General features: G+C 43.2%; 1 protein-coding gene across 1 annotated transcript; it reads right to left on the bottom strand.

The window, feature by feature from the left end:
- Window positions 1-53219: 53219 nt before the first annotated feature.
- Window positions 53220-143743, bottom strand: ABCB7 (ATP binding cassette subfamily B member 7). Its single transcript, XM_070951960.1, has 16 exons — window positions 143621-143743; window positions 130642-130719; window positions 123106-123192; window positions 104562-104681; window positions 84484-84616; window positions 83814-84082; window positions 80394-80482; window positions 80225-80312; window positions 77530-77704; window positions 76074-76231; window positions 75393-75556; window positions 75102-75231; window positions 73701-73872; window positions 67361-67464; window positions 65617-65724; window positions 53220-58943 (listed from the first exon to the last, which is right to left on the bottom strand). Exons 1-16 carry the CDS (start codon window positions 143741-143743, stop codon window positions 58725-58727), a joined length of 2217 nt encoding a protein of 738 aa, XP_070808061.1. The 3' UTR covers window positions 53220-58724.
- Window positions 143744-144179: the final 436 nt, after the last annotated feature.

Raw genomic sequence — 144179 nt, 5'->3', positions numbered from 1 at the left:
ATCAAGTCCAGAGTGTGTCCCCCCGTGTGAGTAGGGCCTTGAACTAACTGGGTCAGGTCTATGCCCGTCATGGAAGCCATGAACTCCCGGGCTGTCTCTGACATTTCACCAATGGGTGGCAGGTTGAAATCCCCCATGACCATAAGTCTGGGGATATCCACCACCATGAAAAACATGGGGAGGTGAGTTGTGTTAAATTAAACACTGTTTAGGGAGCCCTTAACTTACAAACACAATTGGGATCAGAATTTATGTTACTATACTAAGCAAGGTGGTTTTTAAGTGAGTCATATCCAATTTTACAACCTTTTTTTGCCACAGTTGTTAAGAGAATTCCTGCATCCAGTTTTGAGACTTTGTTGAGACTTTGGAAAAAGTGCAAAGAAGAGCAGCTAGGATGATCAAAGGCCTGGAGACTAAAACCTATGAAGAACAGTTGCAGGAATTGGGTATGGCCAGCCTAGAGAAAAGAAGGGCTAGGAGGTGACATGATAGCAGTCTTCCAGTAATCGAGGGGCTGCCACAAAGAGGAGGGGGTCTATTTCTTTTTCAAAGCACCAGAAGGCCAGACAAGGAACAATGGATGGAAACTGATCAAGGAGAGAGATTCAACTTAGAAATAAGGAGAAATTTTCTGACAGTGAGGACAATTAACCAGTGGAATGACTTGCCTCCAGAAGTTGTGGGTGCTTCACCACTGGAGGCTTTCAAGAAGAGAGTGGACAGCCACTTGTCTGGAATGATATAGTGTCTCCTGCTTGAGCAGGAGCTGGACTAGAATAGTCCTGATTGGACTAGAATAGAATAGAATAGAATTCTTTATTGGCCAAGTGTGATTGGACTCACAAGGAATTTGTCTTGGTGCATATGCTCTCAGTGTACATAAAAAGAAAAGATACATTCATCAAGAATCATAAGGTACAACACTTAATGATAGCCATAAGGAACAAATAAGCAATTAAATCATATCAGGAAACAGTCAATATAAATCATAAGGATATCAGCAACAAGGTTACAGTCATACAGTCATAAGTGGGAGGAGATGGGTGATAGGAACGATGAGAAGATTAATAGTAATGCAGACTTAATAACTAGTTTGACAGTGTTGAGGGAATTATTTGTTTAGCAGAGTGATGGTGTTCGGGAAAAAAACTGTTCTTTTGTCTAATTGTTCTGGAGTGCAGTGCTCTATACCGTCGTTTTGAGGATAGGAGTTGAAACAGTTTAGGTCCAGGATGTGAGGGGTCTGTAAATATTTTCACAGCCCTCTTTTTGACTCGTGCAGTATACAGGTCCTCAATGGAAGGCAGGTTGGTAGTATCCTCTGAAGTCTATGTCCGTCTTGTTGGGTTGCAGAACCAAACCAGATAGTTATAGAGGTGCAGATGACAGACTCAATAATTCCTCTGTAGAACTGGATCAGCAGCTCCTTGGGCAGTTTGAGCTTTCTGAGTTCATTCTTTGTTGTGCTATTTTGATAACGTTTTTGATGTTAGGTGTCCATTTTAGGTCTTGAGATATGGTAGAACCTAGAAATTTGAAGGTCTCTACTGTTGATATTGTGTTGTCTAGTATTGTAAGAGGTGGTAGTACGGGAGGGTTTCTTTTTTCATCCTTGTTCTCCTCTGAATCTGTTCCAGCTTTTGCATGTCTCTTTTCAAGCGCAGTGCACAGAACTCTCCGTTCTCCAACAGTGGTTCAATTAGAGGATAATACAGCAAACTCCCTCCCTCCCATGATCTGGACACAATCCTTCTGTTAATGCAGTCAACGATTATTGGCCTTTCAACTGCTTCATTACCAGGCTTGCTCATGCTTTGCTAGTGGTCCAGCTATTACTCCTAGATCTTTCCCATTTACACATTGCAGCCAAGTGAGATTTCCCCGATCCTATATTCATACATTTGATGTTTCCTCCCAGATGCTTTAGGAGGACAGATGTGTTAGTCTATAGTAACCAGATATTAGGAGCTTGCTAACACCTTTTCGCATTTTATTAGCTAACCCATTTTATTAAAAGGCATAAGCTTTCATGAGCTAAATCCACTGATTTATGAATAATGAATGATCTGATGAAGGGAGACATTATGGCTTTTAATAAAATGGGTTAGTTTGAAAGGACCCTACCATTCTCCTGATTTTTTTCTACCCAGATGTAGGATTTCAATCTTTTCATATCAGATCATCCTGTCTGGCCCAATAATTTAAACACATCAAATTAATTTTGAACTGTAGTTTTCTTCTTCAAATTATTAACCAATCTCATAACTTGGTGTCATCTGTATTCTGCCAATTGGCAGTTCTCTCTACTCCACATGTATCTGTCTTTTCTACAAGATGAACAATAAAATAGATAATTGATAGATAAGAGAGAGAGAGAGAGACAGACAGACAGACAGACAGACAGACAGACAGACAGACAGACTGACTGACTAATCAAGATTAGGTAAGGAGGTGATAAGTTTCATCAACCACAATACATGTTTATGGCTTGATATTGGTGAACAATGACTAATAAATCATCAGGCATTACAAAAATCATGTGTTGTGATTTTATCCAGTTAACCATTCTGACTTCCAGGGAAGAAATGGCAGATTGAAGATGGAACTGATGACTGTAGCAGAATGAAGAGCCAGTAAGTAGACCAGCACTTCGTAATTCCTCTCCAAACAAGGAGATGACTTGAGATCGTCCCCAAGTACTCCAGTCTGCAAGTTAGGCTTCCTTTCCATTTTGTGGAGAACGTGACTTTGTCCAGCATCAACAAGACTCATTTATTCATTGGATTTTCTTAAAAAATGAGCCTTCAAGTTGTATCAGTGTTCCAGGTGCTTCAATCTCTTGTACTGAAGTGCAGATAACCCCCACATGTTTATGGACATCCAAGATTAGTTTGAGGGTTTCAGTTGGTAAAATATAACATAATGATATTTGGTGCTTTGGAAGATTTATGCAACAATCACGACAATACATTTCTAATACTCATTTATTTTGCTTTGCAGTGTTAATTAAAAATACATACCACTAAAGAAAATATTCATAGTAAACAGATTAGTAACACACTACTCAACCAGCTGAGTGTACCAGCAAGCTAGATGCAATCACCCACCAGCTATGACTGCAATCTTTCAGTGTCCACAGCCAAAATCTCTTCAGTTAACTCCTAAGGACTATAATTGTTAGGCATAACATCTGCCAAACTATTTCCCATGTTACAGAATGGAACTTTATATACATATATTAGCAGCTGGATAGTGGTTGGATAGCATAGTAGTTAGAAAGTTACTTTTGATGGGAAAGAGCAGGATTCGAATCCCAGCTGGTAGTGTCAGGTCTGCCATCTTTGGCTTGGCACTTCGCTGGCATCCTGCCATCAAAGGCTAGGGGGGAGGGGGGCAAGGGGAAAAGAAGAAATGGGCAATAACCTGTATCTGGACAGCGCCTGGGAAACTGGGAGGGCAGATGACAGTTGAGGAAGACCAGAGATGCCTTGAACCAGTTTGTGCCAGTCTTCAAGGACACCGAGAAGCCGAAGACATTTGGGAATGGAATGCTGATCGCTCCAAACACTGAATGTTCCCAAGACACCTAAACATCTACCCGTTGCCTGGAGTTGGAGTGGGCAAGGGAGGAGGAACGAATTTATGTGTTCACACGGGAAATTCAGTTCTAGTCTGACTTTACTGCACCCTTTAATAAAAGAGCCTATCACTTCAAACTAAATGGAGTTGAAGGTCTTTCTTTCCTGAGGGGTCGATGGGGCAGGTCTGACAGGTAGCTTACATTATCAGTAGTGTCCGTGGAGATTCCCAGTCATCCAGGTCATGGTTGTCCCAAAGGTGCTTTTTCAAGCTGAAGAAGCTTCTTGTATGAGAAGCGAAATGTCTTTGAAGAAAAACCAGAAAGTCCCGTTGCCTCTTGAAAGAGCACCTTTGGGGTCCTTGGGCAAAGACCCCCTAACACTTCACCTGCCTACCTCAGTATCTGTATCCACACTAACTGAGAAACAGCTAGTTACCCAATGCCTCAAAACAGTGAAGAGGCATCGACATCATCATTGCAGCCAGGATCTCGTTTGCGCAAGAATGGAAATCCAAAAATATCCCATCGGAGGCTACGTTAATCGCAAAGATCATGGACTGTGCAGAAGCAGACAAGCTTACTGGACTTTTGCAAGATAGACAAGAATCGGGGTTATATAGGAGATGGTATGCTTGGCTGCAAAAAAAGAAATCTTAAGAAGTATGAAAATATTAACCTTAATGTGAACGTGGGTAAATATTTATAGGAGCAGTGCATGGCAGTTGAGAATTTTTTCTTCTGGATAAACTTTTCTTTCGTTTGATGAGTTGGTTTAATGGAGGTCTGTACTTTCTCTAGGCGAAAATTGATACTTTAAAACTCTATATATATTATATTACTCTCTGCAATTCTATCCATATTGTTATACTTTTTTTTTGTATTTTTTAATAATTTTCAATAAAAAATTAAAAAAAAAAACAGTGAAGAGGAAACTCTTCTCTCAACTTGAGATAGAGTAGACCAACTACACATTACATCCCAGACTCAAGAAGCCTCAGAAGAACAACTGGTTGGTAGCTGACACCTGAAACTGTTACAGGGACCCCAAACATCCCAGCAGTTTTCCTGGGCCAAAATGCTAGCATGCCAGAACCACCAGATATTGGGGCATCCCAGAGACTTTCCAGAAGGCCATGCAACCTTGTGACTAGGCCACAAACAGCTTTCCCAAGCACTGACATCAGGATCATGCACAGATCCATTCCAGCATAACCCCAATACAAGTACCGTTTTATAATGCCTTGGTAAGACCACACTTGGAAAATTGCCTCCAGTTTTAGTCACCGCAATATAAAAAAGATGTTGAGAGTCCAGAAAAAGTAAAGAGAAGAGCAATAAAGATGATTAGGAGGATGGAAGCTGAAATAAATGATGAACAGGAACTGGGTATGTCTAGTCAAATGAAAAGGAAGACTACAGACAACATGATAGTGAAGTTCCAACTCTGGAGGAGTTGTAACAAAACAAAAAAAAAGGGGGGGGGGTCAACCTATTCTCCAAAGCACCTGAAGGCAGGATAAAAAGCAATGGATGGAAACTAATCAAGGAGAGACCCAACCTAGAACTACGGAGAAATTTCCTGAGAACAATTGTGAGATCAATTCACCAGTGGAATGGGTTGCTTTCAGAAGTTGTGGGTGCTCCATCACTGGAGACTTTTGAGAAGAGACTGGACATTCTGTGAAATGGTATAGGATCTTCTGCTTGAGCAGGGGGTTGGACTAGATGACCCCCAAGGTCCCTTCCAATTCTGATATTCTGTTACTCTAAGAATCGTGGTGGCACAATAGTTAGAATGCAGTATTGCAGGCTAATTCTGCCTACAGCCATCAGTTCAATCCTGACCGGCTCAAGGTTGTCTCAGCCTTCCATCCTTGCGAGGCCGGTAAAACAAGGACCCAGATTGTTGGGGGCAAGATGCTGAAATCTGTAAACCGCTTAGAGAGAGCTGTAAAGCACTGTGAAGTGGTATATAAGTCTAAGGGCTATTGCTTGTGCTATTCTGTAAGGGGGGGGACAGAGGGAGGCAGAGGTCTTCTCCTAACATCCGCCTCAGCCCCATCCTTGGGCAGAGGTCATCTAGGTGCCCCCGCTCACTTCTGCTCCATTCATCAGGTGCAGCTTTTAATTTTAAAGAGGCAATTCTGAAAAATCGCTTCTGCAGTTTGTAGACGTGGTATTCCAATCGAGTTAAGAGATCCCTGGGGGTCTCAATTCTTTCATTTCATAAACCAGATTTTTGAGAAAGGGAGGTGAAGCTTCTGCCTGATTCCAAACCCTCCACTTTAGGTAAATTCTTTCAGGAATATCAATTCAGCCAAGAAAGAAAAACATTTGTTTCTCTTCTATTCATGCCCTCGACAGGAATGAATGGGCCAATCTAGTTGTCAAGAATTGAATGCTCTTGACTCCCAGAAGCAGCTCGTGGAAGGAAAAAGGTCTTCTCGGCTCTGAGACACCATCGAAGGCACGAGCTCTTCCTCCAGGCATTGTTCTAATTAACTTTTAACGGTCCAATTAAATGGGGATAATGCTTGTGTTTTTGTAACGTTCCTCCTACACTACTCATTAATGTACGGTACTTTTGCATTGCTGTAATACTTTAAGTATGTTTGTAACTTGCCCCAAAATCTTTGTGGCTAGTGAATGAATTAGAAGTAACAATGAAAACATCTGAAATAAAAAGTATGGGTCCCTGCTGTTTATGGCTTCTTGTGGCAAACTTTTTCAGATAACATGGCAAGGATGGAATTCACACATAAAGCAGCACCACAAAGTCTTAAATCCTGGTTTGTTAGGCATGTCTTAAGGACCTGGTTTATATATGGTAAATCATTCAGACATCACATTAAGCCAAACAGAAGCAAATCCATAGTATTATTATGGGGGTGAGCCTGCCCTTGTGGATTCATTAGCCCTTCAAGGTACAGGTGGTTCTTGACTTACAACCGCAATGGAGCTCAAAATTTCTGTTGCTAAGTGAGACATGTAAGTGAATTTTGCCTCATTTAATGACCTTTGTTGCCACGGTTGTTAAGTGAATCACTGCAGTTGTTAAGTTAGTAACACAGTTATTAAGTGAATCTGGCTTCCCCATTGACTTTGCTTGTTAGAAGGCCACAACGTGGGATCATATGATTCCAGGACTCTGCAACCGTCATAAATATGAGTCAGTTGCCAAGTGTCTGAATTTTGGTCACACAACCATGGGGATGCTGCAACGGTTGTAAGTGTGGAAAGCTGTCGTTAAGTCGCTTTTTTCAGTGTCGCTGTAACTTTTAATGGTCACTAAATGAACCGTTTTAAGTCAAGGACTACCTGTATTGTGTTTTACTAATCTAGACGAAATGATGATATACATTGCTAGCCCATGTATGATATGCCATACGCTAAATAAATATTTATTTATTTATTTATTATATTTCTATACCGCCTTTCTCCCGTAGGACTCAAGGCGGTGTACAGTCAAGAAAAATATAGACACACAAACATCATAAAATTGCTAATTAAAATTATTATTATAACATAGTTTGGCCCAATTAAATAGAACCTAAAATTAGATAACATTTTAAAAACATTCACATGTTCATATGTTTAGCCCCGCTTGTTGGAACATCAGGGTCTTGAGGGCACGGCGGGAAGCACGGAGATCAGGGATATTTCGTATCTCCGGGGGCAGTTCATTCCAAAGGGTTGGAGCCCCCACAGAGAAGGCCCTCCCCTTGGGAGTCGCCAGTCGGCATAATTTGGCTGACGGTACCCTGAGTAGTCCCTCCCTGTGAGAACGAACTGGTCGGTGGGAGGCTATTGGTGGCAAAAGACGGTCTCGTAGGTACCCAGGTCTTAAGCCATGGAGCGCTTTCAAGGTGATAACTAACACCTTGAATCGCACCCGGAAGACCACCAGGAGCCAGTGCAGCTCGCGTAGGAGAGGTGTTACATGGGCGTAATGAGCTGCGCCCATAATCACCCGCGCGGCTACCTTCTGGACCAGTTGGAGCCTCCGGGTGCTTTTCAAGGGGAGCCCCATGTAGAGAGCATTACAGTAGTCCATACGGGAGGTAACTAGGGCATGAGTGACCGTGCGCAAGGCGTCCCGATCCAGAAAGGGACGCAACTGGTGGATCAGGCGAACCTGATAAAAGGCACCCCTGGCCACGGCCATCAAATGATCTTCTAAAGATAACCGTGAATCCAGGAGGACACTCAAGTTGCGGGCCCTCTCTGTGGGGAGCAAGATCTCATCCCCTATTGTCAGTGATGGTACCAGCTGACTATACCGGGACGCCGGAAGCCACAGCCACTCGGTCTTGGAGGGGTTGAGTCTGAGCTTGTTTCTCCCCATCCAGATCCGCACGGCCTCCAGGCAACGGGACATCACAGCAAGGGCATCATTGGGGTGGTCTGGTGTGGAGATGTATAGCTAAATAAATAAGAGTAAAGTAGGAATAGCTCAACTGGTCGTGTTTCCTGTCTGGTGTACCTGGGACAGCTGATGTCATGCTTGCATGTCTGAAAGTACCAATTTCTTTGCCTCAGTCTCTCAAGGTCTTTCTCAAAACCTGGACAATCATTTCCCTCTGTCAGCCATTGTGCCAATGCACTGGTCTTTGATAGAGCAAATAAAATACCTGAAATTCTTTGTAAAAAGACTAGAACAGTGTTTCTCAACCTTGGAAGCTTGAAGATGGGTGGAATTCAACTCCCAGAATCCCCCAGCCAGCAGCGCTGGCTGGGGGATTCTGGGAATTGAAGTCCACCCATCTTCAAGCTACCAAGGTTGAGAAACACTGGACTAGAAGAAAATGCACAGCTTACATTACCTCCACGGCAAGGGCAGGTTTAGTAACTTGAAAATTACTACCATTATTTTCTTTTTAAAGAAAAAAAAAAAAACAGGACTCTTAAGTCAGAAAATCTTACATCATTATTATTCAGGCAAAAAGTATTCTTCTTCATCCACAGCCATTCTGATGTGCTGAAAGGCGCCCAATCTCGGCAGGGACCGAGGGATTAAATTTTGATAAGGCTGCATACAAAATATATAATTACCAGAACGACCAAACACAAAGCAGTCTTCTTTCCTCCTAAAAGGAGGGCCCACCTCATACAACGATCAACTGTGCTCCACAACAGAATTACTTCTCCAAATATTCACGGCAGCATTTCTCAAGATGCTTTTCTTCCTGTGGATCAACTACGGGTAGTCCTCAATTTACAACAGTTCATTTAGTGACCGTTACAACAGCACGGAAAAAATGTGATTAATGACCGTTTTTCACACTTATGACAGTTGAAGCATCACATGATCAAAATTCAGGTGCTTAGCAACTGGTTCACATTTATAACGGTTGCAGGGGCCCGGGGTCACGTGATCCCCTTTTACGACCTTCTAACAAGCAAAATCAATGGAGAAGCCAGATTCACTTAACAATCGCATTTCTAACTTAACAACTGCAGTGATTCACTTAGCAACTGTGGCAAGAAAGATCATAAAATGGGGCAAAACTCACTTAACAGATGTCTCAATTAGCAACAGAAATTTTGGGCTTAATTGTGGTTGTAAATTGAGGACTAACTGTAGTAAAGAGTCATTCTGAGTTACCTCCATTTCAGTGTTTATTACAGTTCAGAATTATTTCGTATTGATTTCGGAAACCAAAGACAAAAAAATAAATAGAATTAAGAGAGTCTATTTGGTTCAATAGTTTACATCCTGGATTAAAGAGCAGGAGGTTGCGAGTTCTAATTCCCCTTTAGGCACAGAGGCCAGCTGCATCCCTTAGAACCAATAATTCTCTCTTACTCCGATCCAACTTGTTGGGTTGTTGTGGGGAAAAAACAGAAGGTAGGAGCATTACATGTGCAAAATAAATGCAGAATAAACCTAACAAATAAAATGAGAGAACTGAGCTTCTTTTCATCAAAGTTAAAATGTCTTCATCATAAATTCTGTGTGCCCGTGGATCAAAAGACAGGACACAGTTAATATAAATAAATGCTAAGTTAATGTTTAATTCTTTTGAACTGCAAGGTTACTTCAAGATTTAAATATATTACAAGGGGCGTGAAAGGAAAACGTTGCTGGCTGATCCAGAAGCATTTTCCTTCCCCTGCTTGGAATTCTTTCAATATTGTTATGAGTGGCCAGAAACAAATGGAATCAATAATTTTTGGTTAACCAACCATACGGGCTAAATAAATACAATTAAAAGCATCAATACGCCACTGGCGGTCTTGAGTTAATAACACATAAAAACTTAGCATATTTCCCAGCCTCCCCAGGTAAAGGCTGCAGGCTGCCTTTCCTTGTTTCATTTCCTTGTTTTTTTTTTTATTACAGATGTTACTGTACAAGAGCAGCTGATTCATGAATCCAATACCGGAAAATTTGCATGACAGAATCTCTCCGCAATTCTTTTTTCTAATTGTGCCAAAGGAAGACATGTCAAGCATTAGCCATTTAAATCCTTTTCCATGTACAGAACCAAGAATTTGCTGAATGAAAGAAAACAATTGTGAATACTTAATTTGACTTTTATTAAGCCTAAACTATCAGCTCGGGGGATGGACAATAAATTACCACTAGAGTCAACAGTTCCTACATTGTAAATCACTCCACAGCTGTGTGTTCACACAAATGTTAGCCTATTTCAGCCATGGCTTAGTGAATTACATGATTATGGCTTCACACAACAATAATAAAGCATAAACTAATTTAGGCTGAGCTTCTATAAAATAAAATACAGCTAGTTAATCTACATTTCTTGAACTCTAGTATGGGAGAAGACCGCAAAGAAAACAAGGCAATGGATCATCAGGCAAACCAACCGTGTAGTCTACTCAAGGCACAAATGACCAGGCTCAAATGAGCATATTTTGGGCATATTATGCAAGAACAATCAATCAATCAGAATAGAGTTGGAAGGGACCTTGGAGGTCTTCGGGTCCAACCCGCTGATCAAACAAGAGACTCCATATCATTTCAGATAGATGGCTATCCAGTCTTTTCTTAAAAACCTCCAGTGATGAAACACCTACAAGTTCTGAAAGCAAATCATTCTGCTGGTTATTGCTCTCACTTTTAGGAAGTTTCTCCTTAATTCCAGGTTGCTTCTCTCCTTAATTAGTTTCATCCACTGTTTCTTGTCTTGCCTTCTGGTGCTTTGGCTCTCTGGAGAAGGCTCTAATGCTGGGAAGGAAAGGTGGAAGGAAAAAGAAGAGGCTGACCAGCGACAGAATGGATGGACCAGTTACCATTGTCATGAATGCACAGGTGGAAAACCTGAAGGACCAGCTCAAGACAGATTGTCATGCAGAAGTCATGCAGAAAACCTGATAGACACATAATGGCATATAGATGCTTTTTTTCAAAAGGCAACTGGGCTTTGTTTTTCCTTGAAGATGTTTCGCTTCTCATCCAAGCAACTTCTTCAGTTCACATCTTCAAGGAAAACGAAGTCCAGTTGCCTTCTGAAAAAAGCATCTTTGGGACAACCATGACCTGGATGACTGAAAATCTCCATAGACCTAATAATCAATCAAAGGTCTGGAACTTGGTGCAGTTGATGTGGCTTTCAATAACATTCTGGGTACTCATATTAGTAGTTGGGTATACATCCTGCTTGTTTTGTCTTCCTGTTCCTGTGACCGTTAGTAGCTAATCAGGCAAATGGGAGCCTGGCTTTTCTTCCCTAAACAAGAATTGTAAACCAAGAACTAATTCTGATCTGCAAAGCTGGTTTCTATGAAGTACAAGAGAAAACTCCTTCCCTTTAACCATTCCTGCCTTGGGAAGAGTTACACAAGAACAAAGGACTTTCACACTCTAGCACAAGGGTGTCAAACTCGCCACATCACATTGCCGTCAAGTGATGTATTCCATCATTTTTCCCTTTGCGGAGCTCAGGTGGGCGTGATCTGCGCGTGAGACATCCTGCCACAGGCCGCCAGTTTGACACCCCTGCTCTAGCACGTCAGGTGCAAGAAACCAGGAGCCAGGATAGAGTTCAAAAGCGCTGGAAGTTTATTCCATGCAACCTAGATGCAAGAGTCTGATCTATTAATGGTCAAGGCAAATTGGCACCAGCTTAGAGTTAATGGACTTCAAGGGGACTTGTCTTAGGTCTCTTTTTGGGGTGTAGAGACTCCAGGCTGATGATGCATTTCACTCCGTCCTCCGGCTCAGCCTGGTCACCTCCTACACAGCATACAAGTTAAGAGATTGTAACCCACAATTATCCAGTATCATGATTGCAGTGAAGATGTAAGTCATAAAATCATATTACAGGTAGTCCTCAATTTACAACCACAATTCAGCCCCAAATTTTTGTTGCTAAGTGAAGCATTTGTTAAGTGAATTTTATGACCTTTCTTACCATTAAGTGAATCACTTAATTAAGTTAGTAACATGGTTGTTAAGTGGATCTGGCTTTTCCACATTGACTTTGTTTGTAAGAAGGTCGCAAAAGGTGATCACGTGACCACAGGGCACTGCAACTGTCATAAATGCTAGTCAGTTGCATCCAAAGTTTCATCATGTGACCATGGGGATGCTACAACGGTCTTAAGTGTGAAAAATGGTCACAGGTCACTTTTTCAGTGCCATTATAACTTTGAACTGTTGTAAGTCGAGGACTAGCTGTATTTGACTGATACTACCACTTGCCCCGTTTGTCTTTCCTCAAGAATGACTGGTCTTGTAACAACCTTACAGCTCACAATTCAAAGACCTTCTTAATGCATCTGGAATCAAGGAAAGGTCTAACCATTTCAATTTTTCAAATGCACACAACAAGATGAATATATTGTACAGATCATATTGCTGCCAGTGGTTTTTTTTTTCCCCATAGCTGAAGAAGGAGTGCACAACTTCAGTAGCAGGACAATGGCAGAGGCCAAGGAGAAACAGCCACAGTTTCCAAAGAATGCAGTTGCTAATTGCACCATAAAATCTGGCTATTAGAACAATATTGCAATAAATGAAACAGCAGAAGCTCAGGTCCAATTAAGTTTAAACATTAAAAATAATCCTCCTTTCAATTTAAAATGAAGACATCTGCGGGATCCAAAATAACTGCAGGTTCTTTTCTTTCTGAGCTTGGAAATCTGTCCCTCAGTAACAGCTGCAATTTAGTTGAGTGGGGATATTTCTTCAGATGCTTTAGGACAGTGATGGTTAACCTTTTTGGTGCCGTGCCCAAAGTGCGCGCACACACGTGCGTGAATGCATGCTCCCATGCCCGAACCCCCAAAATGCAATGCGAATGTCCCGTGCATACGACCCACCCCTGCACCCCATTTTGGGCCTGGAAAGCCTTCTATACCAACCTGGAAGCCAAAACGGGGCACGGGGGCACAGTGCACAGACGCCCACGCCCCATTGTGGGCCTGGAAAGCCTCCTACACACCCCCATGCATGTGCCCCCCTGCATGTGCCTACGGCCCCCGCATGCGTCCCACCCCCTGCACATGCACGGCAGAGACCCGAAGACCAGCTGGCCAGAGGGAGGCGTGCGTGCATGCAAGGTGGAGCAGGGCTGGGGCGATGGCTGGCGTGCCCCCAGAGAGGGCTCTACGTGCCACCTGTGGCATGCATGCCATAGCTTCGCCATCACAGCTTTAGGATAGTGTTGGCGAACCTTTTTGGCACCGAGGAAACGGGAGCACGCGCATGCATGTAGAGGAGCGCCGGAAACCGGAAGAGCACCTCCCTGGCGAGCATGCACGGAAGCACCGAAAACCAGAATAGCAGTTCCCCAGCGCACTGAGTCACCTGGTCTTCAGGTTTCTGGCTCGCATGCGTGCACCTTATTGGAAACAAGCTACACAAACACACACATACACCTTGATGAGAGAGGGAGGGAAGGTTCCCAGTCTTCGAGTCTGCAATCCTTCCTCAGATTCCCTTCCAAGAAAAGGCACAAAAGCTTCTCTGGCCACATGACCAACATATACACTTTTTCAGCTAATGAGTTTTAGTCCATCTTTTCATGCTTGACTGGGCAGTGTTTCATTTCCGGCACAGAGTTAAAGATTTGATGTTTCAGGTGTACAAATGACACCGAGATTCAATATTGCAGAGTAACGAATCCTCTGCCACCCGCAGAACCACCATTTCCTGGTGCTGGGCGACTCCCCCTTAGAATGGAAGAATTTGGCACAGGGAAATTGGGATCTTTCCAACCTCCTCACTCAAATGTGTCTTTTGGCAGCAACCCAAACACGAGAGTTTGCTGCTTGCCTGGTTCACACATTGCACTAAGCTATAATGGTTTGCTTATTGGAATTTTGGCTCAATCGCTGGGTTTGTAAACTGTGATTTGTAGTTAACTATGCAATGCAATCTCAACTAGTCATACTTTACCCAAAAGACAGTTAAGCAAACCATGGCTAAGCGCAGTGTATGAATCTTGTTTAAGTTACAAGAAATAGTTTGGGAAATACAGAATAACAGAGTTGGGAGGGACTTTGGAGACCTTCTAGTCCAGCCGGCTACCCAAACAGGAAACTCTGTAGAGCAGTGTTTCTCAACCTTGGTAGCTTGAAGATGGGTGGACTTCAACTAACATCAACCAGCTACTGCCACCTACCGTATTTTTCAGAGTATAAGACGCACTTTTTCCCCCCCTAAAAGAGGCTGAAAATTTGGGTGCGCCCTATACTCCGAATGTAGCATTTTCAAAGCTTTTTTTCAGCCCTAACAAGGTGCTAATGAGTGAAGCTGATATCTTCCAAGCTTTGCCTGCTCCCTCCGACTCTCAGCTGTGCTTTAGAAGCTTTTTTTCAGCCCTAAGGAGGCGCTAGCGAGTGAAAGAAATCTCCCTGCTTTGCCTGCTTTTCTCATTGCTGCTCCCTCTCAGCTGTGCTTTATAAGCTGTTTTTTATTCCCAAGCAGGGGATAAAAAGCGTGCGCTCAAAACCAGCAAACTAATGTGCTGAAGCTGACCAGAATAAGGATCATTTGTGTGAGTGCCCGCTGTTTGTGCAAATGGAGCCTTGTGCCTGAGTGTCCACCATTCATAGAAGTGGAGCTACGCACGAGCATGAGTGCCTGCCACTCGTGCAAATGGAGCTGCGTGTGTGAACGCATTCACTCTCCGCTTCCACGGCCCAGTTCCAAATGTGCTGCAGCCTGGTAGTGGGCCATGGCCCAGGGGTTCGGGACCCCTGACATACGTGTCTTTGTTGGCTTAAAAGGATTAAAAACAAGGATACGCAATCACCTCACGTCAATCAGAGCTCCCCTATCCATACCGCCCAAACCCCTGGGAGAACAGTTAGGTCTTACAAAAGGCTACCAGGGTCAGCACCATCCCAATCTCTGGAGGGAGCCTGCTCCAGGTGCGAGAAGGCACAACTTAGGGGTCCAACAAGATGACATGGTTTAGTGGAAGGGAAAGTCGCCTGGGAAAGCAAAGGGAAATCATCAAAAAACCATAAAAAAGCAAAAGTTAGAATATTATGGACATGTGATACCCAGAAAAATACCTCATACTTCACTTAATCCTCCAAGGAAAGATTGAAGGCAAACTTTGAGGTCCAGGCAGAAGAAGAAGATCATGGCTTCAAAATCTAAGGGACCGGTTTGGACAAAACTCAACAGCACTTTTTCATACGGCTGTTGATAACAATATGGATATGGATACGGATAAAGAAGAAAAAGAAGAGGAGGAGGAGGAAGTAACAGTAGTAGTAGTAGTAGTAGTAGTAGTAGTAGTAATGGTGGTGGTGGTAGAAGGGATCCAGAACCTGCCCTTCCGGCTACATTTGGTGGGATAAACAGAGACAATGGGAAGCATTCAACCCTGCAAAACAGAGGACTTTGAGCCATTCAGGGCTTTACAGGTGAGCAGCAGCACCTTCACATGACCCACAGCAATCTCTGGGTATAACTTGCTGCCCATAAGCCAACATGCACACCCATGTTTTTGTCTTTGGACTGGCTCACACCATGCAAGAAGGTGAAGCCATTTCACGGTAAGTAATTTGTTGCAGAATAGTAATGATCAGACTGCATGGAAAAGCAATTATTCTGTTATTTGCATCGCTCATCCTGCCTTTCCTTCAGAAGCTTCAGGTAACTCAAAGAGAGGCTCCTTTTCCCATGACACCCCACAACAACCCTGTGAGGTAGGCGGGATTGAGATGGGGCTGGCCCAGAATCACCGTATGAGCTTCCATAAATGAAAGTGGGCCCAAATCTGGGTGTCTCTGATGCCAGTCTAACATCATCAATAGCCATTAAGCAATGCCACATCAGCATAAATAACTTCTATCCAGTGATTGCAAGCTGGCTAGAGAATCCTGGGAGTTGAAATCCACATATTTTAAAAGTTGACAAACACTGTCCTAAAGGATCCACCATACATGCAAAGCGGAGCTGGTCTCAACTTCAGAGCCGGAGGGGGAGGGGGGGAATAACAGAGATAAAAGAGCCTGTAGTACAATGGACTAAAGCACTGTTATTAACATCTGCTGCTTGCAATTATTGCAAATTCAAATCTCACCAGGCTCAAGGTTGACTCAGCCTTCCATCCTTTCAAAGGTAGGTAAAATGAGGATCCAGATTGTGGGGGCAATAAGCTGACTTTGTATAAATATACAAAAGTATGAAGGCTATTGCTTAACGCATTGTAAGCCGCCCTGAGTCTCCGGAGAAGGGCAGCATATAAATTAAAGCAAAAAAAAAAAAAAAAAGACTGAACGAAAACGTAAACAATTTGGGTCATTACAGCTGTGTACCTGACTATGCATGAATGTAACTTCAAGAGACATCAGTGGGACCTCATTGCTAACAAGGCAGCCAAAAATGACCTTTCTCAATTTATGAAACATACAGGGATTTTTTCGCCTTGTTGGTAGCACTTCTAAAGACATCTAAACAGCTTTGGGAGCTTTAGATATTAAGCTCCAGAAAGGAAAGGGGGCGGGGTGGAAACTTCTGAAGATGTAATATTCTTTCTCTAGGCTATGCTACTGTTACTGGATACTAATGCAACTGTTTTTTTTTAAAAAAATGCCATAATTAAGCTTCTCATTAAGTCTCTCCTTTCTTTTCCATCAAAGCCCCATCCTCTCCTTGTAAAATGACGTGACCCAAATTTCTGTTGAATTTTCCAATGATTGTAGTCAGCAGGAGGTATTTGCAAGGATTGGTCCAGAAACATAAGGGGAAAAATCTTGTGTTTCCTCCTTAAAAATTGCCACCATTTTCCCTACACAGCAAATAAATGTCTCTAACTTTGTTCAAAAGAGTCGCCAAGAACACATTTCCTGGCTGGTTCCAAAAGACGGTCGAACGAGCACCGTCAGCACCTCTCACAATCTTCCCACGCAAGCAGCGCATGGGTGAACAAGGGTTTTTTCAAAGGCACAATAAACTCTAGTGCAGCTGGGCACGCATGAAGGAAATGCTCACTGCATAAAAGCCAACTGTATATACCTAACAACCTGGACTGAGCAAGGCTAAAATAGGAAGGTCTACTCCTGGCCCCAAAAAGCCTTAGATGCATCTTCCAAAGTCTTTTCCAAAATTTCCTCCTCCCCTTTTTTAAAAAAAATGGAATGGCATATAACTAAATGAAACCCTTGGGGAGGAACTTTTATCAATGGCATTAACTGATTTAGGTTTACTTTTATGTGAATTCAAATCGAATTTAAACTTTGACCAGGACCTGGTTACTTCCCCTCTTAAGCGCTGACTGCCTATGTTTACTCCTTCCTAGCGATAAAATATCCCAATGCATCCTGCATCTCTTGTGTAGGTTTGACCTCAGGCTAACTGCAAAATGTTGATCCTTCGATTACTCCGAGAGATTGTATCGTGTCAGGTAACATCTCCTCAGAGAGCCGTCCTGGGAATTTCTGCCCAAACCGGTAAATGAGTTTCCAAGCCCCTCCTATGGAAGTTTAAACCTCTGGAAATAAATGGGACAGAAAGCTCATGTATAATACTCAGAATTTACATACAATCTAAGGCTTACTGTGGCTAAAATAAATTGCGATTTCATAAAAGGCATTTGCGAAAATCAAAGATCGCATGCTAATATTTTCTACGGCACAGTTTTATAAACCAATTGTCTCCATAAATGCTTCTGGATATGCTCATATGAACACTTCAGTGTATAAAACATGAGCTTAACTATGATTTATTTTACCCTCATGAAAAAGCTTAAGCAGAAACTTCACATTTAGATAGACATTACTCTTCTAGGTGTTTTTCCTAATGTGGAAAGAAAGTAAAACAGAATAAAAGTGGCACTCAGATTCCCTGCAGGAACGTAGCTTTCTGCCTCTGGACAAAAACACCCACTGAGAATCTCAGCTCTACTACTGCAGAAAAAGGAAAGGGAAGGGGAACCCAAACTGGCAAAAAGCTTCACAAAGAAAGAAGAATACAGAAAAGTATTTCCTACCCACGCAACTCTTCAAAACTAATGACCTCTGATTGTACGGAACATACAATTCCCAATTATCTCCCATCAGCATGGGAGTCACAGTCCCAAGACAAATAGAGACTTCCAGGTAGAAGGACCCAATAGGCTCACACTTAAGTGGTTGTCCACTATGACTCCTAGATTCCTCTCAGTTACTACTGCTGAGCCTATTCTATACCTGTGCATTTGGTTTTAAGGGCACGACCTCACATTTCCAACCACTGAACTGCATCTTTTTGGACAGGGCCCAATGCTCAAGATCCTTCTGGATCCTGAGTCTATCCTCCAAAGTATTAGCATTTCCTCCCAATTTAGTGTCATCTGCAAATTTGATGATCCCCCCTTCTCTCCCTCATTTAGATCTGCTGTGGACTAGATTGGACAGCAGTTTTCTCAATTTTTTTGATCTCTGAGGTTTACTTCTGTGGGTTCATTATTCTTGGTAGGTATTTGTTCTTTCTGTGTTCAGTTTGGATACAAACTTCTGCTTTTACTAGGAGTTCCTCATCTTCTTGGTTGAGTCCCAGAAGGACTTGTCTCTTCTAGTAATCCAATTAGTTTACATTTAGTGCAGATAGAGTTCGAGTGTTCTATGAGCATGAAACATACATGGCAGTAGTTTGCATCTGCATTGGATAGCTTTGGATGGAGCAGGTAAAAGGTAAGAGATACCCTTAATGATGAGAATTAAAATTATTATACTGTGTGGGAAAGGTGGTATGAATGGATGAATGATAAAATGAAAGAAAGAGAAAAAGGTGTGTTAAATAAAAGGAAAAAGTAGCTTAAGTGACACCAGGTATATATTTTGTATATATGTATAAACACTGCACATCCGATGTTAATAGAAATTTTATTTTATGTACGTGTATAAACTCAATAAAATATTTGGAAAAAAAAAACAGAGATACCCTTAAAACAAGAATATCTTCAGGAGATGTTGTGAACACATCCATGTAGTTTTGTTGGCAACAGCACAGAAGGGTTATGTCGCTGCCTTCTTCCAGAGAAGTTTTATTGTTTCAAATAATCTTAAAATTTTTGAGTTCGGAAAGATCATTTACCCTTTGAAATAGAATAGAATAGAATAGAATAGAATAGAATAGAATAGAATAGAATAGAATAGAATAGAATAGAATAGAATAGAATAGAATAGAATAGAATTCTTTATTGGCCAAGTGTGATTGGACACACAAGGAATTTGTCTTGGTGCATACGCTCTCGGTGTACATAAAAGAAAAGATACATTCATCAAGAATCATAAGGTACAACACTTAATTATAGTCATAGGGAACAAATAAGCAATCAAATCATATTAAGAAACAGTCAATATAAATCTTAAGGATACCAGCAACAAGGTTACAGTCATGCAGTCATAAGTGGGAGGAGATGGGTGATAGGAACGATCAGAAGATTAATAGTAATGCAGGCTTAGTAACTAGTTTGACAGTGTTGAGGGAATTATTTGTTTAGCAGAGTGATGGTGTTCAGGGAAAAACAGAAACTTGAAAGTAGGGCAGAAAAACCTATTTATCTTTAAAAAGATGCTGCCAAGCATCTTCTTCAAAAGTTCCAAGAGATAGACAACCCACATCTTCTGTAAAAATACCCTCTTGGGTAGATCATCTTATCAGGGAACTTTTAATTTCCCAATCAACCTTATGGTTTTGGAGTTTCCTGGTGGAGTCCCATTCCAGTATTGATCAGGTGTGACCTTGAATAGCTTTTTCAAGGTCAGGTTATGTCAGTGAGGATGCTGCTACTCGATGTGATAGTGAGGGAGGAAAGGATATTCCAATACTGGGTGACTCTCTGGGTGTGCTAGAATGTAAGTGCAAGGAAACAGTGGGAAGACAAGGCTAAGGAATATTCTGGAAGGTCAGTGAGACTCCTACATGGATGCTGAGAACAGAGATGTCTCGGGCTTGAGAACTGAGAAGCAGTGAGAGGCTGAGCAATTCTGACCATCTGCTATGGTTAGGGAGGAGACGAGGCAACTAAGGCATGATGCTAGGAAATTTTTAAAAAGGCTATTGCATCAATACTCTATGTAGAAGAGAATTCTGTTGCCATAATGCCAATAAATCTGAAAAAAGCCAATATAATCCTAAATTGCGATACAATCAAGTATCCCATGTATTGGGATACAATCAAGATCAAGTAAGGTACTAATACCATGCTATAAAGCCTTAGTAAGACCACACCTAGAGTACTGCATCCAGTTTTGGTCACCACACTATAAAAAAAAATGTTGAGACTCTAGAAAGAGTGCAAAGAAGAGCAACCAGGGTGATTAGGGGACTGGAGGCTAAAACATATGAAGAATGGTTGCAGGAACTGGGCCTGGCTAGTCTAGTGAAGGACCAGGGGAGACATGAGAGCAGTGTCAAGCTATTTTCCAAAGCACCAGAAGGCCAGATAAGAAATAACAGATGGAAATCGATCAAGGAGAGAGTCAACCTAGAAATAAGGAAAAAAAAATTGACAGTCAGAACAATCAACCAATGGAGCAGAAGTTGCCTTTAGAAGTTGTGGGAGCTTCATCGCTGGAAAATGGACTACCATTTGTCAGAAATGGTGTAGGGACTCCTGCTTGGGCGGGGGTTGGATTAGGTGACCTACAAGGTCCCTTCCAACTCTGTTAATCTGTTCTGAATATACATCAAATGAATGAAACCATCCATGAGAGATGCCTGTCCAGCTTTTTCTTTAAAAAAAACTTCTAGAGATGGAGAAACCAACCTCCATAGACAGATTTTAACAGATTGCTGCGGTGTTGTACAGAAATTACTATCAGTAAATTTTTCCTTATATTTATCAATGAAATCTATGTAGTTGCAGCTGGTCCTACTTTCTGTGGAGTTACTGTTTTGACCGCCTTCCTTGTGGTTCCTTTTTTGTCTGTGTCTTTCGTAAATCTTCCCTTCTCCAGACTGAACACCTCCAGTTCTTTCAACCTTCCCTCACAAAATGTACCTTCAAGTCCCTGTATTGGCATATTGTTGCCCTCCTCTCAGCCCTCTTCATCCAACAGGTCTTTTACTCATCAACTCTTTGACAAAGATGTAGTCCTGGTTCACCATAAACAAGGAGGGATGGAGGAAGATTATCAGCCCCACTAGGTAGACCAGACCAGGAAATTGGATGAAGGTTAAAACTACCTTTATTTATGTTCCAAAAGGGGGGGGTCCCCCCAAAAAACATTTAGTTCTTTTAGTTCTTGGAAGAAGCTTCTTGGATGAGAAATGAACGTTTTCAAAGAAGGCACCAAGAAAAGCCAGTTGCCTTGGAAGGAATATCTTTAGGACAACCATGACTTGGACGATTGAGAATCTCCATAGATATTGACCTTTATTGATATTATCACACAAGTTTGATTGTGCTCTATCTTCCCCTTCTCATATTTCAGTGAACAGAAGTTGGAAGGGACCTGGGAGATCTCCTAATCCAACCCCCTGCACAAGCAGAAGACCTTATTCCAACCCAGACAAATCCCTGTCCAGTCTCTTCTTAAAAACCTCCAGTGATGGAGCACCCACAACTTCTGGAGGCAACTTCTGTTTCACTGGTTGATTGTTCTGTCGTGAAGTTTCTCCTTTGTTCTAAGGTTGCTTCTCTCTCTCTAAGTTACTTCCAGATGTTATCTTGTTGCTCAGGACTTAAAAATATTTCAACCCCTCTTGCCTAGGAAGTTGCTGCATGCTTCCACCATGGCCATCTTCCTTACTCTCTACAAGGATGGATCAAGGAGAAAAGCGTAGGACATGCTATGGGTGTAGGTTTGCTGGTGCTTTGCCTGGCAGAGTCCTCTGGCAATCAATATCCAAAAAGGTTCTTTTTACTAGCAAGAGAAAAAACCCCAAAGCGACACTTGCTTTTGCTCAAATACATGTTTAAAGAGAATAAATTTATGATCCTTGGCAGGCAGCAACAGATTAGAACTTTTGTTAATCTTTAGGTGCAGAGACAAAGCTTCTACTGTCACACCTACCCCCAATTTCTCTCTCCGAATAAATAGGAATTGATGACCACCTTTTGAAAATCTGACTTCATTGTGGACGCAGCCCCCCTCTGAAGCATCTGCCAACACCTCCACTGTCTCTCTGGTTTCAGATGAAAAGGGGGGCCTGATGGATTGAACTGTTTCATAGCTCTCCCTTCGGCAAGATTGTCAAAAAAACCAGAAAGGGGCTATAAACAACAATAACAAATCAGCCGCCGTGTTCTGACTGCATCACAAGCACAGATTTCAAGAGTTTAATTTGCTCTCACCTGAAGCTCAAAGCCAAACCCGAAAAACCTCTTCAAATGCGCTGGGCTTCATTTGGTTTTTCTACCACAAAAAAAATCTGATTTGGGATCATTTCACCCCCATCCACTCTCCCAAAACAACCCCCAAATAAAAGAAGGGCGGAAGAGTATTAAAGATTACAAGTATGGGCCTTATACAAAATCTCTCTTTATGAACTATCCACCTCGGATAGTTATCCAGAGGAGTTAATTGCTTTCTTAGATACAGGTTTTCTGAGAAGGAGCGACAGACTTACCTGCAACTTACACAGAATCACAAAGAAATCCCAAACTGGAACTTGAGAAAGAATTGTATCATACGGGCCTTCTTAATCATGTTTTTACATAGATACATGTATATATCTCATGTGCATGCATACACACATTATATATACATACATACACACACACACACACATATATATACATACTGTATGTGTGTAGGCATGTATGTGTGTGTGTATATATATAGTGCATACACACAAACACACTCTATATACACACATATACATACATACACACACATGCATGCATATATATATATACATACACACACACACATGCATACATACAGATAGTCCCTGACTTACGACAGACCTACCTGGGGGCTACTTATGAACCGAAACTGAAATTCCAATGGTCATGGGAGCAAACTTTGAGCAGTTGGCAAATGGGCCACAACACAGCATGTGACACACTTTTTGACGGTGTTGCCAAAAACCAGCATTTACTCCCAGTTTTTGGCAAGACCGTGCCCATCGTGAGCTGTCCGTTTTCTTAACAACTGCAGTGTTCACTTAACAACAGTGGCTGCTTTACAATCACTGTGTTCGCTTAGCAACAGCCACAAAGGTCATAAAATCGGGTCACATGACCATTCCATTTTACATCATGACTTACAAACTTGATGGGCAGGTTCTACTAGTGCAGGGGTCAGCAACCCGCGTGGCTCTGGAGCCGCATGTAGCTCTTTCATCCCTCTGCTGCGGCTCCCTGTTGCTGGTCAGCTCCATAATTGATAGGGACAGGTAGAGGAAAAAGGATGCCGCACTAGGAGGAGACTCTTTGATGGGGGAACCGATTTCCACTCAGCAGAGGAAAAAGGACACCATGCTAGGAGGAGACTCTGATGGGGGAACCGGACTTCCGGTAGGCTCCAGAATTGAATGGGGGCTTCCGGTTAGGACCTTTGTGGCTCTTTTGAGTGTTTAAGGTTGCCGACCCTGTCCTAGTGGTAAGTAGAGGACTAACTATAGTATACACAAACACACACACATGTACGCTGTGTTTGTATATTGTGCTGTATATATATTAGGTGCATTTTAATTCTGCCTTGCTTATCCATCAGATAGAAAGGCAAGTATAATTCAATGAAAGAAATGCCTGCTCTTAGCTCAGATTTTATTTTCAAGTATTTATCCATGTATTTATAAATGTGTATTTATAACTGACCTGTTTTCTGGCAGTTAAGCAATCATATTCAAGATTATTGTGAATACCAGGATTTCTTTAGTTATGTATGAAGATGATACTTTATTTCTGAAAGCATTGAAATTGGTAAACATCACTGCTTCTGATGCCAACAAAGCTCGTGGTTAATTCACCCTTGGGTAAAGAAGTTTTTTTCTTCCTGGGGTTATTAAACTTTGAATGGGTGGCCTTAAATTCTAGATCGGTGGTTTTCACTTTTAAGATGGGTGGACTTCAACCCCCAGAATTCCACAGCCAGCATGATCCAGATGGGGAAAAACACCTCCCCCCCCCACCTCATCTCTAGGTCACGCATGATTTTATAGGACTCTATGCCTGCCCACTTTTACTTAACCTAAAAAGCCCCTTGGATCAAGTCCCACTAAGTTCTTCCATTACTCAGGTCACCCTTTTTTCACCTCTTCCAATCTAAAACGTCCACCTCAAGGTGAGCTGACCATAGCTGCACACAGTATTCCAAAAATAAAGATAAAACAAATTATTACACCAGCGGGTTTATTTTCCAATTAAAATTCAACATCATCCTTGGGTTTCAGGAGGTTATGAATTTAAAAGCAGAGAAGGGGGTGATCATGAAGAGACCGAAGCTGCTCCAGATGATGAAAACAACCATCAAGCCAGCTGCTGACATTCCCCTGCTGGGCATGGTGCTTCAGCTCCAGGCACTCTTGAGAGGAAACAAATGTTCTAGATCTATTTCCAGGTCAGATTTTAGAACAAAAATGATCTTGCTCACCCTGCCGAGACTGAAGCAGCCCCATTGCTTTTCTTGGACTTTTTAGTGGGTTTGGATGCCCTCGGTCATAGCATCCTTTGGGAAACTATGGGAAACTGGGAAGGGAGTTCAGGGGACCAAATCCAGAAAAAAATGCCTCGTTTTTACTGTTCTGGCCCATTATGCAATGATGCTCCAAGCTTCATCCCCTGTGCTTATCAGGCTGACTGTCCATGTACCTAACACCGTTGGGAGGTGTTACTTGGGAAGCACTGGCCGAAGTGTCACCACTGAGAAAATTAAACCCACATCTACCTCTTTCGGGCTTACACATGCACAGCAGCCGATGATCCGAACCAATGCCTGGATGAAGTCTACTAGACTTCAACAGAAACTCAATCCTGTTGAGATACGAACACCTAATATGAGTGGTTCATCTACTCTTATTTGGAGTTCACCTATTCTGGAAGTGATTGCACTGGCCGGCCCAAGGTCAGAGGTGTGGTCCATGGTTCCTTCTGGGCTCTTCACTGTCCCTGGAGACACACTTACCCTCAATAGCTCAGACTACTTCCTATCAGCATGAAAATATATAGCAGCTTATGATCTTCCCTGGACAAGGATAACCTTGGAAAAGTTATTAAGAGTCTAATAACTTGCCAGGTGGATAACTGCAATGCGTCTCAGGAAATGGTACCTTTGAAAACAATTTGGAAGCTTCCAGTGCTTCAAAACAGAGCTGCGTAGCTGCTGATTGGATCTGGCTAGCTGACTATACATTCCCAGGCCCAGATCCAAGTGCTGGTATCAACCTCTGATGCCCAAAACTCTACACTTTGGGAACAAGTTATTTTGAAGAGCAATTCCTCCTTCAGCTCTTTGAGTTAGGCCAGGTGAAGAAACAGAAATTCTTACAAGGATCTTAGCAATGCCCTTTTATTGTAGAGTATTGTAACAGAAACTTGAAAGCCAGTCCAAAGACTTGAAGGAAGGGAACTTCTCCAGAGGACAGGAATGACCCTGAAGGAAGACTGTAGCTGCTACCAAGGCAAGCCCCAACAGCCCAGATTGGTTGAGCCCAAGCCAAGAAAATAGCGTAAGAAAACATCTCATAAGAGCCCCTTTCTGTTCCAATAAAAGTAGTTCTGTGGCATTGGTTTCTTAGTCTGGCCCAAGTCTCTTTCTCATGCTTTCCACTGTCCCTGGGATGAATAACTGTTTCATAGAATCATACCATGGAGGTCTTCTAATCTAACCTCCTGCCCAAGGCAGGAAAACTTATACCAACTGGGACAAATAATTGCCCAATCTTTTCTTGAAGACCTCCATCACTGAATGGAGTACCCACAACACAACTCTGGGAGGTAAGCTTTTCCACTGATTAATTGTTCTCACTGTCAGGAAATTTTTCCCTAGTTCCAGGTTGCATCTCTCTTGAACAAGCTTCCAACCCATTGTTTCTTGACCTTTCCCCCTTCCTTCTCAAGGCCAGAATTGCATTCCTTTACTTCCCCTGCCTTCTTATGTGGCCTCGGAGATCTTCCTCAGAGACAATGCTCCCTTCCAGGTTCTCCCCCTCGTCCTCAAAGAAGTCCATGAAATGGACAAAGAAGGGCCTTTTCAGTAGTGGTGCCTCATCCATAGGATGCCCTCCCTAAGATTTCCACCTGGCAGTGACCTCAATGCTTTTTCTCCCCAGAGGCCATTCAAGAACGGCTGGTTTCAGAGCAATATTTCAATCCCTCAGTCACAATGACATTACTCTAATTCTTAATCTTTGGCGTAATGCTATCGCTGTTGTGTTTATGCTGCATTATTTGCATTCAACTTTAGCACTGCTTTTTGAGACATTTTTATTCCATATTATTTACATTAGATTGTACTGTATTTTAAAACGCATGAAAGTTGTCCAGAGGGCTATTATTGATGGGCAGCTTTCAAAACCAATAAATAACCAACCAACCAACTAACCTTCCTAATGATTCCTAGCACAGAATTTACCATTTTAAAAAAAAAAACACACACACGCTAGAGCTCCTAATTGGGGTGGCATTCTGCACAGAAGCCCAAAAAAGGGTCTCTAAGTAGTGAGGTACCCAATCAAACACCATTGTGAAGCTCTCCCACCGTTCAGCTCTTAGCAGAGTTTTTTCCCTGGCAAGAAAGAATAAAGGTGAAGAGGCAAGTCAAGAATTGCTTTAGCAAACAACACAGGCACATCCTCTCCAAAAATTTTCTGAGTGGGGCAAGGCAACAGCAGAAGAAAAGCCTCACTGGGAAAGAACCAAAAGGAGATTTCCATTTTCTAGCATATAAATTTCTGTGTGTGTGTGTATATCTATATATTTATATGCACACACACAAACACAAGAGAGAGGGGGGGGAGAGGGGGAGAGGGAGGGAGAGAGTCACCCAGGGGCTTTCATGTCTAACATGAGACTAGAACTCCCCATCTCCTGGTTTGTATCCTGGGGCCTTAACTAATAGACGAAATTCTCTCTCTCTAGCACAGTGTTTCTGTGTTTCTCAACCTTGGTAGCTTGAAGTTGGGTGGACTTCAACTCTGACTCGCGCTGCTGGCTGGGGGATTCTGGGAGTTGAAGTCCACCCATCTTCAAGCTACCAAGGTTGAGAAACACTGCTTGTCAGGTTTCGGTGTCGTCTCAAATAAATTGCATTTCCAAACAGTCTTTGATGAAATCTTTCATTTATTAAGCACGACAATCTGTTCCCAACTACGTCGTAGCCAACACTGACTTCCTGACCCCAAACCTTCCCTTTCCGTTCCCCAATTCTCTGAGTCTCATTGGCCATCTTCCAAATCACTCTCCCCATATCTACTACTTCAGCTCCCAGGAATGTCCCCCCTTCCAACCCATCTCCTACGGGATATTATCTTCAGGGAAAATAAGTAGGTGAAAAGTCAAGCGTCCTCTTGCCAGCTGCCCCCTCTTCTCCGCCTTATGTCAGCACTGGAACGAATGTAGTTTGGAGTGCTGACACTGCTCTAGCATAAGAAAAGGCTGTGAAGCTGACCCAGGCCAATGCAAGTGGCAGAGAGTATTCAGAGTCCGAACTCAGGGGCAGTTTGTCTCCTGAATACCATAGTTTCCGAAACAAGCATATATATAGCAGTGATGGCTAACCTTTTCCGGAGTGAGTGCCAAAAGCACGAGCGCACACATGGGCAAATGCGCACACCCGGCTCCACAAAATGCAATGCGTGCACCCCCCCTGCGCATCCGCTCTGCCCCCGCGCATGGGGACATGGGGACCCCGCATGCACCCCACCTCCTGCACATGCGCAGCAGAGACCCAAAGACCAGCTGGCTGGCAGGAGTCACGCACACATGCACAGCAGAGCTGAACTGGGGCAATGGCTCACTTGCCATCAGAGAGGGCGCTGCATGCCTCCTTTCCATAGGTTCGCCATCGTAGGTATAAAGAGATACCACTTCTTGTGTCCTCTTGCAAATGAATAACTGGATCAGTGAGAACCTTGCCATCGATTCCTGAGTATATTTTCAAGCAAACCCTTTTATAGCCATCTTTGCCCTCTTCCAATTGGCCAAGGGCTGCACGGGGAGCCTTGTCAGGGTGGGAGTCCTCACAAAACCCGGACAGAGCATTTGGGAGGACAAGATACACTAAGAAGGAATTAAAGCATGTAAGCCAAGTTTATTCATTTGCAGGAATGGAACGGAGCACTGGTGCATAGCAGATGTACTCACTGAACAGGTTGATTTAACAGGCATGTTGCATGCCAAATCTTACCCATGCGTTTGCATAATTGCTGCAGCCTGTTCTTTTGACAAATATTTATTTTTAAAAAAATACGGAGGATTGAGCTGCCTGTCGTGTCCTATACATCAACAGATTTAGGAACAGCTATGGTAGCGGGAAGGGGATGTTCTCTGCTTTGATTGGACCTGCAGCATGCCAGACGCTTGTAGAATCCTAGAGGTGGAAGGGGACTCTGAGGTCATCAAGCCCTACCCCCATGACACAAGAAGCCAAATTAAAACAACTCTATCATTCTGTTACTCTGTTAGTCTTTCTATGATAACATGCATCCATATCCCATTAAGCCCAAAGAAAGTCTGGAATGGTATATCCTGCCATAGGCAGAGGGTTGAAGACCTCCAAGATCCCTTCCAACCCTATTACTCCATGTTCTACAATCTATCTCTGCAAAATGATTCTCCTTGGGCATATACAGAGAAGGGGACCCTGCTTTGTTTGGACACCAATGCCACTGATCTCAGGAAATAGTTCAACGGCACTAACAGATTTTCCTTTCGTTTTTCTTCTCAAGAGTAAAGATACTCAGATCCTTCCATCTCTCTTCCTTCTCCTTGCCCTTCTCGACCTATTCTAAGTTGCCCGGAGCCATCCTAAGTGGTGATAACCAGCAAACAGCACATGCAATCAAATCACGGCTGGCACATGCTCGGAAGCTCTTAGAATTTCCACCAATGGCCTCGTGAAGTTCATAACTCTGCCCTGTGCCTGCTTTGCCATTGGCTGCTCCTCAACTGGCAGCCTCGACACGTCCATTGTTCTGCTAGCTCTGATGTCCCAGAAGGGCAGCGCCTGGCTTGGCAAACCAAAGATTCCAGAGGCCACTGACATTCCTACAGTCACATCCAACCACTGACTTTTAAAAAGCAGGTAGACTGTGCTTGCTTAATCAAGTGGTTAGGGTTTTCTTTTCTTTCTTTTTTTTAACAAAAAGAGGAGACAGGGAGGGAGGGAGGGGGAGAGAGAGAGAAGGTTGTGCCTTATAATAATAATAATTTGATCTGATATTTCATGCACATTCCTGCTCCAAGTTCCTTGGATGCAACAGAATACGAGACCTAAATAAAATGGGATGCTTATGTAATGCTGCACATATAGTTATGTACAATCTCTTTCCTAGCATCCAGTTTTTCCCCCCCGAAGGGCTACTGAGCAGCCACGCTTCTCAAGCGGCATCAGCAACTACTACCTCCCGCCAGGGAGGAAAGTCAGCCAGTCCTTTGGCCAATAAAAACCTTAACACCAAGAGGCGGCCAGTCCCCAGCGCGCACATAGGCCTTGTGATTCCATCCACGTAGCTCCCCAGGCGCAGAAGGCAAGGAGTGGAGATTTCCTGGAAGACTGTTGGAAGACTTCCCCTTAAGGCAGGCCTGCGAACGAGGCCCAAAGAGCCCTTTCTTTGCATGAAGCCTTCACCAACACGTTCCCCAGATGGGGCTCTGCAACGTAGCTCCCCACTTCTGCACCCCACATCTAAGCTGTTTGGCTTGGAGGGTCTTCTGGCCAGATGCTCAGAAGACAGCGCTACCACAGCGACGGACCTGGGTGAAGGGAAAGGACCAACTGGTTGGAGGCCTTCAGGGGGAAGAGCTCAAGGCAACAACGTGAAGCACAGCAGCGAAGGTGAGGCTCCCCTCCCACAACCCTTTCAGGCCCAGCCTGGCAGAAGTCCACCTACTTCAGAAGGCCACGGGTTCAATCCCTCACATCTCCAGAGGGAGCTAAAAAAAACCCACCTGCTTGAAAATCCAGATGAGTTTCTTGCCATTTTTCCTATCTTCTGATATTTCTCCCTTCCTGCTCCTTCCTGTTGGATCTCTTTGCTCCATCTTTTTCAGCAAAAATGTGAGCCCCCCCCCCAAATCTTCCACCTGCCTTCCCTCTGCCTTAATGCACCACCATCAGATCCCCTCCCCTATTATTACACAGGAGACTTAACAAAACCCACTTTGCACTTGTTGCTGCTCCCTTCCCGAATAAACCTGCGGTCTGCCAACCTCCCCCCAGGCCAAAGGTCGCCCCCTGCCAGCCCTGGGCTCGCATGGCCCAAGGAGGGCCCAGCATCTTGTGCTGGAAGAGCCCAACGTCCTCCCTGCTTCAGGCGGTTCGGGGCTGGGCTCTTGGGTCGCGTTTCAGACCATCAGCCCCGTTTCTCTCAGGAGCCGCCTTGATGCGGGAAGGGGGGAGGGGGCCTTTTATCATGGCTGGGCTGCTCCCTTCCGCCCGAAGTTCTTCCCGGCCCCTCAGAGCTCCTCGGCCAGAAAGCCCCGCCGCCGCCTGCGCCCGGGAAGAATGGAAAGGCCGCAAGCAGGGATCGCTCCCAACCACCAAACCCGCCGCACCGAGCCCAAGCGATGGCGCTCCCGCCACGCCGGGCTGAAGAGCCGGACTCATCCCGGCCTCGTCGACGCCTCCGCGGAAAGCGGCGGGAGCGGCCCGGGATCCGCCACCAGCCCAGCCCAGCCAAGCCAAGCGACGGCTCTTCTCCGCCTGCCGCCGCTCTCCGCATTCAACTTCGGAGCCGCCAGGCCCCGCTGCTGCCCCCGAGCGCCGAGCCCGAGCCCGCCGGGGCTCCCGGCCAGTCCCCCGGGGACCGCGCGCCAAGGGCCGGCCAGGCCGGCGGGCAAGGCCGGCTGGCGAGGGCTCCGCGTCCAACAAAGGCTCCCTCCCCTCCCTCGTTTGGGCAGATTTACAAAGGCAGGGCTGCAACTTGGAGCCGGGCGCGCCCCGCAACCCCCGCCTCGCCCACCCCCGCCGGCAGCCCCGGGCTGGGCAGCGCTTCGGCTCCCCCGGCCGGCCGCCACCCCCGATGCCCGCCTGCCCCGCGCTTCCTCCCGCCGCCGCGGCCAGAGAGGAGCCCGGCTGAGCCGCCGCCAACCGCCCCCGCCCCCCGCCCGCCCGCCTCCCCGCAGCTGCCGGCCTCGCCTGCCCCGGGGCCAGCGGACGGGGGGCGGCCAGGGACCGCCAGGCTGCGCCGCCCGCCTCGCCCCTCCGTCGGCCGGGCCTCCCCCGCCCGCCCGCCCGCCTCTGCTGCAGCCGCAGCTCGCCCGGAGAAAAGCCGCCGCCGCCGCCCCCCCCGGCTGGCACAAAAGGCTCCCGCCCGCCCCGCCCCGCCCGAGGCTTACCTTGCGGCCGGTCCGGGCTGGGCTGCGGGCGGCGAGGCAGGGCAGCGGCTACTGCGGCACTGGCGGCTCCGGCGGCGGCGGCGGCGGCTCCTCCATGAGCCCTGCGCTCCAGCGCGTGCAGGTGGACGCGCCTGCCTCTGCCCCGCGCCTCCGCCTCCGCCTCCGCCTCCTCCGCCGCCTTCGCCGCCGCCGCCTCCGCCTCCACGGCCGGGAGGGGCCAAGGATGGAGAGGCGGACGGAGCAGCCGCCGCCGGAGCCGCCGCCGCCGCCAGCCCGGCCCCGCGCAGCGCCGCTCGGGCGGGAGGGGGGCGGGCGACCCCCCCGCCTCCCCCCCCCCGGGCTGCCTTCGCCCATCCTGAAGGGCCGCAGCGCCCCCGCCCCCGCCCGCCGGATCCCCCGGGCAGCCCGCTCGGCCGCCTCCCGCTCGGCGGGCGCGCCTTTCCCGGGGCGGGGAGCGGGGCTGGAAGGCGGCGCTGCCACCTGCCCTAGGAAGGACGCGGAGCCTCCGGGCCGGACGCCTCAAGCGGGCGGCGGACGGGCCGGGCGTGAGGCGGCCGGCGCGGCTTGCCAGGAGGCGGCCGGGAAGCGCCGCGCCGGTGCGCTCGCCTGCCCTGCGCGCCGGGCCGAGCCGCGCTTAAGGTTGGCGCGGAGGGCAGCCCGGCTGAGGCGCGATGGGGCCGGGCTGGGTGGGACTGCGGCGCCCGGGTAAGCGGAGGGCGAGCGGGCGCTTCTTCGTGCAATCGCGCCGCAGCTCCACGCCGCCGCCTCGGGCTTGCCCTCCTGCTCGGGACCGGCCACGGGCGGCGTTAAGCAGCGTTTGCTCGCTAAGCTCGAGGCCGGCTCTGGGGCCCGGGGAGCGGCCGCGGGCCTGCACGAGAGCGGGAAAGCCCCCTTCCCTGCAGCTGTGCGGCCAGCACACCTGGAGGGCGCCGCGTTGGGGAAGCCGTCGCCCGGCTGGCCTGGAGGGCGCCTTTCCTCCAAAGAAAGGGAGGCCGGTCCAGACCCGGTGAGTGGATCAGAGCATTGAGAACTGCTGGGGGGGAAAGTGCAACGTTTAAGAGCAACCCAGCAGCTCTTATTTTCAAAAAAACACCCTCAAGCCCAAGGATACACAGTGAGGAGAGAAAATAAAACTGTTTTGGTGAACCTAAAAGAAATCTTTCATAAAAGAAATACAGCCAGTACATAAATAATTAAAGGAGTGGCTTTCCTGCCCTGTAAATTTCAACTAATTCCAGGAGACGTGTTGTTGTAATAAAAACATATATATGGAATTTGCATATTGATATCAAAGGAATTATATAGAAGAATGTTGCAAATTCAGAGAAGATGTTTTGCTATCCATGCCTCATTCTTATATCTGAGTTCTCCAACCCATCAGGTGAAGAATAAAAATTCTGGAAAAAATGAGAGATGGATTGGAAGCTATGCAGGTTAGAATTTAATATACACAGTGGCTAGAGTAACCAATTAATGCTGTTCCATTAGCAAGTAATTAATGAACACAGGCAAATTTAAATCAGAGATGGACCAGATGTGAAATTTAGGGTGCACCTCACTATAATGGAGAGGTTGTTTAAAGAACTAGCTGTACTATTAGAACATAGAAGAACAGGGTTGCAAGGGTGTTAGAGGTCTTCTAGTTCAGGGGTCCCCAGCCTTTCAGATCTCAGGAACCACTAAATTCATAATTTTAAATCCCGCGGACCACTTATATGATCTGCCTAATGGTCGGCTAGGTGGGCGTGTGACTGGGTGGGCGTGATCAACTCAATGTCACTCACGTCAAGGGGTGCCTCGCCGGCCTTTACTTGCCCCTCCCCTCCCAGCCCCTCCTTGCCTGCCCCCCCCCAGGCGCCTTAGTGCCCCAACAGGAAGCAGTTGTTAGAGCTAAGCAGCCACCACGAGAAAGAGTTGGCAAAACAGCTCAGTTCAAATTGGATCTGACTGAGAAGGCGGCTCAGTAGAAGCACCTCACTCGTGGTGACTAGGAGCATAGGCTTTCCAAGCAGAGGGAAGACCTGCAGGAGTGCAAGGCCAGGTACTGGTGCCTGGAGGCTCAGCGGGCTGAGATGGTCAGCCAGTTCCAGGCCAAGATGTGGTCCCACTGGAACAAGGCCTCCAGGCTTCGCCCAAAGGCCCGTAACAGGAAGCCGAAGCAGATCCCAAGTTGGAATTTCTGCCCCCCTCAAACCTGCACAAAAAGACCCCAAAGGGGGAGACTCTGCAGCAACACAAACGTTCATTGCACGTATCCATCCCAGGGGCCGCAGTTTGAGGACCCCTGATTTAGTGCAATATTAAAAATGCAAATAATTTTTCTGTGGACCACCCAAATTTTCTCACGGAGCCCCAGGGTACATGGACCACCAGTTGGTGACCACTGTTCTAGTCCAACCCCCTGCTCAAGCATGAGACCCTATACCATTTCAGACAAGTGACTGTCCAGTCTGTTCTTGAAGCCTTAAGTGATGAAGCACCCAAAACTCCAGGAGGCAAGCTATTTCACTGATTGTTTTCACTTTCAGAAAATTTCTCCTTAATTCTAGGTTGGATCTCTCTTTAATGGCCTTCCACCCATTATTTCTTGTCCTGTCCTCAAGTTTTGTTGTTTTTGTTAGGATATTTATTAGTCTGAATCAGTGTTTAGAATCATGCTAGCTAGGGAATTCTGAAAGTTGAAGTTCACACAACTTCAAGTGGCCAAGTTCAGAAAACTGGTCTGAATGAAGTGCCCCTATTGAGTAGCAGGTAAGGACAGGTGGCATCTGAAAGTGTGTCTCTACCTGGCCTGTCACCTTCCCAGTTGGATATGCTCTTGCTAGGAGTAAATGAAAAGATTCCTAACAGCTTTCAGGTTTGTGGGATAAGAGCTAACAGGGATGGAGCAAAGAGCAAAGTTATTACTAGAAGCCAACATGGGTTTGTTAAAAACAAATCATGCCAAACAAACTTGTTGCCTTCTTTTATAAAATGACTAAATTAGTGGATCAAGAGTTGGACTAGAAGGACCTCCAAGGTCCCTTCCAGTCCCATTATTCTGATTCTAAATGCTGTGGATATAGTATAGTCTTCAGTAAGGCATTTGACAAAGTAAACCATAACCTATTCCTTGGTAAGGTAGAAAAATATGGGATAGACAGCATCACCACCAGGTGGATTCACAACTGATTGACTAACCACACTCAACATGTAGTGTTCAATGGAACAACGTCTTTAGGGAGGGAAGCATGCAGTGGGGTACCCTAAGGCTCTGTTTTAAGCCCAGTACTTTTCAACGTCTTCATAAATGATTTAGATAAAGGGATATAAGGGGAACTTGGCAAATTTACAGATAACACCGTTGGGGGGAATATCCAACAGTTGAAAAGATAAGCTCAAGATACAGACTTGATAGACTTCAACATGGACCCTATCCAACAAAATGCAATTCAGTGGTGAGAAAAGTAATGTCTTACACTTAGGCAGGAAAAGCACAGATAGAGAATAGATGGTAGCTGGTTCAAGAGGGATCTAGGTGCCTTAGTGGACAACCATTTAAGTATGAGCCAGCAGTGTGCTGCAGCTGCCCAAAAATCTAATGCAGTCCATCAACAGACAGATCATGAACTGTTAGCCCTACTTTTTGCTGCACTGGTAAGAAAACACTTGGAATACTATGTCCAGTTCTGGTCCCCACAGTACAAAAAAGACGCTGAGACTCCAGAAAGTGCAGAGAAGAGCAACAAAGATGATTAGGGGTCTGCAGGATAAATCATACAATAAATGGCTATGGAAATTAGGTATGTCTTGTCTAACAAAGAGAAGGATTAGGGGTGACATGATAGCATCCTACAATACTTGAAGAGCTGTCACAGAAGTCAACCTATTCTCCAAAACACCTGAGGGCAGGTTTATCTGGATGTGCTCCTTGTCTGGACCTATCTTGCAAGGCTGACTTCTCAAGGATTCAGAAAGTTCCTCCTTTTTTGAGTTTGGCTTTTCCTCTGGGAAGCTTCCTTCTATTGGTTCGTGGTCTATTTCCAGCAAGAAGAAATAGGGGGAAACCTAAAGGAAAGGAGATGGACAGGATGAAAGAAATCATTAAAATGTTCTTGGAAGAGTTGGAGATTGTGGTAAGGACAGGTTGAAATGTCTATGGAGTTTCTCAGTCATCCGGGTCATGGTTGTCCCAAAGGTGCTTTTTCAAAAGGCAACTGGACTTTCTTTGTTTTTTCTTGATGACGTTTCACTTCTCATCCAAGAAGCTTCTGAATTTTTGAAAAAGCACCTTTGGGACAGGTTGAAGTGGTGGATATTTAACCATGGGATTCCCCTGAAGACAATCCAACTGATGATGAGTAACCAAACAAATTTTGGGGCAGGTCACTGTGACTCAGCTGAGAAACCTTTGGGTGTATCTATGTCATGAGGCGGGTGGAAGATCTAATGCTCCACTGGCTTTACCACTTGATTGACAAGTTTCTAACGAGAATTTATTTTATTAATTTAGTTTTATTTTATTTATTTTTCACGTTTCTGAACCACTCATCTCCCTCAGCTTTCAGTTGTGGCCATTGTTTTCCTCTGAAGAACAAGCCCAAGGGGGACAACATGGACCATTTCCTGAATTAAATCTTGAAGATTTTTTTTTTTTAATATATATTTTAGAAAGGTTTCTTCAGCAATTACAGTAGATGAAATTCTTGTAGTTGGTGCAGCTGTAGTCTCTCCTGATACGTTTAATTTGGATGAATGGGGTTCTGCAAATGAAAAGTCATTAGCTTACCAGCCCAAATCAGGAGGGACACTGTATTCATGAAGATAGATTTGAAAGTAAATTAGGGATCTCTTGAAAATCAGGAACAGCAAATTGATGATACAATTATTATGATATTACTTGAAAAGAGGAGGAGGGAGGGGAGAGAAAAAATCACTCAGAGAAGACATGAGAGACAAGCTTTATATCAACAGAGGTACAAAGAGGTCACTGCTCCATTTATAACCGTCAGATGGTCTGTGGAATCGGAATCACCAGGCGTGCAGTCAGAGAGTTTACACAGGAAAATGTAAGATTGGCGGATCATTTTAAATGAAGTGGTAGAAAGCTTGGCTATCCTAATGCAGAATACCTGTTCCAATCTCACTAAGAAAAATAAAGGTACCTTAATGGATCGGCAAACCCAAGCCCGTTATATGGAGGAAACACATTGAAACCTCACCCAAACTGCCTCAAGCTAAATTAGAGGTCTTCACTGCCCAACTGCAGCTTAGTGGAAAAACAAACTCGATAAATCATGCTGGAGAAAGATTTTAGTCAGAAAGGATTGAGATATGAATTTAGAGATTATGTCAACTGCAGAAGTTTGGTTCCTGATTCCAAAGATGATCGGCTAAGATTTTGACACTGGATGAATTTATGGGCAGCCTCGTGTTATGTGTGGAAAAGGGAGGGTGTTGCTGGCAAACTCCTTCCCAACCTCCAGCATCTCAATTATCCAGTATCAGAAGTCCAACCACAACAGAGAGAAGCTCCTGATGATACAGACCCAGGGGTATCAAACTCAAAGCCTAGCTGGATGTGGCCCACAGGGCCGCCTTAGAAACAGCAAAGGACTGGCCTCTGATGCCTCTGCCAGTGAAAATGAAGCTCGGGTGGGCCGTGCCCAGCCCTCCAAGGCTCCATTTTCAGCCCTGATGGCCTGTCACCCTCTTCCAGCAAAAATGGAGCTTGGGGGGCCACGTGCGGCCTCCCCTGAGCTCCGTTTTCACTGGCAGAGGAGGCCACTGTGGCTCTGAAACGGAGCTCGGGAGCCCATTTTTTGCTGGCAGAGGTCTTGGGCCACCACAGACACGAATGACATCAAGCTGGCCATGCCCACCCCGGTCCCCGAGGTCAAACAAACCTGATGTGGCCCTCAATGAAATCAAGTTTGACACCCTTGATACAGACCAACTCAGGTCTTCTCCAGTGGTCAGAAGTGACTCCAGAAGCCACGTTTGCAATGGTAGGAGTGAATTAGAACCCCAAGATACCAGTTTCCCTCCCCCCACATTATACAGTTTGGTGTTAGGGGTGATGATAAGGTAGACTTCACCAAAGAGAAAATTAAGTACAGGTAGTCCTCAACTTACGACCACAGTTGAGCCCAAAATTTCCGTTGCTGTGAGACATTTGTTAAGTGAATTTTGCCCCATTTTACAACCTTTCTTGCCACAGTTGTTAAAGTGAATCATAGTTGTTAAGTGAATCTGGCTTCCCTGTTGACTTTGCTTGTCAGAAGGTCACAAAAGCTGAACACATGATCCTGGGACACTGCGACCATCATAAATGTTAAGTCAGTCATCTGGATTTTGTTCATGTGATCAGGGGGATGCTGCAACAGTCTTAAGTGTGAAAAACTGTCATAAGTCACTTTTTTTTAGGGCCGTTGTAACTTTGAACAGTCACTAAATGAAGTGTTGTAAGAGGAGGGCTACCTGCATTGCTTCTGAAGGAGTAAACTCTGAGTTGCAATACCACAATGTCACTTCCAGGGGAACATAGACAGATTTACTTCCAAAGTCACATGAAGAAGCTTACAGGTAGTCCTTAATTTACACAACTGAGCCCAAAATCTCTCTTGCTAAGCGAAATAGTTAAGTGAGTTTTGCCCCATCTTATGACCTTTTTTGGTACAGTTGTTAAGTGAATCACTGCAGTTGTTACCGTAGTAACACAGACATTAAGTGAGTCTGACTTCCCCATTATTTTCCTTGCCAAAAGGTTGCAAATGGATCACATGACCTCAGGACACTGCAACCGTCATAAATATGAGTCAGTTGCCAGGTGTCCGAGTTTTAAACATGTGGCCGTGGGGATGTTGTGATGGTTATACATGGAAGGACTGGTCTTGATTTGTTGTGGGTCGGTATCCTCCTTTGGAACAAGTGTAATATATGCTTCTGACCATGACTTGGGTAGTTTCATCTTTGACATGACTTCATTCATAACTTCTAACAATGGAAGGTTCAACGATTCCTGAAGTGTCTTGTAATATTCCGCTGGCAATCCATCCGGGCCTGGTGCCTTCCCATTCTTTTGTTTTTTAAGGGCTTCAGTTAATTCCATCATTGTTGTATTTCCTTCTAACATCATTTCAGTGTCTTTGGAAATCTGGGGTAAATCCGCTTTCTGCAGGTATTGTTTAACACTTTCCTCCTCAATATTCTCTTGCTCATACAATAATAATTTTTAATAATATTTGTATAATTTTTTTCTTCCCTTTATTCCCATATCTAATTTGCCCTTGATCATCTACTAGTTGTGTTATTTTTCTTGAGTCTCTCTCTTTTTTCAGTTTGTATACTAACCATCTACCTGGTTTTAAGGACTGGTTTTAAGTAATTTTTTTCAGTGCCACTGTAACTTCGAATGGTCACTAAATGAATGGTCATAAATTGAGGACTATTATGGTTTGGATGAGTTCAGTTACTAACTAAGGCATCTTCATTTATGTTGGAGATTAAGAATTCTGCAGGAGCCCTTGTTAAAGGATATGCTCCTGTCCTGAGCAGATACAGAAAGCTAAAAGAATTGGTCCAAGTTTTGATCTTGGCCTTCATTATATCTGAAATAAAAGATCATTGAGAAATACATGAAGATTGCAAAGCGGTAGCAGAGCCTGACAGAAAGCAAGAATGCATAGAAGAGAGGTTGAACTATGGGGTCCTTGGTGCTCTCTGCAGACGTTTCTTTCATTACCCAGCTAGGTAACCTCATCAGTGCTAGAAGAGGAGGAGGAGGAGGATGACGACTATGGCTCCTTGGTGCTATCTGAGCTCAGCTCTTTTTTTGCAGATGTTTCATTACCCAACTATGTAACATCATCAGTGCTGGAAGGGAGTGGGGTTTCTTCTCTGTTTATATATAAGTGGCTCACCCTGCTCACCCTGATGGGAGCATTCTTGGTGCTTCTTTGATGAGGCTGTTTGTTTACTGTTGGAAGTTGATAGGCAGGATTTGCTGGCTAAACTTTGCTCCTGAGATACAAGCAAAAGCATGAGAATATGTCAGAATGTGCAGCCTCATTTAGAGTTTCTTTGCTAGGCGAGTCTTTGCCATGATTAGCACCAAGTCTGGCTTCATGTATTGTATTAACCTGCTCAGAGATTAGAGCCAAAGCAGAAGAAGAATGAACAGCAGCCACCCTCAATTAAAAAAAGCAAAAATGGAAAAATGGAAAACAAAAAAAAAGTTACTCAGTAGAAAAATGAAGTATGGTTCAGATGCCTTTCGAAACAGAAAAAAGTCACCCACACACCCCAATATGCAGTACTGTATCTTGGAAGCATCTCCTATTCTTAACTTAATTGCATGTATCCATTTATTTGGCAGGGATTAAGCTCCAGTTCTTTTGTTATTAATATTCCAAGGTTTTTGAAAAAAGGAAAACATTTGAAGAGCTTCTGAAGTTCCCACTCTAAGCCCATTAACACTGATAAGCAGGGGAGGAAATCAACTTGTTCATACCTACCACAAAATTAAGGCAGGAGTTGTAGAAGTTTGGGAATAGTCCTCCCTGAGTCAAAAGTGTAAAAGAGAATATGGTTGGATGTAGCGTTCAGTCTTGTGTTCGGTTTATTAACATGATTTATGTTGTGGGATTTGGGATCAAAGAGCCTTGGTGGCGCAGCAGGCTAAAGCACTGTTAAGATAATACCAGCTGCCTGCAATTATTGCAAGTTCAAATCTCACCAGGCTCAAGGTTGACTCAGCCTTCCATCCTTTCGAAGGTAGGTAAAATGAGGACCCGGATTGTGGGGGCAATAAGCTGACTTTGTATATATATAAAAAAAAAGAACACTTCTTAGGGGGTGGCTGAAAGCCCTACTAAGCAGGTATATACAAAAGTATGAAGGCTATTGCTTAACGCTTTGTAAGCCGCCCTGAGTCTCCGGAAAAGGGCGGCATATAAATCGAACCAATCAATCAATCAATCAATAAATAAATAAATAAGGTCTGCTCCAGCCTTGATGGCAATTGGAGAGAGGAAGGCAAGAGCTCATTTCTTTTTGCTTGGAACATCTTCTAGAGGTGATTTGAAACTGCTTTATCATTTGACCTCTCAGTATGGACTTCCATTGGAATTGAAATAAAGCTTTCTCCCCAGATTCACTCATCAGAGCACCCTCAAAAGAAGCAGCAGCCATTCCGAGTGGCCAAATGCTTTATGCTTATCTCAAGAGAGAAGCATCTGAAGAATTACAATGAGGGGAACATCAAGTCTTGTTCAGTAAGAGTTGATCACCTGATGTGGGTTCATTCTTCCTCCATCTGCTGCCCTCCAAAGCTGATGGGACTAAACCTCTCAGAATTCCTGGTCAGGATCCCTGGATGGGGCTTCTGTGATTTGTAGACCAAGCATGCTTGGAGGTACCACCACCATTACGTGCTCAGCTCTGAGCATGAGGAGAGTGGCGGCCATACTTTAGAAAGAAGCATCAACATTGGCAAGCAAAAGACATTGGTTGGTTGATCAATTGATTACATCCATATGCCATAATCAGTTAGAAACCCATGACCATCAACAATAAAATATCCACACTTTACAATCCAGAAACTATAGTACAATATCCATGGAAGAAGTATAGGATAAAAATAATTGAATTAACAATTAATAATAATGGTGACAGTCTTCCGAATGGTCCACAGAACTGCTCTGTCTCAAGAATCTCCTAGAATGTTAAAATAGAGGGCCAAACTTTGACTCTGACTCTTAATTCGAATACCTGTAAGGGCTTTTGAGGACATTAGAAACCCACCCAATCTTTTGCAGCATCAGTGACTGAACTCAGCCATTCCACCAAATTAGGAAAGACTTTGCACATTATGCTTAGTTGGAGCATGAATAAGCCCCTGCTGGCTGAAACATGCTAAACCATCATCTATGGCAGTGTTTCTCAACCTTGGCCGCTGGACGATGTGTGGACTTCAACTCCCAGAATTCCCCAGCCAGCTTTGAAAGCAAAGCTGGCTGGGGAATTCTGGGAGTTGAAGTCCACACATCGTCCAGCGGCCAAGGTTGAGAAACACTGATCTATGGTTTAGAATCCACAATGACTGGATTCACATATTGCACTAAGGGACAAACAACGGTCGTAAGTGCCACTGTAACTCTGAACGGTCACTAAATAAACTGTTGTAAGTCGAGGACTTCCTGTACTAAAAACAAAAGTCACTTCATATCCTGTACAGGTAGTCCTCAACTTACAACATTTAGTCATTTAGTGACCTTCAAAGTTACAACAACACTGAAAAAAAGTGATTTATGACCGTTTTTCACACTTAAGACTGTTACAGTGTCATGTGATTAAAATTCGGACACTTGGCAACTGACTCATATTTACGACATTTGCAATGTCCCAGGATCACATGATCTCCTTTTACGACCTTCTGACAAACAAAGTCAATGGGGAAGCCACTTAACAACCAGGTTACTAATTTAACTTAACAACTGGGTTACTAATTTAACAGCTGCAATGATTCACTTAAGAACAGTGGCAAGAAAAATCCTAAAATGGGGAAAAATTACCAGATGTTTCACTTAGCAACATAAATTTTGGGCTCAATTGTGGTCGTAAGTCGAGGATCTCCAGAATTCTATCAGGAGCAAATGCTTTTTCCCTAAATAGATAATTACTTTCCCTTTCAAATTTCAGGCGAAAGGAGGCCATTTAAAATTTTAAAATGTCTCAGGAAAAGAAAGATTTATTTATTTATTTTGCTGCCGATTGTTACTGGTAAAGACCCCCTTTTCAACATTTATTTATAAACAGCTTGAGTCCTAAAGCTTGACCAGATGGAAACGTGCCTGCAAAGAATTGGAACATCCTCAGGATGGCTACTAGTCAATAGATGAGACAATTCACACCAACAAATGCCAAAAATGGCCAGTTCTGTAATCTTTAAGTGTGACACAGCTGATGCCAAAGTTTTGCAAACGCTTTTAAGTATTTTTTCAGAAGACGGGTAAGGATTGTATGAACTGCAAACATCGGTAACAATGCCTGGTTTCGACTGGATGTTCAGCCAACTCCAGCCAATGCACAGAAGGAACATGGGGAAAGCCAAATTTCCCTTTCTTGTTCCTGCTTAAGGCCATCTTGATCTCCTTTTCCTTCGCTACGCATCTTGTACTTTTTAACAGCTGGCACATTTACACCAGTACCCAGTTTTCTTGGAACATAGCGTACTAAAAATGGTTTAAGTGTGCAAATACAGTAATTCCTGCAGAGCTATCTTGAAGAAAATGATCATTCTTGAAAGCACCAGATAAATAATGCACCAAAGAGATAACCAAAAAGAGAGATTAATGCACTGGCCTCTATGGGAAAAGGCTGGAAAACTCCCCAAAGGCTGTTTAGCGGCCATATTTGGTTAAGCCAGTGTTTCTCAACCTTGGTAGCTTGAAGATGGGTGGACTTCAACTCCCAGAGTTGCTGGCTGGGGGATTCTGGGAGTTGAAGTCCACCCATCTTCAAGCTACCAAGGTTGAGAAACACTGTGTTAAGCAAATAAACCATTCCTGGTTTGATCAACTCCTTTGCACAGAGTGATCCATAGCCAGCTAAAGTGAATCCCCAATGCTACAATTCTAGTTTAGGTGGTAGCAAAAGATTCCATCCCACCTGTGGTTCCATAGACAAAATTACCCCGTTCTTTTGTCTCCTCTCCGAGAAGCATGGTGGCCTAGGGGTGAAGATGTTCACCTCACATTTACAAGGTTGAGAGTTCAATCCTAAATAGTGGCAGACGTTTCTCTATCAGGGCACAAAGAAAAAAAAAATATCTGTTGTGGTGTCAGGAAGGGCATCCGGCCAGTAAATACTCAACTCCATCCAGAAAATTCTCCGTTGTACCTTTGCCCATGAATCTCCCTCCCTGCTCTTCCACTGTTATTCTAAGGCATCTTCCACCTTACTGAGTCTTTCCCCACTGAGGAGATCAAGCTTCTGAGATGAAGTTCAGTGATGATTGGCCTTCATCTGACCACCATCAATTGTTGTTTGAAATTCTTCACAATTACATTCCTCAAACTTTCTCTTAGGTGTTTGTAAGTCCTGTGAATAATTTTATCTGGCCTTGTTCTTAACGGCTGTTTTTGTTTTTGTTTTAATTTGATTTATATGCCGCCCTTCTCCGGAGACTCAGGGCAGCTTACAATGCGTTAAGATATAGCCTTCATCCTTTTGTATATTTATACAAAGTCAGCTTATTGCCCCCACAACTGGGTCCTCAATTTAACTACCTTAGAAAGGATGGAAGGCTGAGTCAACCTTGAGCCTTGGCAAGATTCGAACCTGCAGTAATTGCAGGCAGCTGGTCTTAATAACAGGGTGCTTTAGACCACTGTACTACCAAGGCTGTTAACAATCTCTTGATTTAAAGCCCCCTTTATCTTTGTTTCTATAAATTCCTTTCCTTTGCTGATATTATCCAATTGATTTAAAGTTTACCTCTGTATAAGAAATATCTTAAAACTGGCATGAATGTGCTGCAGAGACAATATGCTAAAGAGAAAAATGCCTGTGCTAAACTTCTTCCAATTCTGGAATATAAAATAAAGACTTACCATATATACTCACAGATACGTCCATCCATCCATAGATAAACTTACTACATGTTGCATAATTTTCACAACTGGCTTATCAGTAGCAGAATCATTATTCAGAATATTTGGGTTAAAAATTTGTGGGTCAATTTATTCCCAGATAATATCATCTACAAGATCATAGCCTACTTCAGTTAACACTTTGAAAAATAGACTCAAAATTCAAAAGGGTCTTGGCAGACTTGAGCATCAGGCCTGAGCTAATAAGATGTAGTTCAGTGGTGAGAAAAATAATAACCTGCACCTAGGCAGAAAAAAACAGGTGCACAGGTACAGAATAGGAGGTACCTGGCTCAACAACAGTAACTGTGAAAGACATCTCTAGATGTCCTAGTTGACCACTACTTAAGCATGAGCCAGAAGTGTGCTGCTGCTGCCAAAACAGCCAACACATTTCTAAGCTGCATTAACAGAGGGATAGAATCAAGATCACGTTGATAGGTAATTCCAGCTCACCTTTTCTTCACCATTTCTCCCCTTTCTCTCCTTCCTTTCTCCCTCCACTCCCCCCAATACCTGTTTCTTCACACAAAAATTTTCAAAATTGCCCCTTGAACCTACTCACATATGCAATCTCCAAAGCATAAACCTTTAAAACGGCCGCCAACTCCTTTTTGCTTAGGGTGTGACAGGGCAGACGTTCGGGGTTATTTCCACTTGATGCTTTCAGGTGCCAGACTGCACTGGGACGGCCTGGATAACAAAAGAAAACCGAATGCTGGTTCTTTCCAAAGGCAGGTAATTATGACTATATTACTAGATAGTCATGAGACCTGAAATCTTGTTAAGAAGGGGAAAAATGGTGTTGGCCAAAGTATTTTCTGGTTTTTGTGGACTCTTCAGTTTCTGTTATTCTCAGTTGATGGTGGTTCACAGAGAAAAAGCCCCCATAAGGGCAACATATCTTAAAGGCCAGGAAACTTATATAAAGAGGACAGGGGGTCGTTGACATTTCTATGCAAAGCCGAAATGTACACAATATAAGAAGAGAGGAGAAGGTTCTTCTTTTGTGTGTTTAAGAGCTTTCCATATAAATGTCACAGACCAACTAGATCATTTCAACTTCCTGGCTGTTGGGCCTTCTTCATTTACAGCTTTCATCTCTATCCCCCCAAGAGAAAGGGACCCTCCTCCAGATGAGAGAAATTGAGCTTCCTCTCTCTGAAGCTCATTCTGCCACCAGGCAAATAGAAACCAGAAGCGGAAGATGCTTCCTTCTGCTTCCAGAAGACCAAGTCAAGCACCCTTTGACATTTGATGCACAGGTACAAAATAGGCTGTACCTGGCTCAGCAGTAGCAACTGTGAGAGGGATCTTGGAATCCTAGTGGACAATCACTTCAATATGAGCCAGCCGTGTGCTGCAGTTGCCAAAAAGGCCAACCCAGTTCTAGGCTGCATTAACAGAGCGATAGAATCAAGATCACGTGAAGTGTTAATGCCACTTTATAAGGCCTTGGTAGGGCCACACTTGGAATACTGGATTTAGTTTTGGTCGCCACGATGTAAAAAAGATGTTGAGACTCTAGAAAGAGTGCAGAGAAGAGCAACAAACATGATAAAGGATCTAGAGGCTTAATTATATGACGAATTGTTGAGAGAGAGCCTAGCCTATTGAAGAGGATTGGGTGGGACATGATAACTGTCTTCCGATACTTGATGGATTGCCAAGGGAAGAAGGAGTTGAGTTATTCTCCAAAGCACCAGAGGGCAGGAGAAGAAGCAATGGCTGGAAGATCACTAAAGAGAGATCCAACCTAGAAGTAAGGAGAACTTTTCTGACACTGAAATGTGGAATGGCTTTCTCCAGAATTGTGGCTGCTCCATCACTGGAGGCTTTCAAGAAGAGATTGGACAACCATTTCTCCAGAGCAGTATAAGGTTTCCTGCTTGAGGAAGTGGTTGGACTAGAAGACCTCCAAGGTCCATTCCAGCCCTATGTTCTAAGGTGTGCCAGCTCAACCAGTCTGATTAGTCTTGGTTCAAGGTGTTTTGTAAAGGGAAGGAATTGATCAGCATAAGGAGTTTCGTTTTGGCAAATCTGAGTGTGAAAGACACCACTTGTCTGAAATCTCAGAATTATCTGACTGACCACAGGCAAAATGGAGATGGTTTGATCCCTTTTGTATCTTAGATTCACTATTGGATGATTTCCTTGGACTTCCAGATATTCGAAATTTGCTTCCTCCATGCCTCTCTGCATCCTCCACTTGACCAGAAATTCCTTGCTAGGGTTTCTTCTATAAATTCAGCTTCCAAGAACTTTAACTTCTAGGAGCTTTTCTGCATTGTAGTCCTACATTCTACAGCAGAAGACCTGCACAGCAAATGAGGGTCTTCAGATAGTCCCAGCTGGCAAGAAATATTCTTTGTGCATTTAGAGTGGGGAAGGGATCAGAGGTCTGGTTGTGGAAGGCCGTTAGATAGATCCTTTTATAAAATTCTCAATGACTTCCCTGGATCAGCTCAGAACAGCCAAGTCCCTTGAGACTCCATTTCTTCTTACTTGAAGGCAAGAGGTACTTGAGAAAGGAGTGAACAGCTGTATAGGGTTATAATATAAAATTTATGCAAGCCATAGAGAAGCAGCATTTCAATGACATACAAATAATTTGTGACACGAGGGAAGGTCACATCACAGAATAGAGTCATCCCAGCGTCTATTTCTGGTCAGTGTCTAAAGGTTGAATCATGACAACTGGACCAAACTTGGTTAATCTGAGACATTTCGTTGCTCATCCAAGCAATGTCTCAGATGAACAAATTTTGACCCAGTTGCCATGATTCAACTTTTAGACACCTTTGGCCTCATTGACATACTTTCTGATCAGTCCTCTGGGTTAAGAAGACCCTTCCTACCGTGTTTCCCCAAAAAGAAGATCCTGTTTTATTTTTTTTTGAACCCCAAAATAAGCGCTTGGCTTTATTATCGGGGTGGTCTTATTATTTTGGGGCATGTGGAGCAACGTGGGGCTTCTCTTGCCGTCTTACCTGATTTCCAGCTCTGCATTTAAATATTTTCGGGAGGAGCCTTATTTTAGTGCATGCTCTCAAAAGCCCGATTGGGCTGGTTATCAGGAGAGGTCTTATTTTCGGGGAAGCAGAGTATTTTCCTAAGAGACATTCAATGGATAGTTGCACCAACATGAAAGTATTTCCAACTCGTGTCCCAAAGGTGCTTTTTCAGGAGGTAACTGGACTTTTTCTTTGAAGACGTCTTGCTTCTCATCCCAGAAGCTTCTTATATACCTCGCAGACAGAGGGTAATTTGCATCCTTAGAGGGTTGTTGAAGCACTTGGAGGTTTATGAACTGAAACATCTTCAAAGAAAAAACAAGAAAGTCCAGTTACCTACTGAAAAAGCACTTTTGGGACAACCATGACCTGGATGGCTAAGAATCTCTACAGACGTTTCCAACTCATGTTCTGAATTCTCAAGTGATCATTGACAGAGTCTCTGTAATCTCTTTACTCTTGTGGCAACGGCTTTGTCCTTCCTTTTTTTTCCAACACCCCTTCCCATTATCTTCTGAATTAGATTTTTTAATCATTTCTTTAGATTTTGCTTTATGATACTTGATGATCTCTTCTATTCTTTGTATTAAAACCTTGTATCTCTCTTCACCCTATCTGCATTCCTTGTTTAATTTCTATTTCTTTTCTAACTCACTTTACATTCTTTACTCTTAGATCTACTTCAAAAAGCTTAAGAGTTCCTCCCCTCCCCCGCTTTTGCCTGGTAACATGTTATATATTTTACTGGATTTGTGGCAGTAAAAACTGACTTCCATGCTAGACACCTAAAGCCTCTTCTGCATTCCAGCCTTCAACCAACATATAAGCACAAAGCACACTAAAGAACATCATCTGAACCCACTCAAAAGGAGATGACAGAATAGAGTTCATGTAGTATTTTGTGTACTGGAAGTAAAACCTCCGTCTTTCAAAAAGGAAGACACAAAGACACCCAAGGCTGAAAGCATTAGAAGGCTCGTTTTAAGGTTGGAGTGACGTAAATATTTTCCTTGACAATTTTATTGATAGCTATAGAGCATAGAAGAATCGTAATGAATGTGCAGCAATGTTGGGTGACACATTCGTCTTCCAGCCCTTGAGAATCAGCTCTACAATGTGGCTTGAGGCGAGTTTGTAAAGATGTGTTGTTCTTTCCTCACATCATAAAAACAGCCACTGTGCAATTTAGTACAATAGGTTGAATCTTTTGAGGGTGGGACCCGAGATACCATAATAACAACATGCTCGATAAGGGGGAAAAAAAACAGGGAATGTTAGCATGCATCACTTTAAAGAGAAAAATAATTCTAAATTTCCAACCTCCAGGAGACCACTTGGCTGTGATCTCCAGAGATTTTGGGGGAACAGTGCACCAAAGTTAGGTGCCATAATGCTGTCTAAAGTTGTCTCTGTGCGCCATTGTTATCCTTCTGACAAACACGGTTCCTTTGGCTGCTGAGGTAGTTGTTCCTGAGAGATAACCCCAAGAAACATACAAGTATAGAATGGGACAACTCACCGTAGCCAACTCACCATGGTCAACTTTCCTTGACACAACTCACCTTGGGACAATGTAACAATTCAATTTAGTTATTTAAAATAAATAAAAAATAATTTGTAATTTTTACCATTCCCATTTCATTCTGTCCCTCGTTTTGCGTCCTTTCTTTAATGATTCTATTCCACCATTTCTTTGATATTAGTGTAACTCTTGTCCCGCAGTGAGTTGGCCGTGGCGAGAATCTCTGGGTTGCTTCAGAAGATCTGCTGTTCTCTCACGCTATTCAAGGAAGAAAGGAGATGACCACAACTGATAGGAGTTCTGTAAATGGGAGCTCCTAGATTTGGTGCTGCCCCATCACAAGGGCAAAGCTACATCTTTTACAGTCTTTTAAAAATGAGATGTTCTCTTCTGCTAAAATGTAAACACATTTTTTTAAAAAATGTGGTGCCAAACTAGCTTTACTTTTCTTTCAAATGCTTCATTTCTGTGCATACTGTATAGAACAGGGGTGGGCAACTATGGCCCCTTTATGATCTGTGGACTTCCACTCCCAGAATTCCAGTTGTACCAGTTGCCCAGCCCTGCTATAGAAGGGGAAGCAAAAAATTTATATTACTTGGAGGACCCTGAATAGATTTGAGAGTTGGGAATGCCTAAATGTGAAACTAATATGCTCCAGGGGAGGCTGTTAGAAAATAACAACATACTAGATTCGAGTGGTTCACTTAACAACTGCAGTGTTTTGCTTAATAACCATGGCAAAAAAGGCTGTAAAATTGGGCATGACTCTTGTAGCACCTTGCTTAGCAACAGAAATTAAGGTCCCAACTGTGGTCATAAGTTGAGGACTATTGGTATGAAAACTGAAGTCTAAGCCCTAAATTACATTTACCAGTCTTTGGAAGGGATTCAGATTTAAATAAGAGGGATTAAGATTTAAATATGAGCCAGCAGTTTGTGGCAGCAGCTAAAAAAGCTAATACAATCCTCGTGTCAGTCCTGGGACCCATCTTTTTTTTTTTTGGATCTTCAGGCCTGCCACATTTAGTGCTGTGGAAAACTGGGAGGGGGGATTGTATGGAGTAGGGAAAATATCTAGGCATAATAACATTCTTTTCTCTGAGAGTCAAGGACATCCTGCCCTGCACCTGGAATGGTGTGACTGGGAGGCATCTCCAGTTGGGACCGTGGATTGATTGGTCAATGTGATGGACTTGTGGGTCCTGGGCAGGTACTTGGGACTTTCCTTTGGGTGGGGAAAACCTGGTAGCTTTCAGATTCAGGTTTTCCCAGATGTGCCAATATGTCATCTCTAATAAAATGGAACTTTGAGGAACTTCTAGCCTCGGAGTCTTCTTTCGTTGGAGGTGTTACTTGGAACCCTGACACCTCAGTTGTATAAATTGAGGCATAGAATCAAAATCATGTGAAGTATTAGTACCGTTTTATAAAGCTTTAGTAAGGTCACACCTGAAAACTGCATCCAGTTTCGGTCACATTACAAAAAAGATGTTGAGACTTTGGAAAAAGTACAAAGAAGAGCGATGATTAAAGGCCTAGAGATGAAAACAGTTGCAGGAATTGTGTATGCCTAGTCTAGAGAAAAGGAGTAGGGGGTGACATGATAGTAATGTTCTAATATTTGAGGGGCTACCACAAAGAAGAGGGGGTCAACCTATTTTCCAAAGCACCAGAAGACAAGACAAGAAACAATGGATGGAAACTAACCAAGGAGAAAAACAATCTGGAATTAAGGAGAAATTTCCTGACAGAACAATTCATCAGTGGAACAGGTTGTCTTCAGAAGTTGTGGGTGCTTCATCACTGGAGGTTTTTAAGAAGAGACTGGATAGTCAATTGTCTGAAATGGCATAGGATCTCCTGCTGGAGCAGGGGTTGGACTAGAAGGCCTTGAAGGTCCCTTCCAGCTCTATTCTGATCTAGGTTCCAGCCACATCTGCTTTGAACCTTTATTGTTTCCATCCCTGCCCCTTGGACTTGCAAAAATGTTAAGTATTCTCCCACCCTCATTGAATGCTGCTGAGGCAATCCTTGTCTGCTGGGATGAATCAAGATCAATATAAAATTGGCTAAATTCAACATAATGTTGGCAAACTATTCTTCCTCTGATTTTGCAGGCAGCCCAAAAGAAAACAAATCCCAGAATCTGCCATCGTTTCATGGGCAATGAGGAGGATTCTCAGCCATGAAGTTGAGGGGGTCATCTTGAACTCAAGATTGTTGCAATGGTAAAAGAAGGTAGGACCGACCTTCAAATGGCAATAGCCAAAGAGGGGAAACACTGCTGCTGTTCCCATCTTGCATCAAAGCTCAGCTGGTGGAAAAGAGACCTCTGGCTTGGATCAAGTTCCCATCTACTCCAACTGACCAATTGCAGAATTGTGATAATGTGATAACCAGTCTTCCAAGTGGAGCTGGGATCCAGTCTTCTGTAATTCATAGCCAGCATAGCCATAGTCTCAATACATCTGGAGAACCTTCGTAGGGAAGCAATGGCTATTAATCATGATTACTACTGGGAGAAGCCTTCCAAAAAAGAAAAGCTAAAAGATATTAATTTTTTCTATAACATATTTTTATTATTTCCATGTAAGTATATCGAACACAGTGTGACCATCCTGACGTTTCATTCGCCATGAAAACCAAAATGAAAGACAAATAACATATATGCTACTTACACAGTGCTAGTCTTGTACAATTATTTTTGACCGTGTTCATTCTAATACATATATATCTCATTCTGCATCTACTTAGCCTAATTTTTTTGTCTTCCGACTCCCACCTCGTGCTTCCAACTATTGATTGATTTATTGATTGATTGGTTTGATTTATATGCCGCCCTTCTCCGGAGACTCAGGGCGGCTTACAATGCGTTAAGCAATAGCCTTCATACTTTTGTATATACCTGCTTAGTAGGGCTTTCGGGGCCCCCTAAGAGGTGTTCTTTTTTTTTTATTTATACAAAGTCAACTTATTGCCCCCACAATCCAGGTCCTCATTTTACCTACCTCGAAAGGATGGAAGACTGAGTCAAATCAATTTTATTGATAAAATCTGTTCCATGTGTCATAATATTCTGACTCTCCTTTGTTTTTTAATTCTAACGTTAATTTATCCATCTCTGCGCCTACAAATATCTTCCTTATTATCTTCTTTTCTGAAGAGGTGTTTTCACATTTCCATTGCTGTGAATATACCATTCTCGCTGCCGTCAGGGTGTGTGGTATTAGGTATATTGACCCTTTACTATAGCCATCTGTTATAATGCCTAATAGAAATAATTCTGGCTTAAATTCTATATGTTGTCCAACCATTTTTTCTAGCCAACTCTGAATTTGTAACCAAAATTTCCTTGCTGTTTTACATGTCCACCACATGTGGTAGTATGTACCTGGTGATTGCTTGCATTTCCAACATTTTGGGGATGTATTACTAAACATTTTAGCCAATCTTGCCGGGGGGCGGGGGGAGAGATGCTACCTGTAAAAACATTTTATAAACGTTCTCTTTATATGATGTGGCCAATGTCAGTTTCCTGTTTCTTTCCCAAAGTTTTTGCCAATTATCCAAATCCATATTATATCCAAAGTTTTTTGCCCATACAACCATTCTCTCCTTAACTTGTTTTTCCTCCATTTTGTAGTCTAGTAAATATTTATATATTGTCTTCATCAGTTTGTCATCGGTCCCCACTAATAGTTTATCTAATGTCGTTAATTCCTTATAGATACCCTATACTTTCACATCCTTCACATAACACGATTGTATTTGCAGGTATGACTACCACTCCAAATCTACCCCTTGTTCTTTTAATTCTAGTCTGGTTTTCAATTCGCCCTTCTCGTTTAATATATCCTTATATGAAACATTTTTTTCCATATTTATAAGGTTTCGGTGTATTAATGCTTCTAAGGTGGAGAGCCAGACTGGTATTTTCATATAATTTTGTTGTTTGATTTTATTCCACACCACTAATAATGCATTTCTTATGTAATGCCTTTGAAAGGGTTGATGTGCTGTGCTTCTCCCATACCAAAGAAACGCATGCCACCCTAGTTGGATATTGTGACCCTCCAATAATAATAATCTCCTATTCCTTAAGGTTATCCATTCTTTTATCCATGTAAGTACGGCAGCTTGGTGGTACAATTCTCAGGCAGCCATGCCAAACCCTCCTTTTCCTTTTGATTCTTGCAATAATTTCAATTTAATTTTCGTAAATAAAAGATATTTATGAGTGGAGTCTAGAACAAGATATGTCCTAAAACAATTCAATATAGCTCTTTTCTCATTGTAATAATGAGTTATTTCTAAGAGCATCATAGCATTGTGGAGTTCCTTTTTCTACCCATTCAGGTGAGATTTTTCATTGCTGATTGTTAAGGCTCGAAGTGTGACAATTAATTCTCATTTCACTGACATTACTGAATGCTGCACAAACAATGACTTTAAATCCAAGAATAATTCTAAGGCAGCTCCCTCTGGGTAGATGAGGCATGCTATTAAAATAATCAGGCCTTCTGTTCCATGTAAGGAACTGGGGGAAATATTGGTTTGCTCTTGAAGAAGCTGCTATCAGAAAGAATAATTTCAACAGGACACCGATTTCTATTCAAAAAGCAATTCATCATTTATTCCAGTAATAATTATCTAGACACATTAAACATGAATTACGTTAAGAAGACTTCATAATAGACATCTTATATACAATACTTTCACTGGGGTGGCTTCTGGATTTATTTATTTTTATTGTGGCTTGGAAATTGGTTATTTGCTCTGCCCAAGTTATATTTACACTAGTGAAGGGATTTAAAGGACTAAATAAAATGTAAATCATTTGAATTTCAAAATAATTTCTGTTAGTACAATTAGCATTTCACTCCCCAAAATGCGCACTCAGGAAGAAAAGCCAAGTGAATCTGCAGAGAAATATGAAATAGTACACACAGCCAACGAGCTGGCTCTCCACACCGTTTCCTGCTAATTCCATCTTGTTCTCTGTTCATTGAAATCTGTTCAGAAATTGTAAGATGGAACCTGCTAAGGCACTACCTCAGTGTTTCCCAACCTCTGCAACATTCAGGGGTGGATGGGGTGGACTTCAACTCCCAGAATTCCCCAGCCAGCTATGGTTGAGGTTGAGAAACAGCTTAAGAAATTGCGAGCAATTATTAAATGAATTTCTTCAGCTCAGCATATAGAAACATGAGAAATACTCTGCTGCTGTGCAATGCCCAAAATTTTCCATAGGATAATATCAAGGAAAGACTTCAGGATCAGACATTCTCACATTCGTTTGCCAGTAAAAAACACATTCACTTGAATACAGGGTTTTCTTTACAGCTTTAAGGTAACATCCACAACTACGTACTCCCAATGAAAAAATGTTCATACCGAGTGAGAAATCCTTCTCCCAACAGTCCATACTTCCTTGAATTTCCCTTCAATAGGCTCAAGAGTTTTATTTTGAGATTAGTTTAAAATATCGCAACTTTATTGACTTGGTTGATCTGTGGCAAAACGTCCAGCTGAACTGAAGGCCACAAGAGAACTGAATAGTCAATGGCAGTTACCAGTGTCTCTTAAGAACTTCATGTTTTATAAAAGCAAATTAGTGCATTCTTAGTATGAAGCCATTTTCCAACATGCAATTACTGTACCAAAAGATCATAGATTAGAAAAAGTCCAATTGTTGTCTTCCTATCAGTAAGTCCATACCAGAAACTATGATGCCAAAGTACATACTGATATGTCATAAATGAAATATAATGCTAAGAAAATATATCAAATGTATATATTTAAAAAAACTCACATAAAGACTGTCAAAAATCCAGTTTTGGTTACCACACTATAAAAAAGATGTTGAGGCTCTAGAAAGAGTACAGAGAAGAATGCAAGAGGATTAGGGGACTGGAGGCTAAAACATATGAAGAACGGTTGCAGTAACTGGGCCTAGCTAGTCTAGTGAAAAGAAGAAAAAGACCAGGGAAGACATGATAGCAGTCTTCCAATATTTGAGGGGCTGCCACAGAGGAGGGGGTCAAACTATTGTCCAAAGCACCTGAAGGCCAGACAAGGAATAATGGATGGAAGCTGGAGGAGAAATTCAGCCTAGAAATAAGGAGAAATTTTCTGACACTGAGAACAATCAACCTATGGAACAGAAGTTGCCTTCGGAAGTTGTGGGAGCTTCATCACTGGAGGCTTTCGAGAAGAGACTGGACTGCCATCTGTCAGAAATGGTGTTGGCCTCCTGCTTGAGCGGGGGGTTGGACTAGATGACCTACAAGGTTCCTTCCAACTCTATTAATCTAATCTAAAAAGACTCCTGTTTCTAAGATTTCTTTGCCTCCTGTTGGGTTCTGCAGCCCATTGGATTAGAGGACCAAAAGATTCCTTGGAATGCGAATCTTTCAATCATCCCAGGACAAGATGCAGTTTCTTTAAAGGGCTGTACAGATGGGAGACATGAAGCCCCCCCACATGTTCCAACCCCCCCTTTTCTGCTTGAATGTAAAGCAATTCAAGCACCCTAAACTTTTGCCCTTTTCCTTTAAATGCCGATCAAAATATAAGTTTAAAAAAACTTCATTTATCTTAAGTTAATTCAACTACTAAGATTTTCTCCTCTCCCTCCCCTTGAAATATGCCCTCCTAAATTTCGTTTTACAAGTTGAGGTAATTAAAATGTATAGATCCTTAGGATCAGGATAGTGGAATTGGGGGGAAAAAGTACCATATTTTTGGGAGTATAAGGTGCACCTTAGTTTTTGGAGAGGAAAAGAAGAAAAAAGCTGATTGGTGGGTGGATCAGCCTACCAAATACCCCCAATCAGCTGTTTCCAGAGGTGAATTTTAGCAACAGGTTCGTTGGTTGTGAGCTCTGTGCCTTGCTTTTTTTTCTACCTCTGAAACTTCTGAAACTGTTTCAGAAAAAACTTTTTTTCCTGCCTCTGAAAGCCTCCAAAACAGAGCTTCAGAAAAAAAGGCTTTTTTTCTGAAGCTTCTTTCAGAGGCTTTTATTCTGAAGGACTATCTATACTCTGTTCAATCTTTCTTTGGTATTGGTATGTAGATTAACCTCTTCCGATCTGTTGGTTATTGTGTCATTCTCCAGATTTGTTAACATAGTTTGCTTAGAACCTTTACTGATTCTTTTGTTGCTTGCCATATTTTTTTAGATAAAAGCCTTTCAGAGGCTTTTTTTCTCTGAAGCTTCTTTCAGAGGCTCCTTTCAGCCTCTGAAATCTCTGTTTGCAAGGCTGGTAGGGGCTACGTTCGGAGTATAAGACACACCCAGATTTTCACCCACTTTTTTTGGGGAAAAAAGTCCGTTTTATACTCTGAAAAATACAGTATTTTTGCTTTAATTTTCAACAAATGCTTAAATCCAGGCTTTAGAGCAGGTGCCCGTTTCCAAAAGCAAGGCCCTTCTTCTTTTCTGTTCCACCCTGACCTTCCCTGGAGGAGAGGAATCTGCAAAGGGAATGAAAAACAAGTAGACATCGACAAATGTGTTTGAGCCAAAAATTCAGAATCAACTTGGTATGTGGAATCAGTCTTTAATTCAGGGCAGAAAAGTGCTGCAGGCATTGCACGTTACATTCCCATCAGCTGTAGAACAGATATTGGTCCGAAAGTGCCACTTAATCTTGCCTTACAGTAGTGTTTTTCAACCTTTAAGATGGGTGGACTTCAACTCCCAGAATTCCCCAGCCAGCATAGCTGTCTGGGGAATTCTGGGACTTGAAGTCCACCCATCTTAAACTTGCCAAAATTGAGAAACTCTGCCCTACAGTAATAAAACGTGACTTTATTTCACACCGTAGTCTATCTAAGTGAGAGAGAGAGAGAGAAAGGCTTTGAAGTCGATTTCCCTGCTCATTTCAGAAGGGACATATTATGAGACCTAGAGAAACAACTGAAAATTAGGAATGTTTAGTCTAAAAGGAAAACGTTCTGTAGTGTTTTACAGAAATCTTTATTCCACAAAGGCAAAACTTAAGAATGTCACAGTATTGCTTGCTTGCTTTTTCACTAGAACAGTGTTTCTCAACCTCTGCAAATTTAAGGACTACAACTCCTACAATTCCCCAAAGAGCGAGCCAGGCTGGCTGGGGAATTCTGGGAGTTGAAATCCTTCTTCTTCTTCTTGTGCCATCTCTCTCATTGGACGTTGGCGATCATGTTCATGGCAATCCTATTTTTATCAACAGCCGCATGAAAAAGTGCTGCTGAGTTTTGTCCAAACCAGTCCCTAAGGTTTTGAAGCCATGATGTTCTTCTTCTGCCTGGACCTCGTTTGCCTTCAATCTTTCCCTGGAGGATTAAGTGAAGTATGACGTATTTTTCTAGGTGTTGCATCACATGTCCGTAATATTCTAACTTTTGCTTTTTAATGGTTGAAATCCACCCATCTTAAAAGTCGCCAAGGTTGATAAACATCATCCTAGAGCATGCTTGCAGTGATGTCATTTTGTTGCAAAGGTACTCTGGATATAAAACTGCTGAAATAAGGCCTAAAGTTGCTAGGATCCTTGTACCAAATTTTACAAGGAACCAATCACAGTTCAAATTGACTTAGCCCCGCCCTCCAACATTTGCATGGAGAAGATCAGTAGGCTTGACACAGATGATGTATTGCTTGTAGTTCTGGTGAAAAGTATTTATTCAAATGACCATTGAACATAGCTGATAAGTTACAAATCACAGCGCTATGAAGCCTCATTTACACAACGCTCCATGAGTGCAGGATACGTGTACCTTTCACTGGAACAATGGCCAGCTCATGAAGCTCTAGTGGAAGAGGCATGAACCCTCCAGGGAGGCACAGATGGTGCCTGGAGGTATATACCAGTCTCTTAAGATAGACGAGCATTTTCATTTTGGGAAAGAAAAATAAATACTGAAAAGAAAAATAAACACTGAAAGCAGGATAAATTATACCGTCAATTGTTGGAATTTAATAATGACTGTTTTTTCCTCTTTCCTCCTCCAGTGGCCCTGAAGGAAGGAAGAAAGGAAGGAAGGAAGGAAAAAAGGAAGGAAAACTTTTTCCATTAATGCCATCAAAGAGCAACTTATCCAGTTGAAGAATGAATCCCCAATTCCCACTCTGACCTATTACCACATATGAAAGGGGTTTATTTGCAGGGCACAGCAAAAGTTTCTCATCTTTGTATTGGGCCTAACGAATAGTTGTTTTTAATCAAGGTCAACTCACATTTCTTTTCCAAACAATACATTTCCTTCATCAATACTTATTGACATAACTGGGCCCAAATGAAAGGCAGTCCGGATAGTGCCTGAGGAATGAAGATACTCTGTGCCTTGCTACAGAAAAGCAACTTATTGGCAAGACAATAATTCTAACAATATTTGTATTGAATTATCATTAGAATTTAATAGAAACATTTCCTTGTGCCGTTCTGGGAAGATTACAGAACTGAGATGAACCAGCCTTTACTGCTTTGCTTTGAAAGACGCACTGATCATTTTGAGATGCTCTCTTTTGTTCTTAACACTGAAAATTTAGTCCTTGCAGAAATATGTACTTCTTTTGAGGGAAACCAGTAAATATTGAGGCAAAAATGTTTCTGCATTGAACTGCAAACCCAATGCCTCCTTTATAAAAGGATACAAACTCTATCAAATGCAACAACTAAAGAATATTAACGGCATCCTTTCCCCCCCATGTATATTCGTACTTGATTTAATTGGTTTCTCTTAAAATCAATATCTTAAAAAACACCTTTAACTCTGCAGTAGTGAGGAACAGCACTAGAATGCAATATCTTAACAGTGAATGCCAGATAATTTGATTCTGGCCGGGTTATAGCCATTTCTGCCACGTTACAAACAATTCCAGGTGGATTTGAACCTTGTCTGAGATTATTATCAAATGTAAGTGTTAATGAGGCAGTCCAGGTCAGTTTTGACTAATCCTCACTGACAAGCAGATATAAAATCCTTTGGCCACCAAGATGCGGTTTCATGGAGAAAAGCCCGCTAACAAAAGCAAACAAAATCTCGTCAACTCTGTACTTGGTTGATTGCAGCTTCAGTGCAAACTTTACTTGGCATCAACCGGGGGTGGATTTAGACTCAGGCTCAGCAGGAGCAATTCCCACAGCCTTTCACACTGTTGATTATTTCTTCTTGCAGTTTCTTCCTTTCCTCCTCTTTGGACATGTGGTTGTTTCTCTCCTCCCACCTCTCACTGGTGCTTCTGTTCAGCATCCGGCTGCTCTGAGTGTGCCACATCTCGTAGTAGAGGCTGCTGGGGCTGGTAAGCAGATCAACATGCTTGCCACGCTCTGCAACTTTGCCCTGTTTTTAAAGAAAGCAGAAGTCCGTCATCACACAGCACTGCTTCTCTGGAACAAGGAGGCCACACCTGCCTTAGGAGAACATACCTGGAACCGTGTGGCTTCAATAGGAAAGAAGCAGCCCATTAGCAACAGCAATAGCACTTACACTGATATACCACTTCAAGTTGCTTCACAGCCCTCTCTAAGTGGCTTACAGAGTCAGCCTCGGTAACCTCTCGGAAGGATGGAAGGCTGAGTCAACTTGAGCCAGTCAGGATCGAGCTGCTGGCAGTGAGCAGTGAGTTAGCCTGCAATACTGCATTCTGACCACTGGGCCACCACAACTTGGCCTTAGATTAAGCTGAAAACATCAGTGGATTTCTAGCTAGAGGGCTGCATACTTCTACAATTGCAGGGACCCTAATATCCAAACCATAAGCTCTCTCACTCATATCGGTAATAAGCCAACCATAGTTTACAGGTAGTCCTTGACTTACAACAGTTTGTTTAGTGACCGTTTGAAGTTACAATGGCACTGAAAAAAATGACTTATGACCATTTTTCCCACTTTCGACCATTGCAGCATCTCCATGGTCACATGAACAAAATTTGGATGCTTGGCAACTGACTCAATTTATGACGGTTGCTCTGTCCTGGGGTTATGTGATCAACTTTTGTGACCTTCTGACCAGCAGCGTCAGTGGGGAAGCCAGATTCACTTAGCAACCATGTTACTAACTTAACAACTACAGTAATTCACTTAACAACTGTGGCAAGGAAGGTCATAAAATGGGGCAAAACTCAGAATGCCCCCGATTCTGAGGTTGCCTGGACTGAGTCGCTAACAGCCATATTTTTCTCTCTTGGTCGTTTATGGATGGCTTTCTATCCATTAATCTCCCAGCCTCTCTACATTCTCTTATATAAGTCTGACCCATCTGAACTATTGGCTTTTTGTTTCTTTTTCAAATTTTCTGTATTCCCTTTTCAAAATGGCTGAGTGGTGTATATAATCTACCAGAAGCCACCAGAAGGGTAAACTCTAAAACAACCTTCGGAGGAAGTGATCTAAAGGGATTTACCAAAGCAGGGGGAAATAATGCAGTGACCGCATAGATATGTATTACGTCTGGCTCAGAAAGCAACAAATGACTGACTCAAAATCAGAGATTTTGTACTACAGAGCCTGTAGTACAGTGGACTAAAGGACTGTTATTAACATCTGCTGCTTGCAATTACTGCACGTTCAAATCTCACCAGGCTCAAGGTTGACTCAGCCTTCCATCCTTTCAAAGGTAGGTGAAATGAGGACCCAGATTGTGGGGGCAATAAGCTGACTTTGTATAAATATACAAAAGTATGAAGGCTATTGCTTAATGCATTATAAGCTGCCCTGAGTCTCCGGAGAAGGGCGGCATATAAATTAAAGCAAAAAAAAAAAAAAGACATATTTTTATTAGAGGAAGGAGATGCAGATATTCCAAAAGCCTTTTAAAACTTTCGGGAAGAGTTTGCTGTCCCTGCCTGTTCCAATGTCTGGAGGTTACAGTGACATCAGAAGCAACAGTTTTGATTTAAACTTCTGATTTATAATTGAAGCTTGCAGCTTCCCAACATCTGTTGGGTGAACAAAGTGGTAAATCAACGGGACTCTTATCCACATTTCTCTTTTGCTTTCAATCATTTTTTTTTTTTTTTAAAACCCATCAAGCTCACAATAGGTCAGTCTTAATTTACAATTCATTGGTTAAAAAAAAAAGAACCCTGATGCGTTTGAAGCCGTTTTAGAGGAACAGAAAGCTTCCTATTCAGCAATGAAACTGGACAGATTGTCGTCATTGTGTATTTATTGCACAATGTGTATTTATTACAACTACTGATTCAGAGTTTTATTATACCCTAAACTACAAATATTTATGCTGAACTGGGAAGAGGTCATAGAAGAAGTCATTCAGCCTTCTCACCTCACCTCCTAATTTATTTTAATATTTCCGTCCTGTCTATCTTTAGCTGTGCTGGTCCACAACACTTTGAGCTATCTGTTTTCTAAGAAACCAGCATTTATGAGACAGCTGGGAGCCAGGCATGCATGAAGCCACCTCACTGAGTTCATCACAACATTTCTACTCTATAAGAGCTCACAAAGGCAGGATATGTAAGGGGGCCTAAGCGTTCTCTGGCATTTCATTATTACTAATGAGCCAGCTCAACTGGGCCTTTTAAAAAACCCAGTAACAATGATATAATGGCCCTATTAGGCCAATACTTTACAATGGTTAAATTTCTTTCATACAATGGTCACGTAAAATGAAAATATGAAATCATGGAGGTACCCAGAGGAAGAATATATGAGAAAGATGGCCAGAGGCAGCTTCATCAAGGATAGTTTTTGAAAACAAATGCTTTGAGAACCTAATGCATCTTATTTGTTGCTTGTTTTCTTCTTCTCAAACTAATACAATGCTCAGTTTGTTTTTAACTTGTTCAGGGAAGCGGAATGGGACAACTTGTCATGTGTTGTGGCCTGTCAGTGGCCTGTGCAGTTAGTAGCTGATTCCGACAGCGAGGAGGCTGGTGTGGTGCTGCGCCAGCAGCCTGTGCAGCTGGCACTCGAGTCAGACAATGAAGAGGCTGGAGAAGATGTGGTGCCAGAGGTGGGGATTCATCCAGGGCCTTCAGAACCTCCAGAAGCTCCTTTAAGTGAAGAGGAAGAAGAGGAAGAGCCTTTTCTCGATGCATGGGCGCGCAGAGCTGCCAAAAGACAGGAGTGGCTTCTCAGGAGGAGGTCTCCTCGAGAGTAAGGCTTGGGGCTAATTGGCCACTCCCCTAGCCTATTTAAGGAAGGACGACAACTGATGCAATTTGCAGGAAACAACTTCGTTCATATTCCTTCATGCCTTGATTCCAGAAACATTTGATCGGCTCTTGCTACTCTCGTCAGTTTTCCTGCAAATTGCTTCTGGGCATTCTGCCAACCACAGTAAGATTACGGCTATCTGAAATACTGTACCTCAGAATTGAGTTATTATTCTTTGGATTCTTGTCGGCTGTTAATGAAGTTAAATTAACAGCTCTTGTTCAGAAAAGACTGATTTAAACTATACTTGTATTCGAACAACTAAGAAAACTCATTAGTGGTCCTTAATTAGTAAACTAATGTTTGTATGGACTTTGTGTGTGCTGCGTTCTTTGGGATCTGTAGCTGGGGCAGAACACCATGGCCAATTCACCATAGCCAATTTGCCACAGCCAACTCACTATGGGACAACCTGCACCGGGGCAATTCAACAATTCCATTTAATTATTTAAAACAATTAAACAATTATTTTTCATTATTATTTAAAATTATTTCATTTTATCCATTCTTTTGCATCCTTTCTTTAATGATTCTGTTCCACCATTTCCTCAATATTAGCGTAACTCTTGTCCTGCAGCAAGTTATCCCATGGCGAGTTGGCCCCCAACAATCCGAGTCCTCATTTTACCGACCTCGGTATGATGGGAGGCCGAGTCAACCTTGAGCTCCGTCAGGCTATGGGCAGACTTGGCCTGCAATGCTCTAACTACTGCGTCATCACAGCTCATATACATAAAATGTATAAGGAGATGACAAGTGAATCCACAATTGCACTTTTGCTGGAAGTTATTAGCTAGCAGACTGAATTTAAATACCTTGAAAGTAATAAAAGTCTTTACATTTGATAATAGGTAAGAAACATAATGATCAGCTGAATGTTTAGGAAGTGGTAATAAAATAAGGAAAAACAAGCCATTGAATTTATCATTATTAAAAGAACTCAAAAAGAAGAATGTGGCCACCCCTCTCGATGGTTTCAGAGCCAGGAAAAAGGGACGATCCCATTATTAAAAGGAACATTTCTGAATCTACAGTCCCACAAAGAGAAGGAAGGGCCCGAGTAGCTCTCCAGGAAAATATTTTCTTCCATATGGGACACTGTTAAAACAGTAACAGGGGCTGGTTCGTATCTGGATTCAGCTTTCAAGAGTTGAATTTTTCAGGAACTCCACCAAAATCATTTTGATAGCTTTCACGGAGACTAGAAAATCTGGTGAAAGACCAGATGGTAGCAGCTTCCTTCAAACAGCCTTCAGCTGGCACTAGAGGAAGACATCAGTAAATATCTATGGAGATCCTCAGTCATCCAGGTCATGGTTGTCCCAAAGGTCCTTTTTCAGAACTGAAGAAGCTTCTTGGATAGGAAGCGAAAGGTCTTCAAGAAAAAACGAAGTCCAGTTGCCTCTTGAAAAAACACCTTTGGGGCATCAGTAAATACAAGAAGCACCTGGGAGGAATAGGAATTTGAACCTAATCCCTTACTAATGACTGGTTGTTTAATGACCGACTGTCCAAAGCTACAAGGGCCCTGAAAAGAGTGCCAAATGACCCCCCCACCCCAAGAGCTCACATTTGCAACCAGCTGCTAAGCACCCCATCATCATAGTTTCTCTATTTACAATCTTCTCTGCCGGCTTCCCCAGAAAGCGAGTGGGGAAGTTGGCAGGGAAGGTTGCAAGCAAAGGGAATGGAGAGGAGCTGAAATCTTTCACAGAGCTGTAGAAATGTTTGAGAAGACTGCCTGCTGAAATCCTTCCAGCAGGCAGCTCTTGGGGAGCAAAAAGGCCAGCTACCAGAGGATTTCGGCCTCGTGGAACTGAAATCCTTCAACCGGTGGCTTTTCTCTCCATCTGCTTAAGGTATTGGGAGATCACTTGACAATTGCAACGGAGAGTGCTGGGATTGTAATCACTGAGCTGAACAGTGACGTGGGCATCTTGCTTAGCAACTGTTTTGCTCAACGACCAAGATTCTGGTCCCAATTGTGGTCATAAGTTGAGGACTACCTGTAGGTAACATACGAACCCACCTAATGATGGCTTGGCATGATTTTTGAAAAGTTTACCATCTTCCTCCTTTAATGGTAAACATCAAGATACAATTTCCAGCTTTTTTTCTTTGCTTGGACCCACTTAGTGCCCCTTTCTAATTTACTAAGGTTGCTAAAATGGCAAAGTGAGAGAGACAGGAAAAAAAAAAGACTCTGCTTGCTTTAGATTTTTTATGCCTGCATTTAGGCACATTCAGCATGAACTTGCACACCCAGACAAAGTTCTTCATCAAGTGGAGGGTGGCAACAGAAGACCTTTATTATGATCATTGACCAGAGAAGAGAAGGACAATTTGGTGGATGTAGCTGATCTTTAATTTGGATTAGCTTGGCTTGATCACATTTTTGTAATCACAATTCTGCATTATAAGCATATTAAAGAAACAATGCAGACCTAAATTAACGGAGCAGAATCTTAAATCGATCAGGGCATTAAAGCTATGCAAAAGGGAACCTGTTACACTGCAATGGCTCCAAAGAAGACAATTCGACCCTCTTGTCCCTAAGCATCTTTTCTCATTATTGAAAGCTCATTGCCATCTTGGTTTCCAGGGAGATCAGAGCAAAGAAACAACAGGGGGAATAATTCAAGTATAGGTGACATCTGACTTGGAATGTCCTTCAACCAGGGACAGATTCTTTTACAACGCAACCCCAATTGACATCAGTCATACTGTTTTAGAGGTAAATAAAAATCATATTAATCTCCGGTATGTCTTGATGTCGCTTGGATTTACCGGTTTTGTTTTTTAGCTGCTGATAATTGCTTGGGCACTGTTTGGATTGCGTTTAATTAAGCATTCCAGTGTTTTTCAAACTTGGCATCTTTAAGATATGTGGATTTCATTTCCCAAAATTCTCCATCCAGCACGTCATGGCTAGCTGGGGAATTCTGGGAGTTGTTCCACATATCTTCGTGGTGCCAAGATACTAAACTCTGCTGTTTTGTTTCTTGCAGGAAATGCTCACAAGAAAGCATAGATAAAGGGTTTTTTTTTGGCCAACTACACCTTTTTCCGATGATACTCCATTCCAATCTTCCTTCTGAGGCTTTTTACTTACCGCTTTCTCCTGACCGTGTGATCAGACAGCATTCTATGGTCACTGAATATGCTCATGTCTCCCTTTATTTGTGTAAATCTTGAATTGCTACACATGGGTTGTGTAGTTTTCCTATACAACGATTGGTACTCTAATTTTGTTACTGGGCTATAAGTCACCAGTGGCATTTATGTGAAAGCGGGAATAGGACAAATATATATTAATGACACATTCTAGAGAGAGCCAATACCAACACAGATTGTCAAACCTATTGTTTAATAGGAAGCACCTAACCCTTCACAAATGTTCATGGAAGCAGGATAGAGCCATCTACTTTTTCTTTCTTTTGAAAGGAAACATAAGGGGCGTATGTGTAATATGGACTCCAGATATATATTCTTGGAACAATAAAACTACCATCAGATTCACATTAGGGGATCTAGCCTAATAAAAACACAAAATCATTAGAATTTGAAAAAGGGGTATAATGCTCGTACCATCACTGAGCCCCCAGGGAAACTAATTAATGATAATCCACTTCAAAACCCAACATGTTGTTCCCTCAATCCATCTGTCTTTCTCTGTCACACACTCCACATACAAATATGCATCCCCACATTCACGACGTTTCAGTATTTCAAATCAAAAGCTTTTTAGGGAAAAGTGGCACTGGGAAATTGCGTAGCCCCAAATGACATTTGCACGTCTGCCAAAGTTCCTTCCCATCAGGAAGCTGGGTCTCACCTGATCCAGGACGATTATTTCATCAGCATCAACCACTGTTGACAACCTGTGTGCAATGAAGACGGATGTTCTGTGCCTTACGATGTCTCTCATGGCATTCAAGATGTTCTGAAAGATTAAAGATAGGTGGCAGGAGGGGGAAAACTCATCTTAAAATAAATTAGCAAATGAGAATGATTTAATCACACATAGAAACAAGCTGTCAGCCATTCCAATGTCATCAACAAAGAAAAAAGTCACAATTTGAGGCACAGGTAGTCCTCCTCTTACGACTGTTCGCTTAGTAACATTTTCAAAGCCACAACCAATTTCCGCAGAGCTATTTATGACTCGTGTTTGAAATCACAATGGCCGCACCCTCCTCCCATGGTCACATAACTGCATTTCAGGTGCCTGGCAACTGGCTCACCTTTACGACAGCAGGGTCCTGTGGTCACATCTCTGTGATTTGCAATGGGTATTTTTTTTGCCTGTTTACTTTTGGTTTCCAGCAAAAAAAAATAAAAAATAAAATAAAACCCTCACTGGGGGAAATGGATTCACTTAATGGCTGCATCATTTAAGAACTGCCAGAAAAAATGGCGAAAAAATTGGGTCCGTGATGCCTTGACTTGACTTGTGATCGCACCGACTTATGACTATAATTCTAGGCTCAGCTATAATTGTAAGTCAAAGACCACCTGTGTTTAATTTAATGTACATGCTATGAAAACTACGAAAACCACAAAAAGATTCCTTCATTGCGAAATCTAGATATCCCAGGGGAAACATTAGGGGAAACTTTAGTTGCTAAACAGGAGAAATGTGCCTGCTCCAGCAGTGATTTTTTTATTATTATTTTTTTTGCTTCCTTTATAATATAGGAAGGCAACAGACAAATTCTGCTTTTCCTTAAATACCCTTTTGATTGCCTGTTGCACACTTTGGGGGGAAAGGAGTCATATTTTACTAGCTGCTTTTAAAGTGCAGCTGTGTTGTGTAAACATTCAACTTCATTTGACAACCTCATAATAAATATAGCAAAACGAACGGCAACAAACAAGTAGAATAAACAAGCTCACTAAAAATTCTTATCATGATCAGTGAACGGAATCCAAGGAGATTTTTCTTGACAGGTGCATCTGTCTCCTTCTATTCTTTAGAAATGAACTACGCGTCAGCCATCCACAGACCCCTTTCACGATCAGAGGTCCTGCTATGTCAAGTAACCTAACACAAACAGACACGGTGAGCTTTGCCTTCGGACAAGACAACTTAGCGAAGTGGTTGGGGGTGCAAGTGCCCATGTATAATATTATGAAGCTGCCACTGTGATGTCACAGCACCTGTTTCACAACACGCTCATGCTTTACAGCCCTACCTGCGAATATAATTTGGTGCCAAATGAAAGCATTATCCACAGTCAACTCTCCATCCCAAGAACGATGCACCACGGTTCTATGGCTCACATGCAGAAATAATTTGAGAGGGCCAATTTTTATGAATATTAAGTGGCAACCAGCTGCTTTCCTTCAAATTAAAACCTCACCTCTTAAGAGTGAGCAGGTCAAGCAATTCCAACTGCTCTACTTAATACTTTTGGGCTATGATTTATTCAGAAGTGGGTTCATTTCTCCATCCAATTCTAGGAAATTCGGTTCTCCCACTGTTCCAAATTTGATCTTGGGAGCCTGGGATAGCAAAATGTAGGACTGCAATAAAGATGTTGTGTGTGTGTGTGGGGGGGGGGGGGTAGCCAACCTACCTCTTCTGTAATGGAATCTAAGGATGACGTGGCTTCGTCATAGAGAATAATGGGAGGATTCTTCAAGATGGCTCTGGCTATTGCAATCCTCTGCTTTTCGCCTCCTAAAAAAAGGAAGACACATGCACATAAAGTCAGTGAAAACTATTTTTGCTTGGAAGGCCATTCTGAAATGAAGGACACCAGAGAGCCATTGTGGCAGAGTAGCAGAATAACAGAATTGGAAGGGACCTGGGAGGTCTTCTAGTCCAACCCTCTGCTTAGGCAGGAAGCCCTGGCCTATACCATTTCAGACAAATGGTTATCCAACCTCTTCTTAAAAACTTCCAGCGTTGGAGCATTTACAACTTCTGGAGGCCAGTTGTTCCACTGATTGACTGTTCTAACTGTCAGGAAATTTCTCCTTAGTTCTAGTTCTTAGTTCTGCAATGTTCATAAGTCTGGAAAATGGTCATAGGTCACTTTTTTCAGTACTGTTGTAACTTCAAACAGTCACTAAATGAACTGTTATAAGTCGAGAACTATCTGTAACCGAGACTGTCACTTTGTCCCCCCCTTCGCCCCCAAGGATTTCGGTGTCTTCGCATGTTCTCCACTATTAAGAACAGTCTTTGCTCCCATTCTCTAAGGCTACAATTAGGGCTATTTTTCTAGGCCACCATATTGCCACATTATTACTTTGGGATGTATAGCTCTGTCTTAAAATATTTAAAGTCCATTTCGGATTTTGGAGGCCTTGAAAGTAATTAATGGTTATATATGCGCCTGCTTTCTTGTGCTACATGTCAAAAATCTGACAAGCTTCCATTTTAATGTTTTCATGTTCCTGGCGATGTGCCCTTCTAACTAACATAGCCTTGTTTTAGCAAGCCACTTTAGGAGGATAATAATCTCATTTCACTTTAAGCCTTAAGTGGCTGTCCTGAAGCTGAGCAATAAATAGAAATTGAACTATTCACCCAAGATGTGATTTCTGCTTCTCACTTCCTTTATAAAATGCTCACCCTGAAGTGCATTGTATTTGCTATTGGCGGTATTTATAAAAGCAATGGGTCCATAATGCAAGGTGTTTTTCTCGGGTCTTCCTCCAAACCCATTTCAAAGACCACCCATGACAATCTCAGGATAAATGTGAGAAGGAACTCTTCAACGTGACTGAATCACAGTCTGGTTCTTAGAACAGTGTGGGAAGAGAACCATTTCAGATCCAATAGAATTACAAAGTCCTTCTGTTTAAGATACAACATGAATTCCGTGCACATAGTCACAGCTGCTTATACACTGGAAAATGACCATGAGCTGTGGCATCCTAGCACATACACTTGCATTCAAGGACTGTCTGTCTGTCTGTCTGTCTACCTGTCCATCCATCCATCCATCCATCGGAACCCCAAAGGGTTGGTTTGAAAGAGGGGTCAAAGAGACCATCTACATTAAGATTGAACGGCCCTCTCTCAATGGGGGAGGGGTGGGGTGGGGGGAACAGGGATACAACACCACCTACTGTATCTCCTGTTCACAACACATTCCTTTCACCAGTTCCAAGAAGCCTCCACATCCCTTTTGCACTATTCAGATGGCCCTGAGGGTACAGATTAACCTCCAAGTGGCCTCAACGACTCTCAGAAAGAGTGCTAATGACCAGATGACTGCAAGGAATATAAATCCTTCCATCCTCCACCATTCAGTCAGAACTGAAGAAGCTTCTTGGAGGAGAAGTGAAACATCTTCAAGGAAAAACAAAGTCCGGTTGCCTTTTGAAAAAGCACTTTTCGGACAACCATGACCTGGATGACTGAGAATCTCCATCAGCATCTATTAGATTTATATGACTCTCAGTGACTCTAGGAGGCCTACAAACAATAAAAGAGCCAATATAAAAAGAATAAAAACTATAACCCACCATTACGATCTCCCATGATGGTCATATTATATACATTTCCCCATAATTTTATTTATTTTGTCTCCCATCTTTATTCATTTTAACTAATAACTCAAGGTGGCGAGCATATCCAACCAACCTTCCTCCTCCTGGTTTCCCCACAACCACCACCCTGTGAGGTGAGATGGGCTGAGAGAGAGTGACCGGCTCAGGGTCACCCAGCTGGTGGTATTCATGGCTAAGGAAGGACTAGAACTCCCCACCTCCCGTTTTCTAGCCTGGTGCCTTAACCACTAGACCAAATTGGCTCTATGAGAGCTATTACTAACCGTGGTTTATGCAAAAGCCTTTCATAGTATTTATAAAGTGAAGGAAAACCAGATTTTAAATATACTCATAAAAATCATTTAGAACACTTCTTGACAATGCATTTCCAGCAACATGATAACATAAAGGGAGAGGAGTTTATCATCTGTAATGTCCACAATGGTTATTGCATCTACTTGGGGAAAAACAGGTTTCATTTCTGCAGCAGGGACCTTCCTGCAAACCTTCTCAGCATAAGTCAATGCCATAATTAAAAGTATAGCATTTGATTAAGGAACAAATGGCCATTTCTTAAACTGAGTTACTGCGTGGCTGCAATTTCCAAATTAGAAATTAAAAGTCCAGTAAGAAACAAGAAAGACATTTTACCCTAATAAATGCTGAGCTTCTATAAACAATGCATTACATAAATCATGAACAAATAACATTCCTCTCCCCTCTTTAGGTTTAACGTTTATAAAAGTACCAGAAACAACTCTGAACAGATTTTCAATGGAGATCACTATCACAGATTTAACTATCCTGAAAAGACTTTGGCATGCAACTCTTGGCCTGATACCAGGAAATCTCCCAGGCCACCGTAAGATAAACAGCTTAGCAGAAACTGGGTTTTCTAACTCTAGAATCAGGGAGAGGAGAGAGGGGGACAGGGGCTCATTTGGAGAACAAGATTCCCTGCCTCTCATCCAAAGCTTCCTTGAATAAGGAGCTACCCAAACAGGGGCAGTATCCATAGGAATTATAGATTGCGAAGTCCCGAGAGAGATTTTAGAAGTGCAATATATTTCAAAATGTAATACAGGTAGTCCTTGACTTACAACAGTTTGTTTAGTGACCGTTCGAAGTTATAACAGCACTGGAAAAAGTGACTTATGACCGTTGCAGCATCCCCATGGTCACGTGATTTACATTCGGATGCTTGACAGGTGGTTCATATTTATGATGGTTGCAGTGTCCCGGGATCACATGATCCCTTTTTGCAACTTTCTGACAAGGAAAATCAAGGAGGAAGTCACATTCACTTCACAACCGTGTTACTAATTTAACAAGTGCAGTGATTCACTTAACAAGTGTGGCAAGAAAAGTCGTAAAATGGGGCAAAACTCACTTAACAAATTTCTCGTTTAGCAACATAAATTCTGGGCTCCGTTGTGGTCGTAAATCAAGGACTACCTGCAGTTTCCATTTCATCAGAGGCTGCATATTAGTGGAAGTTGCTGCCCCGTTACAGGTAAGAGCCAATCATGGTTAAACTAAGTTTATTCCATGAAATATGCAGCATTTGATTCCTGTTTCTTCCATTGTTATAACTGTGCTGGGCAGTATGGAATAGTTGGCACTGGATGGGGGTTCATTTATTTACTAGATGTTTATCCTGCACTTATTACTTTATATGTAACTCAAGGTGGCAAACATGCCTAGTACTTCTTCCTTATCCTATTTCCCCCACAAAAACAACCCTGTGTCCCTGCTGAGACAGAGAGATTGGCCTGGAGTCACCCGGCTGGCTTTCATGCTTCAAGTGGAACTAGAACTCACTGTCTTCTGGTTCCAGCCTAGTGCCATAACCACTAGATCAAACTGGCTCTCAAATTACAGCACAGGTAGTCCAGCTCCAAATTCGTCCGTGCTAATACAGCTACACATCCTCCCAACGAATAATAAACCCTTTTGTTTGCGTTTTCCTCCAACCCATCATTTCATACTTTCATTTATGGTGATGCAAATTAGATACACAAATGAAGGCAAATATTATGTGTCGCAGGATAATGTTGTAGGATCCAATTGAAGTCAGTTGGCTGGCGACACCCAGGGGGAGGGCCTTCTCTGTGGGAGCCCCAGCCCTGTGGAACGAACTGCCCCCGGAAATACGTAAGATCTCCGACCTCCGGGTGTTTCGCTGCGCACTGAAGACCCTGTTGTTCCGCCAGGCCGGATTATCAACAAAATAGTTTTAAATTGGGGTATTTAAATTTTTGGGGCTTTTAAATCTGAGCCAATTTATTTAATTATTTTAAATTTTAAATTGTTGTTTGTCTGTGTTTTTAAATAGGCTGTACACCGCCCTGAGTCCTTCGGGAGAAGGGCGGTATAGAAATAAAATTATTATTTATTTATTATTATTAGTTACCGGAACCAAAGGTTTCGTTTTCCAAGCTTTCAGAGACTCCTGCTGGAGCTCATTCTCAGGGAACGTCTCTCTCACCAGAATGTCTGCTTTGGGCTACTGTGTGAGTAATGTTTATCCCTGGTTGTGTGTGGCTTTTTAGTTGTTGATTGGGGTGTTGATGGCTGATTATTAAGTCGTTGGTTCTTGTTTCCTTGTGCTTGCGCATAGAGTAGCCCAAAGCAGACATTCTGGTGAGAGAGAAGTTCCCTGAGAGGATGGGCTTAGAAAACTGAACCTCTGGTCCTGGTGATCGATCCAGATTGGATCTTCCAAATTAGATACAAATTCTATAGCACTATATAGCATCTACTTAAACAGTGATTCTTCCCTTCTTTCGATCATATATTTAGGCTGTAATGTCAAACAATCTTAGAATGCATTATCCCTTAACAAAAATACGTTTTTCTACAATACAACACATGAATGCTTCTTTCGTATCATTTAAGACTCTCACAAGGAAAATTAAACAGGATTATCGTAAGTGTTCACTATCATCACTGCCATCATCCCCGTCAATTAAATGTTGCCATTAAATAGTCAGTTAAGAGACACACGTCAACCTTTAAACAATTTGGACATCTACTGCTTCCAATTTTGATTTGTATCAGATATGTCACGGGAAACTTTACAAATTTCCTTGTACAGATGGACAGACAAGAAGTTTCACCCAAACCCCAGCAACCCAGAGACAGTGTGTCATTTTTTTCCTGGCGAGGGGAGTAAAGGGGCAAAGTAAGAAAGATGAATGGACCCATTTTAACCACTTAACCCAAGCCAAACAAGCCTCTCTGATATTTTGGACTGAGAGGAAAACGGAAGATTTAAGGCACAATCAGCTTACCTCTCTCCCCACCAAAGAAAGTCACCCTACTGTGACTGATAGCTTGCTGGTCTAAAGTACTCACAGCTATGATGATACCATGTTTGGATGTTATCCTATGACATTGTGATGAGTCGAATGTCTATGAAGATTCTCAGTCATCCAGGTCATAGTTGTATCAAAAGTGGTTTTTATTTTCCAGTTGCCTTTTCAAAAATAAAAACCATTTTTGATATGGTGATGAGTCCTTATGGAGACATAACAACAACGATGATGATGAAGATACAATTACTGGCTGCACGACAGCTCTGTATTCCTCCATCTTTAAATCTGTGCAGCTACCGCTAATTGTCCCCATCTAATCAAATGCTTTTTTGGCCATCATCCTGGGGAGGAGCGTGTGAAGAGCCTACCAGCCCTCGGTTCCTGACAATAAAGCTTTCTGAGCTGCTTCCAGAGAAGCCTCAGACCAGCTGCTGGATGACCATTCAATATTAAACTTGGCATCTATCTGTCTGCTGAGAAAGGTCAGGTTAGGAAGGCCTACGCTTTACTTACTTTACTTTTACTTTTATTTGATTTATATACCGCCCTACTCCCGAAGGACTCAGGGCGGTGAACAGCCAACAATAAAATACATATGTACAAAATTTAAAAAGCAGAAATAAAATTGAATTAAATAGTTTGGCCCAGACAAATTAAAACCCCAATTAATTTAAAACAAATTTAAACTTTGAGTATTAAAAATATTAAAATTATTAAAATTGTTTAAAAAGAGGGAGAAAGTTAGGTCAGGCCCGCCTGATGAAATAAAAAGGTCTTTAGAGCGCGGCGGAAGGTGTGCAGATCCGGGATCCTCCGTATCTCCGGGGGGAGCTCGTTCCAGATAGTAGGTGCCCCCACAGAGAAGGCTCTCCCCCTGGGGGCCGCCAGTCGACATTGTTTGGCCGACGGCACCCGGAGGAGCCCCTCTCTCTGAGAGCGTACCGGCCGGTGGGAGGCTATTGGTGGTAGTAGGCGGTCCCGCAAGTACCCAGGTCCTGAGCCATGGAGCGCTTTAAAGGTGGTACGCTGAGCATCAAGCCTGAGGCAAGACAGGAAAAGGGAGGTGCAGAGACCAGCGGCCCATTGATTTCCTTACCTGACAGTTTCAGACCTCGCTCGCCTACTTGGGTGTTGTACCCATTGGGCATTCTGAGAATGGCATCGTGAATCCCTGCTAGCTTTGCCACCGCGTAGATGTCTTCCACGGAGGCATTGATATTGCCATACTGGAGGTTGTAGAAGATGGTGTTGTGGAAGAGAACAGCATCCTAAGATATACGCAGACAAAACAAATACACGTGGTCCTCAACTTACAACAGTTCATTTAGTGACCGTTCAAAGTTACAACACTGAAAAAGGGACTCAGAACCGTTTTTCACCCTTACGACCATTGCAGCATCCCCATGGCCACGTGATCAAATTCAAATGCTTGGCAACTGACTCATATTTATGATGGTTACATGTCCTAGGTTCATGTGATCACCTTTTGCAACTTTCCGACAAGTGAAGTCAACGGGGAAGCCAGATTCACTTAACAACCGTGTTACTCACTTAACAACTGTGTCAAGAAAGGTTGTAAAATGGGGCAAAACTCACTTAACAAATGTTTCGCTTAGCAACAGAAATTTTGGGGCTCAATTGTGATCATAAGTCGAGGACTGCCTGTATCAAATGCTAACTGGCAATACAAAGGGTGTTTACAAAGTCAGAGTTGGCTAGAATTTTTCCAAAAACCACAGAGCTCCCGGGACATTTGAAGAGTGGTCCAAGATGCTGCTGCAAAGGTCATTCTAATCCAAGCTAGAGCGGCCGAGAGGAAGAAGGGCCCCCATAATAGGATGAACATTACTTACAAAACAGCCTGGAAAGCTGACATGGCAGGACAAGCCTACCAAGGGCCTACAAATCATTCAGATTTCAACTCTCAAAGGCTCTAATTGGCGTCTTGCCAAAAATGACAAGAAAGTGTAAGGACCAACAAAACAAACCAGAAGGGCAGGAGGCTGTTTACCCCCTTTGTAGAGTAATCTGGAATGCGTTAAAAGTGAGAAAACATTTCCAAGCCAGTGCCATGGCAAGAATCACCTAACCTGAGCATTATTAAGATACGACTGCTTCTCTAGAGCAGTGTTTCTCAACTGTGGCGACTTAAGTGTGGACTTCAATTCCCAGAATTCCCCAGCCAGCAGCTTCCACGGGATTATTTTGCTCCAGCTCCAGAAGCAACACAGGATTTAGCAGGAAATCCTTTTGGTGGATGTTTTCAGCTTTTGTGACTAGTTTCAGAAGGACATCAGTCTAGACCTTTTTTTCTGGGGGATTTTAATCATCTGATAAAAACTGTTTTATTCACACAAGCTGGGCCTGCTGATCTGATCTGGTTTTGTTTTTTTCCTTCTTCTATTTGGCTTCATCGCCTGAGTTTCCTCATTATTACATCAGTCTCTGGGCCTGCAACATTAGGATGATTTTCAAGGGAGGAAAAAAAAAACCATACCTGTGGCACAACTCCTAAAGCCTTCCGCAGGCTTTCCAAACTGACATTTTGAATATTCTTGCCAGCGACATAAATCTCTCCCTTCTGAGGCTCATAGAAGCGAAATAATAATCTCATAATTGTGCTTTTCCTTCAAAAAAAAAAAAAAGGAGACTCAGGATTAGAACAATGTTTTGCACATTGTTAAAATCCAAGTTTTATAAAAACCGAAGTTTTTATTGCCGTTAAAAAAAAAGAAAAGAAAAAAGAAATCAATCAATGATGCAGAATTTTGTGCATCCATTTACCCACCCTGACCCACTGCCTCCTACAATGGCCACTTTTCTTCCTGCAGGGACTTCAAAAGACACGCCACTGAGGACTTTCTGCCCCTCAAGGTATTCAAAATGCACGTTATCAAAGGCGATGGTAGCAGTCTGTGGGGTGATCTGCAGGGGTGGAGCCAGTTCTTTATCCTATTAAGAGAAGAGTCCCGCTTTACACACTGCCCAGAAGGTATTTTAAAGAGCTTAACAAGCTAAACAATCGATCTAATTGAAAATGAGGCACAAGCAAATGCCTGAAAGAGGTTAAAAGTAATGATAATTTTTTTTAAAAAAACAAACCCTAGCAGTTTCAGCCACAGGTAAATTTCTTTCTTTCTCTCTCCCCTTTTCTTTCAAGTTCAATAATTTTGTTTGCCAGAATGGTCTGGCTCCAAAGCAGCCTTTCGCACAATCAATTCTGCATCATTAATTAAAATGACAGAATAAAATTTCAATGCACAGGGCACACTTATATAAAATGCAGAGATTACACATACCCGCTTGGCGCCCCCATCTTTCCAAAAAATGCTCTTTCAGAAATGCAACATTAAAATGAAGGATCTTCAGTAACTGCTCAAATCTTGCCATTAAAAACAAATCTGGATTCCTTTTAAACTAGCATACAAGACAAATGTTTAAAAACGAAGATTTTATAGACAATACTCACTTTGATTTTAGTGTCGATGTTAAGCAGCGTAAACAATAAGTTCATGTCTATGAGCGCTTGCCTCGTCTCTCTATATACCGTCCCCAGGAAGTTAAGGGGCAAGGAAATCTGGAACAGCAATCCGTTCACCATGACCAGATCACCAACAGTCAAATTACCTTCGTGACAAAGAAAAGGCAGATAAGCAATAAGGCAGTTGTCAGCTGTGTAGCTTAATGGTTCAAAATAAGACACAGCAAGCTTATTTTTTCCAAAGCACCAGAAGGCAAGGCAAGAAACAATGGTTGGAAACTAACCAAGGAGAGAAGCAACCTAGAACTCAGGAGAAATTTCCTAATGGTGAGAGCAATCAACCAGTGGAACGGATTGCCTCCAGAAGTTGTGGGTGCTCCATCACTGGAGGCTTTTAAAGAGAGACTGAAATGGTATAGGGCAGGGATGGCTAACCTTTTTGCCATCGCGTGCCAGGAGCGTGGTTGAGCATGGGGGGGGGGGGTTCGCATGCATGTGTGCCCACACCCATAATTCTACGCGCCTCGCCCCCACGCATGCGCCCGCCCCACTCCCCCCACTCCTGGCACACAATGGCCCAGTGGGCCTGTTTTTCTGTCTCCCCAGGCTCCAGAGCCTTTCTGGGAGTCTGGGGAGGGTGAAAACGGCCTTCCCCATCGCCCCTGGAGGTCCTCTGGTGGCCAGAAACGCCCCATTTGCCAACTTCCAGTGGGACCGGAAGGCCCATTTTTTGCTCTCCCCAAGCTCCAGAGCCTTTCTAGGAGGGCCTCTGGGGGGGGAAGGGAGGCCATTTTTGCCCTCCCCAGGTTCCTAGAAAGGCTCTGGAGCCTGGAGAGAGAGAAAAACAGGCCTTCCCCCCCCCCCAAGACCCTCCAGAGGCAGGAAACAGCCTGTTTCCTACTTCTGGTGGGCCCAGAAGGCCCAAAAATCAGCTGGCCGGCATGCGTATGCACACTGGAGCTGAGCTTGCGTGCCCACCAATATGGCTATGTGTGCCACCTGTGGCACGCGTGCCATGGGTTCGCCATCACGGGTATAGGATCTCTTGCTCTAGCAGGGGGTTGGACTGGAAGATCTCCGAGCTCTCTTCCAATTCTATTATTCTATGTTCAAAGCTATAATGAACCTGACTCAAATTCATATTCAGCACAGATTCATATTAAAGATGAAGCCAGCGGACAGCCACATGTTTAGATCACATAATTACAAAACGTAGCAGAAAAAAGGGAGGGGGGACCTGCAACCCCTTGTTGCAAAACCCGCCTTCCTTGTCCTTGGTGGTGCCAGCTGGCGTGGCTGGGGGGAAACACCTGGGGCGCCACCACAAATACAGGACATGCATTTGAAAAGAGCAAGGAAAAGGATCAACCTGTGGTAGAGCAGGGAGGGGAAGTGAAACATGAGTTTAATATGAAGAACTAGGTTTGGACGCGTTAAGAGGTACCTGCAATAATTCCCTTGCTGGCCATCACCATGATGGCTGTTAATCCAATGCTGAATATAGCGCTTTGTCCAAAATTAAGAAGAGCCAAAGTTGAGGTAGTTTTCAGTGAGGCATTTTCATAGGTCTTCAAAAATCCATCATACCGTTGGGCTTCATAATTTTCATTATTGAAGTACTACGAAAAGGGAGAAAAGATGGCACGGGGTTCATCTCCTTAGGAGAATCCTCGGCATTTTATGATTTAGGATGCAATTACAGGTAGACCTCGACTCATGACCACAACTGAGCCCAAAATTTCTGTTGTTAAGTGAAACATTCACCTTTTGTTGTGGCCTGTCGGCCCTTCCAGCAGCCAAATCAGAGGAGGAGGAGGAGGAGATGGCATGGGAATCAGGGCCAGCATCAGGGCAACCTGAGGGCTTTGAGGGGGAAGACGGAATGGAGCTGGCAGAGAGAGAGACAGAGGCGGAGCCTGGGCCGTCTGTCAGCATTCAGATGGAGAGTCAACAGCCTCCAGGTCTGGAGGTGGCTGATGAGGAAGAGGAGGAACAGCTGGGTCCAGTGCCTGACGTGCGGATGTGCAGAAGGCAGAGGAGAGGAGAGCAGCAGAAATCTATGGGCCCATCCTTGGGACAGAAGAGCCACCGCTGCTAGCGAAGCCCCACCCTAGCTCTGAGGATAAAGGGCAGGGGGCGGAGATGAATAGATGTGGCAGACAACTATTTGTCTCCCTGCCGGACAGACTTGTTAGCCTGCGAGAGAAATTTTTGCCAGGGCTGCTGGCGCTCCTAATAAAGGAATCATTGCTTCAGCTACAGAGGGTTTGTTGTGTTTGGGGAGCTGAGTCAGAACACCTTTCTTGCCACAGTTGTTAAGTGAATCACTGCAGTTAATAAGTTATTAACCCGGTTGTTAAGTGAATCTGGCTTCCCTATTGACTTTGCTTGTCAGAAGGCCGCAAAAGGGGATCACTTGACCGTGGGACACAGCAACGGTCATAAGTATGAACCAGTTGCCCAGCATCTGAGTTGTGATCACATGATCACGGGGATGCTGCAATGGTCGTAACTGTGAAAAATGGTTCCATTTTTCAGAGCTGTTGTTACTTTGAACAGTCACTAAATAAATTGTTGTAAGTTGAGGATTACCTGTATCTGTGTTTTCTGTGAATCAGTTGGACCAACCATTGAGCATGATCTGGCGCATCAAGACGTACCATGTTTCATATGTTCTTACCGGCCAAATGCAGTCTTTTCATCCTAATAGCACATTCTCTTGTAACACTGATCCATGGCTCATCCTCAGTGGTTAAAGAGCCAGGCAAGACAACAGGTGTCGTATGGGGTTAAAGCTGACCGTCCCAGAATTACCATTCAGTTTTCCAGATGAGTATGGATTCAGATTGGGACAACCCTACTTTTACAGCTGCACCCAGGAAACATATTGTTATGATATTGTTCCAATCTGCGTAGCAAACTGAGTTGTAAGCTTTTGAAATCCTTGTCAAATATTGATAAATAAGAAATGCCATGTGTATGCCCAATGAATACTGCAAACTTGGCTGATGTGAAAAAGTTTCCTGCAGTAGTGGGGAAGGCAACATTTTTAAAAATGGCTTGCCATTGCCTTCTTCCTAAGGCTGTGAGAGAGTGACTGGCTAATTCTTCCGGAGTCATATACCAGCGATACCACATCATTTTATAGAAATTTTGTTTTAACAAAGGTTTAATGAAAATTTCAACCCTTTCCATGTTTTCTCACTCTCCCAACAATATTCTATTTGAAATTCTTAGCCCATTTTATCATACTCTCTTTCATTTGTTCATCCTCCGTTTCCAATATCAGTAAGAGTTCTTTCATTTTAACAATTACATGTTCGCCATTTATACATAATTCAACTTCAAATTCTTTCTTTTGTTGCTCAATTCCAAATGTCCTGTTATCTACCTTAATTCGTTCTCTGAACTCTGCAAACGAAACACATTGAAAACTAAATCCCCCCCGGAGCCAATTGTTCTTTTGATTTCATCTTATATTTTCTCCATGTTTTTGGTCTAACAACTCTCAATAGGTTAACCGTTTCTCTTTACCTGCTGTTTCTCTCCTATAAAATGCTGCTTCTGCTGAAACCAAGAAAAGCATTTTTGAACAGAGTCTAGGTTTATACTATTCCATATTCTCAATACGGCACTTCTTGATATATTGATTTTTAAAATTGAGATTAACCTTAAGTTTATTCAGGCCATCCACATTAGCTAGCCCTTAAACTGTGTTGCCCATCATGGCTTGGGTTCTGAGCTTGCATTTCTGCTTTTAGTTGAACAGGAATGAACAAACTGCCCTACAGCTGATCAAACACACTTAAGCAGACTTTTCAGTGAAAAAAGCATCTGGCTCCTTTAAGAAGCAAATCAAGGGACTTCCGGTTGGCAAGAAAAAGAAGCAAATCAAGAAGGAAAGTATGAAAGGAGAAGCAGCATTCTTATATTACACACAGGTAATCAACAGCTTATGGCCCACGTAATTGAAAATTTGTTTACCTATTTAGGCTAAGAATAATCCTTTCAGTCATTATTTGTAACATCAAAAAATCATCTTTTTTGAGTAAAGGGTACCAAAAAAGACATGCATTGTTAATAATACTTGTCTACCCAAGTAATGACAATATGAAAAGTTAAAAATATTAATGGCTTACCTTCACAGTTTCATAATTCAGCAGAGAGTCAATGGCGGCGTTCCCTGCATCGTTATCTGCTTTGTTCATTTCGATCCTAAATTTAGTTCTGCAAGACAAAAGGTTGGCAGAGACAGTTCTTCCCATCCAGTTCCACCAGGCAGTCAAATCTCATCAGGGACTGTCTTACCTCCACTGCGTAAGTCCTATTGTGAATGCCGTGTATGCTCCTAATGTCCCCAAGGTTACGAGTGCAAAATGTGCACCACATTTATAATACTGCAGGGAAGAGAAAAGAAAAAAAAAAGGGGGGGGGAGATTCCAATCATTTTAGTTAGAACATCGATGTACAGAGAGCTCTCTGGACAAGACATACATATAAGTAATAATTGTCTACAAGCCAAAGAGAAGTGGAATGGGAAGATTATGGTACAGGAAGTTTAGCTCCTTGACACCATGTGCACTTAGGAGCAGCTCCACAAGGCCACAGACTCTCAGATACAAACACTTAACTTGTGCTCTTGAGCTACTGCACTTACAGCAGAGGAGGGGAAAGAATCTTTATCTACAAGAAGTGCATACAGAGAGCTGTTTTCAACCAAAATGAATGGAAGTAATGAATGGAATCCAGGAGCTTTGATTCAAGAAAAAGATGGGCAGATCTTACCAGATTTGTCAGGAAATAAGCTGCAATGATTCCAATTAAGATAAGATAACCTTTATTGTCACCTTTTTCTGTGTACACACTGGCACACATTAAAAATGAAAATTCTGATGCGCGCTCTAAAAATACACACACACACACACATAAATTAATCACAGTCCATTTTGAATACATACCGGTAGTAGGAAAAAAAACGTCTTGAGAGTTAACAATAGCAATAGCATTTAGGCTTATATACTGCTTTACAGCCCTCTCTAAGCAGTTTACAGAGCCAGCTTCTTGCCCCCAACAATTTGGACCCTGATTTTAGCAACTCTGGAAGGATGGAAGGCTGAGTCAACCTTGAGCCGGTGACACTCGAACTACTGGCAGTTGGCAGTCAGCAGAATTAGCCTGCAATACTGCATTTTAACTACTGTGCCACCAAGGTTGAACCTGTACAAAGATATTCCAGAACAGTTTTACCTCTTTCGCTAAATATCTCCATATCCAATATGGACTGGTGGTCATATAACAGTCTAGCATTACTGTACAATTCTGCTTTCTTGTCATAATTCTTAAAGAATCACTCAATCTGGATGGATCTTTCATTTCCAAAACCCCAAAACTTGAGAGCTGAAGCAGCTGCAGCCAAGCAAGGCATTGCCGTAACTCTGAATAAGGCGCCATTGTATGATGATATTTTAAGCCCATAGAAGTGACTCCAAGATTTCCAAAGGAAAAATTGCTATTCTCTTTGAAAGTTTTGGGATAGTCCAGCCTGGCATATTTGCACGACTTCAGCTTTGATGAATGAGAGCTTCTGGGCACATTTTACCATCAGCAGCAAGGGCAGGAAACAAATCCAAGGCACCCTAAAGCCTCTGTTTCTTTTCCTTTAGGCCAGTGTTTCTCAACCTTAGCAACTTGGAGATGTGCAGACTTTAACTCCCAGAATTCCTCTGATAGCAGAGCTGGCTAGGGAATTCTGGGAGTTGAAGTTCACACATCTTCAAGCTGCCAAGTTAAGAACACAGTCCTAAAATGATACTTATTACTCTGTCATGTGTGAGTCCTTGGCATTTGCTATCTGGAGAAACAGCTGTGAGAGATTTCATACTTTAAGCTCCAATTAGAATAGGGTTTATTTCCTTTTCTTGGCACAATGCAAACCCCACCCATTTAAATGAAAGATACCGGGCGTTATTAACTCAAAAGCCACCACTGTTTGACTTGGGGATGCGTTTCATATCCTGTCTTTACATTCCTGCTTGAGATTTGGCACAACACTTATGGGTCTCCGGCTTGAAAGCCTGGCTAATTTAAGGAAGGAGAAGGATTATGTGCCTGCTCTTAAACGTCAACCTGGTTCAAATGCTGTGGAATATTGAGAACACCAGATGGAAAGCATGGAATAAGAAAAAGAGCATCTGGGCCATTGTAACTATACTGACAGCTAGCCTTCGCGGCAATAATCTGTGAGCGTTGCTCTCTCTTAGCTTATATGCTGCATTATTGAGAAGTAGAGGCTATCAACAAGGGTTTTTTTTCCAGAGAAGTGGGGAGATATTATCCAGGCAGTCTTCGATTTAGGACCAAAATTGGGCCAGGAATTTTGGTCATAAATTGAGGTGACCCTTAAACGGGTCACCAAATGATTGTAAAGCAAGTCAACATGGTCATTAAGCGAACCACACGGATGTTAAGCAAATGCAGCATTATCCAATGCGCATTTTTTTCTGTTTTCTCTGGAAAGGATATTGCAAATCACAGTCATGTGACCATGGGACGCTGCAAATGCTTATAAATGTGAACCCAGCATCCAAAATGTAGTCATGTGCCTGCATGGGGCGGGTGTGACATTTTACAATTGTCAGAAGTGCTTTTACAGGGCATAAAGCACCCTTTCCAAGGCCGTCATAATGGTCACTAAGCAAGACCTACCTCTACCTGTTAGGATCCTCCGGTCATTGTACAGTAAACATGGAGCATTTCGCAACGTAGGGAAGAAGGCTGTGCAAAGGAGGCTTTTGCAAAACTCACTGGGGCAAGCAAAGCACTCATCTTCCAAGCACCAGAAAGAGTAAAGCTCAGTGCAATGCTCTCAAGGCTTTCCTCAGCGGCTTCTGTGTGCCCAGGTTTGGACTGAGCTTTTGCCTTGCAAAGTGGCCATTTCAAATGTTTTGCATGAGTCTGATACAAACGGAGCTCAGATGCATTTAAGTTGTAGAAAATGCATTCTTAAAGTAAATGCAGAAGCAGCTCTACGGCTAAAGAGAGGTTTTCAAACAGACACTGGGTACTTCTCCTGGAATCAAGTTAGGTTCTGCTGTCTTTATTCAACCAGTTAACTTGCTTATCATACCAGCTCCCTGTATCAGCATCACATTCAGATGATGTTTAGTGGATGCTTCTTTTATAGATTAACAGCCATGAACATCCAGTGGGGCCACTTTTTCTATGTCTGTATTTCCTTAAGAATAATAAAGCACCAAGAGCTGCCCTGGGGATGCCAAAGCAATAGCAATAGCACTTAGATTGATATAGTGCTTCATAGTGCTTTACATCTCTGTCTAAGCAGTTTTATAGAGTCAGCATATTGCTCCCAATAATCCGGGTCCTCATTTTACTGACCTCAGAAGGATGGAAGGCTGAGTCAACCTCGATCCAGTCAGGATCGAACCGTTGGCAGTGGGCAGAGCCAGCCTGCAATGCTGCATTCTAACCACTGCGTCACCAGGGCTCTCAAAGGGGGTGAAACTGAAGCAAAGGGTGGGTGGGGCCATGTTAGATGGCTGCAACAGCCCTCCTCTGCCTTTCTGACCCCTTCTTTTTCCTCTTTTCTTCAACAGGGTTCTGGGAAAGGCAAAGACTGGGCCACACCTAGTGCCAGGGATATCCGAGAGCCACTAGACGTGGATCTCAAACTAACGATTGGTGCCGCAATTGAATGAAAACAACACGTACCAAAATCCCACTCACGAGGGCAACTTCAAACAAGGTGGGGCCCAGATTAAACACCAGGGCACTGAGCACAAAGCTGATGCCGCGGGTGCCTCGATCGATGGCTTTGGACAACGCTCCCGTTTGCCGACTCAGATGGAAGCCCAAGTCCAGCTGATGCAAGTGGAGGAAGACATTTTTGGCTATCCTCCTGATGGAACTCTGGGCCACTTTCCCAAAGACGGCGTTTCTGGCTTCGTTAAACAACGCTGCGCCTGCTCGCGAGGTGCCGTCTGGTAAAAGGAGGAGGGGAGAGAAAAAGGCTTTAATTTCTAATTAATTTTACTTTATTCATTTTCAGCAGATTTTAATACCCCCCCCCATGTTAATGTTTCTGGATGAGAAGTCAAAGGTTAAAGATTTAAAGTCAAAGATTTCATCTTCAGATATTTGGATTAAAAAAAAAGAAAACACAACGCAAAAGCAGGCCTGGAGACTAAGCTATTATTCCAGCAGATAACACAACTCAAGCGTATCGCAGTTCTGTTCATTCTTCATGATAACAAAGTAGGAGAGACTCCCGCGGACAACGTTCACCCCAGATGCTTCCCCGTGAAAGGTCAGGTGCACCAATGTTCCCAAGCCTTCCCGAAGAAAGTCAGCACCTGTCAGCAGATTAAAGCATCACACTTACATCCAATCAGAACAGCTGTTGCCATGGTTGCAACTGTATTGGGTGCATCACTCAGGTTCAGAACATTTCCAGACAGCTGGTTGAGGTTGTCTACTGCATATTTAAACATGAAGGGAACCACTATGTTCATAGCCTAAAAAGCATAATATATTATGCAAGATCATTATATACATGGTTATGCAAGACATGCTAAAAATGCTTTATTTATAAAGTATAAATGTTTTCCCTGAAGAAGCTGAATGGTGATATTTTGCTACAGTCTACTTACTGGCAGAGCACTGCGGCCTTCAGGCACAACAGTGTCAGAGTACAAGGCCTGCCCGCCCAGAGCAGAAGTGACGAGTTTTCTCCTTTTCATAAAAAAACAGCCTTCATCTCCACTACCCTTGGTTGAGAAAGTGCTCGTTAAAGTGTTGACAAGACTGGGAGACACAGAGGAAAATAATTCTAGCCTGCATGGAATGTATTTTTAGAGCCACTGGAAGCTGCTCAAAGCGTTTCAACCCCAAGACTTTGAGGACGGAACTCCATGGCCTTTCTTGACAAGGCAGACATTAAGCCAAGATAAACCTGGTGTATCAAAAGGCACAACGGGGGAAAGGTTACCAGGAACCTTGTCAGACAGAAACTGAAATTCATCCCTGAAAATTGGCTGAGGGGGAAGAGGAACATTCCTATACAGGTAGTCCTCAACTTACGACCACAATTGAGTGCAAAATTTATGTTGCTAAGTGAGAAATTTGTTATGTGAGTTTTGCCCCATTTTATGACTTTTCTCATCACATTTGTTAAGTGAATCAGTGCAGTTGTTAAATCAGTAATCCGGATGTTAAGTGAATCCGGATTCGCCCCATTGACTTTCCTTGTCAGAAGGTCACCCTGGGACACTGCAACCGTAATAAATATGAGTCAACTGTCAAGCATCTGAATTTTATTCGTGTGACAAATGGGGATGCTGGCATAAGTGTGAAAAATGGTCATAAGTCACTTTTTTTCAGTGCCGTTGTAGCTTCAAACGGTCACTAAGCAAACTGTTGTAAGTCAAAGACTTTTACTTTTTACAAAGGATGTGCTCAAGGTAGAAATGAAATTCAACAATTAATTTTAACTTATTCAATTTTGGCGTTGCCTGACTCCAGATAACTCTGGATGGCTCACAACGTAAGAACTATAAAATTTAGCACAAGAATAATTTTTTAAAAAAAGAGAAAAAAGAGCTTGAAAAATAAAAGACACAATGGTTGTCTAGCCAACAATGCACAGTGAGTGCAGTTCAAGTGCAAAAATTCAGCACCATGCGGTCAATTGAGAGCAACGTGGTGCACCTAGGATATCGTTTCCTGATTTGGATCGGGACCTTTTGCAGGTGAGCTTCTTGTTCAGGTAACTGTACCAACGTGCATATGCAATTGCACACACAGCTGTGCTGCCTGCTGCTGCTTGTAAAACCTATGTAACATTTAAGAAACTTTTGACCCCTTTACTCTGTGTGTGCTTGGCATGGATCAGGATGGTAGCTGGGAGGGAGGCAGGTTTTTCTAATATGTTTGAAGCTGGCAGCAGCTCGGGTAATGATTTCATAGCATTACTCACACGGGAGGTGAAAATTCTTACCGGTTTCCCATTTATAGGGGGATATCCCTCCCCCCACCTTTTTTCTTCTGGCTACACCTAACTAGTATACAACACACAGCTTGATGAGAAATTATATACACGATTTGGGGGTGGGGATACTGGAACCAGATATCACTTTCAAGATTCAGGTATGTGTTGCTGCATTTCAGAAATGAGGTTCTGGTAGGCTCTGAAGATTACCAAAAGGATTCCAGATAGTGATCTACCTCTGGGTTGCCCAGTGCTGATATATAGGTAAAATGGACCATTTGGTGGACCATCTGCAGCCAGCGACAGCTCCCCATCGCCCAGTGCGTTCTCACAGGGAGGGCCTCCTTGGGGTGCCGTCGGCCAGACAATGTCGGCTGGCAACCCCTAGGGAGCGGGCCTTCTCTGTGGGTGCACCTACCCTGTGGAATTAGCTCCCCTGGAGCTCCGGGTGGCCCCTAACCTTCGCTCTTTCCGCCGTGACCTTAAAACATGGTTATTTCGCCTGGCTGGTTTGGACTGAAGGGGTTTTAAAGGGGATTTTAATGGTCTTTTTATAATCTTATTGGGTAGTTTTAATATTTATTTTTCTTGTTTTTATTGTTGTGAGCCGCCCTGAGTCCTTCGGAGATAGGGCGGCATACAAGTTTAAATAATAAATAAATAAATAAAAACACAACAGCACCACAAGCACACTTCTGATTCACCGCTCCTTTTAAAAGCTGGAGAAAAACCAGCCATTTTCCTCCTTCTTTGCAAAAATCTTTGCAAAAACCAACCAGCGACCATCGGGTGCTGACCTACTCAGCAATCGCTTTTTCCCCATGCTAAATTCAGTAAGACAGCCTGGTTTACTTTCATTTTGACTTTATTTTTAAGCTACCTGCCTGAAGGCGACATAGGACAGCAGCAGAACTTATAAGTGTAAAAAAAACCCAAAAACCCAGCAATGGCAACACTTTAAACTTTTATGTAATATAAAATACATTAAAATCTATTTCACTCAACTGAATACACTCCTAGCAATCCCCGCAGGACTAAAACATCAATAGAGGAGCACTTCCCTAATAAAAGCCAGTTGAATCAGGTAACATTTTTAAAGTCAGTGCAGTTATGGCAGTAAACTGCGCACAAATTGATGGCTAAGTCCTTTTGGTAGATTTACATAGATGTTAAAAAGCGCCGAGGGCATGCTCCAACCCTGGGGAGTCGTGAATGCCACAGACCAGCATTATCTTCTGAAATAAGGTTCACATTACACACTAACCCAAAATGAGATTGCTTTAGCCTCTCCCCTATTGTGTGATACAAGACCACCAATTTTGGATTACCAATTAATCATGGCTTACAGCAATGTGCAGAACCAGCCTGAGATTGCCCTTCCCTAGCTAACCCAGATACAGAAGCAGAAAGGATACCAAGCTAGAAAGTCATGAATGCTGAAGAGCAACTAAGAGTAACCAACATGAGAACATTCCTCCTATCTGGAGTGGTACATTTTCCAGGGCCACCACTAAAAAGGCCCTGAATAACACAACTCCCAATGATCTAATGTTTAAATAGGATAAGGCTTCATTAAAGAGAGACCAAAGTTTTAGAGAGAGACTTCTCTCTTCTCCTGTTCTGTCCCTCAAACTGTTCCCTGTGGTGGCTGCTTTGGGGCTATTAGAGACGTAAATGCTTCACATCACCATTTGATATTGGGTCTTGCTTTGCCTCTAGGAGTTTACTCAGATTAGAATTACACAACATCCCTGAAGGTTTCACACATTTAAAATGTTACAATCACAAATCACAGTCAGTGGGAAAAAAACCAGATTGTTGGAAAATTCAGACATAAAACTCTAAGGAATTAGAGAATGTGTTCAACAGATGTTGAAGCTTAAAAGAAGCATTATTGTTTTAGAATTTTAATTTCTAACTATGCTTTTCAGATAAGCAGCAACAAGCGTTGGTCAACTCCCTTCGGTCCGGCTTGCCTGGAAACTCAATTTTAATTCATTCTTCTGTTTTTGGCACGATACCACTCCATCTGCACTACATTGTGGTGACCATCATTTAGAGGCCATAAAACTGGTTTCCCTGCGAGAGCTTACTCTGTAGTAATGACATTTATTATAATGACAATTCTGGAAAGCTCCCTCCCCAGCTATTTTTTTTTTAAAAAACAGGCTATACACCACGGTGAGTTTTAAGAGATACATATTTTATATGTATATAAATATACATACATACATCCCCAAAGTTAAAAGGGTAAAGGCTCCCCACCAACCTTTTAGGTATCCATCTGAATCTTCAATTAAATTAATTGGCTTTACTATAATTTTGCAATAAATAAATAAATAAATCCTCCTCTGATACCCTACCTTTGAAAGTGCTTACACGAATTTTAGAATCGGTCTCTCCCATTCCCAAAGGGTAAAAGTATGAATCTGAATGAGGCACCACAATATTACATCCCATCGTCTTCTCATTTTCCCTCTCCTTCACCACTTACTACCCGTCAAAATCAAGTGTCACGTTCAGCTTATTTACCTTCCTCCTGTACCAGTGACTGATTAACAACTAAAATGAATTTTTCCAGAGAGCCACTTTAGGAATTCCCAGAAGGTCTCGTGATCATCCATCAAATGCTTTTCAGGGGTTCTAAAGTTTTCATACCTGAAACACGTTCCCAAAATTTATGGTAAGTATTAAAGACTTTACAAATATTTCAATGACCTACCTGCACTCTTTCTGAGTCTCATGTACCAGCAGTTGAAAACTATTACGTTAATAGCAAAACACCCCTTGTTTTATAAAAGCAGAAATAAGTTTTAAATTCCCTTCTGCTTTCAAACAGTCTGTAATTGCCAGATAACTTAAGAGAACCACTACAAGCTGCAGCTAAATATCTCTTTAGGCAAATAAAATTAGAATGCATTTCTTTGGAGCCAAGCCATGCTTATACAAGCAAGAATCGGTTTTCTAGAAAAGAATCCTTCAGTATTCATGGAAGTATAGAAAACTGACCAAATGCTTGGTTCTAAGTTGAAGTTTTTAATTATGCGCCATCATCAAGTTGGTACTGACTTAGTGACCAGAGATTTTCTCCATGATGGTTAACTTGGTTTTTCAAGTCATCTAACAATGTATTCATCACAAATGTAACTGAGTCCCTCCCTCCTGATGCTGGTCAGCCTCTTCTTCTCTTACTTCTGCCTTTCCCAGCATTATAACCTTTTCCAAAGAGCTACAAAGTGGAATATTTTGAGCCTAGTCATGTGAGGCCTCTTGGTTGGTTTGATCATCCATTTCCTATCCTGCTACTTATCACTGCTTCAAATATTCTGATGTACTGTGATACTGTGCCATCTGAATATCTTCTCCAAGGTCTTCGTGAGTATTCTTCCAAGCACTAGTAGTAGTTTTAATCATCCAGTCATGTCCGACTCTTAACGACTTTATAGGCAAGTACTCTCCACGCTACCCTGTCAAACATGGCTTCTTGATGGATGTTCATCTTTGTTTCAATTTTGACGTTATCAATGCAGCAAGTTCTCTGCTTGCCAGGAGTGGATTCTAATTTTTTTTACTATGGGTTCTGTGGGCGTGGCTTATTTTGTGGGTGTGGCTTGATGGCCATGTGACAATTCTTTAGGATTTAGCAGAGGTACTGGTCTACCAGGCTTTTAACTGCTTGCAGAGCTGTACCAATCTACCCATTTATTTTTGCAGACACTGGTCTACCTACCTACCTACCTACCTACCTACCTACCTACCTACTTATTTATTTATTTATTTATTTATTTATTTATTTATTTATTTATTATTTATTTATTTATTTATTTATTATTTAAATTTATATACCGCCCTACTCCCGAAGGACTCAGGGCGGTGAACAGCCATAAAATAAAACATATAGATACAAAATTTAAAACAGAGATAAAACCGATTAAATAAATTTGGCTGAACCATTTTAAAACCCCAATAATTTAAAACCAAATTTAAAATTCCCATTTAAAAGAGGAAAATTTAGGTCAGGCCAGCTTGATGAAATAGGAACGTCTTAAGCGCGCGACGGAAGGTATACAGATCCGGGATCCTCCGTATCTCCGGGGGGAGCTCGTTCCAGATAGTAGGTGCCCCCACAGAGAAGGCTCTCCCCCTGGGGGCTGCCAGTCGACATTGTTTGGCCGACGGCACCCGGAGAAGCCCCTCTCTATGGGAGCGTACTGGTCGGTGGGAGGCTATTGGTGGTAGCAGGCGGTCCCATAAATAACCAGGTCCTAAGCCATGGAGCGCTCTGAAGGTGATAACCAAAACCTTGAAGCGCACTCAGAAGACCACCGGGAGCCAGTGCAGCTCGCACAGGAGAGGGTTACATGGGAGCGCCACATTGCTCCCATCACCACCTGCGTGGCCGCACTCTGCACCAGTTGGAGCCTCCGAGTGCTGCTCAAGGGGAGCCCCATGTAGAGAGCGTTACAATAGTCCAGACGGGAGGTGACGAGGGCATGAGTGACCGTGCGTAACGAGTCCCGATCCAGAAAGGGACGCAACTGGCGGATCAGGCGGACCTGATGAAAAATCCTTCCGGTCACGGCCGTCATATGCTCTTCTAAAGACAGCCGTGAATCCAGGAGGACACCCAAGTTGCGAGCCCTCTCCGTGGGGGCCAATGATTCGCCCCCAATAGTCAGTGATGGCACCAGCTGACTATATCGGGACGTCGGAAACCACAGCCACTCGGTCTTGGATGGGTTGAGCCTGAGCCTGTTTCTCCCCATCCAGATCCGTACGGCCTCCAGGCACCAGGACATCACTTCAAGGGCATCGTTGGGGTGGTCTGGGGTGGAGATGTACAGCTGGGTGTTGTCAGCGTACTGATGGTACTCCACCCCGAAACCACGGTCTACCCATTTATTTTTGCAGGCACCGGTCTACACATTTGTTTGCTTTTAACACTGATCAGCTGTAGGGCGGCCCTTTGAAGCCCCGCGGCAAGAGTTTAAACAGTTTTTTCCCCTCTAGCCATCAACTCAGGAGGCAGCAATAGATTGGGGGTGGGGCTAAATAAAAGGTAAGAATAATGCGGGGGGGTGGGGGGTGAGGGCAGGGGGGCCAGAACCGGTTCGGTGACGTTATATCATCACCACTACTGGCTCGGCGGAACTGTTGCTTGCCCCTTCTTCTTGACCCATTAACCGTTCCTAGCATCATTGCCTTCTCCAATGAATTTGCACGCATGAGATGGCCAAAGTAAATCAGACGCAGTCTTGTAAATTTGACTTCTAGTGATGTTTCTAGTTTTATACGATTAAGCACCACTCTGATGGTTGCTCTGGCTGCTCATGGCATATGCAATACTTTGCGCCAGCATCACAGTTCAAAGGCATAAATTTTTTGATCAGCTCTTTGTAAGCGTCCAACTCTCACATCCGTACATCATTACAGGGAAGACTATTGCTCTAACTAGCCTGTTTTTTGTATTTATATCAGTATCTTTGCTTCTCCACATCTTATTCATGTTAACTATTGCAGGGCGGCTTAAGTTTATCCTGCGTTTGATTTCAAGTGTACAACTGCCATCATGAACAATTTTTGATCCAAGGAAGATAAATTCTTGATCTAATTCAATTTCCACCTTGTTGATTTTAAACATTTCATGTCCACCTGCAGCTGTTATTGTTCCAAATGCTAGTCTGTGGCTTATTTCTTAACTACCTCTTTCTGTATGGTTGATGTTCATCCTAAAAGGCAGATGTTACCTATCACTTCAATATATTCAATATCAATTCTGAGATTAGTTGTTATACCTGCTTTCATTTGCTTGGTCTCCTTTTAGTTCCATTTTTTCACTGTGTTCCTTCACTTTTATTCCTAGAGGTAGCAGATCCTCTGCATTCTTGGCTATCAGAGAAGTGTCACCAGCATTGAGCAGGTTATTGATGTTTCTCCCTCTAATTTTAAAACAATCCAGCTTTCCTTATGTCTGCAGCATTTAAGTTGAGTAAGTAAATAAATAAGGGAAGAACATACAGTCTTATCTCACTCTTTTGTCAACCTGGAGCCAATCCATTTTTATCACCTTCTGTCTGTAGTGTGGCTTCCTGATCTGTATATCTAATATTTCCAACTTTGGCATTCCAGTCTCCACTCACAAGCAGCTCATCTCGGTTGGCTGTTTTGTCACTTTCAAATTGATCAAAAAATTCATCAACCTCTTCTTCTGCATCGGTGATTGCAGCATAAACTGAATATGAATGATCACCATATTAAAGGGATATCCATGAAGTCTAATTAATATTATCTGGTTATTGATTGCATTGTAGTAGAATATTGTTTTTACTGTAACCTTCTTAATTATGAAAACAAGATTATTCCTTCTTTGTGTCTCATGCCCCAACAGTGTGATCTTCTGGCTGAAAGTATATCTCAATTTGCTGATGCCTAATATGTCAATCTGTAGTAGTTTCATTCCATCTTTCACTGTGTTCTTCATACTCTTTGTTCCATCTTCCATCTTATCCAGGATGACAATGAAAATTCTTATAAGGAGGAGGTGAAGGCTCTGGTGGGCTGATGCAATAAAAATAACTTGGTTTTGAATATTAACAAAACAAAGGAGATCATTGTAGATTTTAGAAAGAGCTGGCATAGTCATACTCCACTTTGTATCAAGGCTGCAGCTGTGGAGGTGGTCAATAGTATTAAGTGTCTGGGGGTGCAGATAACTAACAATCTGAAGTGGTCTCTCCGCACGTCATCCTTAGTGAAGCGTGCAAAGCAGCGTCTGCGTTTCCTACATCGGATGATGAGAGCACATCTTTCTCCTTCTGTCCTGGCCACTTTTTACAGAGGCCCCATTGAGAGCATTTTAAGAAACTGCATCACTATTTGGTTTGGTGGCAGCAGTGCCTCAGATAGAAAGTCCCTACAGAGAATAGTGAGGATAGCAGAGAAGATTATAGGAAGCTCACTTTCTGTTATTCAGGATGCTGCTTATAAGCGCTATGTGCTTAGAGCTTGAAGCATTTTTAGAAACCCCACACACCCAGTTTACGGTCTGTTTCTGTTGCTCCACTTTAGGAGGAGGTTTCGAAGTATTTCTAGCAGGACTACTAGATTCGGTAACAGCTTTGTTCCTCATGCCATCCATCTTGTAAACTCATAGGATTCTTTTTTTTTTTTTTGCCATGTATATGTATACAGCTGAAGTAGGCTGTAATGTTTATCTGTGTCATATATGTTTGTGTATGTGAGTATATGCATAATATTTATCTTTTGAGAGCTGAATGCTACAAAATTTAATTTTAATGTATAATGATTAGTGTACATTTAAAGTGACAATAAAGTTTCTATTCTACTCTACTCTTCTATCTTTGCAGCTTTGGGTTTTCTCTTCCTGTATGGCAACTTGGGCAACAAGACCTCCCAAAGACTTTAACTATGTCATAAATACAACTCTATATTGAGGGTTAAGCAAACTACTGTAAATGATGATAAAAGTAGTTAAATGTACATATAATAGAACATAGAATAAGAGAATTGGAAGGGACCTTGGAAGTCTTCTAGTCCAACCCCCTGTTCATGCAGGCTCAAAATGGTAAAATCTACCATTTTAGATCAATGGTTGTCCAGTCTGTTTTTGAAAGCCTGCAGTAATAGAGGACTCCCAACTTCTGAAGGCAAGCCATTCAATTGGTTGATTGCTCTCACCGTTAGGAAATTTCTCCGTAGTTCTTCTAGGTTGCTTCTCTCCTTGGTTAATTTCCATTCATTGTTTCTCATCTTGTCTTTTGGTGCTTTGGAAAATAGTTTGCCTTTGTAGGAGCCCCTTATTAATTATCCTAATTAACGGATATAAGAGGAAGCCAATATTCCCCATTTAACCTTACTCTGACTGCATGGTAAAATATGGGGAAGTGTTATTTTGATAAATCTGTCCTGGCAGCAAACCCAATTTTTAGTTTGCACTGGAGCTCTGCAAAGGAAGAACTTTGTGCCCGGAACAGAAGCAGCTGACTCTTTTGGTCCTACTCTTTTTAGCTTGTATTCACTGTTATTTACTGCTCAATAAGAACTTATTTTAGTGAGCATTTGGGATGCAATGATGGTTAACTTCTTAAACTGAGGATGGTTAAATATTATGATGTATTGCTTTAAGAAACACTCATATCTCCAAGCATTTGTGAAACATAAATATCAATGTGGCACCTACATTAGTTATAATGTTACAAAGCTGCTCTATTTATACCCAATATCTTTTTGATCCTTTATATATATAAAAAACCGATGGGATTTTAAAGGATTACTCCTTCCTGTTCAATCTGACATGCTAAACGTACACTATTTCTCTCTCTCTCTCTCTCTCTCTCTCTCTCTCTCCCCCCCCCCTTCTGTTTTTATATGTTGTTATCAATTTAGTCTGTGTAGAGACCCAAGAATTTCAAAGCCTCTCTTTCTGGCAGATAATTTCTCACGGGAGAGATAGCAGTTCACAATCCCACAAAGAGAACAGGAGCAGGGTTTCCATTCCAGATCCAGTAATGAGACGAGACAGCCCGGTGCTCTCGGAAGGGAAGGCAGACACGGATCCAATATGGGCACCCAGAGCAAGAGCCCAGCTGCCTCAGCACAACACGGTGCTGGGGAAGAACTAGCGAGATGAGCAGAGTTTTCTGGGGTGTTATGCCTGGAGGGGCATCTTGGTCCTACCAGCAGCTGTGGGAGAAGCAAGCTGAAGATGTTTCATTAAAAGTCCTCCCTTAAGGGTCTATATCGCTGACTCCAGCTAAATGAGTTTAGATATTGCCTTGACATATCCCTTGCTGATTAGGTAGATAAGACATCCTCATGAGGCGAGCGTTGTCATCCATTTTAAAGTTCCCCTGGCACTCACTCGGTGCACTTCACATTTCCAGCCAGTTCCCCTCCCAGATACAGAAAATTAGCAGTCAGAGGCGCTACAGAGAAAGACATGCCTGACTCATAAATAATGGATGCTAGGCCCATGAGCAAAAGGCCAAAATGATGGCAACTGTGACAGGAGGTGACAGCAGCTCTTATCAAATTCCTGAGTTTAATCCAGCTATTATGGGGAGATGGATGGATGGATGGATAATATCTATATATATCTCCTCACCACCTAGCTGGCTAGGGAGCGTAGTGGTTAAAGCACAGTCTTTGATGCTGGAAATCGAGGTTTAAATTCCAGCTGAAATCTGGTTGGGGTCCTTGTCAAAGACCCACTAATGCAGGGGTGTCAAACACAAGGCCCGCCGGCTGGATGTGGCCCGCGATGTGGTCGGATCCAGCCCGTGGGGCTGTCCGGGAAAATATAAGGAGCTGGCCCACATTGCTTCGGCCCGGTCTACCCAATGCAAAGAGAAAACATCGGGCCAGCATGGCTTCAGCCAGTCTACTAAGTCCAAACAGTAAACATGCCAGCAGTTTGGAGAGTGGCGTCAAGTTGGCTATGCCCACCCAGTTGCCCCCACCCCTGGTCAACCAAAGCCCTGATGTGTCCCTCAATGAAATTTGAGTTTGACACCCCTGACCTAATGCTTCACCTGCCTACCTCAAAAATATGAGTGACACGAACTAGGGGAGTTCATGCTAGCTTAGATGTCCCCCAGGCTGAACAAAGTCCACATCAGATATTGAGGAACCAGGACAATTTGCTGATAACTGGAATAAACCATACATGGATGAGACAAGAGAACTTGACACTGATGGAATGCTACTACAACAGGAGATAAACGAAATGCATGAGGAAACTATGGATGGATAGAGGATCTATATCCACACTAACTGAGAAACACCTTGTTACCCAATGCTTCAACACAGTGAAGAGGAAACTCTTCTCACAACTTGAGACAGACCAGCTACACATTACAGACTCAAGAAGCTTCAGAAGAACAACTGCACAGCTGCCACCTCACACTGGAATGTCACCACCACCTCTTCCATTATAGAGCACAGCAACTAATATGAAATATGAGATCATGGATAAACTAGCCATAGTCAACACTCACGACTGGCTACTGATAGTTCCCTAAAAGTTTGATCCTGTGACCCCAGATGACGTGGACAGGATTCTGGGTAGACTGAACGCGACCACATGTTTGTTGGACCCGTGTCCCTCCTGGTTAATACTGGCTTCCCGGGAGGTGACGCGAGGCTGGCTCCAGGGGATTATAAATGCTTCATTGGGTGAGGGTACCTTCCCTGCCGCCTTGAAGGAGGCGGTGGTGAGGCCTCTCCTCAAGAAGCCTTCCCTGGACCCGGCAGTATTGGCTAATTATCGTCCAGTCTCCAACCTTCGCTTCGTTGCGAAGGTTGTTGAGAGTGTGGTTGCGCGACAGCTTCCCCAGTACCTGGATGAAACGTCGTATCTAGATCCACTCCAGTCGGGTTTCAGGCCTGGGTATAGCACGGAAACGGCATTGGTCGCGTTGGTTGATGATCTCTGGAGGGCTCGGGACAGGGGTTGCTCCTCTGTCCTGGTCCTGTTAGATCTCTCAGCGGCTTTTGATACCATCGACCATGGTATCATGCTGCACCGGTTGGAAGAGTTGGGGGTGGGAGGCACCGTATTACGGTGGTTCTCCTCCTTTCTCTCCGACCGGTTGCAGTCTGTGTTGACAGGGGGGCAGAGGTCGACCCCGAGGCCCCTCATATGTGGGGTGCCGCAGAGATCGGTCCTCTCGCCTCTTTTGTTCAACATTTATGTAAAGCCGCTGGGCGAGATCATCCGTGGTTTCGGGGTGAAGTACCATCAGTACGCTGACGACACCCAGCTGTACATCTCCACCCCGGACCACCCCAACGATGCCCTTGAAGTGATGTCCCGGTGCCTGGAGGCCGTACGGATCTGGATGGGGAGGAACAGGCTCAGGCTCAACCCATCCAAGACTGAGTGGCTGTGGTTTCTGACGTCCCGATATAGTCAGCTGGTGCCATCGCTGACTATTGGGGGTGAATCATTGGCCCCCACGGAAAGGGCTCGCAACTTGGGCGTCCTCCTGGATTCACGGCTGTCTTTAGAAGATCACTTGATGGCCGTGACCGGGAGGATTTTTCATCAGGTTCGCCTGATCCGCCAGTTGCGTCCCTTTCTAGATCGGGACTCCCTACACACAGTCACTCATGCCGTCACCTCTCGTCTGGACTATTGTAACGCTCTCTACATGGGGCTCCCCTTGAGGTGCACTCGGAGGCTCCAACTGGCACAGAATGCAGCCGCGCGGGTGGTTATGGGAGCAACATGGAGCTCCCATGTAACACCTCTCCTGCGCGAGCTGCACTGGCTCCCGGTGGTCTTCCGAGTGCGCTTCAAGGTTTTGGTTACTACCTTTAAGGCGCTCCATGGCTTAGGACCTGGTTATCTACGGGACCGCCTGCTACCACCAATAGCCTCCCACCGGCCAGTACGCTCCCATAGAGAGGGGCTCCTCCGGGTGCCGTCGGCCAAACAATGTCGGCTGGCGGACCCCAGGGGGAGAGCCTTCTCTGTGGGGGCACCTACGATCTGGAACGAGCTCCCCCCGGAGATACGGAGGATCTCGGATCTTCGCACCTTCCGTCGCGCGCTTAAAATGTTTTTATTTCATCAAGCTGGCCTGGCCTAAATCATCTCCTCTTTTAAATTTAAATTTTAAACATAAATTTTTAATCTGTTTAATTATGGGGTATTTTAAAATTCAGCCTAAATTATTTAATTTGTTTTAATTTATTTTAGATTTTGTATTTCCTGTGTTTTATCTTCTGGCTGTTCACCGCCCTGAGTCCTTCGGGAGAAGGGCGGTATAGAAATTTAATAAAATAAAATAAAATAATAAAATAAATAAAAGGTGTCAATACAACCCTCACAACAATCTCCAATGAACTGGAATACATTGCAGCTATTGTAATCCTGGAGATGTTTGGCTACGCAATCAAAATAGTAGTACATACCCACCCCACAGAAAATAAGGTTGAAGGCTAAAATCAAAGTGACTTGGAGAGAGGTTAATCAGCTGGTAGAGTTACAGAAAAATGTGAAGATTAGAGTTAAGACTGAAAAAATATAAGGGGCTGACTCCATCTGAAGCCCTGGAGACTGGTAAGGCTCACAGCACTAGCTACCAGGCTAAGGAGATAAACTAGAGAAGCAGAAGCCAAGAAGATCAATGTTCTGTTCTCCAAAGAACATCCAAGGTCTACTCCCAACTGCAGTGCAATAACAGACTAACAGCAGAGCCACCAACAGTAGGAACTGAACACTACTAGAAGAACATATTGGAGAAAGAGAAGGCATGTAACAGTGATGTAAAGTGGCAACAAGACCTGAGATGATAGCCACCAAGCTATGGGACCATATGGCCAGGACATGAGCACAGCTCAGAAGGGCACTGGGAATACCAGGGGCTCAAAACAGCAGTTGCTCATAGATAGAGAAGTTGCCCAAGACTCAAAGTCTAGAAGACCAATCTGAGCACAGCCTGGATTGACTTCAGGAAAGTTTACAATTCAGTGCCACACACATGGATCTATGAATGCCTGGCACTGGAAAAAGTCAACAGAGCACTAAGAACCTTTCTCAAGAACTCAATGGGACTGGAGAAGACAACACTGGAAGTCAACTTAAGACAGCTCATACAAGTGACCATTAAATGTGGCATACACCAAAGTGATGCACTGTCCCTACTGCTTGATTCCCCTCATCCAGATAATCAAAGGACAGGATATGGGTATAATTCAAAAATTGAACTACCATCAGCCACTTCATCTATGTGAATGATATCAGGGTGTATACAAAGAGTGAATGAGACATCGACTTGCTAATCCACCGGTCCTGATTGGGTAACCAGAGCTCTAGTGAGGGCATTAGGATATCATTCAGACTGGAAAAGTATCTGGAGAAGTGTGATCTGATAATAAGAGAGGGAGAATAATCAGATTGAAGGGGTGGAACTACAAGTAGCAGACATACAGACCAGTTACAACTACCTTGGTATTCCACTATCACACGGGAGCTATGATGAAGAGGCAAAGAAACATCCAAGTACCACTAACAATCAGGTAGGTCCTGGAGAGCCAGCTCAATGGGAAGAATGAGATCCACACCATCAACATGTATGTCCTGCCAGTCATCAGATGCCCTTCTGCTACAGTGAAAGGAGAATGTGGAAACTGCTGATGTGAAGTCCCAGAAGCTCCACACAATGTGAGGAGTTTTCCACCTCTAGTGCAACAGAGACTGTACACCAGCCAGAAAGAGGGTGGGTGGGATCTAGTAAGTGTCAAAGCTGCTGTCATGGATGAAACCCAGAGCATCCGGAAGTACATCAGCAAGACAGCACCCAAAGCTGAGTTTCCGAGAGAATGACTGAGGCAGCAGCAGATATGGGAAGATGATCAAGCAGAGGAAGCATTATGGCAAGGCAAGACAAGACCCTGTGTGGGCTGTACCATCAACAGGCAGTTGTGGTGGAAGACACTGGAAATTCCTACCAGTGCTGGAAAGAGCTGAATAAAAAGACAGCACTTAAGCTCCAGATCCCATAGCAGCACAAGAACAATAGCACCACATCCATAGGAGCAGGGGTCTGTCTCACTAGACAGGATCCAAGGTGCAGATTATGCCACAGAGACAGTCCAACATATAGTGGCAAGGCATAAGATGCAGGTAGAAACAGCATCAACTGAATGGCACAACCAAGTAGCTGGTATTCTGTACATGAACATTTGCAGAGTGTATGGTCTAGACCAGTGATGGCTAACCTTTTTGCCATCGCATGGGAAGGGGGGGGGGTGTCGCACGCATGCGTGTCCACACCCATAATTCTATGCGCCCTGCCCCCCGCGCATGTGTGCGCGACCCCCCCCGCGATGGCCTGGTGGGCCTGTTTTTTGCTCTCCCCAGGCTCCAGAGCCTTTCTAAGAACCTGAAGAGAGCAAAAACGGCCTTCCCCACCCGCCTGGAGGCCGGAAACAGCCCGTTTGCCAACTTCCGGTGGGGCATGGGGAAGGCCATTTTCACTCTCACCAAGCTCCTAGAAAGGCTCTGGAGCCTGGGGAGAGCAAAAAAATGGGCCTTCCTCACCACCCCCAGGCCCTCCGGAGGCAGGAAACAGTCTGTTTCCCTACTTCCAGTGGGCCCAGAAGGGCCGAAAATCAGCTGAGCTCGTGTGCCCACCGATATGGCTCCATGCACCATCTGTGGCATACATGCCATAGGTTCACCATCACAGGTCTAGACCTCCTAAGTGCAGATGGGAGATCCCCCAGAAGATCATGGAAAATAAAAAAGCTAAGATCCTGTGCAACTTACAGATCCAGACAGCCAACCAACCAGACACTGAGGTAATAGACAAGGAGGCAGTGGTAGATGTAATAGTGCCAAGTGATAGCAACGTGAAGAAGAAGGAGTATGAGAAACTGGAGAAGCACCAGGGTCTGAAGGAGGAACTGGAGAGGTTATGAAAAGGCCAAAATGTTCTCAGTGGTGGTAGGAGCACTGGGGCTGTGACTCCCAAGCTGGGACAGAGGCTCCAACAGATCCCGGGAACAGAATGGAGCAACAGCCAACTTGCTGCGGCCATGGGACAACTCGCTGTGAGACAATTTAGCAATTCAATTTAATTATTTAAAATAAACTAAAAATTATTTTAAATGTTGTCATTCACATTTCATTATGTCCTTCCTTTTTCACCCTTTAATAATTCTGTTCCACCATTTCTTTTATCTTAGTGTAGCTCTTGTCCCGCGATGAGTTGACTGTGGCAAGTTGGCTGTGGCAAATTGTCATAGACCCTCAACAGATCCCAGGAACATCAGAGCTCTCTTTCCAGAAGAGTGCAGTGCCAGGCACAGCTAAGTGCAAGCCATCTGTGCAAACCCTCAAACTCCCAGGCGTCTGGTAGAGAGGATCCAAGATTGAGTAAGACACAGACCCACATAAGGGTGAGAATTTTTTTTCCTCTCTACTCTTCTAGCTGAAATAAAGGGCTTAAGCATATTGGACACCAATGTCATCTTTGTTTAATTCCAAGTACTTTAGATTTAAATATATTACAGGCGCAGTTGTCAGCATTCTCAAGAGTGGGAAAATGTTTTGAAGAATTAAGCAATCTGGGGACTGGCCTTCTCTAACTCTACTTTTTAGATGTTTTGACATTTCTACTCTAATCCTTAGGCTAAGATGGTCTACAACTGATTGGAATTGTAGTCCAGAATGTTGAAGGCCACTAGACTTGGGAGAAGAGTGCCATATATCTTAAAAAAAACAAAACCTGGCACTCCCTTCTCGAGTATTTTTCATGACTGCAACCTTGGGGCATAGGCTGGGCATAGCGGCTGTCTAGATGCCTCTGGGGTGCTCTCAAATCAGAGATGGCTTCAATTAATTAATTAACTGAATACCTGCAACCGCCCCTTGAAGATGTGCTGATTGCTGGCTGGGTCTTTTGAGAATTATAGTGCAAAACAACATCAGTATTTGCCCTTTGAGCTCAGCCATAGTTAACACTGTAAACTCACTCTCATTTTCTGCACTGGGCATATCATACTAAACCGTAGCCTAACTATACGAGTCCTGCATTGGTAAAACATCCCAGGCTAAGAAGTTATACTGCAGGTTAATTTGTTATTCCATGTGCCATGTGAACTACTGCTCCAATTTACAGTAATTACACATTATCCTTTGGTTATACAAAACCCACAACTGCTGAAGCTGCGTTTCTCCGGTGAGGGTTATTTCTTTTCTTGTTCAAAATGAGAGCTGGCATTTGAAGGCGCACTTTTATTTTATTAAAAGATTTAGTGGAGAATACCAAAATCCCCTCTTCCAATGAAGCAGCTTTCCATCTCTTCCCAGTTCTAAGACAAGACAGCGTATTCTGATCTCAGCTGCACTTACCTGGCCAAGGCAGCTGCTCTTGCAGGAAATTGAAAATAATAAAAAAAAAAATCTGTAAGCATATAGGTGCTGGAATATATAGCGCTTCAATTTTTAAAAAGTTAGTACTTGTCAAGGCACTCCCTGTGTAATTCAAAGTAAAAGCTGAAGTTGACAAGGGATTCCCACAACAGTAACAGTAGAGGCAGAGAGCTTGATAAAGGCAACCCAGAGGGATGGTGAGCTGGTGTGATTACATGTGTGCAGATCAACTCCCAGATGATGCAAGCAGCACCTGATCAACCCAGGCATGGAAGCTCTCCACTGCTGTGATGGAAGTTCACACAATGGCTACCTTATAATTCAAGCAGTGTTTATACTCCAGTCAAGAACTTACTGAAGGGGGGGGGGGCATTTCCATGAGTACAAGTTGCTGTTCCCCACTGAATCATCTCAGATCTCCCCCCCCCCCCTTTACAGGGGTTTCTTCAGGGAGGGGATCAACACATGTCACACATTAAAAAGGGGTACAACTCTGATGACCCCACTGTGGCCTCTTTCCCCTTTTTGGCCATCCTGCCTTCCTAAAGCCTCCTCTTATTCTCTACAGACCCCTCAAAGCTGATGAAAAGAGTGACCGGATTGTCTCTAGCTGCTTGGTGCCCATCACTTGCTAAGAATGGCTCTGCAACCTGGTTGTGGGGAGAGGGTTAGGGTTAGGGTTCTTAAATAAAATGAAATGAAAGGAGATTCTGTGGATAATATGTAGTCTATCTAAGGTAAGTTCCTGGTTGCCTTCTACGAGATCTAGCAAGGAAGCTCATTTCCATACTCCATGCCCCAATGTAGGCTGGGGAGCTACTTGCTTAAGATAACTTGCATTGCTCTTTGTCTCAAGGTTTCTGACTGTCTTTCCCAGAAGCCCTTTCCTTCCTTTGCAGCTTAAAGCCATGGCTTGAAGTTAGTGCTTTAATCTGCTGGACTCCTTGTTCTTTTCTCTCCTGTGCTCTTATCTTAAGAAAAAAACAAAGCCAATAGCAATTTTTTTTGGGTTTTGTTAATGTAAAGTACAGTGCATTACATTATGGATGGGGAGATCCAGATATAAAGCTAGCCTTAGCCATGTTTGCTCGCTGGACATATTTGGGAGAGCTGTGGGTTCTTTGTCTAATAAGGCTGCTTTTGAAGGGAACACGGATTGGTGCAGAGAGAGCTACTGTATGTACATATTTAACTATGCAGGCTGCAGAGGTGTGCATAATTCCCTTAACAATTTCCATGGGCCAAAATATTTATTTGCATTCTGAACCCCAGCCCTGCATGGTAGCTGCATGAAGGATTAGGTCAGATAGTTGCCTAGGAAAAGACATCCTGCCAACCTTTTTCCTGTTTCCCCCTCCTTGAAAGTGTTAAAAGTGCCCTCCTTTACCAGCCTCATGTACTCTCCCTGCAGCCTCCTCCTTTGCTTTCTAGTAAGGAAAGTCTGGTGAATGCAGATAAGAGAACACTTGATTCGACCTGGTGCAGCACCAAAGGCAGTATATTCTATTAATGTGAGGCTCTCCTCATAATAAAATAATTCTTTTTATTTTGGAATTTAAGCCCACTGGCAAATTCACTCCAGCACCATGGACTGACATTGCTTGCTATACTAAGGCACTAGTCTGAGCTACTAGAATTAAATTAACACTTATCAAAGATGATTTCTTTGGGTCCTTGTTAGAGAGAATACAAAATAAAAAGCCCACGAATAAATGGCTGTCTTGTACAAAGAAAAAAATACGTTTTTCTTGTCATACTTTCTGTCCTCTTTCAGAATAGCCAGTGACACCACAAGCATATATTACAAGCCTCTCTCCCCAAATGCTTGCAAATAAGCTACCAAGAATACACTTACGGGTATATTCTATTTCAATACTGTCCAATCTCATCAACTGTGGTGAAATATATGATCACATAGCCTGGGAAACTCTCAACAGAAGAACCTTAGCAAATACCACCAAGAGAACAATTTGAGTTATTGTCATTTAAGTTCAGTCTCTATTAATGACAGCCTGCATAAATTAATTCCACAGCAAAGGATTCTTGACTTGAGCCTAACAGAAGATGATGTACCATCTCTGAGGGCTGCTTTAAACTGGAAGGGATGAAGGCCACCAAGAGATAGTAAGTTGTCTGTTCAGAATTGCCACAACGCCTACAAGTGATATGAGCTATGCATATTAACTGCAAGCTTATCAAAATGAGTGTCTGCACAACTGCATAAATGAAGATTAAGAGTAGCTAGTTTTGGGGTTGAGGGCAACAAGAAGGATGGGATATGCAGCCTGGCTTAGCCATGGACAGGACATTGTGAGTAGCGCTTGAGAACACGCTTTTAATGTTTTCACCAAATGTCTACACCAATGAAAATATTTTATAGGCACTTATAGCAGTCTCAAAGCACAAAGGAAAATAACGGTTCTTCAAGACAGCCTTTAATGGATCTTCAAAAAGGTTTTGTGAGAACAACGCCAACCAAAGTATTTTGTATCAGCTTCTCTTTCCCCTTACGATATTTTGTCTGGCACAAAGCCTGGCCACCAATTTCAGCTTGTATTAGTGTTCTTACCTTTGCACCTGCTAAAAATCCCAACGATATGGCAACTCTGGCACGAAGGTCAGGCCGGTCTTTGGGCCAGACATATGAAAGCATTGCTTTGAGGATCTTCCCACCATGTATTTCTTTCAACTGTGGAGAGAAAAAAGGTTGTGAGATGGAAAGGATGATCTCAACAAGTTTCCAAATGACGTTGGTTCCTGAGTCCCAATCCAAGAAATGTGAGCTATTTTTAGTTAGCAACAGGTAGATGAGAACTTTTGAATTAAAATCAGCATTAAAGGGAATTGGTTCAATGGATGTAAAGTAATAGCACTCTTAAGATTAAGAAAATTGTTCTAGGTGGTTTAATTGCATGTAAAATGTCAAATCTTTTGAACTAAATGGCTATGAGGTTGAGTAATTGAGCATTACAGGGTTGCTACAGATTCAAGTACAGAACTAAGTTTCCTTCATAAACTGATTGTCCTGTCCTGTATTATTAATTCCTTTAGAGCTCAAGTGAATTACAGACACCCTTTTTGTCACTTCAAGGGTATTTTTAATCAGTGAAACTAAAAACATAGGGATAATTTTATTCAAGCATAAAACCTCCTGTTCCAAAGATCTTCAATTGATGTTCTCACATTACAAAATTGTAAATAATATCTACACATGTAGACCTGTAAAAAAAATGGAGATGTATCAAAAGCAAGTTTGTAAACTAGATTTAAGGATCAAGGCACCTGCTTCCCTCCATGCTGGAGAGGAGGAACACTAAATCAAAATTCCAGTAACTATCAAAGATTCTGAGTTCTAAAAGTTAGCATACTTTTAACATACAAGATTTGGGCGAGCAGGGCTACAAGCAAAAATTAAATGCTGGATGAGGGCATGTGAAACCCAAAGAAGCTTGTGAGGAGGTGGAAGCAGGTGTGAAACCTTTGTGCTTCAGTGCTCTTCCTTAATCAGCATTAACAGCCAACTAGCATTTGAGTCAGACTAGCTACTAGCAATCAAACGTAGGAAATCCAGATGTAACAGTATTATATGGAAGCCTCTAACCCTTTTGGGCCAGAAAGCTCATCTGGAATTTTGGGAGCATGTTATGGGACACTCTATAAAATGGTTGCCATGGTGGACATAGCTAATCACAAGCCACACATTTAGCAGAACGCAAACTAACAATGGTGTACAGCCATCAACCATTTTATTTTTTAAGAACCCTTTAGGAGTCTATAAGAAGCCCCAGAAGTATTATTGGAAATCTAGATTTCCATTCATCTTTCTTCAAATAACATTCTAAAAAGTTTAAATTTAGCAGGTCAAGAAGCTTAGAAGGCATCAAGAAACATGTCAACAGCTGCACAGTAACTCCTGCAGTCCATGTAAGGGTATAATGCCTGCACCTGCTCTAAACCATAGTTAAAAATCATCCTTAGGAAGATTTAGACCAGGGGTGTCAAACTAGCGCCCCGTGGGCCGGATGCGTCATGCGCAGGCCACGCCGATCCTGGCTCCGCCAAGGCAAAAATGTCATGTTATGTCATGTGACGCAATCGAATTTAACACCCGTGATTTAGACTATAGACTAAAATCAACGATGACACCAAGATGCAGTATTAACTAGTAAACTGGTTTCTATTTATGGTAAGGCAACTTTCAATTAAAACAAAGCTCATTTTTAATTTTTCAAATTTTCAATCAAGAGAGAAATGGGCTTCTATAATTTTATAAAGAACAAATGGTAAGCCCAGATGGAGCAAAATAAAAAAAAATCAGATTCTGCTCTGTTACTGTATTCTCTCACACATTGTTCTACATACAGAAACAACAACAAAAAAAAGATATACTTAAGATTATTGACAATGTTTGACAATACATTTTCACCAAGTTATACAACAGTACAAAATTTTTAATTAGATATGCTGTTTTATTGCCCTATTCTTTTTCCCTTCCCTAATAATTGTATAAATTATTTCCTTTTCCCAATAAATGCTGTATTACACTATTTCTCTTTTTACTGCATTCTTCTATTATACATGCTGGTCAAAGTCTGTCATAAAGATATTTGATTTGATTTCACAATACAATGTTTGTGAACAGAATCAAATACAAATCCCAAAGGTGCTTTTTCAGGAGGCAACTGAAATTTCTCATTTTTTTCTTTTGATGATGTTTCACTTCTCATTCCAGAAGCTTCTTCAGCTCTGACAGGATAGTGGGGAATGGAAGGATTTATACTCCTTGCAGACAGCTGGTCATTTGCATCCTTTTGGAAGGTCATTGAAGCACTTGGAGGTTTATCTGTGTCCTCAGGATCTCCTGAGAATCTCTTCAGACTTTTAGCTCTACAATTTGGGATGAACACCCTTTGAATGGTGTGGGAGTAGGAATGGATTTCCAGAGGAAACATTGCAGACTACAGGAATCAGGAGCACCACTCAGGTGACCCTGAGGACACAGATAAACCTCCAAGTGCTTCAACGATCCTCCAAACGAATGCAAATGACCAGCTGTCTGCAAGGAATATAAATCCTTCCATTCCCCACTATCCTGTCAGAGCTGAAGAAGCTTCTGGAATAAGAAGCAAAATGTCTTCAAAGAAAAAGCAAGAAAATCCAGTTGCCTCTTGAAAAAGCACCTTTGGGACAACCTTGGTGGCGCAGCAGACTAAAGTGCTGTTAAGTAGCACTTAGCTGCCAGCTGCCTGCAATTACTGCAAGTTTGAATCTCACCAGGCTCAAGGTTGACTCAGCCTTCCATCCTTCCGAGGTAGGTAAAATGAGGACCCGGATTGTGGGGGCAATAAGCTGACTTTGTATAAAAAAAAGAACACCGCTGGGGGGGGGCGAAAGCCCTACTAAGCAGGTATATACAAAAAGTATGAAGGCTATTGCTTAACGCATTGTAAGCCGCCCTGAGTCTCCGGAGAAGGGCAGCATATAAATCGAACCAATAAACAAACAAACAAACAAACAAACAAACAAACCATGACCTGGATGACTGAGAATCTCTACAAATCAGATATAAAGGCTAAGGCTTAAAACAAGAATCCTGGCAAGTTCCCAGCATTCAAACAAGGCACATATCTGTAGCCAATTAGGATAGCTTGATTCTTGTCGTGTTTCCTCTCTCATTTCTCATCCAGGCTAAATGTCCGTTTGTGAAGGTGGGGTACTATGCACCTGTTCACTCTTTTGCCAACAGGGATATCGGTCAGTGCAAGATGAAACTCTCACTCAAAGTGATACAGTGGGCCACATATAGCTGCACAGATTTATGCTGTATGTGCAACATCAAATGACAGCTTTCAAACAGCCTTCACTCATGTGTAAAAAGCCACAGCGAAAGGTGGGCAATTAATCTTCCCAAGGACCACAGGAGAAATTGGGATTATTACGGAGGGCTGCTACCACCCCCTCAACGTCATTGGCCAGTCAAAAGGCCTGAGATGGCCTGCAGGCCGTAAAATGCCCAGGTGTGCCATAGAAAGTGACTCCATGTCTTTTTTAGGAGAATGACATGGCAAGAAAGTTCAGACAGGCTCCAATTTGCCAGAGAATATGCAGCTGCTGAAGTCTTTCTATTCCCCAAACGTCTATAGAGATTCTCAGTCATCCAGGTCATGGTTGTCCCAAAAGTGCTTTTTCCAAAGGCAACTGGACTTTCTTAAAGTTTTTCTTAAAGATGTTTTGCTTCTCATCCAAGAAGCTTTTTCACTTCTGACTGAATGGTGGCGGATGGAAGGATTTTTATTCCTTGCAGTCATCTGGTCATTCGCACTCTTTCTAAGAGACATTGAGACCACTTGGAGATTTATCTGCTATTGCTATTCCCCAGTTTTCCATCAGAATTGATGTTTGGTCTCCACTATCAGCAAGAAAAAGTCCAGCAATGAACTGTATTACATTAAGCAAGAGCAATACCAGAGAACAGGAATCTGCATGCAACTGGAGACAATACCAGCTTCCAACTAGCCACTTAGCGGTTAATATTTCTAAATGGATCTCCCCTTTTGTTTTTCCACTGTCCGTCCTTTGTGATTCTTCCCTGCAAGCCCAAAGGTACAACCCTATGCTCATTTTCATTTAATACCATTCACTAGGCTGGAGTGAATTCTAAAAGGATATGACCCATTTTGAAAGACAGTGTTTGTTTAACAAATGGGGCAAATAATCATCACTATTAAAAGCTTGCTGATTTAGGCCAGAGGTAAAGCTACCCCATGCTGGCTTAAAGCTTCACAGAATAAAGGAATTGGAAAGCTCCAGTAAACATGTCCTAATGATGCTGAACAATATTGGACGGAGACTTGAGCAATTAAGCCAGTTCATAATATGGGCCTCTCTATAGGCCTTATGCATTCTACCCTTTGCATCCAAACCATAAAAACACGACTACACTGGAGCCAGTCAGGATCTGCGGCATTATATCCCACTGTTCCTTGTCACAGTGGATTCCTCTTAAAAGATCAGCAAGTTCCAATTCCCTGATTTGATCTAGAGTGGGTATCCATGACTGCATGTCGCACTAAGCACATTTGGCTTAGGAAAGTGTGTGGCCCCATCTCATGACAGTGCTATGTTTCCTTTTAACAAATCAGAATTTGAAACAGTGATTTGTCACAGTCTTACTAATGCTTCATATCATGCCCAAATCATGGTTTATTGTCATTTTTCTTGTCCTCTTAGAATTTACCTACGAAGAAACTATGGATGGAGGAACAAATGTTGAAAAGTGAAACCTTAGGACAGTGCCCGCCAACCGTTTGGGCACCAGGGACCAGTTCCGTGGAGATTTTTCCCAAGGACTGGAGAGGGTGTGGTTTCATGTACTGCCTGCATCCCTTGAATGGGGCTTCGCTTGTTTGCAGGGCCCGGTTTCTGGCATGCCGTGGACTGGTACCGGTATACGGCCCAGGAGTTGGGGAGTCCTGTCTTAGAATGGACGTTGACTTACCTCTGAACGTCCCTTTTCAGTACGCTGCGACTCCAATCCATTGATTGATTGATTGGGAAGCTCTCATCACGTTGCTGGGGAACTGAGTGCAGAATTCTCCTTGGCTGACCACGCCCCCTCTGTGTCACTCCCGTCAGTCTTTCCTCACGAAGATACAGGAGGTCCAAGGTTAACCAAAGTCTCAATGAAATAAAACAGAAAAAACGGAAGATAACTCTAGAGCACGAAGCCCAAACCACGGGCGGGTATGGATTGGAGTCGCAGCGTACTGAAAAGGGACGTTCAGAGGTAAGTCAACGTCCATTTTCCAGCACGCTGCTCCTCCAATCCATTGATTGGGATATACCCAAGTTATAGATCCTGGGCGGGAGGCTGAGTGCTCCCTGAGTCTCAGGATTCGACAACTCGTTGCAATACCCTACAGCCAAAGGAGGCCTCCGCCGCAGCAAATGAGTCAATCTTGTAATGCCTAACAAATGTCGAAACCGACGTCCAGGATGCAGCACGACATATATCAAGAACAGATGCTTGGGTCGCCCAGGCTGTAGATGCCGCCGCACTGCGGGTGGAATGGGCACAAACACCTTTCGGAACAGTCTTGCCCTTACTACAATATGCTGTCGAGATACAGGCTTTGATCCAACGACCTACAGTAGTAGGCGTTACCTTCTTCCCCATAGTGGATGGGTGAAATGAAACGAGTAAGGCTTCAGTACGACGAAACGAAGCCGTTCTCTTGACATATCTGCGGAGTGCCCGACGCACGTCTAGAGTATGCCAGTTTTCCTCCCTCGGGTTCCGGGGATCCGGGCAAAAATTCGGTAGAATGAGCTCCTGGGCCCGGTGAAACCAGGAGTTCACCTTTGGTGCGAAAGAAGGGTCCAACCTCAACACTACTCTATCCGGATAAAACTGGCAAAGATCACTGCGAACCGACAAGGCGGTCAGTTCAGAAATTCGTCTCGCCGATGTTATCGCTATTAGAAATGTAACTTTGAAAGTCAAGAGCTTCAGTGGAGCAGAAGCCAGCGGTTCAAAGGGAGACGAGGTCAGAGCTTGGAGTACTAGAGTCAAGTCCCAAGTAGGGAAACGGTGGACTACCGATGGAGACATATTAGAAGCACCGTGCAAAAAACTCCGGATGCGAGGGTTCTGTGTCAACGAACGGTGAGGTTCACACACAAGGACAGTCGCCAGTGCCGCCACTTGGCGTCTCAATGTGGCAGGTTTCAGACCTTTAGCCAAACCATTCACTAGGAAGTCCAATACATCTGGGATATCGGCCGAAGTTGGATCCACATGGTGTCCCGAACACCAAATGGAGAAAGCCTTCCAAGAAGCTTGGTATATACGAGTCGTCGACGGACGCCTGGCTGATTGGATAACCTGAATGGCCGAGTCCGATAGTTGGTCCTTCTTCAGCAGCCGCCTCTCAAGTGCCAGACGGTCAATCGGAGCCACTGGGGCTCTGGATGGACGATGACCCCCTGGCGAAGAGAGACGACATGCTGAGGTATTGTCCATGGAGGGGAGATGGAGAGGCTCCGTAGGTCCGCGTACCATGGTCTGCGCGGCCAACAAGGAGCTACTAATAAGATTTCTGCCTGTTCTAGTAACACTTTCCGGATTACTTGAGATATCAAAGGAAGTGGAGGAAACGCGTACAGAAGGCCGTCCGGCCACTAGCATCTCAGGGCGTTGCAACCCTCCGCTCCTTGGCACTGATAGCGGGTGAAATATCTTGGTAGTTGTGCGTTGCTGGGAGTGGCGAATAAATCTACGAGTGGCTTTCCAAAACGCCGCACTATGTCTTGGAAGATGTCTGGATGGAGTTGCCACTCGGCCGGGTCGATGCGCTCCCGGCTGAGCCAGTCCGCTTGCACATTGGAAATACCGGAAATATGATCTGCTCTTAGCGACGCCGTGTGACGTTCCGCCCATGTCAAGAGTAATTCCGATTCGATCATGAGGCTCCGGGACCGAGTGCCCCCCTCTCGATTCACGTGAGCCTTGGTTGACATGTTGTCCGTCCGGATCAACACATGACGGCCCTCCAATATTGGCCGGAAATGCCGGAGAGCAAGGCGAACAGCTCTCAACTCCAGCCAATTGATGCTGTTCGTCTTCTCCGACTGAGACCAACGCCCTTGGACTACTTGATTCAGAAGATGAGCCCCCCAGCCCACCAGACTGGCATCTGATGTTAACACCAGTCTGTCGACTTCCAGGAAGACACAGCCCCGGAGAAGGGCGGGGGACATCCACCACAGCAGAGACGATCGAAGTTGAGGAGGGAGCCGAACTAATGTCGAGGAAGTGCTGCGATTGGTCTTCTGGAATGGAAGTAGAAACCATTGCAATGGTCTCGTATGTCTGCGTGCCCAGGGAACGATATTGATACAGGACACCATTTTCCCTAAGACTTGAGACAGGCGCCGAATTGGAACAGTTCGGTTGGTCGAAATTTGAACAATTGATGACTTGATGTCTTTGACACGATCCGGCGACAGGAAGACCTGGCCCTTGGTAGTATCTATCACCGCCCCCAGATGAAGAATCCTTGTCGTCGGAACCAGATGACTTTTCTTGTGATTTATCGTGAATCCATGGCTTTGAAAGACTCTTAGTACTGTCTCTATGTCGCTCGACGCTTGATGCGGAGACGATGACAGGACAAGGATGTCGTCCAGGTAACACAGAAGACGAATTGGTAGAGCTCTCAGGGATGCGGCCACCACGGAGACAAGTTTCGTAAAGGTTCTGGGGGCGGAGGAGAGACCAAAGGGCATCGCGCAGTATTTTTTTTTTTTTTTTTATTGCAAAAGTTTTACAATTAGATTTTCACCCCTTTTTTCACCCCCCCACCTCCCTCCCCAAACCCTCCCTAACCCTCCCTAACCCTCCCCCCCCAGACTTCCCTATTATATACTCATAACTAATAACACTAGTAAACAAGCTTAAACCCATCCCTCCCCCTGTATAATTTTTCCTCTTTATCTCTTTACATTAAAATATTTCTAATACATTAAAATATTTCTAATACATTATTTTCAAATAAAAGCTATTTGATACTTTCTAGTTTGGTATTTGTTCTGAACATATTCTATCCACCTTTTCCATTCCCATTCATAAGTCTCTTGTGAACAGTCTTTTAAATATGCTGAAATCTTCGCCATCTCAGCAAAACTGGCCATCTTCAAAGTCCATTCCTCGATAGTGGGTAAAGCTTCATTCTTCCAATATTTACCTATCAACAATCTTGCTGCTGTTATCATATACAATATCAGTTTTATCTCACCCCGTGTAAAACCCTTAACTATACCCAATAAAAACAACTGTGGAGAAAATTGAATTTTTTTCCTCAAAACATTCTGCATGACCCACCAAATTTTTATCCAAAAAGCCTTAACTTTCCTACAGGTCCACCAAACATGATAATACGTAGCATCCAAACATTCGCATCTCCAACATTTTGGCTGAACATTAGGGTACATACATGACAACTTTTTAGGATCTAAATGCCATCTATAAAACATTTTATAAAAATTTTCTCTCAGGTTTTGCGACTGTGTAAATTTAACATTCTGAACCCAAATTTTTTCCCATGTTTCCAGCATCACTGGTTCTTCAAAATTCTGTGCCCACTTAATCATACAGTCTTTAACTAATTCAGTTTCTGAATCTCTTTCTAGCAAAACATTATAAAGCCTTTTAATATGCATTGGACCTTTCTCTCTTATATGTCTAACCAATTCTTCCTCATGCAACATAATACCAGTTTTTTGGTCCTCTTTCCATCTCAGTTGTAATTGATTATATTGTAACCAAGTTAGATTAAGCCCTTCATCCAACAGTGTCTGTAATGTCTTCAGCTGCCATCTGCCCGCATCTGTAAAAAGAACCTCTTTGTATAAAAACCCCCCGAGTGACATTATATTTGTATTCCACAAAGTATGACCAAGATCCAGCCATAGCGGTATTTTGTAATCCCATTTGAGTCGGTGCTTCTTCCAAACTCTCATCAAAGAGTCTCTAAGTATATGACTTTTAAATACTTTATCAACTTTGTCATCGTAGAATAAGTAGGCATGCCATCCAAATTCAAGGTCAAAACTTTCTGCTTTCAATATTCCAGTCTTTTTACTTCCAAACCAATCACTTGTTAAAGTTAAAGCTGCTGCATCATAATATAACTGTAGGTTTGGGAGTTTAAGACCTCCTCTTTCTGGAACATCTTGCATAATTTTCAATTTCACTCTCGGCTTCTTCTCGTTCCAGACAAACTTATTCACACCAGACTGCCAGACTTTCAATTGTTTATCACTTTTAAGCACCGGAATCATTTGAAACAAAAACAGAAATCTTGGCAAAATGTTCATCTTAACTGCTGCTATTCTTCCAAGTAGAGACAGTTGCAGCTTTTTCCAAGTCTCCATATCCTTCTGAACCTCTCGCCACAACACCTCATAATTATTTTGAAACAATTTCATGTTTGATTCTGCAACCTGAACTCCAAGATATTTTACCTTAGGTACAATTTCAAAACCTGCCCTCCTTTCAAGCTCATGTTTACGATCTTGTGTCATATTTTTAACTATCATTTTAGTCTTTTTTGAATTCAGTCTAAAACCTGAAACTCTACCATAGTCTTGTATAATGTCGTTCATCAGGATTGTTGATTCCATTGGTTGTGATAGGGTAACGACCAGATCATCTGCAAATGCCTTTATTCTATAATCCTCTTGCCTTATCATTATGCCTTTCAAAATTTTAGAGTCCCGTATTGTATTTAACAAGACTTCCAATGTTAAAATAAATAAAAGTGGGGACAACGGACATCCCTGTCTTGTTCCTTTTTCAATTTTAAACTCTGTCGTCAAACTTCCATTAATAATAATCTGTGCTTTTTGCTCTTGATAAATTGCTGCAATCGCCTGTATAAATTGATCCCCAAAGTTCATCTTTTTTAAAGTCTTTAGTAGAAAATTCCAATCCACTCTATCAAAGGCCTTCTCTGCATCCAAGAAAACCAGCACTGCAGGAATCTGTTTATTCTTATCAAGATATTCCAATAAGTCTATTACTTGCCTTACATTGTCCTTCATATATCTACCCTCAATAAATCCCGCTTGGTCCTCATGAATCACCTTTTGGATTACTGGCATCAACCTGTTGGCTAATACCTTCGCATAAATTTTATAGTCTGTATTCAAAAGAGATATTGGTCTATAATTCTCTGGTTTTTTAGGACCAACTTGTTCTTTTGGTATCAAAGATATATAAGCAGTTGTCCAAGATGGGGGTATTTTACCCCCTTGTTGAATATTGCAAAATAAATCTCTAAGTTGTCCCACCATTTCAGCTTGTAAAGTTTTATAGTACACTGCAGTCAAACCATCCGTGCCAGGAGCTTTGGCTGTTTTTAGCTGTTTAATTGCTGCTGTTATCTCCTCCTCTGTTATAGGATAATTCATTCTTTCCTTTTGTTGATCGGTAATTTTTGTAACTCTCTTATCATTTAAATATTTTTCTATAAGTCCATTCTGCACCTCTTCTTTGGCATATAATTTAGTATAATAGTCCACAAAAGCTTCTTTAATTAATTTTTGTTGAAAGATTTCTTTCCCTCCAATATCAATACGATCGATAATCCGTGCACTTTGTTTTTTCCTCAATGTGTAAGCCAACCATCTGCCCGGTTTATTAGCGTTGCAAAATGTGTTATGCTTCGCGTATTGTAGGCTTGTTGCAACTTGTTCCGCCATAAGCATTTGAAATTGATCTTTCAAAAGTTTTATAGCACTTCGTATTCTTTCATCTGATGGGTTTTTAATAAGTAACTGTTCTTTATTCTTTATTTCCATTTCCAACTCAGATCTTTTCTTTTGTCGGAGCAGTCTATGTTTAGAATTCATATAGATAAGTACCCCTCTCATATAGGCTTTACTTGCGTCCCAAACAATTTCAATTGGGGTACCTTTATTCAAATTTATTTCAAAAAATTCTTTCAAATGCTTTTTAAGTTCTATTGTATTTTTTTCATATCTAAACAAGTTCTCATTTAATCTCCAAGAACGTCTCTCAACCTTATCCATCTCAATTTCTATCCATACAGGGCTATGGTCAGTCAAAGTTCTTGGAAAAATCTTTGTTCTTTTTGTCTTAACAAGTAGATCATTTGACAACAGAATAAAATCAATCCTAGAAAAGGATCTATGTCTATCAGAAAAGAAAGTGTAATCCAATTCATTTGGATTATGTATTCTCCAAACATCTTTTAGTTCCATATCTTCTTTCATATCAAAAAAAGTCTGTGGTAGTCTAATTCTAGACTTTGCCAAGCTCTTTTTATCTAGTTTAGAATCAATTACTCCATTCCAGTCTCCCATAATTAAAATAGATCTATAGTCCCATTGCAATATTTTAGTATGTAACATCTTATAAAAATAGTCCTGTTGTTGGTTGGGAGCATAAATTCCAATCAAAAGAATTTGTCCATTTGCTGTAAGCAATTCAATTGCTACAAACCTACCATCTTGATCTGCTTCTATAACTTTCGCTGTTAATTTTTTATTTACATAAATAACCACACCATTCTTTTTCTGCGAAGTTGAAGATATATAATGTACTCCTAGTTTTGGATTTATCAAATATTTTTGATCTTGAATTGTGATATGCGTTTCTTGTAAACATATTATATCATTATTAAATTGTTTCAAATATGTAAATAATTTCTTCCTTTTCTGTGCTGAATTCAACCCATTAACATTCCAAGATAGACATTTAAAGGTCATCAGCCTCTTTCTGTAACGCAGAGCAAAATATTTGAAGTTCATCCGAGAGCTTCGATCTCGCTCCTCCCATAGCGCCACTCTCTTGTACGGTACTCTTAACTGCCTTCTTGTCTTGTCTTTCCTGTTGTTGTTGTTGCTTTTGTTTAAGTAGCTTGGATTGAGCTCTAGTTATACGTTGATCTTTAACTTCAGTCAACTGAATCAAATCCAAAATTGGAGAAGAATCCAGCAAGGGCTCACTCAGAAAACCTCCTTCTGCACCTTGCACTATTTCTAATTCCTGCTTAGACTGTTCTTTCAATTGCCTCTCTTCACTCTCCTTAATCTCCAAAACTGTAGATGTACGTGGAGATGGTGTTCTTTCCTTAAGAATAGTACTATAAAAGTGTTGTGCCTTCTCCACGGTATTCAATCGATATCCTTCTCCCTTATATCTAAAAATTATCCCAGCTGGTGCGTCCCACCGGAAGGGTATCTGTAAGTTTTTCAATTCCTTAACAAGAAAACCAAATTCTTTTCTAGCTTTCAGCATTTTAGGAGGTAGTTCTTTAAAAATTTCAAGTCGTGAACCCCCCACTTGTACAGAGGTGTGAAAAGATTTTTGCAGGATATCATTTCTAATTTCTCTATCAGTAAAGTATATGACCACATCTCTGGGCAGTTGTCTTTGTCTGGCCACCCAAGAGTTCACTCTGTATATTTTATCTATTTTATGAAATACCAAATCAGGATTAGCTTGTAAAATCTTAGCCAAGGCTTCAGAGCAAACTTGTCTCAAATCCTGTCTCTCCTCCTCTCGAATTCCCCGAAGCCGTATGGCGAATTCCATCGCCCGGAATTGTATCATAACAATCTCATCTTCAATTCTCTGCATTTTATTGTCAACCTCATCAATTTTATAATCATTGTCTTTCATTTTAACATTAACTTCTGATTTAAATTCTTCAACTTTAAAATCAACTGTCCCAATAAATTTTGCCAGGCCAGACGCCACTTCGCGCAGTATTGATAGTGGTGAGAGTTGTATTCGAATCGCAGGTACTTGCGATGCGTCCGGTGGATCGGGACGTGTAAATAGGCCTCCCTCAAATCCACCGACTGCAGAAGATCGTTTGGCCGGATGCAAGCCAGAATCGACGAGAGGGACTGCATCTTGAACCTGCGATACAAGATGTATTTGTTCAAGTGCTTTAGGTTCAAAACACCTCTGTGCCCCCCCGAGGATTTGGGGACCAGGAACAAGATGGAATAGAATCCTTTCTCCCTCTGGGTCTCGGGCACTGGTTCTATGGCTTTGATGGTTAAGAGATGAGTAATCTCCGCCTCCATTAACTCTCTTTGGTGTAAAATTGGCGATATTGGGCAGCGACGAAATCGGCTGGGAGGAACCCCCACGAACTCTAGACAAAGGCCGTATTGGATGGTGTGACGGATCCACTCCTCGGTCGTTGAAATTTGCCACTGATGATGAAACAGCTGGAGGCGACCACCAATGGCATCTGGATGTCGTGAGTCATTTGCCTCGTTTGTTGGAACGGGATCCGCCACCTCTGAAAGGACGCTTGGAAGAAGGTTGTGAGCGTTGTCGGTCCCGAAAGGACTGCCGATCCTGAAAACGGTCTCCGCCGTGGCCAAATGGTCGTTGGGTATAGGGCCCACTGGAACCCGAATAGGTCCGAAATGTTTGTCGATTACTGTACGGTGTGTACCTGCGTTCAGGTCTGCGAAAGGAAGAAGGAAGAACTTTACGTTTTTCTTTATCTTCCACCAAGAGTGGGTCTAAGGCAGCCCCAAATAAGGCCGGAGCTTTGAAGGTGGATGAAGCTAGCTTCCACTTCGACTTCGAATCGGCTTTCCAATTGCGAAGCCAAAACATACGTCTGTTAGTAACAGTAGAAGCCATAGCGCGGGCTGCAAATTTTGCGGCATTTAAGGAGGCGTCTGCCGAATACTCTGTAGCAGCTACTATCTTGTTAATATCCTGATGTACGCGTTTGTCGGCGGTGGGGAGACGCGCTTGCAATTGTTTGAGCCAAATCAACGTTGCTCGATTGAAAAAAGATGTTGCCGTTGCAGCTTTTATTGCCCAAGTAGCCGCCTGATGGGCCTTGCGAAATCCCATTTCGGTCTTTCTTTCATCGGCTTTCAAACTGTCCATAGCATCTGCAGATACTATTGAGGACGAAGCAAGGTTGGCCACTGGCTTGTCTACTGTTGGTAAGGCCAGGATATCGTCCAACACCGCCGCCGCGCAGTAAAGCCGTTTGTCCAGGTTACTAGGAGCTGTTAAGGAACCTGGCTGGCCGAAGGCACTCTGGATAACATCCGCAAAAAGCGGTGGACAAGGAATAGCGTCCTTCTCCTGCTTAGCCACCTGAAACAAAGCTTCATGCATGGATGAGGATGGAATAGCTGAGTCAGATGGAGGGGCTGTCAATAAACCAAATTGAGTAGTCACCTTGGCTTTGTGCAGAAGTGATTTAAAAACTGAAGGACGAAATAGTCCGGTAAATGATGGCTTCTCCGGAGGCAGGCCTTCGTCCTCGGAGAATTCTGAGTCCTCCTCACAATCCGCCTCCTGGTCAGAGGACCCCGAGGAGACACATTCGACCTGAGATAAGTCTTTTGTTTTATGTTGAGGAGGAATTTGTGGTAGGGGTTTAGATGAGCTGGGTGTAGGCTGAAGAGCGCCCACGCTCTGTTGTAATCCGGCCGCCAAGATCTTGGCCAATGCGTCGGACAACATTGACTGCAAATCTACTTGGCCAGTGTGTTCCTCTGATCTCAGCCCAGCCGCCATAGGCGTGAATGTGGCCGATGGATCCGATCTTGGATGGTCCGGTTGGGCTGCTTGATGAACTAAGGATACGTTGGGTAAAGACATGGAAACCCCACGCACCGCCTCTAGATTGGAAGAAGTAGATGGGTGATGGTCAGTGGCCGCAAAGGCCTCCGAGCAAATCGAAGAAGCACTGGAATGGACTTGGTAAACCTCAGACCCTCCAGAGGTCATGGGACAGGTGTTCTGGTCCCTTGCCTTTTTTGCTTTGGCAAACTGTTTTTCAAGCGCCTTGTGACGCTGTAACTCGGATTTATGCCGGCTTGCAAGTTGAGCGGTCTGAGATGATTTGGAAGAAGTAATATGCTTGGTTTTGGAGCGTTTCTTCCCCCCTTTGCGTTGGTTTGCCTCAGTAGGCAGAGCAGCATCCTGATCCACGTCGGATGACAGCTCCAAATCCGCCATTACAATACTATGTGCAGGAGAACCTCCAAGCAGCGATAGTAATTTAGCTAGCGATAGGCTGTCGTATAAGGGACACCAGGGCCAGTAATCAAATATTCCCCCTCGGGTGGAAAGGTTTTCAAGCCCTGCAGCCAGCCAAACTCCAGGTCTTACAAATCTAGCCTTGGGTCAGTGCCAGAACAGTCTCTCCCCAATGCGCCGTTACTGACTTACATTCAAAATGGCGGCCGCGAAACTCCGACCTCTAAAATGGCGACCGCAGTGAAGGTAATCAATTTACAGCCTCCTTGGTCGCTTACAAGCTGGGTGCCGATTGACAAGGTTGCCGTGGGCTTCGGCTCCGCGGACTTGCTTCAAAGGGCGCCAATTTTAATTGAAGAAAGCGGCGGTAAAACGCCCGGCTCGAAGGACGGCGGCGATTCAAAATGACGGCCGGCAGCTCCGATCGCTGACGTGATGCTAGTAACGGCTTGGAGAGTGCCTGGACGTCGGAGCCTGTCGGAAGCCTGGACAGACGCTCCGGAGCCGCCCAAAAACCTGGGAGCTGAGGCGCTCGTGGAATCCCAGCTCGCCAGGAATCCAATGAGGCGCCGGCGGCTAACGGCGTTCACGGATCCGCCCAGCCGGGTCGGAATCCGGATAGCTGCCTTGCTGGTAAATAAAGGGAAGGAGCGAAACGGCCTGGAGCCCCAGGCGTGTTATCGCTCCCCCAGCAGCCTCACCAATCCCACGAAGCAGCTCCAAGCGCACAGAGAGGGGTGAAAAATAACAAACTAAAATAAAAATTAATTCAATAAGGAAGCAGTCAAGGAGTTTGAAAGATCTTTGAAGAGCTATGCAAAACACGAGTTCCCTCAGTCACTGAGTGAGAAAGACTGACGGGAGTGACACAGAGGGGGCGTGGTCAGCCAAGGAGAATTCTGCACTCAGTTCCCCAGCAACGTGATGAGAGCTTCCCAATCAATCAATCAATGGATTGGAGGAGCAGCGTGCTGGAAAAAACCAGTATTATTCTATATGTTTTACCTATGTTATATATTCCAGTTTAATGTGCCTGAAACCTGGATTAAATCCCTTGCAGCTACCTGGACACATACAGCTCATTTTAAATGTGTGTGTGTGTGTGTGTGTGTGCGCGCGCGCGTGCAAATTGCAAGGAAAGGAAGTGCAACAAAGACAAGCAACTGAAGATAAAAACCACAGAATTTCTTTCCATCCAGCGCTGGTCTCTACAAATTCTTAGGTTCAATCAAGGAAAGTGAGATCATTATAGCCAATTCAGATGCTGTTTCCTTGTTAGATTTGCTCTCACTGGAACTACTCAAGGAAGGGGCACAATCTGATTCCAACAATATTGTATAAAAGTTTAGAGTACAATGCCAGATCTTGGCAAATTAATTTACTGCTATCTCCTCCGAAACACTTGGTGGGAAAAAGAATGGTACAGATAGTCCTCAAATCACAACAGTTCATTTAATGACTGTTTGACGTTACAACGGCCTTAAAAAAGTGAGTTATGATTATTTTTCACGCTTATGACTGTTGCATCATCCCCGTGGTTACGTGTGCAGAGTTTGGACTCTTGGCAACTGGTTCTTATTTATGAATTTTGTTGTGTCCTGGGGTCATGTGATCTCCTTTGGCGACCTTCAGACAAGCAAAATCAATGGGGAAAGCAAATTCACTTAACAACCACGTTATTAACTGAACAACTGAAGTGATTCACTTAGCAACTGTGGCTAAGAAAAGTGATAAAATGGGGCCAAACTCACAACAAATGTCTCAATTTAACAAATGTCTCAACAAAAATTTTGGGCTCGGTTGTGGATGTAAGTACTACCTGTATTCAAATCGCTCCTCATAACACAGTGTTTCTCAACCTTGGTAGCTTGAAGATGGGTGGACTTCAACTCCCAGAATCCCCGAGCCAGCAGCGCTGGCTGGGGGATTCTGGGAGTTGAAGTCCTCCCATCTTCAAGCTTCCAAGGTTGAGAAACACTGTCATAACGGAAGGAGAAGAAATTAATAGTTGTATCACATTCTTGTCCAAACACTGAAACATGTCTATTTTTTGTATTTTTAATACAAAAGGAAATTTTCATAGCCTCATCTAATAATGTATTGCATCATAGCATCATCTAATAATGAACTAAAAACAGTTTGCCAAATGAATGACGGTCCAACAGGCCTCATTTTATAAGCAATATTGTCTGGGCTCTTATAAAGGCATAGCTCCTTTTTCTTTTGCAACACCTTAGGCATAGCTCCTTTTTCTTTTGCAACACCTTAAATAAAGGTATCCCACTGTGCTCCTTGCATATAAACATATTCCACAATCTTGGGAGTGCTACAACTTTGACAGGAACCAACTTTGTTCCTTTAGAAAATTTCAGTACAAGCCCACTAGCTCTCCACAGTGTATAGATTGTGTGACATCTGATCAACTTTCCTCCATCTCTGAGTCAGCAGAAGTAGGAAGAGTGGCTTCTTGTTTGTGTAAAGGGAGTCCTGCCATTTTCCAGCTCCACAGGAATAGAGGGAAGCTGGTGGGGTCTCAATAAACGTGTGATCGTAGGCTTGGGAAACCAGGCAGTGTAAAACTTAAACATTGTGCCTTGCAATAACCAATGGGTGGGACTAGACACTGTTGCCTAGAGATAGGCCTATGTAATTTTAAGGCAGCTTTTATCAGCTTCAATCCAGTTTTCCCCAGCTGTTCTTTCCTGCCAAAGGTAAATAGCCATTGGGAAACTTATAGGATGGGGGTTGAAGTCTATCCTTCTAAATTTACAGAAGCTGCCTTCCTGCAAATTTTTCATTTGGAAGTTGGATGTGGCAGGAAAGCGGAGAACAATGAATGCTAAACTGAAAACTATGAATTCATGTCAAGAGCAGGAGTTTAAAGAAGCAAGGTCTATAACCCGAGAAGTCAGTTACCGATATATTTAAAAATAGTTTGATATTGCCTTTCAGGGCATTTTTTCAATGACGACCATGAAATAATAACTATCTAAAAACTGACTAAAGCAGCTGAATAGGATATGGCATCCCTTTTTTTCATCCACCGCCACAATTGAAGAATCCTGTGTTTCTTATATATTAATTTGCGCTGCTTGTCAGCTGCCCCAGAGGCCTGTTGTCAGAAAGATAGGAACATTTTAAATAAATAAAACAGATGCTGTCCCCCGCTAAGATATAATCAAGGAGGAGAGCGGAGGAAAAGAGGCATGAATGTGTAATGGAAAAGGCAGTCCTCTCCGTGATTTTTCACACTGGTCAAAGCCATCAAAAAGCTTTAAATTGACACCTTTCTCCCCAGGATGCAGTCATTTCCAATCACAGGCAGATAAGCTGGTGGCTTCCTTCTTCTGTCAAAACTAATTTTCTGAACAATTTATGCAAATAGGAATTTGCTTCCAATCAACCTGCTTCAGAGAACCCAAGGCAAACTTAAGAGAAATTGACAGAAGGATTCCCCCCTCCTTGCTTCCTCGGAGGCAAACACGCCAGCAACTGTGTAGACATAGGTGTTTCTTGGGTGCAGAAAACCCAAGATGGATTAAGGGGTGATATTTACCGCATTCTTCGGGTCTGAATGGAGGCCTCCCCCGGCATGCCCATGCCAACAGGTTCTTTTGTCTATCTGAGACCACCCCTGCAGATGCTGGGAGAAGAACACAACAGAGAAGGATGTCAGTGGTTGTACAGTCACAGTAAAATCCATTACAGGTAGTCCTCGACTTATGACCACAATTGAGCCCAAAAGTTATGTTGCTAAGTGAAACATTTATTAAGTGAGTTTTGCCCCATTTTATGACCTTTCTTGCCACTGTTAAGTGAATCATTACAATTGTTATGTTAGCACCACGGTTGTTAAGTGAATCTGGCTTCCTCATTGCCTTTGCTTGTCAGAAGGTTGCAAAAGGTGACCACATGACCCCCACCCCCCAGGACACAGCAACTGTCATAAATGAGCCAGCTGCCAAGTATCTTAATTTTGACCATGTGACCACGGGAATGCTGCAATGGTCATGTGAAAATCGGTCATAAGTCATTTTTTCAGTGCTGTTGTAACTTCGAATGGTCACTAAGCAGACTGTTGTAAGTCGAGGACTACCTATACAGTCCAATCCCAATTGAATTTTGCTAACATCTTACAGTGGCCGAGGATGGACTGGTGACTAAAAGTTCAGGAAAATTACGGGAAACCAGGTCAGTAGAGTCCAGAAGCCGTTCATTTGTAACTGCTCTCTCTATAAATTACTTCTCTCAGGAATCCTTGCAGGCGGCTGCATAAAGCCTGACTGGAGTCTCTTTGGTGTAGTCGATACCTCTTTATATTCAGAGAGATGCTTAGAAAGCAAATGCTACAGCAGAGCTCTCCAACCTTGGCAACTTTAAGCCTGGAGGACTTCAACTCCCAGAATTCCCCAGTCATTTGGCTAGGGAATTCTGGAAGTTGAAGTCCGCCAGGCTTAAAGTTGCCAACGTTGGAGACCCCTGTGCTACATCTACTTTGAATTTGTGTAATGAAAGACATAATAAAAAAGTAAAAATCTTTAAATACAGGACGACTCAAATCCTAAAACGTTTCTTCCTTCAACAAGAGCAGAACTCCTCCAGAAGGTAAGAAATGCTTTGGTTCTTATACAGGTAGCCCTAGACTTACAACAGTTCATTAGAGACTGTTCGAAGTTGCAACAGCATTGAAAAAAATAACTTATGACCGTTTTTCACGCTTGCGGCCCCTGAAGCGTTCTCGTGGTCATGTGATCAAAATTTGAATGCCTGGCAACTAGTTCATATTTATAACGGTTGCGGTGTCCTGGGGTCACGTGATCGTCCTTTGCGACCTTTTGAGAAGCGAAGTCAATGGAGAAGCCAGATTCACTTAAAACCACGTTATTAATTTGACAAATGCAGGGTTTCACTTAACAAATGTGGCAAGAAGGGTCGTAAAATCGGGCAAAATTAACTTTAACACCTGTCTCACCTAGCAAGATAAACTTTCGGCTCAATTGTGGTCGTAAGTCAAGGACTACCTGTATGGGGAGCATTGGACTAGAATATCTAATCAACAGCAACCAAAACCTTGCTTCCTAACATCTTGCTGGTATCTTCATGTCAGAGCAGGTCAACTATTAAATACAGTCCATTCTGTGGATGGCATATTGCAGCAGAAAAACCGCAAGACACTGGTGTAGGCATGTGTGTGCGCACAGGTGTGAACCAGGTCTACAGTTCTCTGAGTCTTGGGTGAAAGGGCTTTTAGAGCATTAGCAGAGTGCAGGTCCTGGATGATAAACCCAGCAGTTTTGGGGAGAAATGGAATCAGTTGCAGCTTCTGCCACCTCTCAGCTCATCCCCATGGTTGTGTAATTGTCACACAGTGTACCACTTGAAGTCAAATGAACTAACAACACAATCTCCTTTATTTTTAGCCTGAGCTCTTCTATTTTCGAGTAAAAAAAAAAAAGAATGATATATTCGGAATGTCATTTCTGAAAGTGCATCTAGGCTTCAAAGAAAATGCTTGATATCTCTATTATGCTAGAACACCAAGAGCAATTTGGTGAGCAACATAAAGCACTTACAAAGAACTTAAGAAATGGTTGCAAATACATAAAAGTGTGAGAAAGCATTAATTCACAACCATTCTTCACAGGAAACATGATTGTTTCTGTTTTTAAGAAGGGGAACCAGGAAGTTATAGGGAAAGCAGGAAAATGAAAGAAAATGGTGTTAACATTCTATTAATAAGCATTTTACCAAAAACCACTAGCTATATGACATGCTATACGCAATATATGTGGGTCAAATTAATGCTGTTGGTCTATTTTAAGTATTTATCTTGCTACTTGTTTCTTTAAATTTACATACCACCAAGGATTGACATCAGCTAACAACATAATAAAAACCAAATAATTTAATTCAAATGTCCTAGTTAAAAAAAGGAATAGAAAAAAGGAACAAACACAGACCCAAGAAATAACAAAGACTCACATTATTAGAGACTATACATATGACTCTTCCAACATTTTTATTCATAATTTTTATTGTATGCAGTATGTAAAATAAAATAAAATAAAATAATATATATTTAGATGTATGGGTTGCCCAAATTCCAATCTGTTCCATATTGTTCTTGAGATGTTCAAAACATTTTAAGAATAATCTTGACATTTCTACAAGCTGGAATTTTAAACTGACAAATTTTCGGTAAATTTCCCCCCCACAGGACCGGTTTTTCAGGAAGATACAACTGGAGGAAAAGTGCAGGAAAGTCCCTTCTGCTAGTAAACACAATTCTTTTAAAAGCCTCCTACACTTTGATTACTTTTAATGGTGATCAGATAGCTTTTTTTTTAATGGATATTTTTATTTGACAATGCATTTGAACATTCCACATGGACAGAAAGGTGACAGAATATATTTGTAGCTGGGTTTGCATATCATGCTAGTCTAGGCCAGGGGTCTCCAACCTTGGCAACTTTAAGCTTTGCTTTGCTGGCTGGGGAATTCTGGGAGTTGAAGTCCCCCAGGCTTAAAGTTGCCAAAGTTGGAGACCCCTGGCCTAGGCTATAGTGAATGAATTTACAGTGTTGTGGGATCCAGTCTTTATCTTCATGTGGTGTGTGAGAAAACATTGTTAAATTATAATAGAAATTATTCATTTCGGCAAAGCAGATGAAGTGAGCACCGCCATTCTGTCCTAATCACCTTAGGGTTAAGCATGCTGCGTGAATGAAGTGAAAGTGGTTAGAATGCAAATTGCAGGCTAACTTTGCTCACATTGCCAGGAGTTCAATTCCTTCCATCCTGACCGGCTCAAGGCTGACAATGACTCAGCCTTCCATCCATGGAACTATGGTGTGCATGCATGTAGTTAAAATGCAGTACTGCAGGCTAATTCTGCTGACTGCCAGGAGATTGATCCTGACTGGCTCAAGGTTAACTCAGCCTTCCATACTTCCGAGGTTGGTTAAATTAAGATCCAGATTGTTGGGGGCAATAGGCTGACTCTGTAAATTGTTTAGAGAGGGCTGCAAAGCACTGTGAAGCGATATATAAATTTAAGTGCTATTGCTATTGGTATGCTAGTGCTAAGTGCTATATCAACATTTGATTGAGAGCATCAAGGAGGCTGCCAGTTTCTCTGACGTGCTTCAAGCAATATTTCCTATGCAGCTGACTACTTTTATAAGGTTCCAACTTCTCCTTCCTATTCCTAAATGTTCTTGGGTGCTTTCTAATTTCCACAAAGTGGCTTCTCTCTTCTAGGAACTCAACAGCAAAATATTAACCAGATTACGAAGTTTTATTCCAGTTGAGATGTTTAAAAAACAAAATTAAAAATAAAGGAAGGAAAATTAATCATTTGTTCACTGGATCTACAACTAGGAGTATATTTGTGAATGCAGTGGAAATCTGTACTTAGATGCTGAAGATAAATTCCTTTCTAGCTTGGGAGCATGAGCTTAAAGGCTCTCATTTATTACTTTCAAGAGTACAAGTTGTGCATGACCAAATATAAATAGGGAGTACAGTCAGTTCTCGAATTACCACATTAATGGAGCCTACCCATTGCGGTTGAAACATGTGACAGTAGTAACAGGTCAATTACATTTTACAACCTTTTCTGTGGTGGTCATTAAGCAAATCACAGCATACCAATGGTTCCCTATGGTGTGGTTTTGCCAAAAAACAGAAGTAAATTCCGGGGTTCAGCAAAAACGTTGTGAAATGTGGTCACATGCTGTGGGATGCTGCAACTAGCCATAAATGCAATCATGCTGCTGAGCGTCTGAAGTGTGGTCATGCGACCATCTGGGAGTGGGGGGAGGGGGAATCATTTTAATTTGAATCTGAGTTGTAAGTACCTCCTAGGTAAGTCTGTCAGAACAGTTGCTAAGTGACCGGTTGTAAATCAAGGACTACCTGTGTGGCTGTATAGTTGGATTAAGGATGATGGAGTAGTAGTTCTTTCCTTCTTCCATCTTATCTCTGGAAGATCTGACATCACCTTTTATACCATGCTTCAGAGGTGCTATTCAACCGGTTTGCACCGGTTACCACGAACTGTTGGCAGAAATTTGGCCAAGGTCGCCAAACCGACAGCGATGGCCAGCTGGCCACACCCCTGACCCCCAGTCACCGCTCGTTCACCCTGCCCGCCATATTCATCGCCATGTTCTTCACGCAAGTGTATCCCATTGCCTTGCAAGTCCAATGGGATGCATATGCGCGAAGAACATGACGGCGACAGCAGCAGCTTTTTCCGCGACCTCCGGTACTTTTTGGTGGCCTGTGGCCAGCCACCGTAGTCGCAAATCTTGAGAGGCTTCTTTGCCAGCTGCTTTCCAACAGCGGCGGCTGGCTGGGAGCCGCCGAAAACTCCAGTCAGCTTGCCTTCTGGACTCTGGACCAGCTGCCGCGGAAGGTAAGCAGCCCGAACAAGAGGCAGTGGTGGGGGAGGGAGCGGGACTAGGGCAGGGGCCGCTAAAGGAGGGAAAACAGGGGCGACTGGTGAAGGGAGGGCGGGGGTAGATAGGTGGAAATTCCCAAAATTTTCCTACCTTTTCCTGTAGGCATGGCTAGGTGTGTGTGTGGGGGGGGTCACGTGACTGAGTGGGCATGAGTGACGTCAAGTTGGCCACCCTCACTCAGTCACATGCCCATCTAGCCACGCCCACTTAACCGGTAGTGAAAATTTTTGAAACCCACCACTGGTAGGCTTGCTTCTTGTTTTCAAGACTATGTAACTGAGCCTCAGCGTTGCCTAGATTGGGGCTTTACGATAAAGAATCCTGACAAGTGGTTATCCTTTAAAACAGACATTTGCAGCCAGATTAGCCTTGCTGGCCTTGGGTTTATTTCTTAGGCTCAGTGTGCTTCTGAACACAGCTCTGCCTAGCATTGCTGGCCACTGGGAAAACAGGAGGCCTGTTGGGACACCAAACGTGGCTCATGAGATGCAGTTAGTGAAGCCGTCTGCCCACCGTGGGGCCACTATTTGAGGCCTTTTTCTAATGATTTTGGTAAGGGCTGACTGGTGGCCTGTCCATTTCAGATGCCTGCAATGCTGCGTACAAGGGAAGTTGCTGGTGCTCAGTTTCTAAAATGGGCAAAGTAGGAAGTTTGTTTTCCAGGCCCTTCTGGATAGGAATGCTTTCACGTGCACTCAAAGATACTACTAGGGTACAAGCCTAGATTCTGATTGGCTGGTAATTTACAGGTAGTTCTTGACTGTTGTGACCGTTCAAAATTAGGCCAGATCCCCCCCCCCAAAAGTACTTCTGAAGTTCCAATGACCACTGCCCCCCCCAGTCACATGACTACATTTCAGGCGTTCAGCAACCAGCCGACATTCACATGGCCACAATTCATAACATTTTTGCTCAAATCAGGGTTTACTTCCAGTTTTCAGCAAAAGCACAGATAACAAACAATTCACTTACGAGCATGGCGGTTGCGTAATGTTTGCCACACATGCTGTACTACTGCTGCCAAAAGGTCATAAAATCTGGTTCTGTCACGTGGTGAGCCAGTTTACGACAGTCACAATTTAGGACTATAATGGGCAGACTCCACTACAGTCATAACGTGAGGACTACCTGCACTACAAAGCCTGAATCTATTATCAAACCTGTTGCACTCTAAGCCTGGCTTTGGTAACCAGAAGTGTGGTTAGTTCAAAATAAAAGTCTCGACTGCTAACCTAAAGTAGTGGCAACTCATTTCTGTAGGGTTGCAAAAAGACTTTGGATTCTGTTTATTTCTAAGAACAACTGGAAAGCTTGCCAGCTTGGCATCAGTGCAGCTGGCAACTCCCTGACCTATAGACTTAGGTCATCTTCATAGACTTCTCCTTCAGCCGCTTGGTGTGATGGTGTTCTTGGATGGAATGGGACAACTTGGTGCAGCCAATTCACCATGTGTTCTGCCCCAGCTACGGACCCCAAAGAACGCAGCACACACAAAGTCTGTACAAACCTTAGTTTACTAAAATAAAATCAGTTTTTTCTTCAAACAAAGGCTGTTAATTAACTTTCTTAACAGCCTGCAAGAATCCAAAGAATAAATAATCCTAATCTTACTATGTTTGGCAGAAAGCCCAGAAGCAATTTGCAAAGAACTAAGATCAAGGCACGAAGGTATGTGAACGAAGTTGTTCCCTGCAACTTGCTTCAGTCGGCATTCCTCCTTAAATAGACTAAGGGAGTGGCCAATTAGCCCCAAGCCTTACTCTCGAGGAGACCTCCTCCTGAGGAGCCACTCCTGCCTTTTGGCAGCTCTGCGCGCCCGTGCATCGAGAAGAGGCTCCTCCTCTTCACTTATGGGAGTTTCTGGAGGTTCTGAAGGCCCTGGCTGAATCCCTGCCTCTGGCACCACATCTTCTCCAGCCTCCTCATTGTCCGACTCAAGTCCGACTCGAGTCGGACAATGAGCTACACAGCTTCACAGGCTGCTGGCGCAGCACCACACCAGCCTCCTTGCTGTCGGAATCAGCTACTAGCTGCACAGGCCGCGTACGGGCCACAACATCATGACCAACTTGCTGTGGGACAACTCATTGTGGCCTACTTACCATGGGACAACTTGCTGTGGGACAATTCATCAAGTATTTAAAATAATTTAAAAATAATTTTAGTTTCTGCCAGTCACATTTCATTCTGTCCCTCCTTTTTCAGCCTTTCTTTTAAGATTTCATTCCACCATTTCTTCAATATTAGTGTAACTCTTGTCCCAGGGCAAGTTATCTCATGGTGAGTTGTCCCGCAGCAAGTTGGCTGCGCTGAGTTGGCTGTGCCAACTTGTCCTACTAGACCCTCCTCCAAAGCGATACCTGTACTAGAAAGAAACTCTTTGTTGCTGCTGAAAGCTTGCTTTTATTTTTACAATCACATCCATTTTCTTGAGTCTTTACAAAAATAGTTCTCTAAGAAGAAAGTTTTGCTTTTTAAACCTAAATTCTTTGGAGTTGGAAAGCAAAATTATAAGGATTAAGTAAAAAGCAGGACATAAACTGGGGCCAAGCTTGGAGGGAGAGTCTACAAGTCTTTCTCATTAGCAGAATGTCAAGAGAGAAAAAGAAAAAAATGCTCAATACTACCTTTGCAGCATCTAATAGTTGCCTTGAATAGCATTTCCCTGAGCTGTGCCATGTGGGCCGATTTAAAATTGGTAGAACCTGGAAAGAAAGAAAAAACAAGGCTGTAATAATTAATAGCACAATGTCCACAACTGAAACACTCCAATCATTTTGCAGAGACACATCCAGCATAATGAAAGAGCATTTGGTTCTGAAAAGAAACAAAAGAAAAAATGAAAACTGTTGGGGAACATGTGTAAGTTATAGTAGCAACTATTTAAAGAGCTAAATGGCAATTCTCTGCCTGCTCCCCTTAATATTTCTATTACCTCATATTATTTCTTTATTAAATTTATATGGCCATCCACCTCACAAGAAATAAATGGGTGGAGTTTAGCTAAAGAGGTATATAAACAATGACCATATCACAAAGTCAGTGAGAATTTCAGATGGCTCCATTACAATCGAATTTCCTCCCTCCCTCTCTTCAGGGACTTCCAGAAAACAAGGAGGGAAAGAGCTACTCAGACTTTGAGTGGGGAATATATTGCATAAGGCAAGCACCACTGCAGACAAGGCCCATCTCCCTGGCCCCACCAAGAGAACTTCCTTGAGGGACGGGACCTGCAGAATGTTTCTCTTGGCAGATCTGAGGCGACGAGCAAATATAATTAGGAGTTGATGGTCCTTCAAATAACCTGGCCCAGGACACAACATTTTTAAACTTAGTATTATCTACTTGTCAAATATATTAGATACAGGTAGTCCACGACTTACAACCGCAATTGAAACCAAAATTTCTGTTGCTAAGTGAAACATTTGTTAAGTGAGTTTTGCCCTGTTTTATGACCTTTCTTGCCACAGTTAAGTGAATCACTGCAGTAGTTTAGTTAATAACACCATTGTTAAGTGAACCTGACTTCCCCATTAACTTTGCTTGCCAGAAGGTCGCAAAAGGGGATCATGTGACCCCGGGACACTGACACCATCATAAATGTGAATCAATTGTCAAGTGTCTAAATTTTGATCACATGACCATGGAGATGCTATAACGGTTGTAAGTGTGAAAACTGCTCATAACTCACTTTTTTCAGTGCTGTTGTAACTTTGAACGGTCACTAAACAAACTGTAATTCTAATTCTACCTCATTTTCTGTTGTCCCCTTCTTCTTTTGCCCTCAATCTCATTAGGCCCTTCTCTAGTGAGTCCTTCCTTCTCATTAAGTGGCCAAAGTATTTGAGTTTCATCTTCAGGATCTGACCTTCTAAGGAGCAGTCAGAGTTGATCTCCTCTAGGACTGACCGGTTTGATCCCCTTGCAGTCCAAGGGACTCGCAGGAGTCTTCTCCAGCACCAGAGTTCAAAGGCCTCCATTCTTTGGCGCTCAGCCTTTTTTATGGTCCAACTTTCACAGCCATACATTGCAACTGGGAAAACCATCACCTTGACTATACACACTTTCGTTGGCAGGGTGATGTCTCTGCTTTTTAGTATGCTGTCTAGATTTGCCATAGCTTTCCTCTCCATGAGCGTCTTTTAATTTCTTGGCTGCAGTCCCCTAATTTAAATGAATATCAGACAAATCAGTAGTCCAAAATACTACAGTCAGGGATTGCTAAGAAAATTATCAAAAAACTGTTTAAAAGTGACGAGATTGTACACATTATTTGAACATATAAGAATGACAGATCATAAAGTTATAATCTTGGCTTCAAAACTTTCAAAACATAAAATATTACATCTTTATCATCATTTAGGATTTTACTTATTGTACTTAAATTTTTATTTGGGGATTTATGCTTTGTCTGTTATTTGATTTACAATAAACTGAGCTCAGTCCAAGTTATTTATGCATGTACCAACTATAAGGGGAGAGCAAGTATACTCTTCCATATGAAATCACATACAAATTGGCACATTTTATACCTCATCTCATTCTGCATCAGTAATATTAATACATTCTATATTTTATTACAGAATGTATACCCTGCAATATTTATAAAACCCTAGATAAACTGTATCCATTAAGATTAATTTGCCCTTTGCAAAATTAAATAGGATTTTGCTAATGAGTGAGGAATTTATTACACAAAATGCAGAAAGTGATGCTCCTTCTTAGTTTTCTACTTATGGCATTACTGATTCAAATAACATCCAGTCTCACAAGAAAGGCCACAGAGTCCAAATTAATTAGAGTCCAAACTAATTAAGATTAATTAGTTAAACTTTCATTTTTCTGAACAACTCTTACAAGGCTACCAATTACTTGCTTTAATAATGATTTTTAGAAGAATCAAAATGCATGATACATTTTATATTCTTTTTTTAAAAAAGATTCTTTGATCTTTTTTTTAATACAATGCCTGCATGCTTTAGAGCAAAGTGCCAAGCTCAACTTTATTTACAGCAATGCTTTGGGATCTGTCAGGCTTCTACCTGGACAGCAGAAAGCACCTTGGAAAGCTAGCTGACTCTGCAAATCAGGCAGGAGCCATTTATGAAGGCTAAGGACTGCATTTATTTATTTATTTATTTTTCATATTTGTATACCGCCCTACTCCCGAAGGACTCAGGGCGGTGAACAGCCATAATAAATACAAATACATATAGAAGTTAAAAACTATTAAGAAACAGATTAAGTAATTTAGGCTCAAAGATTAAAAAACATCCAAATTTATCTAAAGAGGTTTAAAACCCAATTTAAAAGCCAGTTTAAAAGCCAATTAAAAAGGGAGAGTTAGGCCAGACCAGCTTGTTGGAATAGAAATGTTTTCAGGGCACGGCGGAATATGCGTAAGTCTTGGATGTTTCGTAACTCCGGGGGAAGCCCGTTCCAGATGGTAGGTGCCCCCACAGAAAAGGCTCTCCCCCTGGGGGCCGTCAGTCGACATTGTTTGGCCGACGGCACCCTGAGGAGTCCCTCTCTATGGGAGCGAACTGGTCGGTGAGAGGCTATTGGTGGCAGGAGGCGGTCTCGTAAGTACCCTGGTCCTGAGCCATGGAGCACTCTAAAGATAGTAACCAAAACCTTGAAGCGCACTCGGAAGACCACTGGGAGCCAGTGCAGCTCGCGCAGGAGGGGGGTTACATGAGAGCGCCACATTGCTCCCATTACCACCCGCGTGGCCGCATTCTGGACCAGTTGGAGCCTTCGGGTGCTTCTCAAGGGGAGCCCCATGTAGAGAGCATTACAATAATCCAGGCGTGAGGTGACAAGGGCGTGAGTGACCGTGCGTAACGAGTCCCGATCCAGAAAGGGATGCAACTGGCGAATCAGGCGAACCTGATAAAAAGTCCTCCTGGCTACGGCCGTCATATGCTCTTCAAAAGACAGCCGTGAGTCCAGGAGGATGCCCAAGTTGCGAACCCCATCTATGGGGGCCAACGACTCGCCCCCAATAGTCAGAGATGGCGCCAACTGACTATATCGGGACGACGGAAACCACAGCCACTCGGTCTTGGATGGGTTGAGTCTGAGTTTGTTCCTCCCCATCCACATCCGTACGGCCTCCAGGCACCGGGACATCACCTCGAGGGCATCATTGGGGTGGTCTGGGGTGGAGATGTACAGCTGGGTGTCATCAGCGTACTGATGGTACTTCACCCCAAAACCACGGATGATCTCACCCAGTGGCTTCACATAAATGTTGAATAGAAGGGGCGAGAGGACCGATCCTTGTGGCACCCCACATATAAGGGGCCTCGGGGTCGACCTCTGCCCCCCTGTCAACACAGACTGCGACCGGTCAGAGAAAAAGGAGGAGAACCACTGTAGAACAGTGCCCCCCACCCCCAACCCTTCCAACCGGTGCAGCATGATATCATGATCGATGGTATCAAAAGCCGCTGAGAGGTCTAATAGGACAAGGACTGAGGAGCAACCCCTGTCTCGAGCCCTCCAGAGATCATCAACCAATGCGACCAATGCTGTCTCTGTGCTGTACCCGGGCCTGAATCCCGACTGGAATGGATCTAGATAATTCGATTCATCCAGGTACTGAGGCAGTTGTCGTGCAACCACACTCTCAACAACCTTTGCAACAAAGCGAAGGTTGGAGACAGGACGATAATTTGCTAATACAGCTGGATCCAGGGAGGGCTTCTTGAGGAGGGGCCTCACCACCGCCTCTTTCAAGACGGTGGGAAAGACACCCTCACTCAAAGAAGCATTTATAATCTCCTGGAGCCAGCCTCGTGTCACCTCCCGGGAGGCCAGTACCAACCAGGATGGACACGGGTCCAATAAACATGTGGTCGCCTTTAGTCTGTTCAGTATCCTGTCCACGCTTTCGGGAGTCACAGGATCAAACTCTTCCCAAATAATATTCTCAGGACCTGCCCCTGTCATCTCCTCTGGATCAATCCAGTCAGAGTCTAGCTGTTCACGAATCTGAGCAATTTTGTCATACAGATATTGTACAAAATCCTCAGCTCTACCCTCCAAGGGGTCTTCCCGCGTCTCTTGATGGAGCAGAGAGCGGGTCACCCTAAACAGGGCGGCTGGGCGATTATCTGATGATGCAATAAGAGTAGAAAAGTAGTTACTCTTCTCTACTCTTATCGCCACTAGGTAATTCTTAATATGAGATCTTATCAGTGTTCGGTCGGATTCAGAACGACTAGCCCTCCAACTGCTCTCTAGGCGTCTTTTCTGGCGCTTCATCTCCCTCAGCTCCTCAGTATACCAAGAAGCCAGGTGAGACCGGTGCCGGGTCAGAGGCTGCAAAGGCACGACTCGGTCTAAAGCATCAGCCGCCGCCCTATCCCAGGCGGCCACTAAGTCCTCAGCCGAGTCGTGTGCTAGAACCTCAGGAAATGGCCCAAGCTCCATCTGGAATCTCTCAGGATCCATCAGGCGCCTGGGGCGGAACCACCTGGTCGGTTCCGCCTCCCTGCGGCAGGGTGTGGCGGTTCGAAGGTCCAGGCGAAGGAGGGAGTGATCTGACCATGACAAGGGTTCAATCACTATATCCCCTATCTCGAGATCACTCAACCACTGTCCAGAGACAAAAACAAGGTCCAGTGTGTGTCCCCCCATGTGAGTAGAGCCATAAATTAACTGGGTCAGGTCCATAGCCGTCATGGAAGCCATGAACTCCTGAGCCACCTCAGATGTCTCGCCAACTGATGACAGGTTAAAATCCCCCATGACCATAAGCCTGGGGGTGTCAACAGCCACCGCGGCTATAACATCAAGCAGCTCAGGCAGGGCTGCTGCCACATGGCAGGGAGCCAGGTACGTGACTAGCAAGCCCAACTGCACCCTATGACCCCACTTCACAAGAAGGGACTCACATCCAGCCGTCTGAGGAACAGTGGCCTCCCTTGGTCCAAGACCCTCGTTAATAACAACCGCCACCCCTCCGCCCCTCCCCTGAGACCTTGGCTGATGGAAAGCACGGAAACCTGGTGGGCACATATCAACAAGGGGGGCTCCCCCTTCCTGGCCCAACCAGGTCTCCGTAATACCCGCCAGGTCCGCACCCCCCTCCTGAATAAGATCACAAATGAGGGGGGCTTTATTTACCACGGACCTGGTGTTGCACAGCATCAGCCGAAGGCCTGGGGCCCGAGGTTCCATACAACCTGGGGAACGAGAAGAGATTTGAGGGTCGGAGCGCGCCACCGCTTGTAAACAGCGAGGACGCACTCCCGTAGGATGATGTGGCCCCCTGCTCCCGCCATATCTGCCCCTCCCACCTACAGTATCAATGTTATGGGCATCTGTATCGTAAGATCTAATCATCTCCTTGACCCCAGTGTTCACACCTCCCATGCCATGCCCTACGGCTGGCCCAGATACCCTCCCCCGCAGGTCTTCCCCCGAACCCACGTAATCTACCCCCCTCCCAGAATCCCTTAAAATCTTATTAAGAAATTTCCCTAAAAAACCCCATAACCCTCTTTTTGCTGTATGCCATCTCTCCGGACTCCAAAGTCCGTCATCGAGATAGGCCCTCGATAAAGAAGATTTAACATTTAAATCCTCCATTTAACAGCAGAGGCTGGCCTGACAGTCATGAAGTGGCTGGGGCCACATCAGGTGGTCATATACTACTTTTAAATTACGGTTTTTACTTATGTTCCATCTCATAAAAGTAGCAAATTTATAGCTTCAGAATTTGGCATGGGGGCTGAGGGCAAACCGAGCCACTGTGTCTGGAAGCAATTACTGAGCTTTATCTGGAATATTCAGGTACCTCTGGGTGAAATATTGTGCACCGGTGATCAATAATTTATCTTTGTTTCATTTTTGCTAAATGCAGTATCTAATTTAGCATGATTACAAATCCTGGTTTTGAAAAACCATATATGAGTTCAACAGATACTCACAGACATACCTGGGTATTCCCCTAAAGTAACGTTGCTAGGCTGATAATCATCTATATTCAAGTTCCCTTATCTATTTGGTAAGTTCAAAATTGGTGAATTTATCACAAATTCTAACATACCATTTTTTTTCCAGAATACTGAATACTAAGAACACTCAATCAATTACAATTACACAGGCCCATTAAATTTTTGCTTTAAAAAAGGAGAAGCGAAAGACCCATGGATCGATTATTTTCCACCAAATCACCAGTCACTGTCTAAAATCAAGATACTGAGATTCCCCCGGCAACCAATACTGCCAAATGCATGTAAGCCTGAGATGGTTTAAAGGGGAATAATTAACTTATTCCCATTCTTTCAGCCAACTGTCCCCTTCCCACAACTATTACGTATTAGCACACAAACTGATTTTTTAAATAAATGGTTTGCTTCAGGCCGAAAAAGACAAAGAAATAACACAGAATAACAGATTGGAAGGGACCTTGGAGATCTAAGGGGGCCTTGCAGATCATTGGCTGCCTATTCTTGCCATGTACTAGCTTTATAAGCCACACAGCTTGGTGCAAACAACATGCTAAGCTAACACTAAATAAACCTTATTTTAACTTAATAGAGGAGTTCTTAAACTGGAGGTTGTGATCCTGAAAGGTCTGAAAGAAAGCTGTTTTGAGCTTGTACATAAAAACAGAATTATTGTCAGAATTTGCTCCTGTTTTGCCTGGATAAACCAATACCAAAGTCCACAAAAGTTAGCAACCATATGATTGCAAGGAATTCCATTCTCCACTATTCAGTCAGAACTGAATAGGCTTTTTGTGTGAGAGACAAGAAACCTTCCAGCAAAACAAGAAAGCGCCTTTAGGACAACCATGACAACCATATTCTCTACTGAGAATATCCAGATATTTAATCCTGCAAACTGCAAGTATTATTGCTATAGTATTGCAAACTATGATCTTATTATATGATAAAAAATTTAAACAACATATTACTTGGTCATTATATGACCAAAATGTCTATGGAGACTCTCAGTCATCCAGGTCATGATTGTCCCAAAGGTGCTTTTTCTTGTTTTAATATGACCAAAAATTTAAATAAGATATTGGAGAGGAATGGACACTATTTCAGAATGTAGGCAGCATTCTATGCTTGTAAACATTGCATTTGTTTGCTTGATGAAGCAGAAATTTGACAATTAAAAGAAGTTCTACAAATCAATTGTGCTTCATGCACAGATGAAGTTGTTATTTACAGAACAGATACATAAAATGTTACCAACATGATCAAACAATGTAACTGAAAAATTGCAGAATTTGCTATTAGTTCCCAAATACAGTGGTACTTGAGTCTTTTTCAATTTTCAATATTTCTGCACAAGTATGTATTGAAACATGATCTGATCCCTAGTCAGGTCTTAAAAGTAGCTAAAGATAAAAAATTGTACTTAACACAGTGGTGAAGTGAATGACTGCAGTTGTTAAATTAGCAACATGGTTATTAAGTGAATCTGGCTTCCCCATTGACTTTTCTCATCAGAAAGTCATAAAAGTGCATCACATGACTCCGGGACACTGCAACCGTCATAAATATGAACCACTTGCCAAGCATCCAAATTTTGATCACGTTACCATGGGGATGTTACAATGGTCACAAGCATGAAAAATGGTCATAGATCAATTTTTAAAGGCCACAAGTCAAGGACTACCTATAAGTATGTTCCCTTTTCAGAAGCAATAGCTACTGGATATTTCTGACAACTGTTGGTTAGTCCTTTACGTTGTGTTGTGGGAATTTTAGTCCATTTCTCTGTACAGAACAGCTTCGACTCAGGGATGTTGTCAGCCTTCCTCACATGAATTGCCCACTTCAGGCAATTCCACAGCATTTCTATAGGATTAAGGTCAGGATTTTGAGTTGACCATTCCAAAACATTAATTTTCTTCAGTGTTAACTATTCTTTGGTTGTACCCCCTGTGAATTTTGGGGTCATAGTCTTAATTAATGACCCACTATCCCTTGGGCTTTAGTTCATGGACAGATACCCTGACACATACTATTGCTATTCAATGTTCTCCTGATGGTAGTCTCATGAACACTGACATTTGTCAATGCAAGAGAGATCTTTAGTTCCTTACATGTTAACCTGGGGTTCTTTGAGACCTGCCAGATTACTACACGACTTGCTTTTGATCTGATCTTGGTCAGCCACTTCTGGGGAGGGTAACAATGGTGTTAAATGGCTTCCATTAGTACATCATCTACTTCAGGGGTGCTCAACCTGCAGCCCAAGGGCCTCATGTGGCTGGACAGCTAATAATACAGCCCCACAAGATTATAACTTTCTCATAACTTGGAGGACAGCTCTATATTCCCTTACAAACAGATATGCTACTTATGCTACAATGGCTAATGAGAAGATTGGAGAAAGAAAGAAAGAAAGAAAGAAAGAAAGAAAGAAAGAAAGAAAGAAAGAAAGAAAGAAAGTAAGTTTGTAGGCATTTTTATAAACTTCTCATTTTGTCCAAGATCAACCAACAGCAGCTATGATTTTAACGATTTTTCATACGTAAAACATTATCAGGATCAATACACTTCCCAAAAGAATGAAGAAATTAGTTTTAAAGTAAAGAAAAACCACACAAATCTTTCCTGTACGATACACCTAGCTCTGAAAAAATCCTAACAGAAGAAACTGAGCTGGAACATACATTGCAATGAGGTAAAATGCCAAGTCCAAGAGGTTACCAACATTGGTGGTGAACAGTGTTAGTAACATCAGGAGGGAGGGAAAAGACATTTCTTCCTCTTCTAGAAAATGACCAGTCTTAATGAGACAAAAATGGAACTAAGGTAGATAAAAAAATTATAGAGAAGGTAATTGAATTATTTGCCTCTGCCAAACAGCAGAGAAAATGCAGCGTAGATGTGCAGATAGCTTTAAGAAGAATGTCAGAAAATGAAGGCAAATGCAACTACTGGCAAGATAGCTTCAAAATCTGAAAATAAATTATTTTGTCTGGATGATATATCTCTGTTTAAATTTTCAAATATGAAACTGCCAATTATTCAACAAAATATGTAACATTTTCCAAAGTCAGTTTCTATATTTAAAGACTGCAGAAAGAGTAAAGTAATGGCATTTCTAAAAAATGAATTTATTAAATGCATGTACTCTTGGCAGTTTCAACCAAAATATTTTGTTAAATAAAATTCCATTTTCCTCAATAAATAAAGGTAAAGTTAAAGCCCTGTCCAGTCATGTCAGATTCTACGGGGGTGGGGGTGGGGTGGGGGGGATGTTCATTTCCATCTGCTAGTCAAAGGAGCCAGCATTGTCTGAAGACATTTCTGTGGTCATGTGGCCAGCATGACTATAGACTGAGGAGCACAGAACATTGTTACGTTCCTACTGAGGTGATGACTATTTATTTTCACAAATTTTAAAGTATTGTTGTACCATCACAGCCATTAAGCTAAATTAAAATGTGATATGTTTAATTTTGATAAGGATGTTGTGTGAATCCACCCAGTTGATTTGTTCAGTGTCCAAGAAAAGCAAACTATTCCTGTATAACAAAAGTAACCACTTCAGGGGCTCTGGTCTTCCCAAGTACCAGTTGGAATAACATGGAAAGGAATATTGTGCTTTTGTGTTAGGACCCAAAAGGCATGGCATTTGTTAAACGATAAGATAGGTCCTTGATCTGCAATCTTCTTATGCACAATTAACATGTTCTGGAAGCTGTATGATTAGCCTAAGATCTTCCAAGAAAATATTGCTTTTAAAAATGTAATGCTAGCCTTAAATGTGCAGATGTCAACTCAGTTATCAAAGATCATGTAGCATGACCATCTTTCTCTACTATCATAGTGTAGGAAGTTAGCACCCACCCCTTTCCTAGAAGAATATTTTAGGAAATATTAAAAAGGCAGAATATTATGTTTCCCTGGTTGAGAAATGGAAAAACACGTTTTAAAGACAAAGCAACTCCCACCTTCCTGCCTCCCCCCCTTTGTTAATGGGCCAGAGGCAGAAACTCAATCTTTGACAATAGGACCCATCTAGCAACAGAAACTCACCACATGGCACCTGGGAAGATTACATCAGCCAGCAAGGTTAGCTAAGACCCCCACCCCCTGGGAGTCTGACAACCAATCAGGATACTCTTTCGGGGCCCCAGGAAGTTCAAAGCCAGAGAGAGCATAAAACCCAGGGACTTGCTGTATCTTGTCCCTTTTCTGTTCAGGAACTCAAGCCATGTGATCCTGTCCACCATTAAACCATCTTTCCAAGCAGTCTCCATATTTCCAGTGTCTTTTTCCCCACTTGGAACTGAACCCAGAAGGATATTTCTTCCTACAATTGAAATAATAAAATTGCACAAGACACAATTTTTAAGTGAGACTTTCCTTTCATGCTCAGCAAAGCTTCATACCTTTCCTAAAAATAATTGGTTTTTGTCAAATCGGCCTGAGCAAATGTAAAAACATTCACTGTATTCATTGCTGTGGCAATCAATAGCTTAATCAGTAACTTAATGAAAGCAAATAAAAGAATCTGCATTAGAAGTCTAACATTTAAAATCTAGCCCAAATATCAATTGGGGAAAAAAATCATTTTGCCTTTTTATAAACTCTTTGTTCCACTTAGCCAATACAATAATTCAAAGAAACGAATACCTCTCTGTCCTAGAGCTAAAGAAAAAGATTTGAAGATAAACACAATATGACAGATACACTTTTATATGTTGATTATAAAGCAAATGACTGCATTCTTATGGAATTATTAATACATTTTTAAATTTTGCAATGCATTTCTCAAAAGAAGAAATATCCTCAAACAGAAAAGCATCTTAAATCAATCTTCCCCCATTTAACATCAACACAAGAAGCCTAAGATTCATTCACTTTCTCCAAAAAACCAAAACCAAAAACCCTTTCCCACAACTTCTGTACAGCAAGTAACGTTCTAAAGCACATTCATTTACTACATGGCAACTTGGCCAGAGCAAGAAGTTACTTTTTTAATGATTATGAGTACAGACAATCAACGATCCTGACAGTCATTTCTGAAGCAGATGGGGTCTCCTGTGCAAAGCCACTTTTGAGAGGAGCTCAACTCTGAACCAAACACCGAAGTGCGAAATGCTCCTGTGCAAACGCCCAGCCCTATTTTGGGACACTTGTTGTTCGCCCCTTCCCACGGTTACTCCTTTCAGAGAATCATACCACCTTCCGACCTAGATGAATTATTTAAAATGAAGGGGGTGGGGAATTCATCCTAACAGCAGTGTAAAAAAAGAACCTTTAAAAACCCCCAGAGTTCTTGGTGCAGGGGTTTGCCGGCTTGTTTCCGGTGTTCCAATATTTGAGGAGCTGCTACAAAGAAGTGGGGTGAACTTATTCTCCAAAGCACCAGAGGACAGAACAAGAAACACTGGATGGAAAATAACCAGGGAGAGAAGCAACCTGGAACTAAGGGGAAATTTCCTAATAGTGAGAACAGTGAACCAGGTTCAGGGGCGGGCAATTGTGGCTCTTTTACAACCTGTGGACTTCAACTCCCAGAATTCCTGAGACAGCTTGGTTGTAAAAGAGCCACAATTGCCCACCCCTGAACCAGGGGAAGGGTTTGCCTCCAGAAGTTGTGGGTGCTCCATCACTGGAGGATTTCAAGAAGAGATTGTACAATGATTTGTCTGAAGGGGTACAGGGTCTCCTGCTAGAGCGGGATGGGGGGGAGGGGTTGGACTAGAGCAGGGGTGAGCAAATATGGCTCTTTTACAACCTGTGAACTTCAACTCCCAGAATTCCTGAGACAGCCCCCACCTGCCAAGCTGTCTCAGGAATTCTGGGAGTTGAAGTCCACGGGTTGTAAAAGAGCCACATTTGCCCACCCCTGGACTAGAGCCCTGGTGGTGCAGCAGACTAAACCACTGTTATTAACATCAGCTGCCTGCAATTACTGCAAGTTCCAATCTCACCAGGCTCAAGGTTGACTCAGCCTTCCATCCTTTCAAAGGTAGGTGAAATGAGGACCCAGTTTGTGGGGGCAATAAGCTGACTTTGTATAAAATATACAAAAGGATGAAGGCTATTGCTTAACGCACTGTAAGCCCCCCTGAGTCTCCGGAGAAGGGCGGCATATAAATCAACCCCCCCCCAAAAGAGCAAGGGTCTCCATCCTTGGCCACTTTAAGACTTGGGGACTTCAACTCCCAGAATTCCTCAGCCAGCTGGCTGAGGAATTCTGGGAGTTGAAGTCCCCAAGTCTTAAAGTGGCCAAGGATGGAGACCCCTGGACTAGAGGACCTCTACGGTCCCTTCCAGCTTTGTTATTCCATGTTCTATGCCTGCAGCTGTTTCTCTGTCCAACGAGGCAACTTCAGCCCCTTCTGAGAAACCGGCAGCCAGAATGCGGGGGGGGGGAGAAGGGGGGAGGGGCACCTCTGGGATTCCTGGACACACTCAGGACAACCACTTTAAGCCGCCCAGCCGCTCTTCCCCTCCCCGGGTGGGGCCTAAACAACTTCTCCACGAGCGTCCCCGCTAAGGCGGCCCGGCCCCGGAGTCCTTCGCCTCTGCCGGCCTCCCCGCTCTGTCCCCGGCCCCGTCAGGAAGCGCCCCCGCCCGGCCTTTCGCTAACGCCAGAGCCCCGCCGCCTTACCCGAGAGACCTCCGGGAGCGACCGGCCCCGCCAGCGCAAGCAAACCCGAAGCGGCCTGGTCCGAAGTGCCGTGGCCGCCGCGCGGTTACCTGAGAGGCTCGGTAGAGCCCTCAGCAGCGCCATATTGGGGGTGGGGGGAAAGGTTAATGACGGGGGAAAAAGCGGAAGGGGCGGGCGCCGCCGGCGGAAGTGGGCCTAGGCTCGCGCGCGCGGGGCAGGGAGAGAGAGAAAAACAATATCAGAACGATAGAGTTGGAGAATAGAGTTGGAAGGGACCTTGGAGGTCTGAAAGAGGGAGGAGGGAAGGGGAGGGAGGGAGGTTGGCTAGGAGCAGAGGTCTTCCAACTTGGCCGCTTTAAGACTTGTGGACTTCAACTCCCAGAATTCTCCAGCCAGCATAGCTGGCTGGAGAATTCTGGGAGTTGAAGTCCACAAGTCTTAAAGCGGCCAAGTTGGAAGACCTCTGGCTAGGAGTGTGAGTTGGGTTTGTGGAGCTGCTGAAGATGGTTGTGTGTTGTCTCCCACACTACGAGGCGTGGTGGTGCGGCTGGCACACCTT

Source organism: Pituophis catenifer, unplaced genomic scaffold, assembly GCF_029215685.1.
Source record: "Pituophis catenifer annectens isolate HBS135680 unplaced genomic scaffold, rPitCat1.0.hap2 SCAF_11, whole genome shotgun sequence".
Classification (NCBI taxonomy): Eukaryota; Metazoa; Chordata; class Lepidosauria; order Squamata; family Colubridae; genus Pituophis; species Pituophis catenifer.
Note: the sequence above shows the minus strand (reverse complement) of the source record. Positions and strands in the feature narration are given on the sequence as shown.

Bases quoted from the DNA above. Each gene is read 5' to 3' on its own strand.
- ABCB7 (XM_070951960.1), bottom strand. From the start codon at position 143,743: ATGGCGCTGCTGAGGGCTCTACCGAGCCTCTCAGGTAACCGCGCGGCG. The intron at 84,617-104,561 runs GTAAGAACACTA...TATGCTTTTTAG, and splicing joins GATTTTTAGCAGGTGCAAAG to GCTATGAACATAGTGGTTCC. The intron at 77,705-80,224 runs GTAAGCCATTAA...CCCTTTTCGTAG, and splicing joins TGAATTATGAAACTGTGAAG to TACTTCAATAATGAAAATTA.